Source organism: Xenopus laevis, chromosome 8S, assembly GCF_017654675.1.
Source record: "Xenopus laevis strain J_2021 chromosome 8S, Xenopus_laevis_v10.1, whole genome shotgun sequence".
Taxonomy (NCBI): Eukaryota; Metazoa; Chordata; class Amphibia; order Anura; family Pipidae; genus Xenopus; species Xenopus laevis.
Window position 1 is genome coordinate 21,269,460 of NC_054386.1, and position 128,455 is coordinate 21,397,914.

At 40.7% G+C, this 128,455-nt stretch overlaps 2 protein-coding genes and 1 long non-coding RNA gene across 5 annotated transcripts; all 3 read left to right on the top strand.

The window, feature by feature from the left end:
• Positions 1 to 11,082: 11,082 nt before the first annotated feature.
• On the top strand, positions 11,083 to 99,296 carry LOC108699825 (protein Daple-like). 3 transcript variants are annotated; one of them, XM_018232427.2, is made up of 30 exons: positions 11,083 to 11,623; positions 18,950 to 19,050; positions 24,062 to 24,170; positions 35,070 to 35,139; positions 36,685 to 36,743; positions 39,488 to 39,571; positions 54,459 to 54,599; positions 57,030 to 57,199; positions 57,688 to 57,769; positions 59,403 to 59,561; positions 62,626 to 62,772; positions 63,089 to 63,233; positions 63,555 to 63,736; positions 64,011 to 64,148; positions 64,230 to 65,291; positions 65,508 to 65,635; positions 65,993 to 66,134; positions 67,647 to 67,814; positions 70,388 to 70,549; positions 70,889 to 71,166; positions 72,419 to 72,562; positions 72,748 to 72,934; positions 74,414 to 74,559; positions 76,248 to 76,337; positions 76,644 to 76,876; positions 80,445 to 80,633; positions 82,091 to 82,159; positions 82,448 to 82,516; positions 92,589 to 92,848; positions 98,220 to 99,296. In XM_018232427.2, exons 1-30 carry the CDS (start codon positions 11,546 to 11,548, stop codon positions 99,156 to 99,158), a joined length of 5,931 nt encoding a protein of 1,976 aa, XP_018087916.1. In that variant the 5' UTR covers positions 11,083 to 11,545; the 3' UTR covers positions 99,159 to 99,296. The 3 variants fall into 3 exon arrangements, with proteins under 3 accessions (XP_018087916.1, XP_041430749.1, XP_018087917.1); XM_041574815.1 differs by having other exon boundaries at positions 82,091 to 82,150; XM_018232428.2 differs by lacking the exons at positions 80,445 to 80,633; positions 82,091 to 82,159; positions 82,448 to 82,516; positions 92,589 to 92,848; positions 98,220 to 99,296 and adding an exon at positions 77,221 to 77,759.
• Positions 99,297 to 110,434: 11,138 nt separating this feature from the next.
• Positions 110,435 to 116,454, top strand: LOC121397729. Its single transcript, XR_005963875.1, has 3 exons — positions 110,435 to 110,564; positions 112,386 to 112,450; positions 116,367 to 116,454. It is a non-coding gene; the product is annotated as an uncharacterized LOC121397729 (long non-coding RNA).
• A 23-nt stretch (positions 116,455 to 116,477) lies between these two features.
• gpr68.S (G protein-coupled receptor 68 S homeolog) lies at positions 116,478 to 117,548 on the top strand. Its single transcript, XM_018233821.2, has one exon. It carries the CDS (start codon positions 116,478 to 116,480, stop codon positions 117,546 to 117,548), a length of 1,071 nt encoding a protein of 356 aa, XP_018089310.1.
• Positions 117,549 to 128,455: the final 10,907 nt, after the last annotated feature.

The window sequence follows — 128,455 nt, forward strand, 5'->3', positions numbered from 1 at the left end:
TGCGATTTCAATCGAATAGTTCCGAATTTGGACTATTCCCTAGTCGAAGTACACAAAAATGGCTCGATATTCAAATTTTTTGGATTCAAAACTTCGACCTTTGATAAATCTGCCCCTTGGTATAATTTACCATAATACTGCAAAATGAGAAGTCGAGTTTAAGATTATTCGTACAAAAAGAGGTAGCCAGAGAGCACTTGTTTCTTTAGTTAAAAGATCATTTCTTTATTTGCAGGCATTTACTGCACAACATGTTTCAGCTTCACAGGCCTTCATCAGGTGCATAAAATCAATTAACACAGCAAGCTATTTGACCCCTCACCTCACCAACAACTGCATACCGGCTCCACAGAGTGGCCAGGTTAATACAGACATATTAGAAATAATAGTACTGCCATCTTGTGGCCTACTAGTAATTAGCACCAACAAAAGTTGCAATTGTTTTGTAGCGATGGTGATACATATTGACACAATATATGCCGAAGTTTGAAACAGTAACAAGGTATTGTCCTACCTGTGTCAAGCCATTTTCAGTGTTACAGTGTATATTATTCCAAAGTATATCTGTAAGAAAAAATGGAATTTCAATTATACATAACCATTATAGAAAGCATTTATAGCTCATAGCTTCGTTCATTCCCCTTGGTTCAACCGTATTCATTCTATCTATCCATCTTGCCTCAGTTTGTAGTAGTAAGCGTTTTCTATCTCCCCCTCTTTGGGGTAACTGAACCTTCTCTAAAACCAGCCACCTTAATGTTGCAGGATTGTGCTTATGAAAATAAAAATGTTTACCGACAGGTGTATGAGTTTTTTTATTCTGTGGATCATAATTGGAAATAGAGTACTTATGTTCCCTGATCCTAATTTTTATTTGTCTCGATGTTTGCCCAATGTACATTTTCCCACAGGGGCATTTAAGGGCATAAATCACTGAATCAGTATTACAAGTATGATAAGCTTTTATGGGGATCTTATAACCCTTCAATGGGTGCGTTATACTGTCACCCTTGATTATGGACTACAGCACCCACAACCCAAGCTATGCCAACATCTTCATGGCGGCCCTGGAACAAAAATTGATATTGCATAATCCACTATTCACAGATTGCATACATTGCTATTTTCGATATGTGGATGACATTTTCATTATATGGAAAAAGGGTGATGTTGAACTACAACAGTTCATTGAATATATCAATACACACCATGGTTCCACAAAATTTACAGCAGAGTACAACAAATCTAGCATCCACTACTTAGATGTGGAGGTTTTGAATGTAGATGGGAAAATATCAACAGACCTGTATTCCAAACCTGCTGAACGAAACAACATTTTACGGCCCTGACAGCTACCATATGCCGAATACTATTAAAGGCATTCCGAAAGGCCAGTTCCTGAGGGTGAGACGTATATCCTCTAGTGATGAACGCTACCTGAGTAGTGCGAATAAACTGATAAATAAATTTGTGGAAAAGGGTTATGACTATAACTCATTGTGTATAATAAGAGATGAGGTCCTAAAACGAGATAGAACAAGTCTTCTAAGGAAGACAAAGGACGCATTGGCTGTTGATCAAAGAATTCCATTTGTGAGCCAATTTGGACCACTTAGTAAAAAACTTGAAAAATTAATTTTGCAACATTGGTCCATTTTACAAAGGGATCCTGTGGTTGGCAAACACTGTAAAGCGGTCCCATTATTTTCCTATAAGAAAGGGAGAAATTTGGCAGACAAGCTGGTAAAGACTGACATCTATGAGACAGAGAATAAAACAAGATTTTTAAGCGCTCCTAAGTTTGGCACGTTCCCCTGCTTGGGTTGTGGGTGCTGTAGTTCCATAATCAAGGGTGACAGTATAACGCACCCATTGAAGGGTTATAAGATCCCCATAAAAGCTTATCATACTTGTAATACTGATTCAGTGATTTATGCCCTTAAATGCCCCTGTGGGAAAATGTACATTGGGCAAACATCGAGACAAATAAAAATTAGGATCAGGGAACATAAGTACTCTATTTCCAATTATGATCCAGAGAATAAAAAAACTCATACACCTGTCGGTAAACATTTTTATTTTCATAAGCACAATCCTGCAACATTAAGGTGGCTGGTTTTAGAGAAGGTTCAGTTACCCCAAAGAGGGGGAGATAGAAAACGCTTACTACTACAAACTGAGGCAAGATGGATAGATAGAATGAATACGGTTGAACCAAGGGGAATGAATGAAGCTATGAGCTATAAATGCTTTCTATAATGGTTATGTATAATTGAAATTCCATTTTTTCTTACAGATATACTTTGGAATAATATACACTGTAACACTGAAAATGGCTTGACACTGGTAGGACAATACCTTGTTACTGTTTCAAACTTCGGCATATATTGTGTCAATATGTATCACCATCGCTACAAAACAATTGCAACTTTTGTTGGTGCTAATTACTAGTAGGCCACAAGATGGCAGTACTATTATTTCTAATATGTCTGTATTAACCTGGCCACTCTGTGGAGCCGGTATGCAGTTGTTGGTGAGGTGAGGGTCAAAATAGCTTGCTGTGTTAATTGATTTTATGCACCTGATGAAGGCCTGTGAAGCTGAAACATGTTGTGCAGTAAATGCCTGCAAATAAAGAAATGATCTTTTAACTAAAGAAACAAGTGCTCTCCGGCTACCTCTTTTTGTATTAGTAACCTTTGGCACTCCAGCACGGGGATTGCAGCGCGTAGAGAAGCACACTCACACGGATGGATACATAAAGGACTCTTTTTAAGATTATTCGTGCAAGGGCTTCTGAAAGAAAGAAATCCTGTATGGAAGTTGAAGAAAAATATAATTATAGATGCAAGACATTTCACCAATGAGAATTCTACTGATTAAAGAATTTATTATAATGCAAAGGAACCGACCAATAGGCATGCTGATTCCCAGCACCATGTCAGTCACCTTGCTGTTATCTTACATATAGAGAGAATTGTTATTCTCTTCATTATATTACACTGGAATCTGACATGGGGATAAAGGACAGACTTGTTCAGTGCAGGGAAACTGCTTTAAGCTTCCAGTGGCAGGAACAAAGAAAAGATTGATACAGGTCAGCTAGGATTCTCATTGGAGGATTTTTTTTTTTTTGCATTTTAAAGCAGTAGTTGGCTGTGGAGATCTGGGGGAAAGTTTTATTGTACAATATTGCTTTAAGAATACAACCCTGCTGTGCTAGAATACAGCTCCCAGCATGCCTCAACCTTCATTATATGTTACATTATTCTGGGGTTTGTAGTCCAGCAACAACTGAGGCAAGTTTGGTTTAGCAGTATATATATATATCACCTCTGGGCCTGTGCTGTGGTACAATATACATTTAGCACAATGGGAAAAATTAACTAAGTAATTTAGTATGATGAAAGCAAATCACTTTATTTCTCCTGGTTACTGAGGGGAGCATTCTACCAAGCTTCTTTATAAGACCCATTGATGTTGCTTTTATTTGCCAGTTACGAGTTGCTTTGCTAGTTTTACCAGAGCCCGTCAGATTTTTTTTTCTTTTGTACTGCTGTACTACAGGCTGTCTGGAGTGGGATTAATATGGGTCCTCTAAATAACAGTACAATAGAAAAGTGTAGGCTGCTCAAGACTCACCCTCTGATGTTCTCCGCTGCCAATTCCCACACAGCCACAATAATGCCCCATGGCTCGTGCCATGCCGCAGGCGATTTTTCATTATAGCCGGCGGAAGCTATAAGGGAGATTAGTTGCCAGGCGACTAAATCTCCCCAAATCGCCAGGTGTGCCCATTCCCTTATATTGCAGCTGCATGTCAGTCAGATCTGGACTTGTATTTAAAATAGGTGCTGACATTTTAAGTACACAGAGGCCCAAAAAGCCCCCAAAGGCCCAAATAAATAGTGACTGTCTATGGCATCTTACAACAACCCCTATTTGCCAGGCTCCATAGACTGCCAGTCCCACTATGAGCTTGTATCGTTTTGGCTGTTGATGAAAAAAGAGACTAAATATCAAGTTTAAAATGTTCCTACCTACCTGCTAACCTACCAACTGATCTTTTGTGTAGAGTACACAACATGGGTGTCCACAGAAAAACTTCCAGGGGAAAATGAATGAAGAAAACATTACACAAATTACTTGTACCCACAACAACAGCTTTTCTATAAATATATAGAGTAGTAACTGTTGCACATGTATAGCATTGCCATTCTATTAGTGACACAAACTCCTTGTTTGCCAGGACAACATTTGGTATTTTCTACTTTCTTAACAAAATTACTAGCCAGAGGTTTGTAGAATGTTATTCCCTCTAGAGTTCTGGTTACAACTAGATACATACAGTGAAGCCTCCATTTTACATACCCTCATTTTTTAAGTATTTCCATATGTTATACAACTTTTTGTGGTCCCACCAATATTTCATGCATAATACATTTCACTGACTTTACACCATTTTTCTGGTCCATTTTTTTTTACATATCGCAAGAGAATATCCTCTATTGTGAAGTGTGTGTGTGTGTATGAGAGAGAGGGAGTGTATGTGTGAGAAGGAGTGAGAAAGAGGGAGTGTGTGTGAGAGGGAGTGTGTGTGTGTGTATGAGAGAGAGGGAGTGTATGTGTGAGAAGGAGTGAGAGAGAGGGAGTGTGTGAAAGAGGGAGTGAGTATGTTTGAGAGGGAATGAGTGTGTTTGAGAGGGAGTGAGTGAGTGTGAGAGAGAGGGAGTGAGTGTGAGGGAGTGAGTGAGAGAGGGAGTGAGTGTGTGTGAGAGAGGGAGTGAGTGTGTGTGTGGGAGAGAGAGTGTGTGTGAGAGTGAGTGTGTGTGCGAGAGTGAGTGTGTGAGAGGAGTGAGAGAGAGGGAGTGAGTGTGTGAGAGTGAGTGTGTGTGAGAGAGGGAGTGAGTGAGTGTGAGAGGGAGTGAGTGAGTGTGAGAGAGGGAGTGAGTGAGTGTGAGAAAGAGGGAGTGAGTGAGAGAGGGAGTGTGTGTGTGAGAGGGAGTGTGTGAGTGAGTGTATGTGAGAGAGAGGGAGTGAGTGTGTGCGAGAGAGGGAGTGTGTGAGAGCAAGGGAGTGAGTGTGAGAGAGGGAGTGTGTGAGAGCGAGGGAGTGAGTGTGTGTGAAAGGGAGTGAGTGTGAGAGAGAGTGAGTGTGTGTGTAAGAGAGTGAGTGTGTGTGAGAGAGAGGGAGTGAGTGGGAGGGAGTGAGTGTGAGAGGGGGAGTGAGAGAGGGGGAGTGTGTGAGAGGGGGAGTGTGTGAGAGAGGGGGAGTGTGAGAGAGAGGAAGTGTGTGTGTGAGAGAGGGAGTGTGTGTGTGAGAGAGGGAGTGTGTGTGTGAGAGAGGGAGTGAGTGTGTGAGAGAGGGAGTGAGTGTGTGAAAGAGGGATTGAGTGTGTGAGAGAGAGGGAGTGAGTGTGTATGTAAGAGAGAGGGAGTGAGTATGTGAGAGGGAGGGAGTGTGTGAGATAGAGGGAGTGTGTGTGTGTGAGATAGAGGGAGTGTGTGTGTGAGAGAGTTTTCTTGCTTCTTTCATTTTTCTAGCACTCACGGTGGATCTTGCCTGATCTGGACATCTTTGAGATCAGGGATTTTGAGGATCCACTCGCGGGCCCTTATCTCAAGTGCATCAGGGACAAGATCACCAATGACATCGGGTTTGCACTCTACGATCTGTGGATGGCCAAGGACTGTGTGAAGATTACAAAATGGTGGAAATTACACCTTAAGAATGAGTTCTGGCAGGACTACAGATACATCAAGGCCCACCTGAAACACCTCTGCAAAGACCTAGAGAAGATCAACAAGGCCATACTGATTAAGAACAATGAGGGATATTCAGGTGCAGTATATAATCCATCCTTTTCTTTCCCACACTTGCTTAATGTGCTCTTAAATATTACAGGTGTGGGATCCATTATCCAGAAACCCATTATCCAAGACGCTCCGAATTACTGAAAGTCCATCTCCCATAGACTTAATTTTATTCAACTAATCCAATTTTTTAAATATGATTTCCTTTTTCTCTGTAATAATAAAACAGTTTCATGTACTTGATTTAAACTAAGATATAGTTATTGGAAGCAAAACCATCCTATTGGGTTTATTTAATGTTTACATGATATTCTAGTAGTATGAGGTATGAAGATTCAAATTACAGAAAGATCCATTATTCAGAAAACCCCAGGTCCCAAGCATTCTGGATAACAGGTCCCATATCCGTATAAGGATTTTACAGGGATATCACTTGCTAAGATAAAAAAATACATAGTCTGAGTTATCTTGTTTGGTTTTACAGATGGTCCTTGGAACAACTCACAAACAGCACATGATACCAGCACCACCAGCAGTTTCTTCGGTACCAAATACCGATGCACCTCAGTCTAGGCACCACATCTTCAGGAAACAGCAGTATCAATTCCACCAGTGATGCCCCCCTTTCATCCACTGCACCTTCACCAGCGGTGCTTTCAGACACCGTAGTTCAACATGTGGTTCCTCCCCTTTATCCAAAATATGATGTTATACACAGGAACTCCTTTAAGCCACTTGGTAGACCCTGCATTCCTTTTCATTCGATCCCTCAGACTGCAAATGCCGGGGTCTGCAGGCTGCCCGGGGTCCAATTGAATGGAAAGGAATGCAGCATTCATCGTGTGGCTTAAATGTGCCCATGTTTATGCTGCCATATTCCCTTCTCTTTCTCATCCTTTCACCACAGTCCCTTAACTTACCAAATCCCACCCTCCGCTTCCCTTGATTCAATATGGCGAATCCGATCGCCTTTAAGGGGTCAGGAAGGAATTTTTCCTTCTAGTGAAGGAAATCCGCTTTTCAGAGGCTTTTTGACTTCCTTGCGATCAAAAAGTGCAGTTTATCTAATTATAAATAAAGCTGTTGATTACACAGATTAACCACAAAGTCATTGTGTGTATCTTTATTGTGGGTATTGGGCTAGGGATTTGGCAGGGATAACATATATAGGGGGAGGGAGAGAAGTTAGAATAAGGCTCTTATAGAGCAGGAAATGGTCACATTGGTTATGTTGAACAATGAAACTGAAACAACATATAACTGCTGTGTCATTCTTACTATCCTCCTTAGGACTTATAGGAACCTATGTAATACTGAGAGCCAATAAACATCCTTCCCAAATCTCACCCTAACTGGCCTTTGGACAACTCTTCCCTTTGGGCCTTTGGAAAAGGGCCGGCCCCACAGTTTAGAAGGGCCCTGATGGTCTGTGTTGGTTTAAGAAGCCATGGAAAATGAATATTTAGAGAGAAAACCAGTTACATGCAGATCTGCAACCAAATTCTGTTTTAAAATCATCATCTCATGCTCTTTTACCTTAGTTGTCTAAAATTCCCTAGAATTAGGAAGGAATCTACTAATTTAGCCTCTTCAGTAGATGATAACAAAGGCAAGTTATACTGGGTTGCAACTGGATTAGGTTGGCTATTTATATAGACTTGACACTGCCCAGCCTTTATCACACCCATTTATTAGTGTAAGAAGGTATAATCTATAGAGGTTTTATGAAACAGATGTCGAGAATCAGACTCCTGGAATGAACACAGGGTTGAACATAGCGGTGGGCCCAGGTGTCAGTGGGCCCTTATGCTGCTAAACATTTGGCATATTTCATGGTCATTCTTTATTACTATGAGAACAAAAAGACTAAATAGATGGAATAATAGATGATAGTATTATATTATGTAAAGAAAAGAGACGTTTGAGCGAGGAGAGGAAGAAAAATAGTACTGAGTGTGGGCCCCTGGTCTAAGGTTTTTGGGTGGGTCCCTGGTGTCCCAGTCTGACACTGATGATCGTGTGGCGGGGTAAGTGCCTTCTCCCTCAGGGTCCCGGGCTGTGCCAATACAGATGCACATGGGCAAGATAGGCATGAAGTGCAAGGCCGGGGGGGCCCCCTCTTGCCCCTATATGTGGACACCCATGGTACACAAATTGCATGGTTAAAATCTTCTGTTAATAAAAAATGCAAGCAACTTCAGAAATTGTCATGGCTGAATAGGGCGAGGGATGACCATGAGTGACCATGACTACCCTTAACATTCTTTCAAGATGGAATTTTCTTGATGAATACCATGTCAAAGCCTCTGGCTCACATCTCTGTGTGGTATTGTTGCTACTGAAAATAAATGATAACCCACAGCACTCTCAAATATGGGAGGTTCAGGCTCAGCTTCCAGTCAACCAGTTGAGCAGTTTTAGTACTCCAGTTTAAGTACAGAGATAATTTGATAGGAAAGTGGACAAAAAAACATGTGCAGGGTAGTTGAGTATGCATCTGGGATTCCCAAAAATGAGCTTTTACTAAGTGAAATTAGTTGATCCACAACTTGCAAGCACTAGAGTGAACACTGCAGTTCAAAAATGAGCAAACACAGGGCCCGCTCACTCTTCTGTCTTCCTGTTATCATAGAAAGCTGTTAGTTATGCTTACTGTTTTATAAATAAACCATAATAATAATCATTTGGAATGATATGATGGTTTGTGTTGAAAAGTCCCTGCTGAATGCATGAGTGTGCACCTCTGTGTATCTTCCTTCCTGTCTATACAAAGCTTCTGCCTCAGCCCTTCCGTTTAGCATTATCTGCCTGGCTGCCTTCTAACCCACCTGCTCACAAATTGCTGTTTCCTCTTCCTCTAATTACCAGTCCTCCTTTGGCTTCCTTAGTGCTAGTAACTACTGGAGATAATCCATCCCTCCAGAGAGATTATAACCACTACAGGTATCTAAATGCCTAACACATGTATAAATAGATAAATACATATATAGATATATAATCTAGAATGTCTGCATTGATGCCTCTCTTCTCTACACCTTTATAATATTTTTAAATTTGTCATTCAGGTGGGAGGCATAGGCCTAGGCTTATGATCAGTCCTGAGCATATGGAGTAGGGTGAAAAAGCTGGCTTTAAATAGTTACTGCACATGTGCTTGTCTGGGACCAGAACGAATAGAAGATGGAGGAAACCAAGGAAGATGGCAACCATGAGTATCTACAGAAGTACCCATGGCTGGTGTAATTTTTAGTGGACAGGAGTACCGGCCAGGTTATCGGGTAGATGATTATAACCACTAGGGTGTGCCTAACATTTTGGCACAAACAGCAAAACTGACAACAAAAAACAAAAGAAATAGTAAAAAACAACAATTAGAAATTGACTGTATCAAATAGGTGCTGTTATCCAGAATGCTGGGTTTTCCAGATGACAGATCTTTCTGTAATTTGGATTTTCATACCTTAAGTCTACTAGAAAATCATGTAAACACTAAATAAACCCAATAGGTTGTCTTATTTTGGATTGCATAAAGTGCAAGGCACTGTTTTATTATTACAGATAAAAAGGAAATATTTTTTAAAAACCTGGATTAATTAGATAAGAAGGAGTCTATTGGAGAAGGCCTTTCTGTAATTTTAGGATAACAGGTTTCCAATAACAGATCTCATACCTGTACTATTTTTAAATCAAAGGTTAAACCTGTATACGTATACAGTAGAACCCCCATTTTACATCCCCTGATTTTAAGTTTTCTCTCATTTTACATTGTTGTTTTGTGGTCCCACCTATATATTATGCATAAAACATTTCCCTGATTTTACATTTTCCGGGATTTTACACGATTTTTTTCTGGTCCCCTGAAAAACGTAAAATGGGGGTTCTACTGTGTGTCGTCTTTATATAGCACTAGTTGTAAATACAGAACACTACATTTATAAACATTTACTATACAGGGGGGGCAAATATTGCAATAACCAACATATTTATATATATATAATTTATTTGGATCCCTGTCTTTAAATACAATCACAATTTGGAGAGACTGGGATTTTACTACCCAATGCCTCCAGTGGGAATTAAGGAATATACCTCAGGGAGACCCACTAGGAAGATGAAATACACAGAGATTTGCAGTAATAATATAAAAAAATAATAATAAACGTAGTGGGTATCTAACATCTCACAGCTTGGCAGGCGACATGATGGGCACTCTCTGCTCAGTTAGAGCTCCAGGACTCTCTCCATTTTCTTTTGGACAGTCTCTTTTTCTTTCTTGCTGAGTTGCAGCAGGGGATCCCTTATAACCTGTGGTGGACCACCCTGTAGTTTGGATGCCAATGTCAGGCTTCCCTCCTCCTCCTTTAACAGATGTACCCTAGGACTCCCAGGAAGCCTCAGGTACTTCAACACCTCCCAGCCAAAAAAAAGGCTGTTCCTCTACTTGTAACTGGACTGGATGATGTCCAGTGTCCAACTGGCCCAGTGGGAAACTGGGAAAAAACCCGGTGGGCCCCGACCCTCATGGGCCCCCGCCAAGCCAGACCCCTCTTCCAAATGGCACGCCGCCGTTCGCGCATGCATGTGTGTGGCCCGAGCGTTGCCTCACAGTAGGGGGGCGGGGGGGGGCAGAGGGGGCCCTGGGCCCCCAAGTCCGACCCTGCACAGGGATACCAGGAAAACTCCCGGTGGGCCCAGGTGTCAGAGGGCCTCTTGCTGCTAAACGTTTGACCTATTTCATGGCCATTCCCTATTTCTCTGAGAACTAAGAGGCTAAATAGATGGAATAATTGATTACAGTATAAAGAGAACAGATTAAGAGAATAGAGGTTGATTGAGGAGATTAAGAATATTAGTACTGAGAGTGGGCCCCTGGTCTAAGGTTTTTGGGTGGGCCCCTGGTGTCCCAGTCTGACACTGATGATGTCATACATATGTCTTTTTGGCAAACTGTGATAAACTCTGCTTCCCCCCTTTTTATAAATACGCTTCTTGAAGTCTGAAATTAACTAAACCCCCGGGAACATGGAAAAAGGCCTGTGCTGAGAGTTTATGGAGACTGAGGAGGAGGAGACAGGTGCACTTCACCCCACGAGCGTCTGGTTGCCACTGTCTCCCTCCTCAGTTTTCACTGCTTGACTTGGTTTTGTTGAAAGCCGCTCAACTAGAAGCTCTGACGTGATTGGTGAATTTAACGCATCGCCCTGCCTCCTCCCTGCTTCGATTGGTCGTTTACTGTGCCTGTCCCGTCGCTGAGCTACAATAGTACCTGTGGTGGTTTGGGCATATGCAGCGCCGAAGCGCAGGGTGGGTTCTACAACTTCATCGTCTGTTCTTTTCCCTTGGAGTTTACTGACAATTTACAACTTCGTACAAGCGGCTTCTGGAAATTGTAGGCAACCTGGATTCCTTCTGAGGGTAGAATTGCCTGTCTTTCTGTTTCACCAGTACAAATGTGCCGCCGGAACGCACGTAATACACAGGGAATTTGTGGCTTCTACACAGATGTATCTGCTCCCAAATAACTGGCATTTAGCGAGCTGCCAGCGAGTGAGGGCGCCCACAGCGGCCAGTTGTTCTGCAAAGCCAGAGTGTTGGGCTGTGATGTAGGAAGTGTTATAGAGTAGAGGAGTCTGGGACTGTCCCCACCTCAGAGATGAGCTTGTCATTGTTCAGCTTCTAAAGCCCTTTCAGGGCCATAAACTCCGCAAACACGGCATGGGCCTCTCTATTGTATGACCACTGAGCACAACATGGAAACTACAATTTGCCAACAGATGAACCACTTTCTGGAGAGTCCACTGGTGACCTGGGTGAGTGTGTCAGGGAAGGGATGGGCATCTGGTGGGTGCCGGGGAAGGGATGGGCATCTGGTGGGTGCCGGGGAAGGGATGTGCATCGGATGGGTGCCGGGGAAGGGATGGGCATCTGGTGGGTGCCGGGGAAGGGATGTGCATCTGGTGGATGCCGGGGAAGGGATGTGCATCTGGTGGGTGCCGGGGAAGGGATGTGCTTCTGGTGGGTGCCAGGGAAGGGATGTGCATCGGATGGGTGCCGGGGAAGGGATGGGCATCTGGTGGGTGACGAGGAAGGGATGGGCATCTGGTGGGTGCCGGGGAAGGGATGTGCATCTGGTGGGTGCCGGGGAAGGGATGTGCTTCTGGTGGGTGCCAGGGAAGGGATGGGCATCTTGTGGGTGCCGGGGAAGGGATGGACATCTGGTGGGTGCCGGGGAAGGGATGGGCATCTGGTGGGTGCCGGGGAAGGGATGGGCATCTGGTGGGTGCCGGGGAAGGGATGGGCATCTGGTGGGTGCCAGGGAAGGGATATGTATCTGGTGGGTGCCGGGGAAGGGATGTGCATCTGGTGGGTGCCTGGGAAGGGATGTGCATCTGGTGGGTGCCAGGGAAGGGATGTGCATCTGGTGGGTGCCGGGGAAGGGATGTGCATCGGATGGGTGCCGGGGAAGGCATGGGCATCTGGTGGGTGACGAGGAAGGGATGGGCATCTGGTGGGTGCCGGGGAAGGGATGTGCATCTGGTGGGTGCCGGGGAAGGGATGTGCATCTGGTGGGTGCCGGGGAAGGGATGGGCATCTGGTGGGTGCTGGGGAAGGGATGGGCATCTGGTGGGTGCCGGGGAAGGGATGGGCATCTGGTGGGTGCCTGGGAAGGGATGTGCATCTGGTGGGTGCCGGGGAAGGGATGTGCATCTGGTGGGTGCCGGGGAAGGGATGTGCATCTGGTGGGTGCCGGGGAAGGGATGGTGTATTGGGTGGGTGCCAGGGTCTGTTATATATACTGTACAGCAGTACTTTTGTCTGTGACTTGGGGGACATGCTGCTTTGTTTTTTCATCCACAAGTGTTTACTTTAACCCCAGACCCTTTCTGTCTCCCTTTAGTCCTACTTTTGCTTAGCTGTGTGTAGTTATAGCACCACATACCAACAGGATCACATATCTTGCTCACAAATTCAAGCAGTTTTCCCTCCATGTCCTACACAGCAATTAGAGCATGTTGTGTCACACTGGAGTTAAGTAGCTGTTGCAGAGGTCATTTTAGGCATGATATTTGAATGATCAAGAACAGTGGTCCCCAACCTTTTTCACCCGTGAGCCACATTCAATTGTAAAATGAGTTGGGAAGCAGCACAAGCATAAAAAATGTTCCTGGGAGGTGCCAAATAAGGGCTGTGATTGGCTATTGGTAGCCCCTATGTGGACTGGCAGCCTATAGGTGGCTTTGTTTGGCAGTACACCTGGTTTTTATGCAACCATAACTTGCCCCAAACTAGGAATTCAAATAAAGTTTTGAAGCCACAGTGAGCAACATCCAAGGGGTTGGGGACAACATGTTGCTTGCAAGCTACTGGTTGGGGATCACTGATCTAGAGGCAATTCCTTTGGATCATTTTGTTTATAACAACCTGCTGCTGCTGTTGTTTGTGGGAATAGTGACACTAGTTATTCAGCTGAAATGGCAAAGACTGGACATCCATAACCCCACCATGTGGACCGTGTCTCAAAAATTGATTGCTCTTTCCTATAATAAAAAAACAAATTTGTTATGATGGAGAAACTAAAATAGACATATAATACTCAATAAGGTGTAATGTATTGTAAACAGCGGTGGAGGGGTAGCACTTTACTCTAGTATACTACACCAATCAAATCCTTTATTTTGGGGGACTCAATGTATACTGGGATATAAACAGATTAAGTGACTTGCCAAGGGTTACTAGGAGTTGAGAGGGGTAATGGAGTCTCTGGTATAAGATCCAGTGTCAGAAGTAGATCACATTACCTCTGCTACTAAAGTTCTGCTGACACTGCTGTTTTGTTTTTTTTAATTTTTATTTTAAAGAAGAACAGATTAATGCAGGCATTGTGTGCAAAAGAACAACCATAAAACATTTATTTTTTTTAGATAACCAATACAGTCTGCAACCTGAACTGTAAAGTGAAGACTATAAAGGTTAAACATTTAGTTCTATGATAGCAATAATGATAGAAAGTGGAATAATTTTGTTGTATTTGAAATAACATGAATTGTGCAAGGGGATATTTGCTGTCACTGGGGCTCATTTATCAACGCTGGACATATTTGCTCATGGGCAGTTACCTATAGTAACCAATCAGTGATTAGCTTTTTAAAGCCAGCTGCAAGTAGAACTATGAAAGCAGCAAACTGATTGGTTGCCATGGGTTACTGTCCATGGGCAAATTTGCCCAGTGTTGATAAATGACCCTCACTGAGTTGTAACCCCAGTGTTTTGATTTGTGCTGCTTGACAGGTTTGAAGAATAAAAAGGGGCAACAAAAGCTGCTTTAGTGTTTGCTTCTTAAAGGGGCGGTTCACCTTCAAAAAACTAGTTGTTTTCAGACAGATCACCAGAAATAACGACTTTTTCCAATGACTTACTATTTATTATGTGTGACCGTTTTTCTAATATTGAAGTGTAAAGTGTCTTTTTTCACCTTCTGAAGCAGCTCTGGGAGGGTGGGTCGCCGACTCTGTAAACTGTTTTAAATGGATACATTTAGTTGATACATTTCTTATCTTTGTCCCTGCTGAGCAGAATCTCTGGGTTTCATTACAGGCAGCTGTTAGACTTGATACAATAGTTGCTAATACTCCAGAGATGCTCCTAAGAAATATATCAACTAAATGTTGCAAAATTGTTCAAACCAGTTCAGAATCTGCACCTGAATTACTGAGCTGCCAGACTCAAACACCAGAGACACGAACATTCAACTTTAAACTTAGATTTTGAAAAAAACAGTAAAAAATAAATAATGGAAAGTAATTGAAAAAAAAATCTTTATTTCTGGAGAACAAACTGAAAACAACTGAATTGAAAATATAGTATTTGGAAGGTGAACAAACCCTTTAAGGCCATTTTTGTAGTTGCTTTAAATTTAATTTAAAAAATACATAATTTTAATTGCTCTGTGAATACATTTTATCTTCCTTATCTTGTACACAGTTGAGTAGTTATGTGTAAATGGGGGTTACAAGGCCTGCTGGGGCCTAGGCTTATCTGAACATGATTACGGTACTCAGCACTCACGCTGTTTCATATTTAGTCATCTTTCATCTTCAGATCTTCATTTCCTGTTGCTGGTGGTAAGTGGTGAATATACCTGATTTCAAAGGCATAGGATCATGTTCATAGTACTTTGTTATATATATAGCAAGTGGACACGAGTATCTGAAGTTCTCGTATGTAAATGTATTTTGCTACATTATTAGATAGCTTTGGGAAAGGTTTTCACATTTGGAGACAGCTGGCAGTATCACAGGAGTCAAGGAAAGCACATTTCTGTGCACATTTAACCTACTTTAACCTAATAAAGTCACAGTGAAGAAAAAAGCCGCTTCTTTGCTTTTTAAAAACACAGCTCCTGTAACATAATTACATGATACAATGTTCAGTCAAGTAGCAAAATTTGTTTTAGAAAGGATACAGTTTATAAGTTGAATTGAGTTTAATGCAGGGGGTCTGCGACTGCAGAGGTCACTGCTTTATCTGTGATGTCCTGCTGTAAAAAGATAATGTGTATATGATATTTGTAAACAGACTTTTTAGGATGTGCTCTAATCCTTCAGCCAATAATTTTAATACAATGAGGTAACACGCAAAAAACCTTCTTATGATTACTCACCCTATAACTGGGTGGGTCCAGGTGCAAATGCCCCGGACCAGTCGCTTAGATTGTTACTCTCATAGGCATTCAAGTCAGGTTACTCACCGATCCAGGACTCTGGCCAGGCCTGAACTGAGAATTAAAATAGGCCCTGCCATTTCAGATACACAGAGGCCCAAAAAGCCCACACAGATGCCCAAACAGCCCCCTACCAGCCCACTAAATACTGACTTTCTATGGCACCTTATAGCAGCCCCTCTGGCATTTGCCAGAACCCACAGATTGCCATTCCGGGCCTGACTCTGGCTCAGGTGCAACGCCCCAAACCCGTAGCTTAGGGAGGCCTGGCCGACAATCACTTCAAAACTGTTGCGTGCACTTTCTCAAACCAGAGGCCAGCGGTGGATTAAAAAGTAACTTTATTTCCCCAACATTGCTCCTCCTAACGCGTTTCGTGTGTTAACGCACGTAGTCATAGGCATGCCATACATGTGCAGATTAAAGCTACTGATATCAGCCCTTTAGACTATTCAGCAGTTTATCTGCCCATGTAGGGGCGTTCCAACGCGTTCTCTGATCAATATCTGGCCAAGATATTGATCGGGAAGGTTTAATATTTTTGCCAGTCAAAGACCACATCGGCTAGTTCATGTGGTTCTCGTCCCGTCGGCACCCATTTCCTTCATTGTTATCCGATCGTTTGGCCCTAGGGCCTATCGTTCGGATTAACCCAATATTGCCCTGCCTTTGTTTTGCATATCGAGTTAAAGGAACAGTTCAGTGTAAAAACTTGGTAAATAGATTGTATGTCCAAAATAAAAATAAAAAATGTTTCTAATATAGTTAGTTAGGCAAAAATGTAATGTATAAAGGCTGGAGTGACTGGATGTCTGACATAATCGAACACTACTTCCTGCTTTTCAGCTCTCTAACTCTGAGTTAGTCAGCAACTTTAAAGTGATACTGACACTAAAAATACTTCTTAAAATATGAATGTAAATTGAAAGTTACCTATAGGTCATGCTGAGAGGTTTGTTTTTGTAAGCAATTGTTAGTTGAAGTTCCTAAACCTGACTGTTTTGTCAACCTGACAGTTTCTAATGCTAACGGACTCCTGCTGCACAAATATGGCAGACCCCTCATACAGGAACTTGGGGCATCAGACAGGTAATATAAAAGCATTGGGCCAATACTTTATGGCAAAATTATAAGAAGCATGCAAAGTCAATTTTATGGTAGATGTTAACGAAAGGTTAATTTTCTGGTGGCACATCGGACATAACTGTTCAGTGAGTTTACAATTGATCCTTAGCATGCAGCTCAGATTCAAAAGCAACAATTATGTCCCATGTGAACCCCCCCTCAAGCCACCTCCTTTAAGATCCGCTCTTTGGCGACCTTGCCAAACAAGCAGATCTTATTGTGTATAGGTGGCCATACACGGGCATATTTTTTACTTTCCGATAATATCGATAACCTACTGGATGGTTGATGGTGTATGAACGATCGTCAGACAAACGATTGTCTCAACGTTATCTTTTGCAAAATTTATCGGATGAGTTTAAAAATTTTAGTCGTTCAGGGATAAAATCCCTCTTTGCACAAGCCAACGAACGTATACGGAACAACGAACATATACGGACCCTAACGCTCTTTGCTGAAAGCTTCATTTGTAACTATATGAACTTTGTAAAGTAATACATTTGTGCTGACTGCAGGAATATCACCTCATATGTGAAAGAAGTTTATTATGCCATAGCAAGACATAAATCCATATGTCTGCATGGAGCAGGGAAGGAGAAACTGACTATATACTACAGACAGTGACACAATGCTAGCACCACTCATAGTGATATGCAATGCAACATTTAAAAGAATGGTAACACAAAAAAATGTTTATTTTAAAGAAAATAATATATAATGCACTGTTACCCTGCGCTGACAAACCTGACCTGTTTGCTTCAGAAATGTTATCTGTTATCTGCTATGTAACGTGTACTTATTCTGCCTTTTTCTAGCTTGAATGGCTATACACCAAACTTTTTGCAACGAGGGCCAGATTTGGTGAGGTGAAAATGGGTGGGGGGCCAACCATTCAGCCTGACATTCTTTGAACCATAACATAAATGGCAAATGGAAATGGCTGCATTGAGAGAGGAAACAGTGAACTGTAGTTTAGGCACAGCCAAAGAGCTAGCGTTTGGCTGGAATATCTGTGGTGTAGAGAGCATCCTGGTATAATGTATGGGAGCACACAGAAAGGCATGAGAGACTAATCAACATTTGTATGATTTGCTTGATGATCTATGTTTGTTGTGATTTCCAGACTGGGAAGTGACTCAGGTAATGAAGAGGTTAAGACGAACACAGAGCTTCTTAGTTTTGTAAAGCAAGTGGTAGGCTCAGCATCAGTGTGAATATATAACCCAGCTGTCTCCTTCTCATCACCAGCAGCAGCAGTTCACTCGTTACTGTCCTGCTGGCACAGTTCTTAGTGCGGAGCTGTAGAAGTGCCAAGGAGTGCCTTTTTTAACTTTCTCACCTCCGGCGAGAACTAGCGCCTAATCCAGTGACATCATAATGTCACGCGCTAACGGGCGACTACGTCACTGCGCGCAGCCGGAGTGGCTCATCGACCCTTGAATGGCCGAATGGGCTGCGGGTCAGTCTAAAATTGAAAACGGCCCGAAAATGGCCCGCGGGCTGGAATTTGGACATGCCTGGTTTATATAAACTATAAAGTGTTTCTGAAGCAAACACAAAGCTTTTAGCAGTGCAGGTTAACCCAACATTATATTTGAATTATTTTGATACATTTTCAGTTTTTGATGTTCCTTGAAAAGCCATTCATGAAGCTGTTGTTTTAAGTGGTAGTAGAATAGTTGAGGGAGGCTGTAGTGGTCAAATGTCAATGCTAGTAGCCTACTTTTTCGTAGGATGAAATAACAGTTCTGGTCAAAGTAGGTGTCTTGGCACAAAGGGTGTGTGCATAGCAGGTAACGTTTTGAATGTGAGTATTGCCACAGCATTTCTTTCATGTGTTTTAAGTTTTGCTGAACTTTGTTGGCAACTGCATGAACTGATTATACGTCTACAGAGACAATTCCTTTTGAAAACTGTGAACTGTTTGACTTATCATTAAATGACACATTTCACAAATGTTGTGTATACAATTTAGCACCGTATTCTGATGCCTGAAGTTGTGGTAGATTTTTTTTTACAGATTGAATAGCCTTCTTTGTCATCACTGGACAAATACTGTATATACCAATCATTCCTCAACATGACCACATATGTCTTTTGCTAAAATCTGCACAAGCACAATTTTATTCCAAATTACTTTTGAGTAAGATTTACACAAAGTGATTGCTACATGTTGAATGTTGAATCAAAACATGTCATCGAGGTTTCATCTTCTCTTTCCGAAAGCTTTGTTTTAGAGGCGCACTATAGTCACTTTTTAATGTTCCCATTTTCTATTTTGTTACCATAGGTGAAAACCTTTGGCCCACGTGGGAATGAGAATGAAAGTAAATCGGCCATGTATATGGAACTTGTGGATGGAGTCTTCCTAAACAAGATCATGGTTCAAATGTAAGTAACAGATAGTTGGTGGGGGAAGCGGTAAGAGATGTCATAAATTGTTTCCTGTTCCTACTTTATCAGTACTGCAGCCATTTAGATATAAGTCCTACTGTTGTAGGTGTTCCAGTGCACTGCCCAAACCAAAATGTTTGATGCTTCATTCCTCATAGACCTCCCGCTGGTCTAACACTGTAGCCACAAAAATTAAGAAATGAGGAAAGCATTCCATATGCCGAATTATTGCTGCAAGGTGCTTTATTGCTGGCAGTCAGCAATAAAGTACCTTGCAGCAGTAATTTGGCATATGGAATGCTTTCCTCATTTCTTAATTGTTTGTGAATAAGTCCTACTTATTTTTCTGTTTATGTTTGTTTGACTTCCCCAATTCCTTACAGATAGTTTGCATGCTCTTTGTATGCACTTCTGTGGACTGTAATGATACAGTATAAAGAAAGGATATAGCTAACAATCCATGCAATGAATCTTTATCAACATCTTTTTTTTTTATCTAAATTTAGATTATTATCCGGGGCAAATTTGCCACTGGGGGTGTAAATGAACAGATTTTTTTATAAATCCAGGATATTTAGATAATATTTAGATAAAATGCAGATACAATTTCACTGGGAACTAATATGCTTTTGTAATGTAAAATGTAAGTTTGTGTTTGTTAATCCAGCACCTGCAAATAAATATTTATATGTAAGAGGTTTTAATTGTTCTATAGAGAGCCATGAATAGTATATGACCTTTGTTTGATTTTCCTAACAATTGTATTCTAAATATTGCGTTATACGCAGCTCATGTGTTATTCGTTATGTAAACATGGACCTTAATGTGGCCATAGATGCAAAGATCCTATCGTACGTATCAAGGATTCGTAAGATTTCCGGACCATGCGTGGAGAGTCCCGACATTTTTCGTCCGCCGGAGATTGGTCGTATGGTCGATCGGTGAAATTTGATTTTGTCCCGACCGTCCCGCCGAAGCCCATTGCACTCTCATCTTAATCCGATCGTTCAGCCATAGGGCCGAATTTTAGTCTCAATTACTGACCCCATGGCAGCTTATTTATGTAAACTTTATTAGAGCTTCTGAAGCAAATACACATTGGTGACCATTGCAAGGAGGAATTACATTAAGGGTCAGGGCACACAGGCGAATTCAGGGAGATTTGTCGCCCGGCAACAAATCTCTTCTTCGGGGGGACTAATCTCCCCAAACTGCCTTCCTGCCGGCTAAAATACAAATCGCCAGCGGGATGGGACATTTTCCGAAGTCGCCCGAAGTTTCCTCGTGAGGAAAGGAATAGTTCACCTACAGACAGTTTCATTATTTTCAGATAGTTCACTAGAAATAAAGACTTTTTACAATTATTTTCTATTTGTGGTCATTTTTCTGATATTGGAGTGCAGCTGGGGGGGGGTCGTTGACTCTGTAACTGTTCTAAATTGATACATTTTTTAATTTTTTTTTCCCTGATGAGCAGAATCCCTGAGTTTCATTAAAGGCAGCTGTTCCACAGATGCTGCTTAGAAATGTGTCAACTAAATGTAGTAAATAGGAACAGTTCAGATTCTGCACCTGGATCACTGAGCTGCCAGGCTGAAACACCAGAGATAGGAACATTAAACTTTTAACTTCAATTTTGGGTAAACAATAAAAAAATAGATAATAATAATACTAGGGATGCACCGAATCCAGGATTCAGTTCGGATTCGGCCAGGATTCGGCCTTTTTCAGCAGGATTCTGATTTGGCCGAATCCTTCTGCCCGGCCGAACCAAATCCTAATTTGCATATGCATATGCAAATTAGGGGCAGTGAGGGAAATCGTGTGACTTTTTGTCACAAAACAAGGAAGTAAAAAGTTTTTCCCCTTCCCACCCTTAATTTGCATATGCAAATTAGCATTCGGTTCGGTACTCGGCCAAATCTTTTGCGAAGGATTCGGGGGTTTGGCCGAATCCAAAATAGTGGATTCGGTGCATCCCTAAATAATACTATTTTTTTACTGTTTTTCCAAACAATAAAAAACACATTTCTCAGCAGCCTCTGTGGAATATTAGCAACTATTGTATGAATTCAACAGCTGCCTTTAATGAAACCCAGGGACTCTGCTCAGCAGGGGACAAAGATAAAAAATGTATCTAAATGTATCAATTTAGAACAGTTACAGAGTAAGCAACTCTTACAAATCATTTGTTTTTTAGATGGGGTCAGGGACTCACATTTGAAAACTAGGAAGAGTCAGAAGAAAAACGACAAATACTTTAAAACCTACAAAAAAGAAAATATGAAGACAAATTGAAATGTTGCTTAGCATTGGTCATTCTATGACATACTAAAAGTTAACATAAAGTTAACATTAAGGTGAACCACCCCTTTAAACGTTAAACTTCAATTTTGGAAAAACAATAATAAAAAATAATGATATTTTTTATTGTTTTTCCAAACAATAAAATACACATTTCTCAGCAGCCTCTGTGGAATGTTAGCAACTATTGTATGAATTCAACAGCTGCCTTTAATGAAACTCAGGGATTCTGCTCAGCAGGGGACAAAGATAAAAAATGTATCTAAATGTATCAATTTAGAACAGTTACAGAGTCAGCGACCCCCCCCACCAGAGCTGCTTTAGAATTTGAAAAATAAAACTTTACACTCCAATATTAGAAAACCAATCACAAATAGAAAGTAATTGCAAAAAGTATTTATTTCTGGTGAACAATGTGTAAACAATTCAACAGAAAAAGTATTTGGAAGGTGAGCAACCTCTTTAAATGCTACAAAACCCTTTTTTTAACTGGTGTGTTTAAATATGTATTTGAATGCTGAGCTAATGATACATTTATCTGAACACATGCAGAGTTCTGTGTAATTGGAGGGTGAGTTCCTCCTTGGGTAAGGAAACACTTTGAATTCTACAATTCTGGGAAGGGAAGGTAGCAGAAAGTAGTTGACCTCCAGAGTAGTGATGAACAGCTGCTGAGCACTGGGCTTCCCCTTATGACAGGTTATTGGACAAGCCCTTTTTTCCTCTATAAATTTAAATGTATCTGTTGACAAAGCTGTCTTTGAGGGTCCTTCTGATGTCACAAAGCAGCTGACGTTACAGAGATATATGCTGGAAATGCAGGGCTATATGTTACCACTTTTCCTGCCTTAATCAGCTGCCTAGTCACATTCTTCTTCACTACCAGTGCTGATATTGCTCTGTGGGGTCTGTCTGTTTCATTTCAGTGTGCTTGGGAAACCATTTCTTCCTGGTCAAATTGGATTCACAATTAATAGCAGTAAATATATTTTGTTCTATTTTATATATTTCCTGGTATTTCTATAGCAACTCATTTCTGCAGAGCTCTACAGATATTATGCATCATTCACATCAGTCCCTGCCCCAGTGGAGCTTACAGTCTAAGACACTCTGCATATAGGAACTTTATACTTCACTGGTGAGGATATTTAATAGATAAATATATTTTATGCAAATTCTGCCTCCTGTTCGTGTTTTATTCTTTACTGCCGCTTTCAGACTTCTCTGAGCATGGCTCCTAATGCTATGAGGAATTATGTAGTCATGGTTCAAGATAAATTGGCATTACAGAGCTAGACTCTGCGTTCATGAAACCCGGCACCTGTGAGTTACTGAGAAACTGGATCCTCTATCCTTAAATTACCTTTTTTAAAGGGAAAGGAAATCCACATTAAACACCATCACAGACCTGCACGCTTTATCCCAATATAGTGAAATCTGCATTTGGGGGGGGGTGGAGATCTGTTTTCAAATTGTCCGTGCATAATTCCCCAGCCAACCTTTCATCCAATCATCTTGGTTTGTGATTGGAGTATTGGTAGTGAGTCCCAATGCAAATATACAGTTTTGTGCCATTTATACTTTAAGCAGGTACATTCCTTGGCTCAGGTTTGCTCTTTACTACTGCTTCTGCTAAAGTTTTTTTTTTTTTTTAAAGTTTTTATTTTTGCATTTTCAAAACAAAACATACATACACAGACATGAAAATAATAAGAAGACATACATATCGAAAGCAGAACCAGCAGTCAGAACATCGTCACCTTCTGCTAAAGTTTAATGCTCACCCAATCACCAAAAACTGAAAGTGTTTTTAAAGGAATGACTATATAGTGTACTGATGCCCTGCACTGGTAAAATTGGTGTGCTACTATAGTTTATATAAACAAACTGCTGTGTAGCCATGGGGGCAACCATTTAAGCACAAGATACACAGTAGATAACAGTAAGTTCTGCAGAATCCCATTGTATACTACACAGCTTATTGGTTATCTGCTATGTATCATTTGCCTTTTCTACTTTTTCAACTTTGAATGGCCGACCCTTTGGCTACATAAAAGATATCTATATTTAACTATAGTTGATACACAGCTTGTGTATCAACTACAATAGTTATGTTTCTGAAGCAAACACACCAGTTGTACCAGTGCAGCACAACAGTACATTATTATTTTTTCATGACTTTTAATTTTTTGATGTTACTGTTTCTTTAACACCTTATTCGTCAAACTTTATTTCAGTCCCTACCCGAAGATCCAGCCTTTGGCAAGGGCCTCCTTGAAAGTCCAACCTTTAGCTCATGGAATTAGAACATATAGTATGAGTAAATATCAGTGTATCAGTCATTCAATCAAAGTCTCAAGAATATCTAGGATCACAAATGTATATTCACCCCATATCTCCTCCCAACTGACGTTGAGGCTGGGCACTTAGAAAAGAAAATAATTATCCCCCAATTGTCACCCTAAGTGGCCTGCCACTGCTCCAAACCCCTTCATTAGGGTCAGACCCACAGTTTGGAAACCACTTGCTTAGCATCTAATGCCAGAGGTGCAGGTGGCCATTTCCTCTTCTCAGAATTTGTAAAATATTAAAGCCATTCATGATACTTGAGTTAATAGATCAGATGCAATTTAATAAAGTAATACACCATGTGCTCATTTAAATACTATACTACTATTTACTTACTGCTGTATTTGTCCAATAGAGATCCTCGACCCTCCAATCAACGTGTCAACAAACATGTGAACAATGATGTCAGCCTACGAGTCCAGAATCTTACTATACTGGTGCGCCACATTAAGGCCTATTATCAGGTATGCATCTTGATTCATGAGAGAATGTTGTGATGTAAGGTAAAAACCTACTGTAAATGACTATAATACCATTGGTTAGGAGTAACACACAATAGTGAAGTGCTCAACCTCTGCGTATTATCCCTTAGGATCATGTGCTAAGCAGTATATTACCCAACCTGCCGCCAGTCAGGAAAATCATATACAAAGTTCAGATAACTGCAATAACTGCAGCACACTGACAAAAGTGAATCAATTTTGCTGTGTGATTTTTAATGGCTCAAAATGAAGTACACAAAGAAAGGCAAAGTTTCGGGCCTCACAGGCCCTTTATCAAGCCTGTAGTCATGTACACCACTCAGTGTTAGAGTAGAACTACACGGCCGGTTGGAATGTGTTTGCGGCTGATCCAACGCGCTGAGCCAAAACGCAGGCATCAAGTCGGATGTGACGGAAAATAAGATGAGTAATAACAATGTCGGATGGTGTTGCAGCGTTCATCCGACACGACACGACTATCGGATGCAGACGCTGCGTGCTGCGTTTGCATCTGACAGCTGCGTCGTTTTTCGAATGAACGCAGCCAAGATCCGACATTTTTATTACTTACCTTATTTTCCGTCACATCCGACTTGACGCCTGCGTTTTGGCGCATTGCGTCGGATCTGCTGAAAACGCATTGAAACCGGCCATGTAGTTTTACCCTTAAATAACATTTAGTGGAGGTGGGGAAAGGTTTGGGGAAGTGCCGGGCATTCCTGTACAAAGTATCCTATTGTTAACAAGTCCATTCATTTTGTTCAAACAAGTTTCCATTATTAGTGTTATATTTATCCAATGATCCTTCCAATTTGATGAAAATGTCCATAAATGTGTACAGGGGTTTTGCCCCACATTGTTTAAAATAAAAATCAACGTGTACAGAATTAATTAAGAAAGAATGAACAATTAATCACAGAAAGTAAAAAAAAAATTAGAAAACATTTTTTTTTGAAAAATTTATTAGAAAAATCAATTAGAAAAATCTGAGACACTTATGTATTACCTTTCTTGCAAACTATAGTCCGTGTTCGATCTGTGGTTTCCCAGTATATGCAGAAGGTAATGCCAGCACTCAAATTTCCAAGCCATATTCAATAACCTTATAAAAATTACCGTATATACTCGAGTATAAGAGTTTTTCAGCCCCCAAAATATGCTGAAAAACTCTACCTCGGCTTATACTCGGGTCAAGCACAAAAACGGTCGCCGGTGACTAAGAATAGTCGCCGGCGCCTAAGAATAGTCGCCGGCGTCCAAGAATAGTTGCCGGCGTCCAAGAATAGTTGCCGGCGTCCAAGAATAGTCTCCAAGAATATTCACCGGCGTCCAAGAATGGTCGCTGGCATCCAAAAACGAGATGCCGGCACTTCCAATGGGAGCAGAAACCCTCAATTTTTTGATTGAAACTTACCAGAAGCTGCTGCATTTCTCGCCCTAGGCTTATACTCGAGTCAATAAGCTTTCCCAGTTTTTGGAAGTAAAATTAGGTACCTCGGCTTATACTCGAGTATATACGTAGTTAGGAGTAAAAGGAGTAAACCATCCCAGTCTCAAGGTTATTGGGAACTGTAACTCCTAGGCATTCTGAGTGTTTGAGATACAATAGCTGGAGAGCTGCCAGTTATTTAAAATTATATAATTTGCTAGCATCCATTAAGCGATTTGTTGTTTTCCATTGAATAGAGTATATGGTATTTTCTATGAAATAGAGTTGTTCTTTCAAAGCTGGTTCTGCTATAGGTACATTGCTTTATAGGGATTTTGTCATGATTTATATGATGTTGTTTTTATTTGTAAATTTCACTGTTTACACTTCAAATAATTCACTCTACCATATAAAATGTCATTCCTGAACCAGCAAGTGTATTTTTTAGTTGTAATATTGGTGTGTAGGCAGCCATCTAAGGTCATTTTGCCTGGTCATGTGCTTTTAGAAAGAGTCAGCAATTTAGGATGGGACTGCTTTCTGACAGGCTGTTGTTGTTGTTCTCCTATTCAACGTAACTGAATGTGTCACAGTGGGACCTGGATTTTACAATTGATCTTAGATCTACCAGGGAGCTGTTATTTTGTGTTAGGGAGCTGCTATCTGATTACCTTTCCAGTGTTCTGTTGTTAGGCTGCTGGGGGGAAAGGAAGTGGGTTGATATCACCCCAACTTGCAGTACAGTAGTAAAGAATGACTGAAGTTTATCAGAGCACAAGTCACATCACTGAGGGCAGCTAGGAAACTAACAGTATGTCTAGTCCCATGTCAGATTTCAAAATTAAATATAAAAAAATCTGTTTGCTCTTTTGAGAAATGGATTTCAGTACAGAATTCTGCTGGATCAGCAATATTAACTAATTCATTTTGAAAAAAATAATTTTTCCCCATGACAATATCCATGCTGTTCGCATTTGCCTCTGCAAATACTATTAAAAATTTCAAAGTGAACGCAAACTGCAATGGCATTTGTAGCCATGAAAATATGGTTGTAGCAAAGAGATGTGCATTAATATTCAATTGCTAAACTGTTCTAAATATTAAAGAGATTAAATAAAGTTTTTTATGGGATTTTTGGAATGCACACACAGGCAGAGTATGTCACACACAGGCAGAGTATGTCACACACAGGCAGAGTATGTCACACACAGGCAAATTATGTTACACACAGGCAGAGCAGGGCACACACAGGCAGAGTATGTCACACATAGGCAGAGTATGTCACACACAGGCAGAGTATGTCACACACAGGCAGAGTATGTTACACACCAAGAGCATAGGGAAGGCAGAACAGAGCAGGAGACAGGGAAACCCATCAGGACCACTCTTAAAATGTACTACGTACAGTGACACAGTGTTGATGCCCCTCCAGCAGTTTGTATGAGTGTGAACAGGTGAACAATGTGGGCAGTTTCAGTTTGGGTCTCAGGTGTGAACAGTACAGCTCTTTAGGATGTGAACAATAGTGGTGTCACGGGTGTGAACAATGCAGGGGGGATCACAAGTGTGAACAAAACAGGGGATTAGTCTGAATTTGAGGTTTACACAATGCAGGGGCTAGTTAATCTCTGTAGTGATACCATTTAAAATTTACACATGGTAAGAAAACACAGCAGGTATGTGGGGGGCCAAACAAGGGGGGGGGGTCGTGGGCCGCCAGTTGGACAGCCCTGGGTTATCCCATTCCTCCATTTTTTTCTTTTGCCTCTCCCTCTCAATACAACACAAGTTAGATTTTCAACTTTTATCATTGTGCAGCCATCCAAGAAACATTTTTGTTGTGTGTTGAGAACTGAGAGTAATGTGTTTTAAAAAAAAAAAAAAAACCTGCAGTCACATTTAGCTGTGTTTTGTAAGTATAAAATAAACATCCAACTGCTGCCATTTAAGTTGGCTATGATACTGCAGAATTTTGTATGTGCCCATTCTGGCTCAACTGTCGAGTGAGAAATGAAATGTGATAAGGCAAGATATAAATGCTGATCTCTAGTTACAGAAAGCAGCCTTTCATAAAAGAATGTGTCTGCATATTTCATTTACCTGTGAGCCTCTAGCCTATACAAGTACTTTAAAGAAAGAGCAGAAAAAGAATACTTGTTGGAATAGAAAATGTGTAATGCACACACACACATACACAAAAGATTGGTTGAGGCGTCAGGAGTAAACTGTTGTCCAGCTGCACCCCAAACATTAAAAAAACTCAAATGAAGGGGCACCTTTAATATTGCTATTTGTGTCAGAAAATGCCCCTAGTATATCCTGCAGGTGTAACCTGCCTGCACCAGTCACACTCCTTTAGTGCAAATGGTGGATTTATTCACTTATTCACAATTCCACAATGTTTCAAACCTCCAACCAACCCTTAAAGGAGAAACAAAAACCTTAATAAAAAAAACCCTACCCTACATAGACCCCCCTCCCTCATCCCCCCCAGCCTAGGTGCTAGCTCGGGCAATTGCCCCTAACTCTTTATTTACCCCTCTGTTCAGATTCTGTCCAGCGGAGTTCACGGGCACCGTCTTCAGCCGCTTCGGTAATCTTCGGAATGAGACCGGCACTTCTGCAATTTCCGTGAGTTTTGGCGCATACGCAGTTGTCGCGAAACAGAAAATTGCTCCGCTCCACCGGTCTCATTCAGAAGATTATCGAAGAGAAGAAGATTGCGCCCATAAACTCCTCTGGACAGAATCTGCACTGAGGGGTAAGTAAAGAGTTAGGGGCATTTGCCCAGGGGCAGCTAGGCTGGGGGGAGGAGGGTCTATGTAGGGTAGGGGGTAGGGTTTTTTTTTATTAAGGATTTGTTTCTCCTTTAATTGTGCTTGCACAAGCTGTACAGTTTTGTTTTACAATCCAGTTAAACAAGTGGCATCATAATCACCTACCCGTCAATAATAGTCCATTGTCTTAAAATTAAGAACTGACAGTTTCCCTATGTTTGTAGAAAAACCGGGAAAAATTACAATGTGTCATATAACACTTTCAGATCTGCTTTCTGTAGTAAATAAAGAGCTGTCCTCAGTCCCAGGAGTCATTCTTAGAGGCAGCCTTTCCATTGTTGGGAATATATTTACTTACAAACATACTTAACCCACTGTACAGTGTCATCTGTTGAAGTATTTTTGCCCCTCCTATTGCTTAAGTCGACTGTGTGATGCATTTTGGCAAGGGTCTTCCACTGACCCCCTTGCTGTAGGCAGTCATTTCTGCAGTTTGTTGTTTGTTTTTATTTTCTCTCCCAGCACCCTTTTGTTGAGCAGCAGCTGTGCAATTGCACCTGGGCTTGTAGGCTTCCGTGATCTGAAGAGGGCAGCTTACACTTCAGCTGTCATAGTATGGCTCTCAACATCCATAGACAGCTGCTTGTAAGATCTGTCACTGGTATAGTTGGTGGGAGGTTAGACTAGACTATAATTTTATATAAATAAAACATATATATACTTTTTTATTTGTTGCTAATTTGTGTACTAGTTCTGGCCCTGCTTAAAGGGCCCTGTCATTTTTATGAGATCAAATTGAGCAAAGAGGTCAGATAAAATCCACACTATCACTTTATTGGCTTCAATAGCCAAGAGCTGCTTCTTTGTTCCCTTTTCTGTATATTCAGTCCATTAAAGAGCTTTTTTAATTCACCCTCTGTGTATTACATAATGGCAGGAAGGGTTAATGGTTGAAAGGAACAGGTTATTTGGAAATCCCCAAAATATCCAACCGCTAAAGAAAGCATCTGAAAATAACCCTTGTTGTCTGTTTCCATCATAGTTAGACCCTGTGCAACAGAATAATGTAACATTGTCATATTGTTATAAAGCTTTGAGGAAGTTAACGGACTGAATCAGATTTGTCTGAATCGAATGCTAATATGTACATTTAAATTTGAAGAAAGTAAACTTCCAGTATTTATGAACAAAAATAGTCTAGAGTTGCCTAGAGCTATAAATTCATGCAGGTTTGAAAGCAGAACCAGGCCAAGAAATATTGACAACGCAATTCTACTATACCTGGTGCCTGCCTGTCTGCTCACCATTGAACCTCACTGGGGCTTATTTATAAACACCGGGTAAATTTGCCCATGGGCTGTTTCCTATAGCAACCAATCAAATTGCTGCATTCATTGTTCTTCTTGCAGCTGGCTTTAAAAAGGTAATCACTGATTGGTTGCTATATGTAACAGCCCATGGGCAGATTTGCCCAGTCTTGATAAATGAGCCCCAGTTGTGCCTCTGCCATTGGATGACCTCAGAATTGTGGCCCCCTCCCAATTGAACTTGAGACCAGGGTCGGTCTGGGCCGGCAGGACACCAGGAAAAACTTGGTGGGCACGAGGCCCTCACTCCATTGCTTTCACCTGCCAGACACTCCGGCAGTATGGGCAGAATGACCAGTTTCCTAATATTTAGTTATTCTGAAGATAAATATTTTATAAACACTAATATAACAACCTTTGTCTAAACAGGTCATATGGTTGTTCCTCTGTGCAATACAGATATTCTACAGTATCCACTGTCAATTAGCTGGTGGATTGATCTTAATTTTAATAACTTCATCAGCCCCAGGAGGTTATTCATAAGGACAATGCTTGGCCTAGATCTCATGTTTTCCAAGCTCAGAGATTTATTCCGCAAGCTAATTATTCTGCTACATGATTAGAGGGTCTGCAAATCTGTAAGGCTTATGCATCATGTGGAAACCAGTACATGACCCCAAGTGGTTGCTGTTGGCATAATGTGCCCTGCTGTGATGCTCATGCAGTATTGTTGGACAAGGAATCTATAGTGTGCAGATTGAATTCACAATACATTAAAGGAAAACTATACCCTGAAAAATGTTCAGTTGTGTTCAGAATAATATCAGTCCGACATCACTAACCTGATCAATCACTGTTTTTGGGGGGTCTATGTAGGGTAGGGTTTTTTTTAATGTTAGGGTCGAATTCCCCTTTAACTGAAGCCTGTTCAAAATAATAGCTGTGTGGAGTTCAATTAGTTACATCATTTATTCTGAAAAAAAAAAAAAAAAAACGGTGCCAGGGCCCTAATTTAAGGAAGGAAGGCATCAAATGTTGTGTATGCTGGTTATAGTGAATTTCTCTCTGAAATGTTGAGTAAAATGGGTTGTTCCAGACATTGTTTAGAAGAACAGCGTACTTTGATTATAAAGTTGATTGGAGAGGGGAAACATATAAAGAAGTGCAGCAAATGAAAGGCTGCTCAGCTAAAATGATTTCAAATGCTTTAAAATGGCAACCAAAACCTGAAAGATGTAGAAGAGAATGGAAAACGACCATTCGAATGGATAGAAGAATAGCCAAAATGGAAAAGACTCTGATCAGCTCCAGGAAGATCAAAGAAGGTCTAAAGTTACATGTGAATAATGTTACAATTAGAAGACGCCTGTGTGCAGCCAAGTTATCGGCAAGAAGCCCCCGCAAAATGCCATTGTTGAAAGAGATGTGCTGAAGAGTTTACCATTTGCCAAACAACACATTGACTGGCCTAAAGAGAAATGGCGCAACATTTAGTGGACTAAAAGGTTGAATTATAGTGGTTTTTGAAACCATGTTTTTTTTTTTTTTATATATATTCTTTATTTTCAAGAAAGCAAAAAATCATTGCAGAGCACATAAGTACAAGCAAATGCAATATAATAACACATTAAGAAACAATACGTACATCAGTATCTTACATAGTCGGAAGCAATTTCCAATGAAAGCATGCATCCGTTAGGCCTCTGTAATATGCCATCAATCAAATCAAAAGACATGATAAACAAAAAGGAAAAAGAAAGAAAATGGAAGAAAGAAGAAAAAGAAAGGAAAGGATTAAAGAGAAAGAAAAGTCACTTGGTCACTTACCCGTCCAATAACAACGTTTTATCAACATGCAGGTTAGCAAACTAGACAAGAAGTATAACATCCTTATAAGTTCAAGTAAGCTCCTAGTTGAAACCATGTTTTAACTCTATTTCTCTAAAGGAGTGTGTGTGTGGGGGCTTCTGATGCGGAAGCCCAGTGGACCCCAGAAATCCCCCCATCCCATGCTAAATCCCACCATTAATCATAACCTAATATAGGTATAGAACTTGTTATGCAGTGTGCTTGGGATAAGGTGTATGGGGCTCTTGACAAATGGAATTTGTACTTTTAGGGTCTAGTGGGCTCTGCATTTCTGCTGCTGGAATACAGTGGGGTTTATATTTGTATGGAGTGGACTCAACAAGGCCATGTGTTTTTACTTCTGGAAAACCTTTAGGTGTCTATTTGGGCTACTGGGACACTGGACACTGCAATGTACCAGGGGCATAGGGGCCTTTAGTAAAGTCTAGTACATGTTCAGGGGGAGAGAGATTCAGGCCTATCATTTGTAACAGGGCTCATGAGCAATGTTCCCTCCAAGATGGTGCGCACTCATGCTCGCTGAGGCCAGCACAACACAACAAATTGTGGTGTGCACAAAGACTTCTGTGGGAAAACACTTAATTTTGACTTGAGCATACAGATTTTATAAACGGCGCACACAAGTTTAAAATGTGCGCGCATAGCTGAGATGGAATTAGAGGGAACATTGCCCATGAGCCACTATTTCTGCCCTGATAGTATTTTACTGCATCATCGTCCCCACTGAGGAATTGTGCGTGAAGATCTTTTTCCTGTATTTGCATTGCACTTTGGGTTAATATGTACTGTATGTTGCATACCTCCTCGTATTTTGTAAATAGAAAGACGGACAAAAAGAGTGAACATTTTTTGACCATGCCCATTTTGTGGCCACACTCCCTTATTACCATGTTCATTTTACAAAATTTGGCAGGTTATGAAAGTTTGAACACATTTTAATGTTTTATTACAGTTTTGCTAATGAAGGTGAATTGCCCTTTAAACAATGAGTTCTCCCAAGAGACCTGCTTATCTCAGATTGTTACAAAAATATCCAAGTATCTATTCTGGGCTCTCTGCCAAAAGCCAATTAAGTTAGAAACTTTGTATCTTTTTCTGGTGGTTCAGTGCAGGAGATCAAAGAGAAAGTTGGGACATTTCAGTAACAAACCTGGGACTGCGGGTTGAGCTGTCAAAATCAGGACTGTCCCACAAAAAATGGGACAGTTGGGAGGTATGATGTTATCCATTGACACTATCTATATGTCTATAGCCAATTTTGTGACAACATTAGTATGATCTTTTACTGATAAAGATGATCATATTTTCAGTGATGTATTGTTTTGTATACTGAGGGGCATATATATCAAGGGTCGAATTTCGATTGAAAAAACTTCGAAATTCGAATTCAAAAAGACCAACCGAAATTAAGTCAAAGTTTGTTTTTTTTTGGTCGAATAGGTCAGTTTTCGAACTAATAGGTCCTTATTCGGCCGAATTTGAATCGTACGAATTGAAGGAATATCGAATTCGATCGAATTCGATTCAAAGTTTTTACCCAAAAAAACTATGATTTCTCAAAGTCCACCAATTGACTCCAACTAGGTTCTAGGAGGTCCCCCATAGGCTAAAACAGCAATTCAGCAGGTTTTAGATGGTGAATGGTCGAAGTTGAATTTTTATAGAGACAGTTCATGATATATTTCGATATTCAAATTTTCTATTTTTTTTTTCAATTTCGAATCAAATTTGGAGTACACAAAAAATAGCTTGAAATTCTAATTTATTTCGTTCGAAAATTCACCTCGACCGTTGATAAATCTGCTCCTGAATATTGCATTTTATGCCCATTTATCTGGTATAGATAAATCTACACATGTAGGACCAGCAGAAGGCCTGCAATAATTTGTACAAAATGATATTGCTATTTTTATAGCTATAAAATTATAGAAAGCCTTTTCAAATGAAAGGGTAAAATCAGGAAATTAGCTCAGATACCATAATATTAAAGGTCAAACATAGAAAGTAATTGGAAAAAGTATTTATTTCTGGTGAACAATCTGAAAACAACTGAACTGAAAAAAGTGTTTGAAAGTGAACAACCCCTTTAAAGGGTTATTGTTAGAAAAATGAGCTCAAGGTATTTAAGTTGAACTAAAACCTGTTCCTTCTCACTAGGTATTAAATGACCCTGCTTTATTCTCTGCTGTTGTTTACAGTAGCCATGCATTGTGGTGATATCTGAGTTGTGTATGAAGTGGTACCGATACTGGCTTAGTTAGTTTGGAATAGTTAGTCAGTTATAGGTGTAAGCACTTACTCTACTGATAAGACGTCTTTAAAAATTGCCCCTACAATAAAATGTCTCTTACCATAATACTGTTATTTCATAGTGCCATTGTATCCTTTTATTTGTATATTCACATGACTAGTGATCTGAAAGGCTAGAGATAATGTTCACAACGTTGAATACTAATAATGGTGGTATTAGTATAAACTACTTCTGTTTTTCCTGTCTATTTAGTTTTATAAAAACCTCTCCAGGCAATAGTTAGCTTGATGGTTCCAGACAGACGGAGCTCAAATATGTCAAGCAGCTCAATGTATTAGAGTGTTAAAGGAGAAGGAAAGGCTAAAATTACGTAAGCTTTATCAGAAAGGTCTATATAAATACACCAGTAAACCCTCAAAGTAATGCTGCTCTGAGTCCTCTGTCAAAAGAAACACAGCATTTCTTTCCTTTTATTGTGTATACATGGGCTTCTGTATCAGACTTCCTGTTTTCATCTTAAACCTCCGGGGCAGGGCTTGAGCATGCTCAGTTTGCTCCTCTCCCCCTCCCTCCTCCCATCCCTGCTGTAATCTGAGCTCAGAGCTGTAAGTGAGCAAGGAGAGACTCAGACAGGAAGTGATGTCACACCAATTTTATATGGCAGCTGCTATCCTAAACAAACAGACAGTGTCTAGAGCTGTTTACTCAGGTATGGTAAAGCGTTCTGCAGAATAAATATAGCATTCTAGCTTGCAGTATTGTGGCTAATCTGTTGGCAATAAACTGTCTTGGAGCTTTCCTTCTCCTTTAATGGTCTACTCCAGGCATTTTTTAATCCTTAATTTCTTGTTACCATTAAGAATGATGTGGAATTGTAGATTTTGTAATGAGTTTAGGGCCATAGCAGACCAAGAGATTTGCCAGTTGGGATTAATCTGTCACCATGGGTAACAAATCTCCTGTAAATACTGTCCCCTTGTCTAATGTTCTTACTGCCTTCTCATGCCACAGCATTCAGTTAACTGTGAAATCTAGTTAGCTGAATGAAAAAAGTCCCCTGGCCCCATCATCTCAGCCATTCAGCAGAACAGGTGGATCAGTCAGTGGCATGAGATCAGTTTCACCTGAGCATATATACTTAAAATATATGTTGATTTTGATTTGGAGCAGGATCATTTCTGCGCATATCTGTTACTGATCTTGTCTACTTCTATATAACCTCTGCCTGTATGTTTTTAATTTTTTTAGGAGGTTCTCCAGCAACTGATTGTGATGAACTTACCAAATGTTTTATTGATCAGCAAGGATCCCCTCACTGGTGAGTTAAAATAAATGTGAATATATACAGGGCTGCATATTTTATATTCTCATGTTCCAGGTAATTCACCAAGGTGGGCGAGTAAAATCAATGGAGTGATACAAAGAACATCGAATTTACAAAACCCCGGAGATTAACCATCAGCTTCTCTGCTAATCTCCTGTAAACGCTTTCCCATCGGCAGTAATGTAAATCACTGGTTACATAGTTACATAGTTAAATTGGGTTGCAAAAAGACAAAGTCCATCAAGTTCAACCCCTCCAAATGAAAACCCAGCATCCATACATACACCCCTCCCTACTTTTAATTAAATTCTATATACCCATACCTATACTAACTATAGAGCTTAGTATCACAATAGCCTTTGATATTATGTCTGTCCAAAAAATCATCCAAGCCATTCTTAAAGGCATTAACTGAATCAGCATCACAACATCACCCGGCAGTGCATTCCACAACCTCACTGTCCTGACTGTGAAGAACCCCCTACGTTGCTTCAAATGAAAGTTCCTTTCTTCTAGTCTAAAGGGGTGGCCTCTGGTGATAAAACCCATGTGTCACTTCAGTCTTCCAAAATCACTTGAAGTTTCCTCTTGAGGCATTCTTCTTACATTTTCTTGCCAAAATCTGCTCCGTGTGTCTGCACACAGGCCAACATAGTGCCTTTGGGAGTAGAGACAGGAGAGCAGAGTTGGGGCTGTTTCTTGGCTTAAGGTGGCCATAGACGTAGAGATCCGCTCGTTTGGCGATGTCGCCAAACGAGCGGATCTCTCCCCTATAGTCCCACATTGAAGTGGTCGATATCAGGCTGATCCGATCGTATCATAATGGATCAGATGCCCGATCGAGCCAGATATTGATCTGCCAGATATCGATCGGGGAAGCCCGTCGGATGGCCCCACACATGGGCCAATAAGCTGCCAACTCGGTCTGTCGCCAGCTTTTATCGGCCCGTGTATGGGGGCCCTTACACAGCCTAACAAATAGCCGGGGGTGTCTAAACAGAGACCAATGTATGTAATGTAAGTTCTTACCTAGGAGCTCATAGGTTCACAAAAATTGATGCTAGGATTCCTGTTGGGGCAGGGGCAAATCTGGGTGGATCTTGATTTCTGACTAAATAGACTAAAATAGAACCGAGTAGTGAATTTCAGATGCAGCATTTACAAATCCACACAAGTTTGTCAGGACAACTGACAATTTTAACCTTTTAGGATTTTGAATTCCAAATGTTATTTTGTGGTTCAGATTTGGAATTAAACTAGATAAAACAGTGCTGCTTTAACTGTCTGATGTAAAAAAAAAAAAAAAACATCATTCCAGCACTGGGTGCTGTAAAAAATCTGAATTAAATTGAATTAAAACTAGATGATTTTCTGGAGCAAATTAAGATTTTACTCCACTTTTACTCATAACTCTTGGTCTAATTCCAATTTTGCAAATATCCCCCCATTTATGGAAGACTTAGGTCTCCATGTGTATACATTTTACTGGAGTGGTGAGATGTCCCATTTAATGGATGTACTTATTTTTTATTTATCTAGGTAAAAGCATGGAAGAACTAAACACAATTTTGCTTCTGATGCTGGGTTGTGCTGTGCAGGTAGGTCTGTGGTTTGTAATCTGTTAGTGCTGAGATCATTTGGTACAACCAAGGGATTTCACTCCTGTGATTAAAAGAGTAATTCACATTTACATTAACTTTTAGTATGTTATAGAATGTCCTGTTGTGGTTGCAGTTGGTCTTCATTTTTAAAATTATGTTTTTCATGCAAGACCTTTCTCTTCTTTCTCTTGTGCCCACCACTGCCTGATTGCCAGGGTAAATTGGACCATAGCAACCATATAGCAGCGGAGATCCAAAACTGCAGAGCTGCTGAACAAAAAGCTAAATAATTAAAAAAAATAAAACATGAACACCAATTGCAAATTGTCTCATAGTCACTGTTTACATCATACTAAAAGTTAAATTAAAGGTTGAACTTCCCCTTTAGGGCTAGTCCACACGAGGAGATTCGGGGAGATTTTGTCACCTGGCGACTAATCGCCTCGTCTTCTGAGCGACTATCTCCCTGAACTGCCTCAGCGTTTTTCCCCATAGGCTACAACGAAAAGTCGCCTGCGCTAATGCACACGCTGCGATGCATTTTCAATAGTCGCCCAAAGTTGCCTCAGTGAGGCAACACATTCAGAATCCTTTTCTCATACCAGTCCATCTTATTCTTTTCTAAAGTAGAGGATACAGAAAGTCTAACATACCAGTTTCTCGCACCCCATGGAAAAAGTTACCAAAGACCTATTCTGTAAGGCAGGTTCGGTGCACTAATTAAAGAAAAGCCATATTCCTCCGTTCCTAAGGAAAAAGATACGCTATATAGTGTATTAACTTCTCGGTGCGGTTAAGTGCAGGGTTGGAACTACTCACAAGAGAGGGACGATTCAAACGTATAGAGTGAAGATGTTCTTTTCTGCAATCTGTCCTATTCTTGCTGCAGCTTCTGCAGGGAAAATCGTATGTGGTGAAGTACCGTCAGGCTCTTATTTTAAGAGCCCTGCGGTCGTCTGTACTAACCGGAACGCTGACTGATATGTCGCAAAGTGTATATTCCGGTAGTCTCACTGGAGCGGTTCCCAAAGAAGCTGTTTTCGGTCCTTTCCCAGTGCAGCATTTCCGGTATAGATTGCAATCCTCGTGGCAGACGCTACTGCTCCAATCATCAGATGGTGTGGTGCTTAGTTTTGGATCAGTTTTACAAGCTTATATAATGAATACTCATTAGGCTTAATGATTTTTTATGTAAAAGAGTATTTTATTCAGCAATTGAAAGCCCTAGATGGCAATGGCCCTAGAGTCGCTATTTTACACACAAAAAAATTAAGCCTAATGAATATTCGTTATATAAGTTTGTAAAACTGATCCAAAACTAAGCACCACACTATATAATGATTGGATCAGTAGCGTCTGCCACGAGGATTGCAATCCATACCGGAAACGCTGCACAAGCCCGACAACCACGTAGGAAGGGCTGAAAGCAGCGAATCCGCCTTTGGGAACCGCTCCAGTGAGACTACCGGAATATACACTTTGTGACATATCAGTCAGCGTTCCGGTAAGTACAGACTCTTAAAATAAGAGCCTGATGGTACTTCACCATGTACGATTTTCCCTGCAGAGAACGCGGCAAGAATAGGACAGATTGTGGAAAAGAACATCTTCACATTATACGCTTGAATTGTACCTCTCTTGTGAGTAGTTACAACCCTGCACTTAATGTGGACCTGTCACCCAGACACAAAAATCTGTATAATAAAAGTCCTTTTCAAATTAACCATGAAATCCAATTTCTATTTTTTATTAAAGCATTCATAGCTGCTGTAAGCTCATTTAAACATCTCAGCTTTCAATCAAATATTGTCTGCCCCTCCTCTATGCCCCGGGCATAGAGGCGGGGCAGACAATTACTTTCTCTTTCCATTCAGCACTTCCTAGATGTCACTGCTCTCCCCACATTCCCCCGTTCTCTTTACTATTTGATTGTGTATCCAGGGCATGGGGATGGACATCAGGTCCCCCATTCTGGTGCACAAACAAGATTCTGAGATGATGCAAGGCTTGTCTTAATAACAGTATGCACAAAATGGCTGCTGCCTGCTTGTTATAAATATGAAATACCAGACTGAAGGAAGCAAGATTCAAATAATTTATATAGTGTAATTAAAGTTCATTTTGCTTGACTAATGTAATAAAATAGGATTTTGAATAATTTTTTTGGGTGATGGGTCCCCTTTAACCGCACCTAGAGAAGTTAATACACTATATAGCATATCTTTTTCCTTAGGAACGGAGGAATATGTTTTTTCTTTTAATTACCGCACTGAACCTGCCTTATATTACAAGTTACACGTGGACTAGTGGGTCCACTTTTAATTGGTGCAGCTCGATTGTTCGATTCTGACTCAGCGCGGAGTTTCCCCACCTAACACAAAGACCTATTCTGACTCATATCTAGCAATCCTTGTCGATGACAGAAATCAGGCCTGGACTGGGAGTCAAAATAGGCCCTGTCATTCCAAGTACACAGAGGCCCAAACTGCCTCCTACCAGCCCAAACAGCCTCCTACCAGCCCACTATATGGTAACTTTTATGGAGCCGTACAGCAGCCCCTCTGGCATTTGCCAGAACCCACAGATTGCCAGTCCGGGCCTGACAGAAATCCATATAAAAGTTTTTATTTTATTTATTTATTTATTTTATTTATGATACAATTTTATTTTATTCTAGTTGCATAACGTGCTTTGGCGCTGCTTATTACAGGGCAAGTATAATTTGTTTCTCTTTCTATCAGTGTGAAAGGAAAGAGGAATACATTGAACGGATCAAGCAGCTGGATATTGAGACTCAAGCAGGAATAGTATCTCACATTCAGGAGGTAATAATCTCAAAGACTGTTTAATAATTTGTACTGCAGAGGTAGCTCATTGTTGTGTTAGAGATAATGAACGAAGGGCCACATTAATGAGATTCTGTTTCTTAGTTTAAAACACGGGGACTGTAGAAGATCAGTCTCTAGTGTGGAGCTGCATATAGATCACTTTATTTAGACCATATTTGCCAGAATTTTTAGATGGTATTGTCCATTCAGTATATCAATGGATGGTAAGGAGTGTGTGCATTGAGGAACGGGGTTTAATGCATTTCTGGTTCACACTATTAATAATTGTAAGTACAGGGGCTAATAAATATCCTTCCTTATAGGCCCTGTGATGGTGACAGTGGGGGTCATTTATAAACAGTGGGCAAATTTGCACCTGGGCAGTAACCCATGGCGACCAATCAGATGATTGCTTTCAGTGTTCAACCTGCAGCTGGTTGAAAAAAGTTAATCACTGATTGGTTGCCATGGGTTACTGCCCAGGTGCAAATTTGCCCCCTGTATATAAATGAGCCCTGCTGTGTTCCTGTTCTTCTAAAAGGTAGAATCTTATGGCACATGACATTATGGGGTAGATATGCTACCCCATAATGGGGGGTAGTGGCCACTTTTTAATAAAAATTACCAAGAAAGCAAAATCAAGGGAATAGAGAAATAGGCCAGGAGCCAACCCTAAAGCAAACGTGGAATGAGCTTCAAATGTAAAAAAATAAAATAATAATAAGATATTTTAAATAGTGTCAACTTGTAAACATAAATCATACTTTAAATATGAAAAATGTTTTTGGAATACCAGATATGATGTCACTGACAATAATTTTGAGGATGAAGCTTCAGCTTATTAAGTGAAAATTCAGCCTGGCGAAATGGTGCAAAAGTTCTCTAGTGCTAAGGTTTTTCTCTAGCGAAATGTCTTACTCAGCTTTTTTATAAATTGCCAATGACACAGCGAATTGTAATTTTAGTGAATTTTCACCAAAAAAACCCCCACAATTCAGCCTTTAGTAAATGTGCCCATTAATGAGAATTAAAGTCATTTTAAAGGGATGCTGTCATGGGAAAAAATTTTCAAAACGCATCAGTTAATAGTGCTGCTCCAGCAGAATTCTGCACTGAAATCAATTTCTCAAAAGCGCAAACAGATTTTTTTATATTTAATTTTGAAATCTGACATGGGGCTAGACATATTGTCAGTTTCCCAGCTGCCCCCAGTCATGCAACTCTGATAAACTTCAGTCTTTACTGCTGTACTGCAAGTTGGAGTGATATCACCCCTCCCTTTCCCTCCCAGCAACCTAACAACAGAACAATGGGAAGGTAACCAGATAACAGCTCCCTAACACAAGATAACAGCTGCCTGGTAGATCTAAGGACAGCACTCAATAGTAAAATCCAGGTCCCACTGCGACACATTAAGGAGGAGAAACAACAGCCTGCCAGAAAGCAGTTCCATCCTAAAGTGCTGGCTTTTTCTGAAAGCACATGATCAGGCAAAATTGTAAGGGACAATGTCGGACGCCACGTCCAGAAGGGCCGCCAAATCCAAAATGGCGGCGCCCAGAGGGGACCACGCGGTCGACGGACGCCAGCGCGTCGATCCGCGCGCAGTGTTGACGCGAATGCGTCAAACATGACGCGAATGCGTCAAACTTGACGCTGCGTATTGACGCTTGCGTCAAAAAACGTGCAGCGTCAGCACGCAATTGGCGCATGGCGCATGACGTCGTGATTCACGTTTTGGCGCCAAACTCTGCCTATTTTAGGACGTCTGATGCTCCACTCTGCGCCCGATTATAGGTCTTACTCCTGTTAAGTTCCTGGGTGTTATCTGCATTGATTGATTCCTGTTTACGACTCCTTGCCTGAATTCCGATTACGTCTGTCTTGCCGCCTGAACTGACTCCAGCCTGTTTCTTGACCACGTCTGATTGCCGCCTGCACCGACCTTGCTTGAACTGACAACTCTTTTGCTCAACCCCTTGTACCTCGAACCTTGGCTTCCACCACTTCCTCCTTGGTCCACACTGCAACTGCGCCTTCGGGCCTGACAGTATAATCGGGCCATGGACCCCACTGAGGAAGTGACTCCTCCTCCGGATTTCGGAAGAGCTTTCCGTGGGTTAGCTTCCCGTATGGAGTCTTACGAGAGTCAACAGGTCCATTTTGGGCAAGCCCTGGAGGCAATCTTGGACAAACTGTCTGTGAATCCCCCTGCTGCCGCTGCTGCTTCCTCTCCTGTGGTCGTTGCTGCTCCTGCTCAGGGTACTGGACCCAAGGTGCCGGCTCCTCCTCTCTACCATGGTGATCCGCAGGCATGCCGAGGATTTGTAAACCAGTGCCAGATCCAGTTCGAGCTCCAGCCTACTCAGTATCCATCCGAGAGGGCAAAAGTGGGGTACGTTATTACCCGCCTGCAAGGAAAAGCTCTGGAGTGGGCATCTCCCTTATGGGAAAAGAATTCACCGCTCACTTACGATATAGACCTCTTCCTGCATTCCTTCCGCAAAGTCTTTGACGCTCCTGGGCGGGTCACTACTGCCGCCTCTCGTCTCTTGCAGATCCGTCAAGGCAACCGCCCAGTCAGTGATTATGCCATTGACTTTCGTACTCTAGCGGCCGAGACCACTTGGAATAACGATGCATACCATGCGGTCTTTTACCAAGGACTTTCCACTCGTCTGAAGGACGATTTAGTGTCCCGTGATATTCCTGACAATTTGGAAGATCTCATTACCTTGGCCACCAAGGTGGACACTCGAATGCGGGAGCATCTGTCCGATAGAGATAAGAGCAAGAGATTCCAGCCTCTCCTAGCTCCACATTTTCAGAAGCCCATCATTTCTACTACCTCTTCTTCCGCTTCGCCCCCTGTTGAACCCATGCAGATCGGGGGGGCACGCCTGACCGAGGAAGAGAAGCTCCGCAGACGCTCTGCCGGCCTATGCCTATATTGTGGAGGCAAGGCACACTTCGCCTTTAACTGCCCGGTGAAGCAAGAGAATCTTTCTCGCCTTGGTAAGTGTGGGGAGACACACTGGGGTGGAATTGTTTCTTATCCTGAACAGACCCCTCAACGTCTTTTGCTTCCTGTACAGCTTCAAGTAAACACTAAGCAGATTTCTTCGCAAGCATTTCTGGATTCTGGGGCTGCTGGGAACTTCCTGGACCAGTCATTTGCCATTCTGCACAAGATTCCTTTGAAGTCATTGCCTACACCTCTTCGAGTATTGGCCATCGACGACAGACCTCTGTCCAATGCCTATATCTCACATGCCACTACTGAACTTTCCGTTACGGTGGGGGCACTGCATGTGGAGAGACTTTCTTTTCTTATTATTAATTGCCCCTCCACACCTGTTGTTTTGGGACTACCCTGGCTTCAACTCCATAATCCTGTCATCGACTGGTCGGAAGGCCAGATTTCTCAGTGGAGTTTGTCTTGCCAACAGAGTTGTTTACCTTCCAATGCTGTTATGAAGTTGTCCTGCTCTTCAATAAATTTTCCTTCACTTCCCCAGGCATATCTGGACTTTTGTGATGTTTTTTGTAAAAAATCCGCAGAAACCCTTCCTTCCCACCGTCCCTATGATTGCCCCATTGATCTCCTTCCTGGCACCATGCCCCCTCGTGGCCGGACTTATCCGCTGTCTCCGTCCGAGACTAAGGCCATGAGAGAATATATACAAGAAAATCTCCAGCGTGGCTTCATTCGTCCTTCTTCATCGCCTGCTGGAGCTGGGTTTTTCTTCGTTGAGAAGAAGGATGGCACTCTACGACCTTGTATTGACTACCGGGGCCTTAACAAGATTACAGCCAAGAACCGTTACCCTTTACCCCTTATTTCAGAACTCTTTGACCGACTTAAAGGGGCTAGTATCTTTACCAAGCTGGATCTCAGAGGGGCATACAATCTGATCCGAATTCGGAAGGGCGACGAATGGAAGACGGCATTTAATACTCGGGATGGACATTACGAGTATCTCGTCATGCCGTTCGGACTTTGCAACGCCCCTGCAGTTTTCCAAGAGTTCGTCAATGATATTTTTAGAGATCTTTTGGGACTGTGTGTGGTTGTTTATCTTGACGACATCCTCATTTTTTCCAAGCATCTTGACGAGCATAGAGGTCATGTCCGAGAAGTCCTCTCACGTTTGAGAGAAAATTCCCTCTACGCCAAGCTGGAAAAGTGTTCTTTTGAGACCCCGAAGATTCCCTTCCTGGGTTACATTATTTCGTCTGAAGGTTTTGAAATGGATCCAGCCAAGGTTTCTGCTATCCAAGAATGGCCTTTGCCTACCAGTACTAAGGCCATCCAGAGATTTATTGGCTTTGCCAATTACTACAGGCAGTTCATCAAAGGATTCTCTTCTAGAATTTCTCCTATCTTGGCCCTTATTCGCAAGGGGGGAAGGCCTGATATTTGGACTGCTCCTGCCAAAGCAGCTTTTGAATCCCTGAAGGAATCCTTTTCTTCCGCCTCAGTCCTAAGACATCCTGATCCTCTTCTTCCATTTTTCATAGAAGTTGACGCCTCTGATGTTGGGGCAGGTGCAATTCTCTCCCAGAGGCAACTCAATGATGGGAAGCTTCATCCTTGCGCCTTTTTCTCCAAGAAATTTTCCCCGCCTGAACGGAATTATGATGTTGGCAATCGTGAACTTCTGGCAGTTAAATTGGCTCTGGAAGAATGGAGACATCTTTTGGAAGGTTCCACTGTTCCTGTGACTATTTTTACGGATCATAAGAACTTAGAATATATCCAAACCCTTAAGCGGCTGAATCCCAGACAGGCACGGTGGTCCTTGTTCTTTTCCCGCTTTAATTTTATCATCACCTTCCGACCTGGCTCCAGGAACAAAAAGGCGGATGCTTTATCCAGAAGTTTTTCTTCCGTGAATTCCACGTTTGAAGATGAAGAACCAATTGTTCCATCCGCCAAAATTATCGCTGCCTTATTTCCTCCTATGGCTTCCCAAATTCTGTCTGCTCAAGTCTCAGCACCTGCCAATACTCCCTTTGGGGTAGCCTTTGTACCCCCAGATCTTCGTCAGACTATTTTGCTTCAATCCCACAGCTCCAAGCAGGCCGGTCATCCCGGGGTTAAGAAGACGATTGATCTGCTGTCTCGGCTGGTCTGGTGGCCCTCCTTACGAAAGGATGTTAAGGACTTTGTTGCTTCCTGTTCCATTTGTGCTGCCTCCAAATCTTGTCATACCTCTCCCAAGGGATTATTGTTACCTCTTCCCATTCCCTCCCGCCCTTGGACACACTTGGCCATGGACTTCATCGTGGAACTTCCCTCCTCCCAAGGTTTTACAGTCATCTGGGTAGTGATCGACAGATTCAGTAAGATGGCTCACTTCATTCCGCTCCGTAAACTACCCTCTGCATTGGAACTGTCTAAACTGTTTATTTTACACATTTTTCGTCTGCATGGTTTTCCTCTAGAGATTGTGTCTGACAGAGGTTCACAGTTTATTTCCAAGTTCTGGAGGTCTCTTTGCAAATCCCTCAATATTTCCCTTAATTTTTCTTCTGCCTACCATCCTCAATCCAATGGAGCTTCTGAGCGGGTTAACCAAGCTCTTGAACAATTTCTAAGATGTCATGTCTCATTGTGTCAAGATGATTGGGCTGAATTGCTTCCCTGGGCCGAATTTGCTCACAATAACTCTCTTCATGCTTCATCGGACCAATCGCCTTTCTTTTGTGTCTATGGACTTCACCCTTTGGCCTTTTCTCAAGATTTTCTTCTCTCCGATGTGCCGGCTGCTAACGATCAAGTTTCTCATATGTCCGCCATTTGGCAAACCACTAAGAAGAACTTGGAGAAGAGTTCCTCCAGCCAGAAGTTTCATGCCGATAAGAAGCGTTCTCCAACCCCTCAGTATGCTCTCGGTGATAAAGTTTGGCTCTCGTCTAAGAACATTCACCTCAAGGTCCCGTCTGCTAAATTAGGCCCTAAGTTCATTGGCCCTTTCTCCATAATTGAACTAGTAAATCCTGTGGCTGTCCGTCTTCAGTTACCTCCGGAGATGAAGATTCCAAACGTTTTTCATGTGTCTCTTCTGAAACCAGCCGTGGCGGGTCACTCTTCTCCCTTTCCTGCTCCTGTATCCGTCGACGGGTACCAAGAATTTGAGGTTGAGACTGTTTTGGATTCTCGAATTTCTAGAGGTTCCCTCCAGTATCTGGTGAAATGGAAGGGGTTCGGGCCTGAAGAGTGTTCCTGGGTCAAGCATTCGGACATTCATGCTCCTCTTCTGGTTCAAAGATTTCACAGAAGATTCCCTTCTAAACCCAATCGTGGTGGTCCTGAGGCCCCCCGTAGAGGAGGGGGTACTGTAAGGGACAATGTCGGACGCCACGTCCAGAAGGGCCGCCAAATCCAAAATGGCGGCGCCCAGAGGGGACCACGCGGTCGACGGACGCCAGCGCGTCGATCCGCGCGCAGTGTTGACGCGAATGCGTGAAACATGACGCGAATGCGTCAAACTTGACGCTGCGTATTGACGCTTGCGTCAAAAAACGTGCAGCGTCAGCACGCAATTGGCGCATGGCGCATGACGTCGTGATTCACGTTTTGGCGCCAAACTCTGCCTATTTTAGGACGTCTGATGCTCCACTCTGCGCCCGATTATAGGTCTTACTCCTGTTAAGTTCCTGGGTGTTATCTGCATTGATTGATTCCTGTTTACGACTCCTTGCCTGAATTCCGATTACGTCTGTCTTGCCGCCTGAACTGACTCCAGCCTGTTTCTTGACCACGTCTGATTGCCGCCTGCACCGACCTTGCTTGAACTGACAACTCTTTTGCTCAACCCCTTGTACCTCGAACCTTGGCTTCCACCACTTCCTCCTTGGTCCACACTGCAACTGCGCCTTCGGGCCTGACAAAAATGACCTGAGATGCACCTGAACACCAATATTACAACTAAAAAAATACACTTGCTGGTTCAGGAATAAAATTTTATATTGTAGAGTGAATTGTTTGCAGTGTAAATAATGTAATTTAGAAGTAAAAACGACATCATAAAAATCAGAATCAGAATCCCTTTAATTATTCTGTCTCACAGTCACATGCATTCCTCCCTTCTCCATCCAAAACAACCCCAGATGCACTACTAAAGACATCTCTGCTCCCTTATAGGTAGTGTAGATGTAGTTGATGGCCTCCATGTTGGGCCATGACACCATGGCTTTGATCACTGTACAGTAACTTGCCTTCTTCATTCTGGCTACGACTGTGCAGGCTGCCCTTACGAGTAGAGATGTCGCGAACTGTTCGCCGGCGAACTTGTTCGCGCGAACATCGGGTGTTCGCGCTCGCCGGAAGTTCGCGAACGTCGCGCGACGTTCGCCATTTTGGGTTCGCCATTGTTGGCGCTTTTTTTGCCCTCTCACCCCAGACCAGCAGGTACATGGCAGCCAATCAGGAAGCTCTCCCCTGGACCACTCCCCTTCCCTATAAAAACCGAAGCCCTGCAGCGTTTTTTCACTCTGCCTGTGTGTGCTGAAGAGATAGTGTAGGGAGAGAGCTGCTGCCTGTTAGTGATTTCAGGGACAGTTGAAAGTTTGCTGGCTAGTAATCGTTTTGATACTGCTCTGTTATTGGAGGGACAGAAGTCTGCAGGGGTTTGAGGGACATTTAAGCTTAGGTAGCTTTGCTGGCTAGTAATCTACCTTCTACTGCAGTGCTCTGTATGTAGCTGCAGTGGGCAGCTGTCCTGCTTCTGATCTCATCTGCTGACTGCTGCAATAACAGTAGTCCTTGTAAGGACTGCTTTTATTTATTTTTTTGTTGTTTTACTACTACTACTACTACTACTATAAGAGCCCAGTGCTATTAGTCTAGCAGTGTTGGGGAGTGGGACTGGTGTGCTAATCTGCTGCTCCTAGTAGTTCAGCAGCACCAACTTTAATTTTTTTTTTTTAATATTCATTTTTTTTTATTTTACTTTTTTTTATTTTACTACCGCTGTAGTAGTGTATAAGTTGACCTTTTAGGCATTATTTGCCCTGTAGGCATTATTTGCACACTGTTTTCTTCAACCCGCCATCGAGCTGTGTGACCTTGTTCACATTCTGTCTAAATATCCATAATATTACCGTCTCCAGAAAAAACACCGGAGTCACTTTTTTCAAGCAGCCATAATATATTTTACGTAATCCGTATCCACCGCTGTAGTAGTGTATACGTTGGCCTTGTAGGCATTATTTGCACACTGTTTTCTTCAACCCGCCATCGAGCTGTGTGACCTTGTTCCCATTCTGTCTAAATATCCATAATATTACCGTCTCCAGAAAAAACACCGGAGTCACTTTTTTCAAGCAGCATTCATATATTTTACGTAATCCGTATCCACCGCTGTAGTAGTGTATACGTTGGCCTTGTAGGCATTATTTGCACACTGTTTTCTTCAACCCGCCATCGAGCTGTGTGACCTTGTTCACATTCTGTCCAAATATCCATAATATTACCGTCTCCAGAAAAAACACCGGAGTCACTTTTTTCAAGCAGCATTCATATATTTTACGTAATCCGTATCCACCGCTGTAGTAGTGTATACGTTGGCCTTGTAGGCATTATTTGCACAGTGTTTTCTTCAACCCGCCATCGAGCTGTGTGAGCTTGTTCACATTTTGTCTAAATATTGATAATATTATCGTCTCTAGAAAAACCACTTGAGTTACTTTTTTTCAAGCAGCATTCATATATTTTACGTAATCCGTATCCACCGCTGTAGTAGTGTATACGTTGACCTTGTAGGCATTATTTGCACACTGTTTTCTTCAACCCGCCATCGAGCTGTGTGACCTTGTTCACATTTTGTCTAAATATTGATAATATTATCGTCTCTAGAAAAACCACTTGAGTTACTTTTTTTCAAGCAGCATTCATATATTTTACGTAATCCGTATCCACCGCTGTAGTAGTGTATACGTTGACCTTGTAGGCATTATTTGCACAGTGTTTTCTTCAACCCGCCATCGAGCTGTGTGAGCTTGTTCACATTTTGTCTAAATATTGATAATATTATCGTCTCTAGAAAAACCACTTGAGTTACTTTTTTTCAAGCAGCATTCATATATTTTACGTAATCCGTATCCACCGCTGTAGTAGTGTATACGTTGGCCTTGTAGGCATTATTTGCACACTGTTTTCTTCAACCCGCCATCGAGCTGTGTGACCTTGTTCACATTTTGTCTAAATATTGATAATATTATCGTCTCTAGAAAAACCACTTGAGTTACTTTTTTTCAAGCAGCATTCATATATTTTACGTAATCCGTATCCACCGCTGTAGTAGTGTATACGTTGACTTTGTAGGCATTATTTGCACAGTGTTTTCTTCAACCCGCCATCTAGCTGTGTGTATTATCGTTTCCAGAAAAACCAACTGAGTTTTTGTTGTTGTTGTTGTTTTTTTAAAAATAATGCCAGGCAAAGGCAGGCCGCCACGCAGAGGCCGTGCTAGGGGCCGTGCTGCTATGCAATCCTGTGGCCCTAGCAAATTGCCCAGTTTTAAAAAGCCAATGACCCTGAACTCCCAAAATGCTGAAGAGGTAGTTGACTGGCTTACACAGCACACCCCATCCTCTACCGTTTCTAACTTTACCACAACATCCTCCTCATCCTCCACTGCTATGGCCACCCCACGTAACACTTCCTCCACCACCGGTGCCCCTTCTTCACTGGGGTCAGAGGAGTTATTTTCCAATGAGTTTCTTGAACTGAGTAATGCGCAACCATTATTGCCAGAAGAAGATGAAGGAGATGAGGACCTTACACCAGATTTAATTCTGGCAGAGAACACGATAGAGATGGACATAATGAGTGATGAGGAGGAGGTCCCCGCTGCTGCTTCCTTCTGTGATGTGTCAGAAGAAATTGATGCATCTGAGGAGAATGATGATGAGGAGATTGATGTTTTGTGGGTGCCTAGTAGAAGAGAGCAAGAGGAGGGTAGTTCAGATGGAGAGACGGAGAGTCAGAGAGGCAGTAGGAGAATAAGACTTAGAAGAAGCAGGGAGGACAGCCCGCAGGGATCAGTAGGGTAACAACATGTATCGGCACCTGTGTTCAGCCGGCCAACGCACCCGCCATTGCCGCCAATACCGCCAACTCCGCCAACTTCTACTGTTACCGCCAGATCGCACACTTCCAAAAAGTCAGCAGTGTGGGATTTTTTTAATGTGTGTGCCTCTGACAAAAGCATTGTAATTTGCAATGAGTGCAGTCAGAAACTGAGCCTTGGTAAGCCCAACAGCCACATAGGTACAACTTCTATGCGAAGGCACATGAGCGGCAAGCACAAAGCACTTTGGGAGCAACACCTCAAAGGCAACAGGCAAACTAAAAGCCACACTCCTTCTGGTCCAGCATCTTACTGCTCTACCTCTGCTCTCCTTGACCCGTCTGAACCACCCTCCACTCCGCCTTCCACCTTGACCACCTGTTCCCATTCCCAGTCATCTGCCACCAGCCAAGTTTCTGTGAAGGCCATGTTTGAGCGTAAGAAGCCAATGTCTGACTGTCACCCCCTTGCCCGGCGTCTGACAGCTGGCTTGTCTGCACTCTTAGCCCGCCAGCTTTTACCATACCAGCTGGTGGACTCTGAGGCCTTCCGCAAATTTGTAGCAATTGGGACACCGCAGTGGAAGGTACCCAGCCGCAATTTTTTTTCTAAAAAGGGAATACCACACCTGTACCAACATGTGCAGAGCCAAGTTACCGCATCTCTGTCACTTAGTGTTGGGCCAAAGGTCCATATGACTACTGACGCATGGTCCTCCAAGCATGGTCAGGGCAGGTATGTCACCTACACTGCCCACTGGGTGAACTTGGTAATGGCTGGGAAGCAGGGAATGGGTAGCTCAACAACAACAGTGGAGTTGGTGTCACCGCCACGGATTGCACGCGGTTCTGCCACCACCTCTACTCCTCCATCGCTCTCTACCTCGTCTTCTTCTTCTTCTTACTCTGCTGCTGGGTCCTCCTTCTCCTCCTCCACACCTGTGCACCCCCAGCTCCCCCTAGGCTATTCGACGTGCCAGGTACGCCGTTGTCACGCTGTCTTGGGGATGACGTGCCTGGAAAGCAAAAACCATACCGGATCTGTACTCCTGTCATCTCTGCAGTCACAGGCCGATCGGTGGCTGACCCCACACCAACTGCAGATCGGAAAAGTGGTGTGTGACAATGGAAGCAATCTGTTGGCAGCGTTGAGACTAGGCAATTTAACACATGTGCCCTGCATGGCACATGTGTTAAATTTAATAGTCCAACGTTTTGTCTCCAAGTACCCAGGATTCCAGGACGTTCTCACCCAGTCCAGAAAGGTGTCGGCCCATTTCAGACGTTCCTACACAGCCATGGCACGCCTTGCTGACATTCAGCAGCGCTACAACATGCCAGTCAGGCGTTTGATTTCTGACAGCCAGACTCGCTGGAATTCAACGCTCCTTATGTTGGAACGTCTGCTGCAACAACAAAGGGCCGTCAACGAGTACCTTTTTGAACTGGGTGGTAGGACTGGATCTGCACAGCTGGGGATTTTTTTCCCCCGTTACTGGGTGCTTATGCGTGATGCCTGCAGGCTCATGCGACCTTTTGAAGAGGTGACAAATATGGTCAGTCGCACCGAAGGCACCATCAGCGACCTAATACCCTTCGCTTTCTTCCTGGAGCGTGCCGTGCGACGAGTGACAGATGAGGCTGTAGACCAGCGTGACGAGGAGCTGGAAGCGCACGATTTCTGGTCGGAATCACCAGAACGAACCCAGGCACCTGCTGCAACGCAGGGAGAGGTGCCAGAAGTGGAGTCAGAGGAGGAAGGTGGCTTTGTGGAGGAGGAGGAGGAGGAGGACCAACAGGAGCAGGCTTCCCAGGGGGCTAGTGGTGACCTTTTGGGGACCCCTGGTCTTGTACGTGGCTGGGGGGAGGAGACCGTGGATGATGCAGTCCTTGATAATGAGGAAGCGGAGATGGATAGCTCTGCATCCAACCTTGTGAGAATGGGGTCTTTCATGCTGTCATGCCTGTTGAAGGACCCCCGTATCAAGAGGCTTAAGGAGAAGGACCTGTACTGGGTCGCAACGCTACTAGACCCTCGGTACAAGCATAAAGTGTCAGAAATGTTACCAACATACCACAAGTCCGAAAAGATGCGGCATTTACAAACCAGCCTGCAAAACATGTTGTACAATGCTTTTAAGGGTGATGTCACTTCAGGAACTCATCAACATTCCAGGGGCAGAGGTGCCAGTAATCCTGCCACGAGCACACCTGCAAGGACAAAGCCCTTTGGCCAGTCTGTAACGTCAGACATGCAAATGTTTTTCTGTCCAAGGCAGCGCCACAACCCTTCTGGATCCACCCTCAAAGAACGCCTCGACCGGCAGGTAGCGGACTACCTGGCATTAACTGCAGATATCGACACTCTGAGGAGCGATGAACCCCTGGACTACTGGGTGCGCAGGCTTGATCTGTGGCCAGAGCTGTCACAATTTGCCATGAACCTCTTGTCTTGCCCAGCCTCAAGTGTGCTCTCAGAAAGGACCTTCAGTGCAGCAGGAGGGATTGTAACTGAGAAGAGAACTCGCCTAGGTCACAAAAGTGTCGATTACCTGACCTTTATTAAAATGAATGAGGGGTGGATCTCGGAGGGTTACTGCACGCCGGAAGACTTGTTCTGACTTCTATGCAGCTGTCCTTCTCTTCAAGCCTCATGACTCCACACACAGCTGTCCTTTAGCGTCCTCCTCCTCCCTCCGCCACCGTTACAAACTAGGGTGCAAACCCTACTGGTTTAATTTTTTCTGGCCTCTGTGCTTCAGTGGCTGCAACCAAAAAAACTGGGCAAACAATGTCTACAAGGTCAACGTATGGCAAAAAATGACTATTTTCAGCATTTATATGGCATATTTTTTCTGGCAACTGTGCTTCAGTGGCTGCATCCAAAAAAATGCATATTTTCTGCATTTATATGGCATAATTTTTCTGGCCTCTGTGCTTCAGTGGCTGCAACCAAAAAAATGCATATTTTCTGCATTTATATGGCATAATTTTTCTGGCCTCTGTGCTTCAGTGGCTGCAACCAAAAAAATTTATATTTTCAGCATTTATATGGCATAATTTTTCTGGCAACTGTGCTTCAGTGGCTGCGACCAAAAAAATGACTATTTTCAGCATTTATATGGCATATTTTTTCTGGCCTCTGTGCTTCAGTGGCTGCGGCCAAAAAAACTGGGCAAACAATGCCTACAAGGTCAACGACGTTGACCTTGTAGGCATTGTTTGCCCAGTTTTTTTGGCCGCAGCCACTGAAGCACAGAGGCCAGAAAAAATATGCCATATAAATGCTGAAAATAGTCATTTTTTGCCATACGTTGACTCAACGTATATGGCAAAAAATGACTATTTTCAGCATTTATATGGCATATTTTTTCTGGCAACTGTGCTTCAGTGGCTGCGACCAAAAAAATGCATATTTTCTGCATTTATATGGCATAATTTTTCTGGCCTCTGTGCTTCAGTGGCTGCAACCAAAAAAATGTATATTTTCAGCATTTATATGGCATAATTTTTCTGTCAACTGTGCTTCAGTGGCTGCGACCAAAAAAATGCATGTTTTCTGCATTTATATGGCATAATTTTTCTGGCCTCTGTGCTTCAGTGGCTGCAACCAAAAAAGTTTATATTTTCAGCATTTATATGGCATAATTTTTCTGTCAACTGTGCTTCAGTGGCTGCGACCAAAAAAATGCATATTTTCTGCATTTATATGGCATAATTTTTCTGGCCTCTGTGCTTCAGTGGCTGCAACCAAAAAAATTTATATTTTCAGCATTTATATGGCATAATTTTTCTGGCAACTGTGCTTCAGTGGCTGCGTCCAAAAAAACTGGGCAAACAATGTCTACAAGGTCAACGTATGGCGAAAAATGACTATTTTCAGCATTTATATGGCATATTTTTTCTGGCAACTGTGCTTCAGTGGCTGCGTCCAAAAAAACTGGGCAAACAATGCCTACAAGGTCAACGTATGGCAGTTGTTTAAAGAGAACAGTAGATTACTAGCCAGCAAAGCTACCTAAGCTAAAATGTCCCTCAAATCCCTGCAGACTTCTGTCCCTCCAATACAGAGCAGTATCAAGCAGATTACTAGCCAGCAAACTTACTATCATCTGTCCCTGAAATCACTAACAGCTCTCCCCCTACACTATCTCTTCCAAGCACACACAGGCAGATTTTTCAGATACATTTTTGCCCTTGATCCCCCTCTGGCATGCCACTGTCCAGGTCGTTGCACCCTTTAAACAACTTTAAAATCATTTTTCTGGCCAGAAATGTCTTTTCTAGATGTTAAAGTTCGCCTTCCCATTGAAGTCTATGGGGTTCGCGAACCGTTCGCGAACCGCTCGCGTTTTTGCGCAAGTTCGCGAATATGTTCGCGAACTTTTTTTCCGACGTTCGCTACATCCCTACTTACGAGTGCTTTTTGTTTGGTAGGAGCGGGGGCTGTACAGGGGCCCAGATAGTTAAAATAATACGTAGGAGGGTAATTTCTTCTTTCAGTATGATGGGTGACCTCTGTTCCTCCTGTGATATATTGCACCAGCTGTGCTAATCAATGGCTAATTTCTTAAAAACTCGCATATACTTTCAAAATGATACTGTTAAATACATTTGACCTATTTTCTTCCTAACCAATCTCTGCTTTAATTGCAGTAGACTAACCAAACCTACACTGCTAGCTGGATTCTCTTTGTAACTGCAATGGTAAAATATAGTGCATGTGTTAATAAATCAGCCCCTCTGTGTGTGTGTTTCATGTTTTGCCTATTTTTCAAATACTGTATCTGTAATATATTTGTGCAGGTAACCCATAATCAGCAGAATGTGTTTGACCTTCAGTGGTTAGAACTTCCTGATATGGCACCAGATGAGCTGGATTTACTCTCCAGGAACATGGCCTTGCACCTTAAGAGGCTTATTGATGAAAGGGATGAATGCAAAGAGGTATACATATACATATATTAGGGGATTACCAGTGGGCAGCTTTTTCAACCAAACTAAACAAAACAAAATTTTCATTTACAGTGCAGAAACAGGACAGTGGTGGGAGCTGGTCAGCCAACACCTTGTCCTCTTGCTAGCTTTTACTTCTGTAATGGTGTTTATAGGGCATTTAGACCTTTTAAATAGCAGCCTACGTTGCAAGTTCCTGCAAAAATTTAAATTTGAACTTTTCTCTGTAATCTTTAGAGTTGCACTTAAAATCACTCAGTGTTGATGATTTGTCCTTGGAAATTCTACTTTTATTGAGACTTTGAGGCAGATTTATTAAGAGTCGAATTGAAAATTAGAATTAAAATTTTCAAAAAAATTTTTATGGTCAAAACACTCAAATTCAAATTGTGAATTATCTAAACTCGATTTGAGTTTTAATTTGCAACCTAAAACCTGCCGAGTTCATGCATACTGTGAGTCAATGGGAGAGGTCCAGGGATCAATTTGGACATGTTAGTAGCCTTCCTGACATTCAAGGTTTTTTTTTTTGGAGAAAAAACCCGAATTGAGTTTAGTTGAATTCGATTCAAATTGGATTCTAGTTTAGAGTCAGTAAAATTCATCCGAGTTTTAGATATTCGATTTTTATTATAAATAACCCCCAGTCGAATTTGAGTATATTCGAATTTAATAGAGTATAAAAAACTCACTTGAATTCAAATTCGACAATTAATAAATGTGCCTCCCCGACAAGACTTCAGAACAGTAGATAATTTAGTATTTCTGTTTCAAAGTAAAGAAGAAGCTATGTTTGTGGGTTATATGGATTATGGGCCTAGGTAAAGGTGGCCATACACGGGCCGATAAAAGCTGCAGACAGAGCGTGTCGGCAGCTTATTGGCCCGTGTATGGGGCCCCCCGACGGGCTTCACCGATCGAGATCTGGCCAAAAGTCGGATCGCGGCCGCGTCTATTCGTTGATGTGGTCCCTCGATCCGACCGCCCGTTAGGCATCGTTAGGATCCGATCGTTGGGCCCTAGGGATCAGCCCGATATTGCCCACCTCCGTCATGAGATCTACCTTGATAAAAATAGTGGGCCGACTACCGTACGGCACAAGAACAGGGAGTTGCTGCAGTGATATTGCAATTGAGCAGGGGGGTTGCAGTGATACTGCTAATGAGCAGGGAGTTGCAGTGATATTGCTACTGAGCAGGGAGTTGGAGTGGTATTAATACTGAGCAGGGAGTTGTTGCAATGGCATTTCAATTGAGCAAGAAGTTGCAGTAATATTTCTACTGAACAGGCAATGTGACAGTTAGTGAGACGGGTTCCTGTGCTCAGTACCCACACGCTGGCACTTGCTGCATTACGATGGCTGAAAAGGAGCCAGTGCCCCGGGCTGCAGTAGCAATCTAGCTGAGGAGAAATATACAGGACACAGCTGCAGTGGGAGCTGCAAGGGAAGGGGTCCAGCAGCAGCAGGAGCCGGGGCAGCCATCTTTACTAAGGGACCATACAATCCACAGCGGAACGCACAGGCCTTCACCAGCAGCGGGAGCGGCGGCGGCACGCCCTTCAAGACTCTTCCGCGTTCCCTCCTCTTTGGTCCAGGCAGGTCGCAGTCTACCAGGAACATTACCGGGATCTACTGGTAGACCGCATTCATCGTCCCGGGCACCCCTGTTTTAGCTATTTATACTACAATGTCCAGCATATTTTAGTTGTTTGGGCTGGTATTTCAGCAACAGTTCTCTTACTGCATGTAACTTTCATATGTCATTATATTAGGCTTTATGGGCGTAAATTATTGTGGCTATACATTTTTTTGATGTGGTACTGGATTGGAGTACAGGTATGGGACCTGTTATCCAGAATGCTTGGGACCTGGGGTTTTCTGCATAATGGATCTTTCTGTAATTTTGATCAAAATACCTTGTCTACTAGAAATTCATGTAAACATTAAATAAACCCAACAGGCTGATTTTGCTTCCAATCAGGATTAATTATATTTTAGTTGGGATCAAGTACAAGGTACTGTTTTATTATTACAGAGAAAAAGGAAATCTTAATATTTAAAAATTTGGATTATTTGATAACGGAGTCTATGGGAGATGTTCATTCCGTAATTTGGGAACATTACTTTTTAACAGATCCCATACCTGTACAGTATTATTATTATTACAGAGAAAAAGGAAATCATTTTTAAAAATGTGGGTTAATTGATCTCTATTCATTTGCTGCTTAAACCAGAGCCTGCACATGGTTACTGTAAAATAAAGTCTATTACCAATAAGCACTAGATGGTGTTGAACAATGTTAGATTCCTAACTGAACTCAGAGTAACCATTAGTACTGCAACTTCTGCCATCTGGAAGCTAAGGTCATATCTGATATGCTTTTGTGCTGGTGAGATTACGGGAGATGCCATTTTTGCAGGTAATTGTCGATTTGACACAGGAGAGGGATTATTTGCAGTTCCAAAAAAAGTCTTCAAGTCCTGATGCATCAACTAACATGGTCAGTCATGTGGTCAGTGAGGACAAGAAGCACCTGGCGGTGGAGCTCGCTGAGAGCAAAGCAAAGCTCCGTAGAATACGTCAAGAGCTGTAAGTTTGTTACAGCAGCCTCCGCACAATATGTCATGTCACCTATAAAGTTTGAGGATTCCCTCAGTGTATCAATAGCATCATAATTAGGGATGCACCCAATTCACTATTTTGGATTCGGCCGAACCCCCGAATCCTTTTGCAAAAGATTTGGCCGAATACCGTACTGAATCCAGATCCTAATTTGCATATGCAAATTAGGAGTGGGAAGGGGAAAACATGTTTACGTCCTTGTTTTGTGGCAAAAAGTCACACGATTTTCCCTCCCCACCCCTAATTTGCATATGTAAATTAGGATTTGGTTCGGCCGGGCAGAAGGATTCTGAATCCGAATCCTGCTGAAAAAGGCTGAATCCTGAACCGAATCCTAGATTCAGTGCATCCCTAATCATAATGTTTCCAGGGCTTTATCTTGCTGTTAAACCATTAATTCTTTGTGAGTATCAGTTGATGGGCCACCATAATATAGGAAAATGCATTATTTTTAGGGAAGAAAAATCCGAGTTGTTGTTGGATACAAAGCATGAAGTTGACAGACTCAACCTGGAACTACAGAAGATTAAACAAGAGGTAGGTATGATTTGCTTTTATTTCACAGCAATGTTTACATCTTAATCAAGAAAAATCTGTGCTTTTTTGTTTTTACATTTATTAGGTCCCTTTTTTTTTTAAAACATTAAACACTTGCTAGAATGCAAGCACTGATTGATCTGATATATTTTATACTAAAGAATGCTCAGACCCAGGTGCTTTATTCCAGTGGAAATACCTGAATTTAAAGGAGTCGTTCACCTTTGAGGTAACTTTTAGTATTAAATGTCTTGTTCCTAGCAAATTTGCATTTGGGCTTCTTTATTTATATTTTATAGTTTTTAAGTTGTTTGCCTTTACAGCTTTCAAATGGGTGGGGTCACTGACCCCATCTAAAACGCAAATGCTCTGTAAAGCTACAAATTTATTGTTATTGATACTTTTTTTTTTTATAACTTATTGTTCTGGCCCTCTCCCATTCATATTCCATTCTTGTATTCAAATCAATGCATGGTTGCTAGGGTAATTTGGACCCTAGCAACTAGATTGCTGAAATTGCAAACTGGAGAGCTGCTGAATAAAAAGCTAAATAACTCAAAAACCACAAATAATAAAAAATGAAAACCAATTGCAAATTGTCTCAGAATAGCACTCTCCACCCCATAGACACAAGTTGATTTAAAGGTGAACAAGCCCTTTGTAAAAGCATCTAAGATACATTTTGGAAAAGCATTATTATTCCTGTTTTATTACAATAAAACAGGAATTGCATAGCATTATCTTGCTTTATTATTCCTAAGGAACATTCCCTCTGCTTATTTGTTATTTCCAAATTTTTCCATCATTGGTTGGAATGAGGTGTAAACAACAGCACAGACACTATATAGGGGCAGATTTACTAAGCTTGAGTGAAGGATTCGAATGATAAAAAATTCGAATTTCGAAGTAGTTTTTTAGGTACTTCGACGATCAAATGGGTCGAATTCGATCGAATCGAATGATTCGAACGTTTCGAAGTAAAAATCATTCGACTATTCGACCATTCGATAGTCAAAGTACTGTCTCTTTAAAAAATACTTCGACTACATACTTCGCCACTTTAAACCTACCGAGGTTCAATGTTAGCCTATGGGGACCTTCCCCAGCACTTTTCTAAGTTTTTTGTGGTCGAATAAAAATCCTTAGATCGATCGCTTAAAATCATTCGAATTGTTCGATTCGAATGATTTTATCGTTCATTTTTATTCGATCATTCGATCAAAGTATTTGCAGTAAATCCTTCGAATTCGATATTCGAAGGATTTTACTTCGAGGGTTTTTTAACCCTCGAAATTCGACCCTTAGTAAATCTGCCCCTATATGTGTAGTGAACATGAATATATGTACAAAAGTGTTCTTACGCAATATCCACCGGACAGTATCAGTTTTTGTCAGTATTCGTGTTTGATTCTTTAGAATGGGAAGTAATGTAGGCATAGAAGCGCCTTTTGATGCTATATTTCTCCCTGACTTGGCTATGGTAGTCAAAGTGCTGCATTTGCCATGGTATATTTTTAGTTTTTTACTCCCAATCATATTGTGATTTCATGTAAATAAGTTGTATAGCCTGCACATAATGATGGTAAATATTCTGACATTTTTTTAAGCATTTATCCATGTTATCTTTTTAAAGAACTTCCAATTTGCCGCTGAGGCTCGAACAGCGCGCACCTACAGGGATGAAATAGATTCCTTGAAGGAAAGAGCCAGCAGAGTGGACCGTTTGGAGAATGAGTTGGCCCGGTGCAAAGAAAAGCTGCATGATGTCGATTTCTACAAGGCTCGAATGGATGTATGTGTTACACTTACTTTGTTGGTGTTGAGTTACTATAGACTTCAATTTTCCTGCTGCATTGTGCTTACTTTGGGGAAATACTTCTTTTTTTTAAATAAATTTAGTAGGGATGCACCGAATACACGGCCAAATCCCCGAACCGAATCCGCAGGGGCGTAACTACAGAGGAAGCAGACCCTGCGGCTGCAGGGGGGCCCAAGAGGCATAGGGGGCCCCATAAGGCTCTAATTAATTAGGAATTTTAATATATATTGTTAATACAGGGTAACCATTTGATATTTTGGGAGCCCTAAAATTATTTTGCTGTGGGGCCCAGTAACATCTAGTTACGCCACTGCGAATCCGAAAGGAAAAAGTGGAAAGAATTCTTCTTTGGTGATGAAAATTCACATGATTTCCCTACCGCCCCTAATTTACATATGCAAATTAGGATTCGGATTTGGTTCAGCCAGGCACAAGGATTCGGCCGAATCCAAATCCTGCTGAAAAAGGCCGAATCTCGAACTGAATCCTGGATTTGGTACATCCCTAAAATGTATGGTGTTTCTTTGTAAGAAAATCTAAGGAATTTACCCTGTTAGCAATCCCCTTGATAATGGCTGGCTTCTAGTATTTAAATTATGGGATTATGATTCAATAGGAGGCCAGTGAGAAATCATAAACAAGCCTGCAAGACTGTAATTTACAAATACAGCCGCAAATGTGGTCGTACTAAAATGTTGCATGTATTGATGCCATTTATCCATCAAACATGATCCTTGCACGTCTGTGTAATTGTTCTAATCACCAGTGGGCCCACCCAGTCTCCTCTAATCAGTCCATGCACCTACCTATTGACATTGGGAACCTTTGAGCTACTGCCACCTACCGTGGGTTGCAGCAAAAGCTGTAACAAGCTTGTATGAAAAGAATCCAATGCTGTGTTGTCTTAACATGGAGGAAATGACTTTCTGAAATTTTAGTCAAAACTTCATAAAAACGCACTCTTACAATTGCAATTGATTTGATGCATTGGGTACAATTGTGGCTCACCAAAGTGGTGCTGGAGTTCTGCAATTGCTTTCAAAAATTTCATTCGCAAATGCCACTGCATTTGTAAATCAGGATTTAATTATTCATAGACAAGGCTAAAACTGCAAGATTCCTTTACATCGGCATGGATAATTAAAACAATATACATTCCGTTAGTAATATTACCATTGACCACACCAACAGGTATAGTTTTGGAAAATAATGTATAGTGGTCTTTTAAAATAGTATGCCCATCATTGTACCCACCACAAGGAAGCCAAACGAGTGGATCTTTCAGTGTTTAGCCACCTATACTTGTTATTTCTAGTGACTTTATCCATAGGTGATGGCTATGGGATATTGTACTTGTGCAAACCTTCACCTGTGGTGTTAGTGTGGGTATTTGTGACCATATACCGGCTGTATTGTTTACAGCCTCCTTGCAATGTGTTCAAAGCATCAACAATTTGGTACTGTGGTTATTATTATGCAGGATATCTTGAATTCAGTCAAACATTCCAGATTCAATTACCAGATAGCCTTTTACTTTTTACTATGATCCCCTTAAAAGAGTTGCATGCCAAGAACTGCTGTAATGTTGCCCCACCAGTTTACACTAAAATGTTTCTCACCCATCAGTATGCATATTTGTTAGCTATATATAGGTTGTTATATTAGTGTTTTATTTTGGATAAGAGACATCCAAAGAGATTAGAGATGCACCATTATACAGAATGTATACACCATAAAGGGTTTGAGATAACTTTTAGTATGATGTAGAGCAGTGATCCCCAACCAGTAGCTCGTGAGCAACATGTTGCTCTCCAACCCCTTGGATGTTGCTCTCTGTGTCCTCAAAGCAGGTGCTTATTTCTGAATTACAGGCTTGGAAGCAAGTTTTAATTGCATAAAAATTAAGTATAGTGTTAAGTAGAGCCTCTTGTAGGCTGCCAGTCCACATAGGGGTTACCAAACGGCCAATCACAGCCATTATTTGGCACCCCAAGTGACTTTTTCATGCTTGTGTTGCTCTCCAACTCTTTTACATTTGAATGTGGCTCACGGGTAAAAAAGGTTGGGGACCCCTGATGTAGAGAGTAAAATTCTGAGACAATTTGCAATTGGTTTTCATTTTTTAGCAAATAAGGTTTTTGTTAGGGATGCACCAAATCCACTATTTTGGATTCGGCCGAAATTTTTTTTTTACTTCCTTGTTTTATGACAAAAAGTTATGCGATTTTCCTCCCCATCCTTAATTTGCATATGCAAATTCTGATTCGGTTCGGCCGGACGGAAGGATTCGGCCGAATCCGAATCCTGCTTAAAAAAGGCCTAATCCTGGCCGAATCCCGAACCGCATACTGGATTCGGTGCATCCCTAGTTTTTGAGTTATTTAGCTTTTTAACCCTAGCAACCATGCATTGATGTGAATAAGAGACTGGAAGATAAACATGAGTTGGCCCGGTGCAAAGAAAAGCTGCATGATGTCGATTTCTACAATGCTCGAATGGATGTATGTGTTACACTTACTTTGTTGGTGTTGAGTCACTATAGACTTCAATTTTCCTGCTGCATTGTGCTTACTTTGGGGAAATACTTCTTTTTTTTAAAGAAGAGGCCCAAATAGAAGGATCAGTAATAAAAAGTAACAATAACAATACATTTATAGCCTTACAGAGCATTTGCTTTTTAAAAGGGGTCAGCGACGCCCAATTTAAAGCTGCAAAAAAAAGGCAAATAAAAGTTGCAAAAGTTGCTTAGAATTGGCCATTCTAGAAGATACTAAAAGTTACCTTAAAGGAGCTAACAAACATTTTTAAAAAATCCTTTGGTTTCTGTAAGAGTCTAAGATCTGGAACAAATGTAATTGTCTGCATCTGAAACTAATTCTGCCTTCGCTGCTAGTGGTTCTCCAAAGAAATATCTAACTTCATGGCTAGAGAAGTTCTGTAGCATCGGAATTAATGATGCACCAAATCCACTATTTTGGATTCTGACAAAAAGCTACATGAATGTATAGAGGCTTATGGCAGATTTTATTAATTACAGGAACTGAGGGAGGACAATATGATCCTGATTGAGACAAAATCCATGTTAGAGGAACAGCTGGCTGCTGCACGAACCCGGACAGACAAACTTCATGAGCTTGAAAAAGAAAATTTACAGCTGAAGTCAAAAATTCACGACCTTGAACTGGTAAAAAGCTCCTTAAATTTCCTTTAGCCTTTTTAAAAAAAATGATTTAATGAATAGAGAAGCGTGACTGTGTACTTATTTGTGGCTTTGAGTGGGCAAATTGGACTGTGTTGTTCAGTTTTTGATAAAATATAGGTTACTTAAATATATAAAATCTTTTATTATGGGTAAGTTAATTGATCGATTTTCTGCACTGAACCCTCAGTTGTGCGTTAAAGCAGATCAATCATGAATTGGATTTATTGAGTTTATAGTGGGGAGGTAGTTTGATGTTTTTAATGACATACATATTTCCACCTCCTTTACATATTGGTAGGATTGTTACTCAGACAAGAACAGAATTGAGGAGTTGCTGGAAGAAAACATGGTACTGGAGATAGCTCAGAAGCAGAGCATGAATGAGTCGGCTCAGTTGGGCTGGGAACTGGAGCAGCTATCCAGAAGCACTGACCTGTCTGATGGTAAATACCATATCAACCACAGTCATATTTATCTAGGCCTACATTAAATTAAGAAGCTATTACACCTTTTTTTGCCTGCATGATGTTTATGGTGTGTCCCACATGGACTGCCATGGACCTGTAGGAATTCTCATTTATTCAGGCTAGTAGAACATTTTACTATAATGCTCATAGGCTTCATAACTGTTCTGATTGTCATTAAAGCATCCCTGACCTATATTGTACCCAGAGCAGCTACCTGTTATATAAGTTATACAATAAAGACTTTTTCTACGGTTTCCCACAGTTTTACACAACGTTGTTGTTCTCTTTTGTAACTAGCAAGAAAGTCATTTGTGTTTGAGTTAAATGAAACCACGTCCAGCAAGATATTAAAGCTGGAAAAAGAAAACCAGGGCCTTCAGAACATTATTCAGGAGTTAAGAGAGGCCTCACTTACCCTGGAGGAGGGCAACCTTAAGGGACATGAGTTGGAAAAGGAAAATCAGCAGCTCAGTAAAAAGGTAGGTATTATGTGCTTACACATTTCCCTTTTGGTCAGTTTAGGCCCAGACTTCTGCTGCATTTATCCATCTTCCTTGACTTCTAGGTTTATTATAAACATTCAGCCCAGGTTTTAATTTTTCATTCTGAGTACTATAAAAAATGCCTGCTCTGCAAATATCTTTGCATATATCATGGTCCTAAAACCTTGACAGCTGCCATAGGGTTTATAATTGTACAAAAATAATATATTGGTAACCTTTTTGTTTTAATATATTATGTTCCTCAAACAAGATTGAAAATTTGAATCAGCAAATTGAGAGGGAGCGACAGAGCAGCGCAGATATGGAGAGTCTAAGTGAAGATCTTCTGAAAGAAAAAGACCAGCTTTCTCAAGCATTAGAGAATATAAAATCTGAAAAAGAGAAACAGGTAAAACTTATTTGACATATGTTCTCTTTCATGATCATGGTATTATTACAATGGTATGATAATGGTATGCTGTTATTCTAGATTAAAGAGTTGGGACAGGAAAATAAGCACCTCATTCAAACACTGGAGGCGGTTCGGCAAAGGTCTCAGGTTAGCACTGAAGCAAGAGTTAAAGATATTGAATTGGAAAACAAAATCCTTCATGAGACTATTAAAGACAGAAGTTGCAATGTGAATGAGTTGGAATATAAAAAGAAGCAGCTACAAAAAGCTTTTGATCAGTCCAAGGAACAAGTGGAGAAGATGGAGAAGGAGTTACAAAGACTGGAAAACCAGAATGAAACATTGACTAAGAAAGTTACCTCCATTAAGTTGGTAGAAGAAAAGATGCAAGTGGTAGAAAAAGAAAATGAAGTATTAGATGGAGAGAACATAGTGTTGAAGAAGTCTTTGGACACATTGCAGAATGTTACAATAAGGTTGGAAGTACTGGAGAGTGAGAACAAACAACTGGATGAAGAAAACCTTGAACTGAGAAGAGCAGTTGAAGCCATGAGGTTCTCTTGTACAAAAATCACACAGATTGAAAGAGAAAATAATGAGCTTCAGAAGAAAAAAGAGGAGCTGCAAAAGAATGTTGAGCTTCTGAAAGCACTTGGGAAGAAGTCAGAGCGCTTGGAAGTCCATTACCAGGGCTTGAGCAATGAGAACTGGAGACTACAGCAAATGTTAGACAATGGAAATAAAAAGATGAATGATCTAGAGAAGGAGTTGCATGATGCTGAGATGGAGAATAAAGAGCTTCAAAGGTCCTTGGAGGAACTGAAAATTTGTAACAAAAGGCTGGAGAGAATGGAGGAAGAAAACAAAGCTAAAGAGCAAGAAATGGTCCGGCTGGAGAAAGATAATAAAATATTACAGAAAGAGTCAAAAAGACTGTGGCAGCAGGTGGAGCTGAAAGATGCTATCATAGATGACAACAATGTGAAGCTAACAGATTTGGAGAAAGAAAACCGTGCACTAGAAAAAGAGGTATCCAAGCTGAGAGACTTATCCACTAAAACGCGAGATCTGGAGAGGGAGAACAAGGATCTTCTACAACAAATGACTGTTGACAAGAGAACACTAGCTACATTAAGAGAGGTAATGCATGGTTTAGTTTTTTTGCTTCTATTCTCTTTGCTTTTGAGATAGCATATTTCTTTGTTTCAAAGTTACCAAGAAGAGTATGTATAGTGTGCCCATGAAAATGACGGTGTGTTCTCAGCTCACTAGCTTAGTGAAAATATCTAGTAGTTTTTTGTACCTTCTATGTATTTTTGGTGGTCTATCTTTTTACTAAACAAACATCTTTTGCAGGATCTTGTCCTAGAGAAATTAAAAACCAAGCAAATGTCAAATGAGTTGGATAAGTTGAGCCTTGAGTTGGAAAAAATTGGCCTAAATAAGGAATTGATGTTGCAGGATGAGAACAGCAATGCTGAAAAGTAAGCATTTTAGATAAATGTTGCGAAAACTTTGTATGGCACTTATAAGACAAAGAACAAAATCTGAATGCATCACAATCAAGCTTTAAACAAGTTGCAGATCTAAATAAAGTTCCGCACAGCTTCATAGGTGGTAGACAAAAATTGCACTATAACATAGGAATAGCCTAACATGCCAGAACAGAAGATATTCCTTAAATAGCTTTGGAATGTGGTTTTGTTCTCTATTTTGCATTTTAGTGAAATACTCTCATTGTAGTCCAAAACTAGACTCCAAGTTGGATATCTCTGCTCTAGTTGATATCAATTTGATAGTCAGAACGAATGGATGTAAAATATTTTATCTTTACTATATAGAAAATACAAACTCCTGGAGAAGAAGATTGAATCAACACTAAAGACATCACTAGCAGTGAAAGAAAACAAGATATTGACACTGGAGATGAAGATAGAGGAGACAAGCAGTCTGAATCAGCAACTGCAGAATGAACTAAATTTGGTATGTTTCTAGAATTCTGTAGAATAGTTGCATAAAACAGTTTTTTTACTCAATGTAGGTGTTCTACAACCTAATGCATCATCATTAGAGAAGGAGTAATGAGAGGAAAATGACACTGGGCAGATATATAGCCTAATGGTTCAGAGCCATATATAAACTTGCATACAGCCTGGTTCAAGCGTGTTAGATCTCATCAGTGCAAGATATTGGAACATGGCTTCTGAGGGGTAGGACTTGGAGAGTAGCGAAATGGGAAACTGAACCTGGTTAGGGTGAGAAGGGCTAAAATGAGTCAAAAAGCCCTTCGTTAGCAATCTACATGTAAAGTGAAGCCTTCTGAAACCAAAAGGTATTTACTTGTTTCATGCCAGACACACAGCACTGCCTAGATACCAAAATAAGAGTTTATTTCTCCCATAAGGCAGCATGTGCAAATTACTTCTTTATGCCCCTTTGGCCAACTATGCATCCAGAACCACTGGTTTATAGCACAGATACATCCTAATTGTTCAGAGCCATATATCCAAACTTGCAAACAGCCTGTATCTGTGCTGTAAACCAGAGGTTCTGGATGCATAGTTGGCCAAAGGGATATAAAGGAGTGATTTGTAAGTCTCTGCCCATGATGCCTTATGGGAGAAAAAAAGCTCTTATTTTGGTATCTAGGCAGTGCTGTGTGTATGGCATGAGACAAGTAAATATCTTCTGATTTCAGAAGGCTTCGCTTTGCATGTAGATTGCTAACTAAGGGCTTTTTGACTCCTTTTAGTCCTTATCACCCTAACCAGGTTTGGTTTCCCATTGGGTAGAGTAGAGACAAGCAATGGTTTTATGCCGGTTTTAGTATATCCTTTTGATAAATAATAGTGGGCTGTCTTTAACTAGGGAATACAAAACCTAAGGGTATCCCTTTTCTTGAACCACTAACAGGCATTTTACTATATTATGTTTTGAAAAAGTCCTTATGCAGAAAGCAATGGGTGCTTCAGATGCACAATAACAGATCTATGCCATCCAATAGCATTTTAGGCATATGCTAACGGAGCAGCAAACTCTACATTCTGACTTGTAACTTGTTTATAGGCCAAAATAAACACTGTTAATGTAACATGGTGGATACATAAACAACCAATAGAATCTAAAAATACAGTAACTCATCTTTGTAAGAATAGGCACACATCTTACAAATCAGAGGTGGTTGAACAATTACAAACTTATAAAGAATGTCTTCATCCTGGCTGTTTGCTTCTAGTTTATTTTATTTCTTTATCTGGCTATTATTATTATTAACATGTATTTATATAGCGCCAACATATTGCGTAGCACTGTAAAGTAACTGTGATTATACAACTACATCACATGAATTACATACATAGAATATATGGAGTAACAAACATCACAATCAGTACAGGTACAAAGAGGTGAGGAACCTTTTATAAGTTTAAAATGTTTGCCTATAAAAGAGAGGCAAACACTTGATGCATCAAAACGATTGACCTTTGTATGTTTCAGATTAAGAAAGACGTTGTAGCATCCAAGCAAAACCTGAAGGGAACTGCTCAGAATTCATATACAACGCTCAGCTTGAAACCAGAGTGCAACAGCCAGTTAAAAGGACAACGAGAGACCACTGTGGAACTGCTTAAGTTTAAGGACCGAATTATTGAGCTGGAAAGAAATGTGAGTGTTCTATTTGCTGCTGATAGAAGTCTAACAGAATCTACTTGCTTAAAGAAAATGAATGCAAAAAACACAGGTTGCTCATGTAGTAAATAATATCTGGTATAATTCATATGTATGTATGTATGTATGTGTATGTATGTATGTATGTATGTATGTATGTGTATGTATGTATGTATGTGTATGTTTGCATATTACCTTTATCTGGCACAGAACAGTTACAAAATATCTATAACATTTCTATTAATGCATATGCTGCTTTTCAGGATGCTGCATGGAATATATCCCCTGTTGGTTTAGCCTAAGTCATAGATGTTGCACAATTCTGCCTCATCCCTCACCGCATCCTTCTGCAGCCCAAAGACACTATAATTAAAGGGATATTGTCATGGGAAAAAAAATTCAAAATGAATCAGTTAATAGTGCTGCTCCAGCAGAATTCTGCACTGAAATACATTTCTCAAAAGACCAAACAGATTTTTCTATATTCAATTTTGAAATCTGACATGGGGCTAGACATTTTGTCAATTTCCCAGCTGCCCCAAGTCATGTGACTTGTGCTCTGATAAACGTCAATCACTCTTTACTGCTGTACTGCAAGTTGGAGTGATATCACCCCCCTTCCTTTTCCCCCCAGCAGCCAAACAAAAGAACAATGGGAAGGTAACCAGATAACAGCTCCCTAACACAAGATAACAGCTGCCTGGTAGATCTAAGAACAACACTCAATAGTAAAAACCCATGTCTCACTGAGACACATTGAGTTACATTGAGAAGGAAAAACAGCAGCCTGCCAGAAAGCATTTCTCTCTTGTGCAGGCACAAGTCACATGACCAGGGGCAGCTGGGAAATTGACAATATGTCTAGCCCCGTGTCAGATTTCAAAATTGAATATAAAAATATCTGTTTGCTCTTTTGAGAAATGGATTTCAGTGCAGAATTCTGCTGGAGTAGCACTATTAACTGATGCGTTTTGAAAAAAACATGTTTTCCGATGACAGTATCCCTTTAAGCCTCCTCACCTGCTATCTTCAGTGCTTGTTTACTAACCCAAGCTTGGCAGGTGAATGAACAGTAACATTATGGTGTTTGACTGGTGAAGGGCTTAAGCCTCCACTAGTTAATAAACCTCTGTAAACAATCATGTCGTCTTCTGGTGCAGAATTAGAAAAATGAACTTTCTCCATTACCGGATGACTAGATGAATTAAGCCAGCACTGCTTTCCATGACAAGTGCTTGTTGGTTTTTAGTAAAAGAGCAAAATGTGATTTATTCAGCATTCTAAAGTTTAAGTCACATAACGTGACCTGAGGAATGCAAAATTCTTTGTCCCAAAAGGTGGGTGGCCAAAGAGGATTCAGCCTAACTGATACATGTTCTTATACAAATGAATGTCAGCTGGCAAAAATTATCATTTTGGCCCTGTGCTTAGTCTTGTCAGTTTTGATGAAAAAAAAAACTAAATTGTCTGGTATGTGTAAGACCCTGAAGGAGCAGGGGCACTCATTGGTATAATCTAGTCATAATGGGTGTTCTAGGTGTGGGACCTTACACAGAGTAATACCTGGAAAAACATCACTTTATAACATAAGAAATGTGACACTTTTTTTGGAGTCAATATCAGTCTGAGTTTTACTGGAAATGTCTGCTCTGTGACTTCTTAAGCATGAGGCTTGGTCAACACAGTTTTATCATCACTGAGACTGAAGATACCTTTAAGGCAGTTACAGTATTCTGCATGTAACAGCTAGTTTTGATGCTGGCACTAGTTTAAGTACTGACCTGCAGGGGTAATTAATAATAAATACAAAATAAAACATACATTTTTTTTTTTCAAAATGATCAGTTAATAGTGCTGATCCAGCAGACTTCTGCACTGAAATACGTTTCTCAAAATAGCAAATCTGACATGAGACTAGACAGATTGTCAGTTTCCCAGCTGCCCCCAGTAATGTGACTTGTGCTCTGATAAACTCAGTACTGCTGTACTGCAAGTTACATTGCGTAGGAGAAACAACAGCCTGCCAGAAAGCAGTTCCATCCTAAAGTGCTGGCTCTTTCTGAAAGCACATGGCCACGAAAAATAACCTGAGATGGCGCCTACACACCAATATTGCAACTAAAAAAATACACTTGCTGTTTCAGGAATGAAATTTTATATTGTAGAAGGAATTATTTGCAGTGTAAACAGTGTAATTTAGAAATAAAAACTACATCATAAAAAGCATGACAGAATCCCTTTAAGTATATATCAGCTGCTGTATTTTTAATTATTATTTGTGGCATGAAAGTCGTATTAAGCTGCACAAATCATTATCCTAAGATATAAGCTTGTTTTTTAGCCTTTCCTCAAGATTTGGGCATATGTTTTCTGCCCCTTTCTTGTGCCATGCAATCAATGCTATATGGATGAGGAGACATTTCCCCATCTGAATTCATTTCAAAAAGAGTTTTGTAATTATATAACTCCGAAATGCCAACACCAATACCTAACACTCTCTCTAGTAAAAGTAGTTAGACTTCCAAAGCCCTTGTATCTTTAAGGTTTACTATTTTGCCTTCCTTCTGTAGAATGCAGCCCTGCTAGCTGAGAAGAAGCTGATCAGAGAGCAGTTGCAACATCTGGAATCACAGACTCTTAACCTCAGCAATCAGATGGGGACATTACAGAAACAGGTCACCTTTCTTCAAGAACACAACATTGCTCTGCAGACGCAGACAGCCAATCTACAGGTAAAAAGTGTCCCCAGGAAGGTTGCATGTAGCCTCCAATTCTCTTTATAAATCACTTTTTATAAAGGAGATCACCACCCAAACTGTTCTACTGTACATTCATTAAAATGTTCAGTAGTTTGTATGTAATAATAGCTATTATTTGATTCTCTTTCTGTTCCTTAGCGCAGACTATAAAGCACCCAACTCATTTTAATAGCTATTCGATTTTCAAATAACTTTACAATCACTGAGGATTATTAATGTATATTGTAGAGTTGCTTGGACATTTTGTATCATCATTTTCAGCAATGTTATCCAAGATGTCCAAGATTACCAAGAATGTCCATTGCCTTGTAGGTTGAGAATGCCACTGCCACATCCCAGGTTGCTTCTTTGAAGTCCCAGATCTCCCAATTCCAGAACCAGCTTTCTACTCGGGAAAGTGAGAATGAGATTCTCCAGCAGCAGAAGGAGCACTTAAGGGTTAAGCATGAATCACTGCTTCAGGACCATGAGCATTTGGCCTCACTTCATGAACGCCAGTCCGCAGAGTATGAAGTGCTGATCAGCCAGCACAGTACCCTGAAAAGCCAGTACAAGAGCCTGGAACAGGCACATCGTAACCTAGAGGAGAGGTAAGGGGTCATATTCCAGCTACAGCGAGAAAAAGAAAACACCTCCTGTTTTTGGTAAATTGTGCCTATGCTTCAGCTTGTTTTCATGAGGATAAAACATTGGGAAGGCCCATTTATCAAAATTCATAATTTTGTGTTTTTAGAAACCACAAAAAAACTCCTTTTTTCTAAAACCACAAATGTCATGAAATATATTAAAAGATTGAATTATAAAAAGCATGAACACAAACAAAAGAATATTCCAAATAAGAATATGAAAACCTTGAAATCCCTGTTTCCATACTAATTTTTGTTCAACTAAAAGCACTAAGCAAAAAAAAAGATTTTACTAGTGATGGGCGAATCTGACCTGTTCCACTTCACTAAAAATTCGCCAAATGCATTGAAGTCTATGGTCAACAATTTTTCCATTGACTCCACATGATTTCTGCATCTTTTACATGGCGTATTTTTGTATTAGAAATGATATCTTTATTGGAGTTCTGCATAGAATCGTTGGCTTAGATCCTCTCTGGTTGATGTCTGTTAGAAATATACAGTAGGAAACACTGCCCATTCCCTGGAATCACATTAGTATGAAGGAAAATAATAACACATTTGCCTTACAAAGGAATATACTTCAGTTTCCCATACACCAAGGGGGTTATTTAGCAAGCTCCGAATATCCGAAATTCAAATAATTCGTAGTTCTCGGAATTTATTAAAGTCTGATGGTCTTAAAAGTCAGACTCCGAAAATCCGGCATTTCAAAGCTCTCGAGGTCCTGTAAAAATCAATGGGGAAGGTCCCAGTTTCTGCGCTGCTGTCCGTACCAATATCCGATGATTTCGGGGATTTTAGACCAAAAAGTCAGAAAACTCTGAAAAATTCGTAGTATTTGAGGAAAAGTCCGAAAGATTCGTACTTTTTGAGCTAAACTCCGAAGTTATAGGATTATTTTTTCGGACATTTTTAATGATAAATAAGGTCCATTCAAGCAGTCGGAGTTGCTTGGATTTCTAACTTAATACTTCGAAAAATTCGGACCTTGATAAATAACCCCCCAAATGTTGACTCTCGAGCCACAAGATGGGGATTGGTTGGCAGTCTAAAATGCAGTGTGTTACTTGCTCTTCAAAACAAGCCCTGAAAGTTGAATATCAGGTGGTGATGGTAAGGATTAACAAATGCAATACAAAATACTTGATATTCACAGTATACTATAGTTAACATCTCCTCTTCCCCCACCCCACCCCCCCTTTTTTTTTTAAAGCTACAATACACTAATGAAGCACAAAGAAGAGCAGGAGGACTTGGATGCAGTTTTAAAGAAAGAGCAGGAAGTTCTGCAACAAGAAAGGCGGAAGAACTTTGCTGCTGTGGAAGAAAACCAGAAGCTAAAGTCAGATCTGGAAAGGTGAGAATGGTTACAGAATCTGTAGAACAGAAAAGTGCAGCGTCATGTATAACATGTATAACCATGTACCAATAACAGCATTACCACCATTGTCATGGTTTGCATCAGGTTAAAACCCTAATCAGTCCTATCTGATAACATAACATTTCTTTCTGGGACATGTCTGTCCTCCTTGTATGCTTTAGGTTAAATTTCTTGCACGGAGAACTGCAGACAGAATACAACAGCCTTCACAAGCACACTAAGGAGGTAAAAACCTCCCTGAACAATGCCCAGATGGAGCTAAACCGCTGGCAGGTACGCTTTGATGAATTAAAAGAGCAACATCAGACCATGGATATTTCCCTCACCAAACTTGATAACCACTGTGAGGTAAGGCTGAGAGATGTGAAGGAAGCCAAATGGATTTGTTTATATACTTACCTGCCTCGTCCAACAGATAAAAATGCACTTATAAGTTCAATACCAAATATTATAACAGTACATAGTCAATTACACAGTTTACAACATCACATAAATGCAACTGATACTAGAGTTCTGCACGGAACCAATATAAAAACCCAGCCCGCGACCCGAACGCGCAGCCTGCGACACGAACCACATCCTGCTTGGATCCGCTACTTGACCTTGGCCCGCTACTGCTTTATCCGCAACCTGGCGACCACCATTAAACAGGAAGTGCTGTTGCTGCAAACAGGAAGTGGCATCATCAAAAGTGGGCGGAGACAGAAAAACGTTTTGTAAAATTTTAAAAGGAGTAAAACATAGACAATATAACACAAGATAAGAAATATAGATGAGAATCACAACCCAACCCGCAGACCCGCGACCCACAGACCCGCATCTATACCCGCACCCAAAAATCCTACCCTCATCCCGCAAGGTACCCACTTTTTTTGCGGGTGACCCGCTGGTACCCGACCCGCTGCAAGACTCTAACTGATACTATATAATACTGTATATTTTGTCAACCATAACAAGGAACATTGCGTTATCTAATTTGAAAGGGTCCAATTAAAACTTTTTGATTATGATGACCATGGTGTTTTCTATGACAATTCCCCTTTGCAATGATACGGTTGCATGAGACTTTTACCTTTCTGTAATTATCAAATTTCTATAATTAGTGAATTTAAGGCATAAATGCATGTTTTTATACTTCATAAACTGGGCCCTATAATGTAAAGTTCTGTAAAGTACACCATCTTTGCAATCATCTATCAAAATACCTGTCCCCTATCAAAACAATGTTTTAAATTAGAAATGGTTGCATTATTTGTAGGTTTCCATTATTATGACAATATTGATATATGGTTAATTAAGGTAATTTCCCCAAATCACTGGTTTAAAAGATTGCGGTTCCATTTGATGTGTTTGGCTGCACCTGAGGAAATGAGGTGATAGCTACCTAATCGTTGTATACACATCATTCTTCACACATATTGTTCTTGCAATAAACTTCAGGAGCCACCTTTTAATTTGCTGTTGGACTGCTTGCCTATAAACCTAAATAAATGCTATTCTCAGTAACAGAACACATAAACACATACGTGTCAAATTTATTAAGAAAACAGTTAATCTTCCTGTATGTTTTTGGAGTGTCGGAGGAAACTATAGCAAACACACAAGCACACTGAGAACATACAAGCTTCTTTCTGTTATTGTCCTGCTGCCCATAGACATGAATTACAGGGCAGACTCCAGGTGATAAAACACACAAAACATTTATTCATAAACATTTGTGTCTGGGTTGTATATATAAATAATGGACTTACTGTATAAGCATGCACCACTAGTTGGAGATAAGCATTTATGTTTCACAAAATAAATAGAGATTCTATCTTCCTGCAGCTTCTCACCCGTCTGAAAAGCAACCTAGAGGAGGAAAACCACCATCTTCTGAGCCAGATTCATATGCATAGCCAGCAGAACCAAATGCTGCTGGAGCAAAGCATGGAGACTAAGGAGCAGTACCACGAGGAACAAAAGCAATACATGTACGTATCTGGCTAATGAAGCACACTTAAAGGAATTCTGTCATGATTTTTAATGATGTAGTTTTTATTTCTAAATTACACTGTTAACACTGCAAATAATTCACTCTACAATATAAAATTTCATTCCTGAACCAACAAGTGTATTTTTTAGTTGTAATATTGGTGTGTAGGCGTCATCTACCGTCATTTTTCCTGATCATGTGCTTTCAGAAAGAGCCAGCACTTTAGAATGGAACTGCTTTCTGGCAGGCTGTTGTTTCTCAATGTAACTGAATGTGTCACAGTGGGACCTGGATTTTACTATTAAGTGCTGTTCTTAGATCTACCAGGCAGCTGTTATTTTGTTAGGGAGCTAGTATCTGGTTACCTTCCCATTGTTCTGTTGTTAGGCTGCTGGAGGGGGGGAATATCACTCCAACTTGCAGTACAGCAGTAAAGAGTGACTGAAGTTTATCAGAGCACAAGTCACGTGACTGGGGCCACCTGGGAAACTGACAATATGTCTAGCCCCATGTCAGATTTCAAAATTAAATATAAAAAAAATCTGTTTGCTCTTTTGAGAAACGGATTTCAGTGCAGAATTCTGCTGGAGCAGCACTATTAACTGATGCGTTTTGAAAAAAACAGAATCCCTTTAATACCAGGAGTTGGTCTACAGAAACAGAATACTGTGTCTTTGCTAAATTCATTAAAAATAAGTTTCCTCTTTTTGGAATTCTGCTTGCTATGCAAATAAATTGTTTAACATAATAAAACCAGCTAAATATATAAGCAATTGTATTCTTATACTGTACTAATAAATATTTTAATACCAAGCAAGAATTTGTCCAACAAATCTTCACTTCTAATTCGCAGTAGTATTGCCCCAAAGTTCATTGTTTGGGTCAAAGAGAAACCTTTGATTCCCAATAGTTGGTTCTCTACAAAAGGATCACTAAAGTGCTGCTTTAACAAGTTTTATATACAAGACAATATCCTAATGCCATCAATAAATGCCATCTGATATATACAATGCATACATGAAGCCATGACATTTTTTTCAACATGGTTATACTGCAATTTGAAATGCAAATACTCAAATAAATAATTGTTTTGATCAGTTAGAAGGAATTCTGGGAAAGATTCTCCCCCAAATTCTGAAATGATTCTAGACTTAAATAGTGTTTAATGGAGTGCTGTGCCTTTAGGGCAGAGACACACGTGGAGATTTCGGGGAGATTAGTCGTCCAACGGAGCACTTTGAGATAAGTGGCACTCGGAGCACTTTGTTTTCCGAAGTTGTTTGAAGTTTCATCGCAAGGCGACTTCGGATAACAAAGCGCTCCGAGTGCCATCCCATCGGCGGTTTAGATTCTAGCCAGCGGGAAGGCAGTTCAGGTAAATTGGTCGCCTGAAGAGGAGGCGATTTGACGCCGGGCGACTAAATCTCCCCGAATCTCCATGTCTGTCTCTGCCCTTAAGGATTTTTTTTATCAATTTAGGGTTTGGCTTTTTGTTAACAAAGAAGGTACAGCAAGTGATAAATGAGGTTTGTTTCTGTTAATCCTTTACACTACAAGATAAGGATAATACATTTCAATTTCACCAAATCTACATGTTGTTTTAAGAAAAAGGGTTAACAATTGTTTTTGATTAACTTTCTTGAGCTCTTTTAATAATCCTAGTAAATGTTTATTTTCTCCCAACAGAGATAAATTACACGACTTGAGAAGGCAAAAGGAGAAGCTGGAAGAAAAGATCATGGATCAATATAAATTTTATGATCCAACTCCAAAAAAGTAGGTTTAATACTTATTTCTAACATACTGTATGTGGCTGATACACCATATATGGACTCAAACGTAAGTAAAAGCAAATAATAGGTATCTAGCTTAGATTTTCATTATGTTGACTGCAGAAGCATAAAGGAAAATAGAAGATTCAGGCCTCCTATCTACCCATTAGCAGTAAATTAATGGTTAAAGGGGAATTTTTTTTCAATAAGCAGAGGGATCTCCAACCTTTGCCTCTTTTGGTAAAAGAGTTTTCCAGTATCTACTGGCGTTTTAAATTCTATTCGGGCAATTTCATATTTATTTCCACAGGAAAAGCCACTGGTCAGGAGCCAAAGCTATTGCAAAGCTGATAAAACCAAAGAAGGAACCCTCCCGGGAAAGTGTAAAATCTCCCACAGATGTTCGGAGTAAGTCAGTGGATAATGCAGAGATGGCTGCCTCACCATCATCTATGAGACCACTTCAGTTCCCCCAGGAGAGTCTCGATAATTCATCACTTGGCTCTGATGAGAAAGGCAGCCCCAAGGTTTTGCCTAGTAAAGGTAAGGTCCATGCTCTCCTCTGCCTTTATTCACCTATAAAGTCACTTACCAGTACATGAACAACACATTTCCCAAGAACTACATTTAACTATGGTGTGATATATAATAATATATGTCTAATTGCAGCTGCTGGATGCCTGCGTGTGTTCAGGTGCATATGTTGAAGCGCTGAAACATGATTGCTGCTTATTTACATAAGTACATGTATTTGAATTGATGTTCTTTTGAAATGATGATTTCATTTTCTAACTTCAGCCTTTCACTTTGTTTTAGTTATTCCCTGCTTAACTGTTCTATTTCTCATTTTACTTCCCTGGGTGACCTGCACATTTGCCACATACCAGCTACTCGCATAAAGTTGCCATTTTTGAAAAACAGAAGCCAAGACAAGGAGAAATCCGTGCAGAGTCAGCGCCGTCTCTCTAAGCGCCTGCGGTTCTGGTCCTCTTTCGACATTCCATCCTCTCACAAAGACTCTGTCTCTCTCCCGGAAATCAGGGACTTCTAACACTCTGTTCTTACACTCCTGCATCAGCAGATTTTCTGGAGCTCTGGAAATAAAAAGCAAACAATCTAAAATTAAATAACCCCGTATACCATTCAGATTCTCATAATAAAGTCACTTCCGTGCAGCAATTAAAGAATTGAACTGAAGAAAGAATATTGCCTGAGTGGGGAAAAAGATTCCCTGCCCCTATACCTCCCCCCCCAAAAAAAAAAGAAATTAAAAAAAGAAAAATCTCCTTTTGCCCATCTTTTATGAAACAAGCCGCCATTTGGACTGAGTAAGTGTAGCTGCAGTTTGTTGCACTGATACTCTGCGTTTGTAAACCCCTTGGGGTAAATTTATCAAAGAGTGAAGTTCCGCCACTACAGTGAAATTCCGAAGCTCTCAATTCATTTCTATGGGATTTTGAAAGGCGTATTTATCAATGGGTGAAAGTGAAAGTTCACCCTTTGATAAATACGCCTATAAAAACCCCATGGAAATTAATGGAGAGTGGAGGAATTTCACTCTAGTGGCGGAACTTCACTATTAACTTCACTCTTTGATAAATATACCCCCTGGTGTTCTATGTTTTAGTGTTCGGGGCTGATAAAAGTTGCCCCATAATAGCGTTATTGTATGTTTTGTGTACAAACCACGCAATTTTGTCCTTGCTCCATAACCTTCCAGAAGTTTTCTTGCATGTCTTCCTTCTTCAATTCCCTAACATGCACCAGCGCTTGCTCTAACCCGTTCCATTTGCAGTGCTTCTCCTTATCAGGCCCAGCATGGTGACTGAGAATGTGTGCATTAGTAGTATGAATGTCTCTGTCTTATATCTGCATCTGCTATATGATGTAACTGACCTCGAACCTGTGACTCTGCAGCTGCTTTTAAAGTTTGCTGAGAGTGGCAGTTGCAAGACAGCTGGAGCACTGCGGTGCCTAGGAACTACATGCACAGGATGGAATACAGATCTTGGAATCCCTGTTATGTTTAGAAATTATCTACTTTTATTCGGTAGCTCATCATTGGTTTTGTTATAGTTCCTATATATTCTTACTTTTGATCCAATTCAACTGACTGCACAGAGGCTTTGGCATTCAATCATCCTTCTGTTAGCGGCTCTTTATAGTATGATATGTGAGAAACTGGGCAACAGTAGGGATGTGTCTTGTTACAGATTTGTATAAAAATGAAGGATCAGACTCACAAATGCCAATTGGATACTTTATTAGAGCTGCTGTAGAAGTTGGATGAAGCCAAATGTGTATTCACTGTTTGCAGTGGAAGAGAACATCCAGTACAAGAATATGATTGCAGTTAAGGAGAATGCAATGTGGCAGGTTTCAGGCCACATGAAACACAGCAAAGTGAAAACCAAGAATGACTAGTTAGTTTATGGAAGGAGATGACAGAATTATTATAGGGTCTGTGCTTTACTCTGCTCGCTTACACACACACACAGGTGGAGAAAAGGCCAGAGTATCCGTCTTCAAACTAACTTCGAGTGAAGGATTCAAAGTAAAAAAACTTAGACTTTTTGTGCTCCTCGACTATCGAATTGGCGTAAATTCGCCTGAGTAGAATGATTCGAATAGATCGAGCGCAAAAACGCTGCGACTATTCGCCCATTCGATAGTCGAAGTACTGTCTCTTTTAAAAATACTTTGACTGCCTACTTCGCCACCTAAAACCTACCGAATTGCTTTAAAAGCCTATGGGAAAGTTCCATAGGCTTGTTTTCCAAGTTTTTGATCGAATAAAAAGGCATTCGATCGAATGAAAATCCTTCGAGCGAATATTCGATCGAGTGCCTATTCGCCTGGCGAATATTCGCCAATTCGACTATTCGGCAGCGCGTAAATTCGCCCGAATTGCCTAGTCGATTCTATTCGATTCTATTCCCCAGTCGAATTTCGAGGGATTTAACCCCTCGTAATTCGACCCTTGATGAATTTGCCCCTTAGTGTTCCACCAGCCTAAAGATGGCCATAGACTATAAGGGCCCAATTTTGGGGCAGATATCGGTTGGGGAGGCCTGTCACAAGTCCCCATACACGAGCTGATAAGCTGCCAAATCGGTCTAAAGGACCCAAAACAACAGCTTAAATTTGCTCATGTATGACCACCATATATGCTTATTTCTCTATGCTACTCCGCTTTGTTGATGTTGCTTAACATAAACATAACTGCAAACAACCCTGTAATTTATGTTTAATGCGTTTTACAAATAATCTTTATTTTTCTGTGTTTGCTTTACATATTTAATATTTGAGGGTGTTTATTTAGTCTAACAGTTTTCTTGCTGCAAGTAATTTACAGATGACTGATTCCTATACATTACACAAATATATATAACAACTACCGGTATATATATATATATATATATATATCTATATATATATATATATATATACCAAGTATTGTACAAAAACCGCACTCTCAGGTCTTCTCAAAGGTGTAAAAAAATGAAAATATTTATTTCGACGTTTCGGCTTCTATACTGAAGCCTTTCTCAAGTGGAGTGCACAGTGCAAATAACAGTCAGTATTTAAACACAAAATGGCGCCAAGACCCACAGTGTGACATCATAGCATCATGTGGGCGTCACCCAGTGAGTATGTATAAGTATTGTATATTAAAACAGCGTTCCCCCTATAAGGCTGTAGAGTTCCTCTAGAGGAACAGTTTGAGAAGTGGACACGGTAGGTATTGTCAAGGACCTCCTAGTTGACTTATAATATCCTTATATTTAACAATAGGGGGTACATTATTCACTATATATATAATCCGCTATGTTTTATTTTGTAAAATATATTTAATGAAGGCATGCATAAAACAAAAACACATGGATGCTAAACTGAGAATGAATTTTTATTAACATAAATTAAAATAGATAATTAGATTGTGGTAAAATATTTGCCTACAATGAACATACAAAAGATTTTATTTATTTTAAACAAAAATAATAGACTATTTGGGGAAAAAAATTATTAACTAAAGTTTGTCGTGTTTTTATTTTTTTTAGCAAAAACAGCTTTGTTCTGCTCATTGGCTACATTTCTTTAATCTTTTCAGTAATGGTAGAGGTTGCTCAGAGGCAGCAAAGAATGTCCTACCTTGGTGGTGGTGAACAAACAGATGGTGTGGAACATCTCACTCACTCTAGGAGAATGGAGTCAGGATCCAAGACTTTCTCTACATCTGCAATTCACCTTACTGCCCCTGCACTCAATGCTAAAGCTCTGCATTTATCCAGACCTAAAGGTAATCCCTAATTCGATACATATTTAGAGGCATTAGAATAAAGCTGGCCATAGACGCAAAGATCCGATCGTACGAATCAACGTACGATCGGACTTTCCCATCTCCCGACCCTCCACTAACCATTCAGATCAAAGTCTTTACCATTCCGATCAAATAAGAACAGATCAGCAATGTTCTGCCCCTGACAACAATCGTACGATACTTATGTCTGACAACACTAGTGACAGTCTCCCTCTGAAAATCGTACGATCGGCAATACACGCAGAGATATTATCGGCAGGCGACAGAAATTTTCTAACCTTTCCGATCGACCAAACGACCGATCTCCGACGGACGAAAAATGACGGGACTCTCCACACACGGTCCAAAAATCGTACGAATCCACGATTCGTACGATCGGATCTTTGCGTCTATGGCCAGCTTAAGGCTCTTGTCCCTCAGCTTTTAAGCTACCCACTCAGCACATAAGCAGATATTTTCTTCTTTCTCTACTTGAATTGCCTACATACCTTGTTAGCAGACTTGATAATTTGTTCAACTCCATGGACAGCTCTGTGTTTTGGTTGTCTTTCAAGCTGGTACCCACTGGGTGTTTGCCTGTACATAACAAGCTTTACCAGTAGTAGAACCATATAACACTTCTATTCTTCCAATAAAACTGCCCACCCTTAAAGGAGAACTAGAGCCTACCTAAAGAAGTAGCTACAAATGTTGTACATTATGTTTTGTGCTTATGTACCAGCTTAAAGCAACCACAGCCCTTTAGCAGTAAAGATTTGTGTCTCCAAAGATGCCCCAGTAGCTCCCCATCTTCTTTTCTGCTGATTCACTGCACATGCTCTGTGCTGCTGTCACTTACCGAGCTTAGGGACCCACTCACAATATACAGTACACATAGAATAGAAATGTCACAATATAAGACTGATTAGTAATTAATACAGATAATTACTACATGGCAGCACAGAAACCAGTGCAATTAGCATAAGAATGTAATAATCAGCCCTGTAGCATCAGCTTATATTACAGACCAACCTCAATTTCTGCTGGATAATTAGTGACGAGCCCTAAGATTAACTTCTCAACAGCTGCTCAGAGCCCACTGAACATGTGAGTGTCACAGACACTTTCCAAGATGGTGACCCCCTGTGTCAAGTCTGAAGTCCTGGATCATTGCTGCTATTGACAAGCTGAAACTTTAAGCTGGTGCAGTGGTTCAGTATCAAAAATATGGCATTTTTAGCCACATTCATTTTTAGGGTTTAGTTCTGCTTTAATTAAGTAAAAATAAAAATAGAAAATGTCTGCATTCTGTATCACATTGGAGCTTAGTGCTCTAGACTGAAATCTTCATCAGATCTGCCTTTTAGGTTCCTAAATTATTGCAGTTCTTTGCAGCTACAAATGAATCTTCTACTTCCACTAATGCTCACCACCCTCGTTTCTTTATTGTACTGCAGGCTACGATTCTGATGATAATCTATCCGACCAACTGCAAGAAGCTGAACGCAACACTGGAGGTTCACTTGGTAACCCTTTCTATATAGCCCACGAGAGCTAATAATAACCTGTAAAATGTATTCTTCTAAACATTGCTTAGTGATGTCCTCATGTACAATTGGGGTATTACATTGCTCATTGTTAAACAGGGGCTCCGTGTCATGTAATTTTATTTTGAAAGCCCACAAAATTCCTTTTTGGGTTCTGATAATTAGGAAATACAATGTCCAATTAAAAAGTGGGCTTATTTGCACAAGAACTTTCCATATACATCTATTTTATATTAAATAATACTAACGCTTTCTCTGTCATTTCAGTGCCATGGAGCAGCAGTTTAGAAGGCAGCAGAAGCGCATCAAATAGCAGCTCGTCCCTAACTCTCAAAGGTAGAGAAAGTGAAATTCCTTTTTTTTGTTTTAAAACATTTATCTTTTAAACTGGTGGTCCCCAACCTTTTTTACCCATGAGCCGCATTCAGATTTAAAAAGCTTTTGGGACAAACTGGCCACGCATATTCTTACAGCAGCAAGATCTCTACTGGCAGCTAATTGGAAAAAGCCGGTAATACCGGGGGTACAGACCCTTATAATAAAAGTTAATTGGATCAGAGCAATGGAGTCCATTCGAGCCAGACTTTTGGACAGAAGTTATGAGGAGGAGCTGGAGTGGCACCCATGGACCCGTTACCTGGAACTGTTTTAGCTTGGGACAAATATAGCGATATGAGGCACTGCACTTGGACGGTGTAGGACACGTTACCTTCACTTCGATGTACTTCTTTGGTTGAACGCACTGCTATTTCTGCTACCTTCCTTCCTTTTCTTTATTTCTTTTCCCCCCCTTTTTTTCTTTGTCTTTCCCTTCTCTTCCCCATCCCCCCTTTTATAATTGATGATACAGTCACTTTAGCTTTTCTTTAGCTACTGGTTCAAATGTGGAAACTACATTTATTGATCTGCTGTGTAACTATCTTCCTTGTTATTACTTCAGCCGATGTCTTTTTGTTGCATTACGTTCTGCAGTCTATACTGTATTGGTGTAAATCAATAAAAATTTCAAATTTAAAAAAAAAAAAAAAAAAAAAAAAAAAAAAAAGCTTTTGGGAAGCAACACGCATTTAAAATCCCTGCGGTACCAAATAATAGAGATGTCGCGAACTGTTCGCCGGCGAACTTGTTCGCGCGAACATCGGGTGTTCGCGCTCGCCGGAAGTTCGCGAACGTCGCGCGACGTTCGCCATTTTGGGTTCGCCATTGTTGGCGCTTTTTTTTGCCCTCTCACCCCAGACCAGCAGGTACATGGCAGCCAATCAGGAAGCTCTCCCCTGGACCACTCCCCTTCCCTATAAAAACCGAAGCCCTGCAGCGTTTTTTCACTCTGCCTGTGTGTGCTGAAGAGATAGTGTAGGGAGAGAGCTGCTGCCTGTTAGTGATTTCAGGGACAGTTGAAAGTTTGCTGGCTAGTAATCGTTTTGATACTGCTCTGTTATTGGAGGGACAGAAGTCTGCAGGGGTTTGAGGGACATTTAAGCTTAGGTAGCTTTGCTGGCTAGTAATCTACCTTCTACTGCAGTGCTCTGTATGTAGCTGCAGTGGGCAGCTGTCCTGCTTCTGATCTCATCTGCTGACTGCTGCAATAACAGTAGTCCTTGTAAGGACTGCTTTTATTTATTTTTTTGTTGTTTTACTACTACTACTACTACTACTACTATAAGAGCCCAGTGCTATTAGTCTAGCAGTGTTGGGGAGTGGGACTGGTGTGCTAATCTGCTGCTCCTAGTAGTTCAGCAGCACCAACTTTAATTTTTTTTTTTAATATTCATTTTTTTTTTATTTTACTTTTTTTATTTTACTACCGCTGTAGTAGTGTATAAGTTGACCTTTTAGGCATTATTTGCCCTGTAGGCATTATTTGCACACTGTTTTCTTCAACCCGCCATCGAGCTGTGTGACCTTGTTCACATTCTGTCTAAATATCCATAATATTACCGTCTCCAGAAAAAACACCGGAGTCACTTTTTTCAAGCAGCCATAATATATTTTACGTAATCCGTATCCACCGCTGTAGTAGTGTATACGTTGGCCTTGTAGGCATTATTTGCACACTGTTTTCTTCAACCCGCCATCGAGCTGTGTGACCTTGTTCCCATTCTGTCTAAATATCCATAATATTACCGTCTCCAGAAAAAACACCGGAGTCACTTTTTTCAAGCAGCATTCATATATTTTACGTAATCCGTATCCACCGCTGTAGTAGTGTATACGTTGGCCTTGTAGGCATTATTTGCACACTGTTTTCTTCAACCCGCCATCGAGCTGTGTGACCTTGTTCCCATTCTGTCTAAATATCCATAATATTACCGTCTCCAGAAAAAACACCGGAGTCACTTTTTTCAAGCAGCATTCATATATTTTACGTAATCCGTATCCACCGCTGTAGTAGTGTATACGTTGGCCTTGTAGGCATTATTTGCACACTGTTTTCTTCAACCCGCCATCGAGCTGTGTGACCTTGTTCCCATTCTGTCTAAATATCCATAATATTACCGTCTCCAGAAAAAACACCGGAGTCACTTTTTTCAAGCAGCATTCATATATTTTACGTAATCCGTATCCACCGCTGTAGTAGTGTATACGTTGGCCTTGTAGGCATTATTTGCACAGTGTTTTCTTCAACCCGCCATCGAGCTGTGTGAGCTTGTTCACATTTTGTCTAAATATTGATAATATTATCGTCTCTAGAAAAACCACTTGAGTTACTTTTTTTCAAGCAGCATTCATATATTTTACGTAATCCGTATCCACCGCTGTAGTAGTGTATACGTTGACCTTGTAGGCATTATTTGCACACTGTTTTCTTCAACCCGCCATCGAGCTGTGTGAGCTTGTTCACATTTTGTCTAAATATTGATAATATTATCGTCTCTAGAAAAACCACTTGAGTTACTTTTTTTCAAGCAGCATTCATATATTTTACGTAATCCGTATCCACCGCTGTAGTAGTGTATACGTTGACCTTGTAGGCATTATTTGCACACTGTTTTCTTCAACCCGCCATCGAGCTGTGTGAGCTTGTTCACATTTTGTCTAAATATTGATAATATTATCGTCTCTAGAAAAACCACTTGAGTTACTTTTTTTCAAGCAGCATTCATATATTTTACGTAATCCGTATCCACCGCTGTAGTAGTGTATACGTTGACCTTGTAGGCATTATTTGCACAGTGTTTTCTTCAACCCGCCATCGAGCTGTGTGAGCTTGTTCACATTTTGTCTAAATATTGATAATATTATCGTCTCTAGAAAAACCACTTGAGTTACTTTTTTTCAAGCAGCATTCATATATTTTACGTAATCCGTATCCACCGCTGTAGTAGTGTATACGTTGACCTTGTAGGCATTATTTGCACACTGTTTTCTTCAACCCGCCATCGAGCTGTGTGAGCTTGTTCACATTTTGTCTAAATATTGATAATATTATCGTCTCTAGAAAAACCACTTGAGTTACTTTTTTTCAAGCAGCATTCATATATTTTACGTAATCCGTATCCACCGCTGTAGTAGTGTATACGTTGACCTTGTAGGCATTATTTGCACACTGTTTTCTTCAACCCGCCATCGAGCTGTGTGAGCTTGTTCACATTTTGTCTAAATATTGATAATATTATCGTCTCTAGAAAAACCACTTGAGTTACTTTTTTTCAAGCAGCATTCATATATTTTACGTAATCCGTATCCACCGCTGTAGTAGTGTATACGTTGACCTTGTAGGCATTATTTGCACACTGTTTTCTTCAACCCGCCATCGAGCTGTGTGAGCTTGTTCACATTTTGTCTAAATATTGATAATATTATCGTCTCTAGAAAAACCACTTGAGTTACTTTTTTTCAAGCAGCATTCATATATTTTACGTAATCCGTATCCACCGCTGTAGTAGTGTATACGTTGACCTTGTAGGCATTATTTGCACACTGTTTTCTTCAACCCGCCATCGAGCTGTGTGACCTTGTTCACATTTTGTCTAAATATTGATAATATTATCGTCTCTAGAAAAACCACTTGAGTTACTTTTTTTCAAGCAGCATTCATATATTTTACGTAATCCGTATCCACCGCTGTAGTAGTGTATACGTTGACTTTGTAGGCATTATTTGCACAGTGTTTTCTTCAACCCGCCATCTAGCTGTGTGTATTATCGTTTCCAGAAAAACCAACTGAGTTTTTGTTGTTGTTGTTGTTTTTTTAAAAATAATGCCAGGCAAAGGCAGGCCGCCACGCAGAGGCCGTGCTAGGGGCCGTGCTGCTATGCAATCCTGTGGCCCTAGCAAATTTCCCAGTTTTAAAAAGCCAATGACCCTGAACTCCCAAAATGCTGAAGAGGTAGTTGACTGGCTTACACAGCACACCCCATCCTCTACCGTTTCTAACTTTACCACAACATCCTCCTCATCCTCCACTGCTATGGCCACCCCACGTAACACTTCCTCCACCACCGGTGCCCCTTCTTCACTGGGGTCAGAGGAGTTATTTTCCAATGAGTTTCTTGAACTGAGTAATGCGCAACCATTATTGCCAGAAGAAGATGAAGGAGATGAGGACCTTACACCAGATTTAATTCTGGCAGAGAACACGATAGAGATGGACATAATGAGTGATGAGGAGGAGGTCCCCGCTGCTGCTTCCTTCTGTGATGTGTCAGAAGAAATTGATGCATCTGAGGAGAATGATGATGAGGAGATTGATGTTTTGTGGGTGCCTAGTAGAAGAGAGCAAGAGGAGGGTAGTTCAGATGGAGAGACGGAGAGTCAGAGAGGCAGTAGGAGAATAAGACTTAGAAGAAGCAGGGAGGACAGCCCGCAGGGATCAGCAGGGCAACAACATGTATCGGCACCTGTGTTCAGCCGGCCAACGCACCCGCCATTGCCGCCAATACCGCCAACTCCGCCAACTTCTACTGTTACCGCCAGATCGCACACTTCCAAAAAGTCAGCAGTGTGGGATTTTTTTAATGTGTGTGCCTCTGACAAAAGCATTGTAATTTGCAATGAGTGCAGTCAGAAACTGAGCCTTGGTAAGCCCAACAGCCACATAGGTACAACTTCTATGCGAAGGCACATGAGCGGCAAGCACAAAGCACTTTGGGAGCAACACCTCAAAGGCAACAGGCAAACTAAAAGCCACACTCCTTCTGGTCCAGCATCTTACTGCTCTACCTCTGCTCTCCTTGACCCGTCTGAACCACCCTCCACTCCGCCTTCCACCTTGACCACCTGTTCCCATTCCCAGTCATCTGCCACCAGCCAAGTTTCTGTGAAGGCCATGTTTGAGCGTAAGAAGCCAATGTCTGACTGTCACCCCCTTGCCCGGCGTCTGACAGCTGGCTTGTCTGCACTCTTAGCCCGCCAGCTTTTACCATACCAGCTGGTGGACTCTGAGGCCTTCCGCAAATTTGTAGCAATTGGGACACCGCAGTGGAAGGTACCCAGCCGCAATTTTTTTCTAAAAAGGGAATACCACACCTGTACCAACATGTGCAGAGCCAAGTTACCGCATCTCTGTCACTTAGTGTTGGGCCAAAGGTCCATATGACTACTGACGCATGGTCCTCCAAGCATGGTCAGGGCAGGTATGTCACCTACACTGCCCACTGGGTGAACTTGGTAATGGCTGGGAAGCAGGGAATGGGTAGCTCAACAACAACAGTGGAGTTGGTGTCACCGCCACGGATTGCACGCGGTTCTGCCACCACCTCTACTCCTCCATCGCTCTCTACCTCGTCTTCTTCTTCTTCTTACTCTGCTGCTGGGTCCTCCTCCTCCTCCTCCACACCTGTGCACCCCCAGCTCCCCCTAGGCTATTCGACGTGCCAGGTACGCCGTTGTCACGCTGTCTTGGGGATGACGTGCCTGGAAAGCAAAAACCATACCGGATCTGTACTCCTGTCATCTCTGCAGTCACAGGCCGATCGGTGGCTGACCCACACCAACTGCAGATCGGAAAAGTGGTGTGTGACAATGGAAGCAATCTGTTGGCAGCGTTGAGACTAGGCAATTTAACACATGTGCCCTGCATGGCACATGTGTTAAATTTAATAGTCCAACGTTTTGTCTCCAAGTACCCAGGATTCCAGGACGTTCTCACCCAGTCCAGAAAGGTGTCGGCCCATTTCAGACGTTCCTACACAGCCATGGCACGCCTTGCTGACATTCAGCAGCGCTACAACATGCCAGTCAGGCGTTTGATTTCTGACAGCCAGACTCGCTGGAATTCAACGCTCCTTATGTTGGAACGTCTGCTGCAACAACAAAGGGCCGTCAACGAGTACCTTTTTGAACTGGGTGGTAGGACTGGATCTGCACAGCTGGGGATTTTTTTCCCCCGTTACTGGGTGCTTATGCGCGATGCCTGCAGGCTCATGCGACCTTTTGAAGAGGTGACAAATATGGTCAGTCGCACCGAAGGCACCATCAGCGACCTAATACCCTTCGCTTTCTTCCTGGAGCGTGCCGTGCGACGAGTGACAGATGAGGCTGTAGACCAGCGTGACGAGGAGCTGGAAGCGCACGATTTCTGGTCGGAATCACCAGAACGAACCCAGGCACCTGCTGCAACGCAGGGAGAGGTGCCAGAAGTGGAGTCAGAGGAGGAAGGTGGCTTTGTGGAGGAGGAGGAGGAGGACCAACAGGAGCAGGCTTCCCAGGGGGCTAGTGGTGACCTTTTGGGGACCCCTGGTCTTGTACGTGGCTGGGGGGAGGAGACCGTGGATGATGCAGTCCTTGATAATGAGGAAGCGGAGATGGATAGCTCTGCATCCAACCTTGTGAGAATGGGGTCTTTCATGCTGTCATGCCTGTTGAAGGACCCCCGTATCAAGAGGCTTAAGGAGAAGGACCTGTACTGGGTCGCAACGCTACTAGACCCTCGGTACAAGCATAAAGTGTCAGAAATGTTACCAACATACCACAAGTCCGAAAAGATGCGGCATTTACAAACCAGCCTGCAAAACATGTTGTACAATGCTTTTAAGGGTGATGTCACTTCAGGAACTCATCAACATTCCAGGGGCAGAGGTGCCAGTAATCCTGCCACGAGCACACCTGCAAGGACAAAGCCCTTTGGCCAGTCTGTAACGTCAGACATGCAAATGTTTTTCTGTCCAAGGCAGCGCCACAACCCTTCTGGATCCACCCTCAAAGAACGCCTCGACCGGCAGGTAGCGGACTACCTGGCATTAACTGCAGATATCGACACTCTGAGGAGCGATGAACCCCTGGACTACTGGGTGCGCAGGCTTGATCTGTGGCCAGAGCTGTCACAATTTGCCATGAACCTCTTGTCTTGCCCAGCCTCAAGTGTGCTCTCAGAAAGGACCTTCAGTGCAGCAGGAGGGATTGTAACTGAGAAGAGAACTCGCCTAGGTCACAAAAGTGTCGATTACCTGACCTTTATTAAAATGAATGAGGGGTGGATCTCGGAGGGTTACTGCACGCCGGAAGACTTGTTCTGACTTCTATGCAGCTGTCCTTCTCTTCAAGCCTCATGACTCCACACACAGCTGTCCTTTAGCGTCCTCCTCCTCCCTCCGCCACCGTTACAAACTAGGGTGCAAACCCTACTGGTTTAATTTTTTCTGGCCTCTGTGCTTCAGTGGCTGCAACCAAAAAAACTGGGCAAACAATGTCTACAAGGTCAACGTATGGCAAAAAATGACTATTTTCAGCATTTATATGGCATATTTTTTCTGGCAACTGTGCTTCAGTGGCTGCGTCCAAAAAAATGCATATTTTCTGCATTTATATGGCATAATTTTTCTGGCAACTGTGCTTCAGTGGCTGCGACCAAAAAAATGCATATTTTCTGCATTTATATGGCATAATTTTTCTGGCCTCTGTGCTTCAGTGGCTGCAACCAAAAAAATTTATATTTTCAGCATTTATATGGCATAATTTTTCTGGCCTCTGTGCTTCAGTGGCTGCAACCAAAAAAATTTATATTTTCAGCATTTATATGGCATAATTTTTCTGGCAACTGTGCTTCAGTGGCTGCGACCAAAAAAATTACTATTTTCAGCATTTATATGGCATATTTTTTCTGGCCTCTGTGCTTCAGTGGCTGCGGCCAAAAAAACTGGGCAAACAATGCCTACAAGGTCAACGACGTTGACCTTGTAGGCATTGTTTGCCCAGTTTTTTTGGCCGCAGCCACTGAAGCACAGAGGCCAGAAAAAATATGCCATATAAATGCTGAAAATAGTAATTTTTTGCCATACGTTGACTCAACGTATATGGCAAAAAATGACTATTTTCAGCATTTATATGGCATATTTTTTCTGGCAACTGTGCTTCAGTGGCTGCGACCAAAAAAATGCATATTTTCTGCATTTATATGGCATAATTTTTCTGGCCTCTGTGCTTCAGTGGCTGCAACCAAAAAAATTTATATTTTCAGCATTTATATGGCATAATTTTTCTGGCAACTGTGCTTCAGTGGCTGCGACCAAAAAAATGCATATTTTCTGCATTTATATGGCATAATTTTTCTGGCCTCTGTGCTTCAGTGGCTGCAACCAAAAAAATTTATATTTTCAGCATTTATATGGCATAATTTTTCTGGCAACTGTGCTTCAGTGGCTGCGTCCAAAAAAACTGGGCAAACAATGTCTACAAGGTCAACGTATGGCGAAAAATTACTATTTTCAGCATTTATATGGCATATTTTTTCTGGCAACTGTGCTTCAGTGGCTGCGTCCAAAAAAACTGGGCAAACAATGCCTACAAGGTCAACGTATGGCAGTTGTTTAAAGAGAACAGTAGATTACTAGCCAGCAAAGCTACCTAAGCTAAAATGTCCCTCAAATCCCTGCAGACTTCTGTCCCTCCAATACAGAGCAGTATCAAGCAGATTACTAGCCAGCAAGCTTACTATCATCTGTCCCTGAAATCACTAACAGCTCTCCCCCTACACTATCTCTTCCAAGCACACACAGGCAGATTTTTCAGATACATTTTTGCCCTTGATCCCCCTCTGGCATGCCACTGTCCAGGTCGTTGCACCCTTTAAACAACTTTAAAATCATTTTTCTGGCCAGAAATGTCTTTTCTAGATGTTAAAGTTCGCCTTCCCATTGAAGTCTATGGGGTTCGCGAACCGTTCGCGAACCGCTCGCATTTTTGCGCAAGTTCGCGAATATGTTCGCGAACTTTTTTTCCGACGTTCGCTACATCCCTACCAAATAAGGGCTGTGATTGGCTATTCAGTAGCCTGTATGTGGATTGGCAGCCTATAGGAGGCTCTATTTGGCAGTACTTGCTCCCAAGACAGGAATTCCAAAAGAAGCGCCTGCTTTAAGGCCAATTGGGGTTAAAGGGGTTGGTGAGAAACATGTTGCTCACGAGCCACTGGTTGGGGATCATTGTCTTAATCGCCGTCCTTAAAATATCCATTACTGAAACATTTCTTAGGCAAAGTAAGGTAGTAAAGATGTTGAAAATGTCAGAAAAATCTTTTCCAATTATGTTTATTGCTATTTTAAAATAGATTAGAACCAAAAAAAACAGTGACACATTAAAATCTGTCAGTTTACGTAATAAAAGTCAAGGATTATTATTTAGCAATCCAATGAGAATAAAGCATTAAGAGGTCAACTGTAAACAAAAATCATAGAGAAAATTAAAATAAAATCTTCTCTACCAGTATCAAGCGTAGAAAAAACAAAAAGTACACAATCTTTACTGTGTTAATGGACAGAATTGTCATACCATCAATCAATGGGTGTGTGGATACGAGTCTTCAACAGAACTATACATAAACTTCTCAATAATAGCTGTATCATCAGACTCCAGAATATTTAAAGGACCAGTATCATCTAATTTTTTTTGAAAAAAATTAGTTAGTACACATTGAAAAAAAAGCACCAAGACAAATCGCAAAGTCTTTATTAAGAAATATTTTACCGAAACTCAGCTTGTGCTCCTCTTCAGAAAAGGCGATCGCGATCCATCATGCAGCGCTCCATTTCTCCTCCCTGCCTTCCTTATAGGAGATAGCCAGGGAGGAGAAATTGAGCGCCGGACAATGAATCGTCGCCCTGTCCCCTTTTCTGAGGAGGAGGAGCGGAAGTGGAGTTCGGTAAATCGTTTCTTAATAACGGCTTTGCGATTTTAAAATTTAATTTGTCTTGGTGAGTTTTTTTTCAATGTACAGTATATTGAAATCTAGCCTATGTTACCATATCTAAAACCTACTGTTTTCAATCAAGAAAGATTTACGAAATGCTGAATTGTTTACTATGACGATCTTCAAAAGTATAGTGACATCTTGTGTTCACTTAGAGTAATTACACTTTGCCTTGTTTTGTTTTACAGAATGTTGAAAACACACACACACACACACAAATGAACACACACATGAGTACGTGGTTACAGAAATATTGATTTTTGCTATTTATATATCCCCCAGGCAGGCCGGAGAGTTTGAGCAGTGAAGATAAGATTCCCACCAAAGATATGTCAACTTTACCTAGAGAGAGTAACTTGTGCCGTCCGAATGCTGTTATGCCGGGAGCTACTAAAAACAAAGAGTCTCCAGTCAACAGAAACAGCCCAGAAAGAAAAAGTTCTAGCTGTACCCAAACCAGGCCACGTGCTGGGTCCCCAGCCAGTGAAATGGTGACTTTGGAAGAGTTTCTAGAAGAGAGTATCACACAGTCACCACCCAGTGTAAGTGCAAAACAGAGATGGGATCTGTGAAGGGCCCCATTAAACAGGATAATTTTTATGGCTCATTTGGGCTTAGTACAAGGGATTGTATTGGCTTTGTTTTCGAGTTTGTTTCATGGTATCATTCTACACAGTTTATAGGGAAATTTAAATAACATTGGGGGTAGGGCAGTGATGTAGGAACAGGCATGATGACATCAGAGGAGGGCACAATGATGTTGGTGGAGTTATGACATCAGGGCAAGGTTATTGCATCACTTAGATGCAACTGGCTGGATTTCTATCCAGTATTCTCAATGTTTGAAGGGGTTATTTACTAAACTCCAAATGAAAAAATCATGAAAAATTTGTGTTTTTTTTTTATAAAATCCGATTTTTAAAAAATCACGATTTTTGGGGATTAATTAATACCCGAGGATGGAAAAGTCTGAATCACAAAATCCGGCATCTCAGACCTGTCGAGGTTGAATATAAGTCAATGGGAGGAGTCCCAATGATTTTTTGATGTTTTGTGCAATACCCTGAAGTTTTCGGGGGTTTTCCAAAAAAAATCGTAAAAATCTGATCCCGCAAAGCCAGTTTTCGGGAAAATGTAGTAATAAATAAGCGTAAAAAACCCTAGCGGATTTGAACGGAGTTTGTAGCAGAAAATATTGAGATAAATTCGGACTTTGATAATTAAAATCCCTTAAAGTGTTGATGCCCAGTTCAAAACCACACAGGTGGCAACCCTATTTCTAGCTACCGTATATTCTGCTTGATGATTAAACCCAATCCTTTAATTACAGGTATGAGATCTATTATACAGAAATCAATTATCCAGAAAGCTCTGAAATACAGCAATGCTAATTTAAAAAAAACATTCTTGTTTTTAATTGATTTGCTTTTTTTTTTTGTATCTGTAATAATAAGAAATGAACTGCACTTGATAGTAACTAAGCCATGTTTAGGTGAGTATCTTAGTATTTAAATGCTTTTCATGTATTGGCCAGATTATTGTTCGGGTTTCATAAGGCTGAAAACCCGAACAAAAAGTTCAGAACAGGCCTTACAAAAACCAAACTGTTTGGGTCAAAACCAGATGGCAACCCTAAATCCACCTGATAAATGATTCCCAGCAATTCAGTTTTTTTTCCTGTGATGTTTACTTCCCCTGCAGCCTTTTTGTATAGGATTATAATTCTTAGATGTTTAGCCACTTCCCATGCAGCCTTTTTGTATAGGAATTGTAACACTACCGGAGGGCTATGGTCACATATAAAGAAGGTTGTGTCCAAGTTTTACCAAGGCTGTTGGTAACTACATAAAATGGCGTTTAAAAGTGAATAAAAAAGCAGTGTGCATATTCCATGTATCTGGCCTATGAATCCTTTTTAGTCCTGTTTTACTCTCTATATCTGAACTTCACATGCTTCCCATCTGTGTTTATTTTTTCTCTTGCTTTCCCTGCTGCTTTCTTTCCATGTAGGTCTCTATAAAAAAGATATTGCACAAAACAGGTCACATGTAAAACCCTGCTTCATGTAAATAAACCATTTTCATAACAATAAACTTTTAAAGTAGTATGTGCAAAATCCTAAATAGAAAATTGCCATTTTAAAAAATAAGGGCAGCCCCCTGGGATCGTAGGATTCACAGTGCACACAAACAAACCATACATGTAAGATCACATGAGCCAATTAACAGACAGAGTTCTGTCTTTTGCTTCCACACCTCCTCCTGTTACTGTTAGTATTTTAGTATTTCTGGTCAGGTGATCTCTGAGGCAGCACATAGACCATCACAAAAGGCAAGAGATGTAAAAGGGCAATATTTACTTAAATATATATACCAGTTCTTTAATATGTGACTTAATATGATATAAATATAAATATAAGTATTCTTTTAGGGTGTAAAGTTTTCCTTTAAATGATTCTGAGCTCATCACTCTACATCAGTTTCTGTTAGAGGCTGAGACCCTGCACTCTTCCTCCTAGTCCCCCTCTCCCACTCTGCATCTCAACAATCCTTCCAAAACAGCTGCCCCAAAGAGCTTGCCATCGATTGAGAACTGCGAATGGAGGAAGAGAGCAGACAGGGCCAGTAGTAGAGCAGCTTCGCTGTATATCCCCAGGGTATTCAAGCATATATTTCTCTCTATTACCTTTAGTGCAGTCTAACCCCATTGAGTCAGCTTGAGCATATGGGCTTTAATAGCTTCAGCCCTGTAATGTTACATCATCCACTGTACAGGGAAGTCATGGCCATGTATATTCCTTTCTCCCCCTTACTTAAATCTTCATGTTTTTCCAAGTAGCCTGTTTTATTGTACATGAAACTCTAGATCTTTTCACACTTCTGACTTATTCTAAACAAGGTCATTAAAGGGGTGGTTCACCTTCCAGTTAACTTTAAGGGGCCGATTCACTAACTTCGAGTGAAGGATTCGATAGTAAAAAACTTCGAATTTGGGCTACTTCGACCATCGAATGGGCTACTTCGACCTTCGACTACGACTTCGAATCGAACTATTCGAAATAAAAATCGTTCGACTATTTGACCATTCGATAGTCGAAGTACTGTCTCTTTAAAAAAGACTTCGACCCCCTAGTTCGCCATCTAAAAGCGACCGAAGTCAATGTTAGCCTATAGGGAAGGTCCCCATAGGCTTGGCTAACTTTTTTTGATCGAAGGATATTCCTTCAATCGTTGGATTAAAATCCTTCGAAAAGTTCGATTCGAAGGATTTCATCGTTCGATCGAAGGAATTATCCTTCGATTGTTCGATCGAACTATCTGCGCTAAATCCTTCGACTTCGATATTCAAAGACGAAGGATTTTAATTCCTAGTCGAATATCGAGGGTTAATTAACCCTCGATATTCGTCCCTTAGTGAATCGGCCCCCTAAGTATGTTATAGAATGGCCAAGTCTGAGCAACTTTTCAATTGGTCTTTATTATTTATTTTTTCTAGTTTTTTAATGATTTGCCTTTGTCTTCTGATTCTTTCCAGCTTTCAAATGGGGGTCACTGACCCCATATACAAACAAATTCTCTGTAAGGCTGCACATGTATTGTTATTGTTACTTTTTTATTACTGATCCTTCTATTCAGGTCCTCTCCTATTCATATTCCAGTCTCTTGTTAAAATCAGTGAATGGTTGCTAGTGTAATTTGGACCCTAGCAACCAGTTTGCTGAAATTGTAACTGCAGAGCTGCTGAATGAAAATCGAAATAACTCAAAAACCACAAATAATAAAAAATGAAAACCAATTGCATATTGTCTCAGAATATCACCCTCTGCATCATACAAAAGTTCATTTAAAAGTGAAAAGGATGGGGAGTGCATGGTAATTTCCTCTCAAAATGTCCCAACTGTCTAAAAAGTTTTCCATATCGTGAGTAATATTTTAAAAAGTACTTTCTTAGGGACATGCTCTCAAGGAAAGTACTCTCAAAGAACAGGTCAAAAACAACATATTGTACAAGATCTGCATTTCTTTCTATTCATTATGAATTATATAAATCGGCTGCTTTGGAACTTTTGAACATTTTGAACTTTTGAACATGCGGAGGATTGTTGTCAAAGATATACACAAGAAAACCACTTTAAATAGAAAAGGTTTGTTTCATAAGAGATGAGGCAAGAGAAGGGTTCAGATCTGGTTCAACTAATTTGTGACAATTTCCACCATGTATTTAAAGAAAAAAAGTGACTGGTAAACCATTGTATTTGTACCGTGAACATAATGTGGCCATGTAGGGGAGTCTTGTACATGCCACGGGTCTGAACTTTTTTCCTCTCCAGTCCCCATTCCCTCATATAAGAGGTAGTTGCTATAGATATGCTGAAGCCCTGTTTAAAGGACAAGGAACATTTAACTAAAGAAGTAGCTAGAAATGTTGTATATTATGTACCAGCCCAAGGCAACCGCAGCCCTTTAGCAGTAAAGATCTGTGTCTCCAAAGATGCCCCAGTAGCTCCCCATCTTCTTTTCTGCTGATTCACTGCACATGCTCTGTGCTGCTGTCACTTACTGAGCTTAGGGACCCACTCACAATATACAGTACACATGGAATAAAAATGGCACAATATAAGGCTGATTAGTAATTAATACAGATAATTACTACATGGCAGCACGGAAACCAGTGCAATTAGTATCAGAACTTAATAATCAGCCTTGAAGCATCAGCATATATTACAGTCCAACCTCATTTTCTGATTCATTATTAGTGACGCCCCCTAAGCTTAGCTTCTCAACAGCTGCTCAGAGCCCACTGAACATGTGAGTGTCACAGACACTTTCCAAGATGGTGACCCCCTGTGACAAGTTTGAAGTCCTGGATCATTGCTGCTATTGACAAGCTGAAACTTTAGACTGGGGCAATAAGATCAGTATAAAAAACATGGAATTTTTAGCCATATTAATTTTTAGGGTTTCAAGTAAAATATACTCCTTGCCGTCCCCTTCTATCAGTTAGCAGCACCTAGCAAGCATATGTACATACCATTCAAGAATGCAAGAAAAATACAAGGGAGTTACTATGAATAAGTAATATTTTCATGGTTACACTGGGCCTGTAAATAAATTTGCTGCACAGTTTTCATTGATTTCATATGCACAAAACACTGCTGGTTTCTGTTGTGTTTGAAAATGAAGCAACAGATATTGGCCATTTGAGGGAGATCACAGCTTAGAAAGCAAGTGGATCACCTACAGGAGACTTGTGAAAGGAGATCTGGTTTGGTTACAGGGCTACAATATATTCTCACTAATTCTTAGACTCAATAAGACTCAATAAGAAGTGAAAAAAGACAACTGTTTTTGTAGATGTAAACATTTAACATATAGAATTATTTTGTTTAGTAAAGGGGTTATTCACCTTTAAATTTACTTTCAGTATGATGTAGAGAGTGATATTCTGAGACAATTTGCATATGGTTTTAATTTTTTATAATTTATGGGTTTTGGGTTATTTAGCTTTTTATTCAGCAAATTTCTAGTTTGCAATTTGAAAAAAATCTAGGTAGGGTACAGAATTATCTTAGCAACCAGGCATTCATTTCAAGAGACTGAGATATGAATAGGAGAGAGACTGAATAGACGAGTAATAAAAAGTAGCAATAACAATACATTTGTAGCCTTACAGAGCATTTGTTTTTAGATGGGGTCAGTGACCCCCATTTTAAAGCTGGAAAGAGTCAGAAGAAAAAGGCAAATAATTCAAAAACTATAATAAAGTCCAATTGAAAAGTTGCTTAGAATTAGCCATTCTATAACATACTTAAAGTTAACTTAAAGGTGAACCACCCCTTTAATACAATGCAACATCATGCGGCACGTTGTTTTCCTATTTCAAGTTGTTTATTAAACTTCTTCTGGTTTTCAGGACACTGTTACAAACAGAGATGATATGCTTGGTGACTTTTTTAAGAAGACCACAGACCCTTCTGCTATTCGAAGCCCCTTGTCTCCACTCACTTTTAGGGATGCTACCCAGATGCCTACAAGCTTTGTAAGTCCCACTGTGAAGATAACTGGTGATACAACTGAAGGATGGTTATCCAAGCCAGGCCAGTATGTGAAACCATATCCCAGGCATTTGGATACTCCACTAAATGGAACATATTCTCTCCAACACCAACCAAATGTTTATTCTACTACATCTTCCAGCCAGACCCCAGAGCCACAGAAGCTGTCACCTCATGGAACGATGGGCAGCAGAAGTACCTCACTGAGCAGAGCATTCAATCTGGCTTCAGCAGACCTCCTCAAAAATAATAGTTCTGAAATAGCCAGGCAAGAAATGTCTGATGTAGAAACACCAGTGGGAAAGGATTTTGGTAGCCACATGTTACGATCCTCTACTCCTTTGGGGTGTCAGTCTTCTTTAAAAGAGAAGCTGCAATCTGCAAGGATGCTGCTTGGGGATGAACCCCGATGTCGTTCACTGGATTCACGGCGCTTGTCTTTGGCGCTGCAAAAGGAAGAACCAACATCACAGTCTGCTCCATCGGCTAACAGCCTACAGCAGCATTATACACTTGGCCATGGTGCCATCCGAGGAAAATCCAAAGTTCTTTCTCGATCTGGAGAGGTAGCCTTAGTATCACCAGTCCGCCCCATCTCCAGTATCCCAGAGCTGGAAGCTCCTCAGCGGTTGACTTCTGCTGGGCCTGAGAAATCTCGAAGCACCTCACCTGACTGCTCTCCTGCACCAGTCTGCGAAGAAGAGCCCAACAAATCTGGAACTCTAAAAAGTACCCCTTCATCACCAGACCCAAGTGTTGATCCTCAGACTCTTTGGTATGAGTACGGCTGTGTGTGAAGTTTAACACACTAGATATACTGTAGCTATTTACATATAGCTCTTGTGTTGCTTCCTTTTGGGATTTTACTTTAAAGGGATACTGTCATGGGAAAAAACATGTAAAATGCACCAGTTAATAGTGCTGCTCCACCAGAATTCTGCACTGAAATCCATTTCTCAAAAGAGCAAATAGATTTTTTTATATTTAATTTTGAAATCTGACATGGGGCTAGACATATTGTCAGTTTCTCAGCTGCCTTCAGTCATGTGACTTGTGCTCTGATAAACTTCAATCACTCTTTACTGCTGTACTGCAAATTGGAGTGATATAATCCCCCCCCCCAGCAGGCTAACAACAGAACAATGGGAAGGTAACCAGATAACAGCTCCCTAACACAAGATAACAGCTGCCTGGTAGATCTAAGAACAGCACTCAGTAGTAAAATCCAGGTCCCACTGAGACACTTTCAGTTACATTGAGTAGGAGAAACAACAGCCTGCCAGAAAGCAGTTCCATCCTAAAGTGCTGGCTCTTTCTGAAAGCACATAACCAGGCAAAATGACCTGAGATGCACCTACACACCAATATTACAACTAAAAGAAAATACACTTGCTGGTTCAGGAATTAAATTTTATATTGTAGAGTGAATTTGAATTTGCAGTGTAAACAGTGTAATTTAGAAATAAAAACGACATCATAAAAATCATGACAGAATCCCTTTAATAGTAATAGTAATTTACTATGCAAAGAAAGCAATTTTAGTTTCCAGGTGCTACTGACTCCCCACCATTAAAGCATAAGAACACACAATGGGGATTGTTCTCCGTAAAATGTATTTGTTTGCTCTGTTTGAGGTTACACAGAACATTTCCCAGCACCAAACATGCACTTAACGTTATGTCCCACAAAGGTGAAAGCCTCACTTCAGTTCACACACAATGATCAGTTCAGACTTGGTAAATATTGCTTTACTCCTTTAATAAACGAGTTACATAAACCATTGTGTAATATAAAGAATATGAATTAGAAATGTTGCTTTATGGTAGGTCTCTGAGGAAGTATGAATAGCACTGACTTGATATTAATTTATTGGACAGACTACTTGTTCAGCATTGCTAAAGGTGTGAAAGCTGCTAATAAATATTTATTGCTTTCTACTGATATAAGGATCTTTAGACTACTGCTAACGTTATTTAAAAACAGTCCTGATTTTAATGTTTATCCCTTTGCTGCTAAAGGGCATGGGCTTGATGATTGCTCAGCTTATCCCTACTAATAGCAAAGCCGCTGACATTAAAATGGGAGATCCGTAACCCCCCCAATATATGCTGCTAATGGGCTGTACTACTGGTATTGGACTTAATTTCTGTAAATTCTGTAATCTACATATAGAAAATATATACCAAGCGATTGTTTCTGCATTATACGCCATCAAGCGACTTTAATATGGCAATTAATCAAAATACATGAACCTTATTTAAAGAATTTTTCAAAATGGTGCTGTTGCAGAAGCCAAATGAGAATGTCATGTTAACAAGGCTCTGTAGCAAATGAATTTCCAGTCTACTGCCAGATTGTAAACACTAGGGGGCACATTAACTTGAGTGAAGGATTAGAATAAAAAATACTTTGAATTTCGAAGTATTTTTTTGGCTAATTCGACCATCAAATTGGCTACTTCGACCTTGGACTACGACTACGAATCGAACGATACGAACTAAAAATCGTTCGACTATTCGACCATTCAATAGTCGAAGTACTGTCTCATTAAAAAAAACGTCGACCACCTACTTCACCACCTAAAACATACCGAGCACCAATGTTAGCCTATGGGGAAGGTCCTCATAGGCTTTCCTTCCAATTTGGGATCGAAGGAAAATCGTTCGATCGATGTATTAAAGTCCTTCGAATCGGACGATTTTTCCTTCGATCGTTCGAAGTCGAAGGATTTTACTTCAACAGTCGAATATCGAGGGTTAATTAACCCTCGATATTCGACCAATAGTAAATGTGCCCCTAGGTAAAGTTTCAGACATACATACAATATGCAGGTCTTACATGGGACTGCCTGCCATTTATAGTCACTGTTCCTATTTAACTGGCCACATCTCAGGCAATGGTCTGCCATGTTTGTGCCAGGAGAGACTAGAGATGTTGATGTTGCTTCTAAAACTCACTTTGCAATGTTTTCAATGATCATTTGAACTTATGGAACAGAATATGTAAATATGATGTATGTTAATGTATATACGTTTGCCATTAAGAGAATTTTTGTTGCAGTCCATTATAGGAGCTCACGATAACTTTATTGGTTCAATAACTGTAGGGGTCCATTTTAGGAGCTGGTGAATCATTTATTGTCTTCTCAGCTTCCCCCCCCCCCCTTCCAGTTTATGAATGCAGAATAAAGTATCAATTAGGACTAGTCATGGGCAAATCTGTCCTGTTTAGCTTCACCGAAAAATTAGCGAAAGGGCAAAACATTCCCGAAATGCATAAAAGTCAATGGGCGGCAAAATCATTTCGAGCCACAACAATTTTTACCCGTGTGACAATTTTTCCGCACGCAACTTTTTTGTCCAAGTCAATGGGCGTCAAATTTATTTATTTTACACATGCAACTTTTTGTCGCATCAAAATTGTTCAAAATTGTTCAAATTTTTGCAGCAGTTTTGTGAAAAAATTTGCAGGTGTTAAAGTGCAGAAATTCACTACAAATCCATGCCTGGTGAAAAATTCATCCCATCACTAATTAGGACATCAGGGCATGGCATATAGAAGTGTGGGGCACAAAAGTGGATGCAAATTTGTGTGTATTGACCCCATTTATAGAAGGTGGTTATGCCGAAACACCTTCTTGCGCCTCCCTGTAGTTGCTCTGAGCACAGGGCCGGATTTACATAGCGGACGCCCCTAGGCCCACTGCCATTCGTCGCCCCTGTCCCCTCCCCATTTTCATCATCAGGACCAGAGCAATGGAGATTGGCGCATGGGAAATGATAAAATATATTGTGCATCCCCAGTGTTTTTGAGCCAATTTATTTGCGGTAAATCCTTCGACTTCAATATTCGAAGTCGAAGGATTTTACCTCGATGGTCGAATATCGAGGGTTAATTAACGCTTGATATTCGACCCTTAGTAAATGTGCCCCACAGTCATTACTAGGGGCAAATGTATCAAGGTTCGAATTGAAAAATTGTTAAAATTCTAATCGAGTTTTTTTTTAAAATTCTAATTCAGTTTTGAAATTTATCATACACTGGCCCTTTAAGAATTTGGATTCGATTATTCGCCACCTTAAACCTACCAAATTGCTGTTTTAGCCTATGAAAGCCTTCCTGACGTTCGAAAAAAAACTCAAATCGAATTTTAAAAACTTGAACGAATTTGAATTTGTGGGTTGCCCAAGTTTGAAAAATGCAATTTTTCTAATAAGTTGCAATTGGTCGAATTTTGAGTTCATGGGAGTTTATGGGAGTTTAAAATAACTCCCATCAACGTGAAATACGACCCTTGATAAATCTGCCCCTAGGTGTCATGATAAAGGTCCAAGATGGGGCCGAAACGTTTCATTTCTTTTAATAGTGAATTAAATAAAGGTGAAGTTTTTTTTATATATCCAAAAATCCCAGTGGCCATTTTTGATGAACTATATATATTTATGGTTAGGAACAGCGTTTTTTTCTAGGGATGCACCGAATCCACTATTTTGGATTCGGCCGAACCCTAGAATCCTTTGTGAAAGATTCGGCCGAATACCGAATCCGAACCCTAATTTGCATGTGCAAATTAGGGGTGGGAAAAACATTTTACTTCCTTGTTTTGTGACAAAAAGTCACACGATTTCCCTCCCCACCCCTAATTTGCATATGCAAATAAGGATTCGGATTCGGTTCGGCCGGGCAGAAGGATTCGGCCGAATCCTGTTGAAAAAGGCCGAATCCTGGCCGAATCCTGAACCGATCCTGCTGAAAAAGGCCAATTCCTGGCCGAATCCTGAACCGAATCCTGGATTCGGTGCATCCCTATTTTTTTCATTCATACAATAAACAGTTTGCCAGTATAATATTTGAGGATATTCCATTGATTTCCTGTGTAACTCTCCTTATCTGTATTTATGTAGAGTATCCCTGTATAGCGATCCACGTGTGCCCAAATACTCCCATATTTATAATAAACTGCGTGTGACCCTTTTCTCAATCATGGCTGAAGTGAATGATTTTCTCCTTTTTTATTCCTGTGCAGGAACATCACGGCAATGGAGTGATAATATATCGACTTATTGAACTAATTATTATTTCTATGCTGATTAACAGAATGGACAAAGCTTTGGTCTGTTCTGTACAGTGATGGCTGAAATCTTTTGAGCCCTTTCATATTTAATATTTCTGCATAAATTTGACCTAGAGTTTGAAATATGAATCATGTGAGTCCTAAACTTGTGTCAAAAACAGTTTGTTCATTTACTTATTTATTTTTAAATAAAATGATTGAAAGTTACATATGTGTGTGCAGCAGTTGTATTTGAACCATTACGTTCAGTATTGGGAACAGCAAATAAACAATCTTGTAAGTATTGATTAGTCGTACACATCAGCTCGGGGAATGAGTTTTAGCCCATGGGATGGTAAGCCGTAACAAATAACAAAGTAAATACACAACACACCACTTTGTTGGAGGAAAAGGCTGCAGCCTGATTTACTAAACCAGCAATAAATCTTTTAAGATTTTAACATTTATACAATTCAGTGTCAGACTGGGACACCAGGGGCCCACCAAAGAACCATAGACCAGGGGCCCACTCTCAGTACAATTATTATTTCTCTCCTCACTCAACCTCTATTCTCCTAGTCTCTATTCTTTACATACTATAATCTATCATTCCATCTATTTAGCCTCTTTGCTCTCAAAGAAATAGGAAATGGCCATGAAATAGGTCAAATATTTAGCAGCACAAGGGCCCCCTGACACCTGGGCCCACTGGGAGTTTTCCTGGTATCCCCGTGGGCCAGTCCGACACTGATACAATTCCATAAACATTTATGTCACAAACCAGCAAGCCTGTTTCACTTGTTCCCTTAACAATATTTAAAGCTCCTGCCACCAACCAGAAGCAGTTGACAAAATTATACAGAACTCTCTTTCTGAACAGACTTCCTCAGGCTGCGACAAATTTTAATTTTTTTAAATATATCTAACAATTGTTTCCTTTTAGGGAAGGTGGGGGTGGGTTGTTACTTCTCAGCTGCCACTGCCATGAGGCTCTTCATGCTCCAGGACCTGATTCCCCAATGGTGAGAAGACCTCCCTGGAGACCTGCTTAGATAGGGTCTTATTGTTACCACCTGACCAAATTCCAATCATTTTAGCCAATAATAGCCGTACCTGTATCAAGTAGCTCACCTGTTATCAACCCAGTACACCCGTGATACCCTAAGCTAATGACAAGCCTAAAGGCCCCCTTACACTGGCCGATAAAAGCTGCCGACAGACCAAGTCGGCCCGACAGCTTATTGGCCCGTGTGTGGGGCCCTCTGACGGGCTTCCCCAATCAATATCTGGCCAAATGACAAAGTAGTAGGACAATTGCAATATTTCCAAATAACCATAAAATTATTGGCCATTTTGAATTAATCTATAGAAAATGTTTTCCAATTTTAGGGGATATCTTCTTTAAAGGAAAACTATACCCCCCAAACAATGTAGGTCTCTATAAAAAGATATTGCATAAAACAACTCATGTGTAAAATCCTGCTTCATGTAAATAAACCATTTTCATAATAATATACTTTTCTAGTAGTAAGTGCCATTGGGTAATCATAAATAGAAAATTGCCATTTTAAAAAAATAAGGGCCGCCCCCTGGGATCGTAGGATTCACTGTACTCACAAACATACCAACAAACCATACATGTTAGGTCACATGAGCCAATTAACAGACAGAGTTGTGTCTTTTGCTTCCACACTTCTTCCTGTTACAGTTAGAGTTGTAGTATTTCTGGTCAGGTGATCTCTGAGGCAGCACATAGACCATCACGAAATGGTGGCTCAAGGCAATATTTACTTAAATATATATATACCAGTTTGGTGAGATTATTTAATATGCCACTTAATATGATATGATCTGTTGCGTTCATTTTGGGGGTATAGTTTTCCTTTAAGGAACCCAGCTAATATTACATCACATGGCGTATTTGTCAGGGTACTCACTCGTCTGTGCAGTGATTGGCAGACACATGGCGTGACCACTGGCCTACTCTTCCTGGCACATTAGTACTGCAATACCTGCAATAAGATGTTTCATTTTTATTTCCAGAAGTACAAGTATAAGCCTCCTAAATACTGCCATGATTCATATTCTGGGAGGATCATTCACAGTTAAATTCCATGCAAAAAGTTAACATCCAGAAATATATAATTCCTTCCTGAAATGAAAATAACAAGAGGACTAAGGCCACCAGGGAGCTTCAATAATCTCTAAAAGGGCCATGTCCACCTCCAGCTGAACATCTTTTTCTTCTTGATGAACAGAAACAAGTAAAAGCGCAGGTGGATTTGCTACAGAATAGAAATGCTACACATGTTTCTGGGTGTTTTTTTTCTTTAAAAGTAACAGTTAGCTTGAAGAAAATGAGTCTGTTTGCCTCGAGGCAGAGAAGCCGAGCTCTTGCTGCCAATCGGATTTAGCACCAGGGAAGTAATGCTGTGGAATGGAACAAAAGCACATGCCAGGAATGCCTCACTTCACAACTTTGGCCACCTTCACCTTTGTTCCACAAAAAAAAAGGCTAAATCAACGACCTCGTTAAATATATAGTAAATACTATACCATGATAGAGACGTCTAGTGACCAAACAGAGGTAAAGCTACAAATTCAAAAGATTTCTCTATATCCATGCTTTTTGTAAAAAAAAGTTTTATTTCACCATATTAAAATTACAAACAAAACCCCACATGGAGCCTAACGCGTTTCATGCTTACCTAGCACTTAGTCATAGGCAATCCTAAAAAAAAATAAAAAAAGATGACCCCCTTGTGTTTGATGAATAGTAGAAATCTTTCTTCTATTGGGAATGACTTATAACCTTCCCCTCTTTATATTATACATTTGATATACATTATTTCTATGTCTTGGCTCTGCAGAAGAAATCAATAGCATAGGCCACAGTGCAAAATGTAGTGTCTTTATTGCCCTGAATATATATTCCTCCAATAAACCTTCCAATTTCTTCTACCAGTAGGAGATACAGCTATGCCCCTGTTTGCATTTGTTTTTTATTCAACCTGACCTTTATTTCATTATTTCACGCATTTCATTCGTTGTCGACAATACCCATTGTAAAAAAAAAAAAACGGTGCCAGTTCAGAATCAATAAATATTCAGTAGCTGCAAAAATGTCCCTGTGGTTAACTGGTGAACTCCCTGCTCCCACAGCATTAAAGCCTATTATCTTAGGGGATTTGGTTTAGTGAAACCAAGAATGAAGAAATAATTCATCTTTCTAGAGCTCTCAATGTTAAAATGCAGAAATTGCCACTGTTTGCCTGCCTACACACATATTTATAGACTATAGACATGGTATATGCATTATCCAGGGGAGGAGCAGAACAGAATTGAGCAGGAAATAAGCAGAAGGCAGTGAAACACTTGGTACCTGTGGATGGAAAGTATATTGTGGAGTTGGAACAGAAGATACAAGGACATCGGTGGATTGTGTTTGCACAACTACTACAACTTGAGACTACGGAGAGGTTATCTGCTGCTGCCAGAAACACTGAGGTTAGTGACCCCCCTGATCTCTAATAATTTATTACAATAGAGCCACTGGGTAAAATAAAGCAGAGATGAACTATTCATAAGGGATTTGGGGATAGGAACTAGAGCAGTAGAAGCAGCACAATTCTCATAAACCTCTACTGACAAGACATCTCTAAGGTCCTGGGTAAATTGGTGCAACTGTGGGGTACAAACTTCCAGTGGTTATTGAACTTGAGCTAAGGCAGAACCAGAGCAGCTTATTGAATATAAAGGTTATTTTATCTGAAAATACTTTTTATACCAGTAACTAAAATAATAAATGACACATTCACTGGAATTCAGCTCAATAATTTTGCTTGAACAGCTACAACATTTGTGTTGCATTTTCCTGGAATTATAATCTCTAAGCAATGAAGCTAACACGCTGCTGGCTCTGAGGATCATAGGAAGGTTTGCCCTATTTAACCTGCATTACCAGAGCACATGCAATGCTGCACACGTATAATATAACATATAAGGTCTGATTCATTGATGAGTCCAATAGAGAGAGTTGGAATAGTGTTTTATTCTTAGTACTGTGCTACTTCAAGTCCCAGCACAACTCAAACAGCTGCACGATGGCAATTATAATTCCTAACAACTGAATAAAAGGGACTTTGGTGTATAAGGTTAAACTATGGAATTGACAGTAAGGGGCAAATTTACTTAAGGTCGAATATCGAGGGTTAATTAACCCTCGACATTCGACTGTCGAATTTAAATCCTTCGACTTCGAATATCGAAGTCGAAGGATTTAGCGCTATTCGTGCGATCGAACGAAAAATCAATTAAACCCTTCGAATCGTTCGATTCGAAGGATTTTAATCCATCGATCGAACGATTTTTGTTCGACCAAAAAAAGCTAGCAAAGCCTATGGGGACCTTCCCCATTGGCTAACATTGACCTTGGTAGCTTTTAGGTGGTGAACTAGGGGGTCGAAGTTTTTCTTAAAGAGGCAGTACTTCGACTATCGAATGGTTGAATAGTCAAACGATTTTTAGTTCAAATAGTTTGATTCAAAGTTGTAGTCGAAGGTCGAAGTAGCCCATTTGATGGTCGAAGTAGCCAAAAAAAAAAACAGTCGAAATTCAAAGTTTTTTTCCTCTATTCCTTCACACGAGCTAAGTAAATGGGCAATCTTGACTTGACCAAAAGACTGCAATTCTTTTTACATTGGCTTTACATTGGCTTTTTTACACTGATCCAGGATGTATAAGGAAAAGGCACACTCTGGAGACAGCAAGTCCTTGGAGCTCAGCCAAACCAAATCCAAACCCTGAACGACTAGTTGGATTGGTTGGATCACTTGCCAGGGCTGGGAGCAAAATGGCCTGTGCAGGTCCAGTAGGATAAGGACTCGGTTTTAGTTAAAGGGTTGTTCACCTTCAAGCAACTAGTTGTTTTCAGATAGATCACCAGAAATAATGACTTTTTCCAATTACTTTCTATTTTCTATGTGTCACCGTATTTCGAATATTAAAGTGTAAAGTGCCTTTTTTCACCTTCTAAAGCAGCTCTGGGAGGCGGGGTCACCGACCCTGTAAACTGTTCTAAATTGATACATTTAGTTGATACATTTCTTATCTTTGTCTCTGCTTAGCAGAATCCCAGAGTTTCATTACAGGCAGCTGTTCAAATTGATACAATAGTTGCTAATACCCCAGAGATGCTGCTGAGAAATCTAACTAAATGTAGCAAAATTGTTTAGAGTCAGCACCTGAATTAAGCTCCCCATAGACGCGACGATTCTTCTTGCCGAACAACCGATTTTAGGGAAGCCCGACCAATCCTTCGAAATTATCGTGCGGTTAGTGGGATTCGAACGATCGTACATCTTATGATTTTTCGCCCGACATCTGGCAGGAAATTGATCAGCTAGGTCAAAAAATCTTTGTCGGTCCCAGTGCAATCTATCTATGTTTGCAGGGCCAAGCAGGCAGCTCCCCTTTGTTTTCCTGGCAAATTGGTCTTTTTAGTTGATGGTAAATTCGTACGATCGTTCTGAGAAGATCGTGGTCTCACGATCAGGATCTGATCTTTTAAAAATCTCAACATCTATGGCCAGCTTTACTGAGCTGCCAGATTGAAACACCAGAAACAGGAACATTCAACTTTAAACGTAGATTTTGGAAAAACAGTAAAAAATAAGTAATGGAAAGTAATTGAAAAAAGTCGTCATTTCTGGGGAACAATCTGAAAACAATTGAATTGAAAAAAGTGTTGTATGACTGTATCAGAGATTGTTCCGTTAATATATATTATAAAGAGGGCAGAGAGATTAATGCAGTTCAATTGGAGATTAATAACAAATCTCTGGGTGTATGTGACATTCGTCTGGGGATTAGTTGCGGTCAATTCATATCCTTTTCTGCTCTTCCATTACCCACAATGCCATTACAATCTGTATATAATAGCAGCGATTGTTTGGTTGTTTTGGGGCTTCATTTTACATAAACATTGCTGTGTATCATTTCATAATACTATGTGTGCCAACAAATATATTAAATAAGACTTTGCTTTGTTTAAATATGAAAAGCACATACACTCTCATGCACACATTCAGCTTTGTGCACATTTAAAGACGCGGTTCACCTTTAAGGTAACTTTTATTATGTTATAGAAAGGCCAATTCTAAGCAACTTTTCAATTGGTTTTCATTATTTATTTTTTTATAGTTTTATAGTTATTTGCCTTTTTCTTCTGAATGTTTGCAGCTTCCAAATGGGCGTCGTTGACCCTATCTAAAAAGCAAATGCTCTGTAAGGCTACAAATGTATTGCTTTTGCTAATTTCTCCTATTCATATTCCAGTCTCTTATTCAAATCAATGCATGGTTGCTAGGGTCGTTTGGACCTTAGCTACCAGATTGCTTAAAATGCAAATTGAAAAACTGCTGAAGAAGAAGCGAAACAACTGAAAAACCTTAAATAATAAAAAATGAAAACCAATTGCAAATTGTCTCAGAATATCACTCCCTACATCATACTAAAAGTTAATTCAAAGGTGAACAACTCCTTTAATTCTGAGCCTCTCCTGTTTCCTTCACATTACTTTATTTAATATGGTCTTATTTTATAATGTCAATAAGGAAAAACTATTAAAAAGTGAAGCTGTGCCTCAAGGTCTATATATATATATATATATATATATATATATATATATATATATATATATATATATATATATATATATATATATATATATATATATATATATATATATATATATATATACCTTCCAGCAGTAAATGGGGTTAAATGAATGCCTGCAAATAAATACACCTCAAGCAAGCTACTGTATACTGTATGTGGCCAGGCTGCTAAGAGGCTGCTGCTATTGACTTGCAATTCATTAATGTGCAAGTAAAATAATTCATTATCAGACTTTCATGCTCAGATCGAGGATTAACTGACACATTCAGACCTGTCTAAAGCGTAAACCCTGACTAATTGGAAACAAATCTCTGCACACAATTGTGTTTATTGTAGGACAGAGGTTTCTCAGAAAAGGAAAGGAAGGAATAGCATAAGGATAGAACTCCACGGGCGATTTTACCTGCGATGCCTTCCGTTCTGACGCAATGAGACTAATCGCAGGTGTCACATCGGATGTGCCGAAACTAATGTAAGTAATATAAATGTTGCATGTAGAAGCTGATTGCATCCGACACAACATGACTGTCAAATGAAGACGCAACATGCAGTGTTCACATCTGACCGTCGCGTCGGACTCTACAAGGTAAAATTTCATTCCTGAACCAGCAAGTCAGAATATTGGTGTGTAGGCGCCATCTGCGGTCATTTTGCCTGGGCATGTGCTTTCATAAAAAGCCAGCACTTAAGGATGGAACTGCTTTCTGGCAGGCTGCTGTTTTTCCTTCTCAATGTAACTGAATGTGTCGCAGTGGGACCTGGATTTTACTATTGAGTGTTGTTCTTAGATCTACCAGGCAGCTGTAATCTTGTGTTAGGGAGCTGCTATCTGGTTACCTTCCCATTGTTCTGTTGTTAGGTTGCTGGGGGGGGGGAAAGGGAGGGGATGATATCACTCCAACTTGCAGTACAGCAGTAAAGAGTGACTGATGTTTATCATAGCACAAGTCACATGACTGGGGCACCTGGGAAACTGTCTAGCCCCATGTCAGATTTCAGAATTAAATATAAAAAAGTATGTTTGATCCTTTGAGAAACGGATTTCAGTGCAGAATACTGCTGGAGCAGCACTATTAACTGATGTGTTTTTCCCATGACAGTATCCCTTTAACTTCAAAACTTCATATGTATAATAATTACCCAGGGCCTGACTACAGAAATGATGTTAAGGGGCTTATTGAACGCACAAGTTCAACTTTGACTAAAATTAAATTTAAAAGAAAAAAGTTATGGATTTGAATTATGGTTCCAAAAACTCAAAGGTTTGATATTTATTTAGCTATTGAAAATGAGAATACAAAATTCAGTGTATTCAAGGTTTTTTTCCACCGTTTTATTTGACTTAAGTATTTTTATATTCGGATAAATTCTCATAAATAAGCAAACATTCCAGTTCCACTAAATTGTATTCCAATTGGGAAAAAAAATTGTAAATGTGACAAATCTGAATTTTGATATATAGGTCTCAGGAGCAAATTCACTAAGCGCCGAAGCGCCTAACGCTAGCGTCAATTCGCTAGCGTTGGGCATTTTCGTTACTTCGCAAATTCACTAACGAACGCTGGCGTAAATTCGCTTGTGTTACTTCGCACCCTTACGCCTGGCAAATTTTCACTACGGACGTAACTACGCAAATTCAGTAACGCGCGCATGGTACTGAACGCTACCTTTTACGCTAGACTTCCTTCGCCACCTCAGACCAGGTGAAGTGCAATAGAGTAGATAGGGATTGCTTCAAAAAAAAGTTCAGATTTTTTCTAAGTCCCAAAAACGCTGGCATTTTTTCTATATTATGGGTGATAGGCTGAAAAAGATCGAAAATATTTTTGGGGCTCCCCTCCTTCCCCCCTACATTTCCTAACTTAACTATACAGTGGGCACATGTGTAGGGCAAAGAAAATTTTTATTTGATGTTTTGAAGGTTTCCCAGGCTTGTGTAGTGATTGTACGTATTCCTCCATTGAAATTTGAATTTGGCGCCGTATGCAAATTAACCATCGCTAGCGTAACTTCGCTTCGATTAGCGAATCAACGCTAGTGCAACTTCAGATTTTAGTGAATTTGCGGAGCGCTGGCGAAACTACGCCTGGTGAAGTGTGGCGAAGTGCGGCGAAGTTACGCCTGGCGCAACTACGAATCTTAGTGAATTTGGCCCTCAGTGTTACAGGCTTCTGGAGATACAGCCATGCAAATTCAGATGGGGATCAATTCATTCATTTTACTGAATGGCAAATCTTACACTGTAATTTGGTCCTCTGTCTTATTTGTATTAAATCTCTTTATTTGTTTTAAGGTACAGAAATAAGTAAAGAGGAAAATGAGGGGGAAGTATCAAGAAAGGGTTCAAAAAAGGAACTTGTAAGTACCATAGGATAATACTTCTGGAAATATATATTTTTTTATTGTTTTTTATTATTTCCATTCTATTGAGCCCAGTAAGCAATTTTATTATGTATTTTATTTTGAAATGAAGCTGGGTCTTTGATCGGGAGCTCATTTATCTGTTGTGTGCTAGCACCCACAAGCTAAAGTTACTACTTCTGATGAAAGATTATTCTAGGTCAAGATATTTATATTTGTTAGGTGTAATTGTATTTTATGGTTGAGGTGGTATTGGACACATATATCCAGAACAACAACTGTGCCGGCCTAAACGGTATGGAATAGTGACGGGCGAATAAATTTGTCAGGGGCAAATTTGCGTTGGATTTCCACCGACGATTACATTTGCGAAACTGCAGCAAAAAATCAGCCGGCCACGGATCAGAATAGTTGCGCATAAAAATTTTGCACGTCAAAATTATTCGAACGCCCATTGACTTCAATGCATTTGGACAAAATAGACATGCGTATAAAAATTGTCGTAGGCATCAAAATTGACGCATTTAAAAATAATTTTGACGCCCTATAATTTTGCGGTAAATTCGCACATTTTTCTGTGAAACGGGACAAATTCGCCCATCATTAGTATGGAATGGGACCTCTTCAAAAGCAGACACGGGTACAGGCGTCTGGAACTGTCTTGTTTAAAACCAGGGACCACTGCTCCTCCTGCCATTTATTCAACAGCAAAAAATGAACAGATATACCATGTCCATTCCTGTGGAATAAGTAAGTACAAAAAGGTAAGCACACCCTTTTCTCTAATACCTCTAATTTAATTTGGAATCTGTAGGATTCAGAGCAGGATCTAATTGGATATGTTAACTAATGTGTATATCCGCATACAAACAAGAGCATCTCCAAATGGATAATCTGGCCACTTGCCTGATCCAGGTATCTCAGTTATATCTGTGTGACTGACAAACCCTCGCCTAAGGGCCTCTGTTGAAAAATGTTGATAGTGTGTGGCCAAATATGCTGCAATTGGGCTGAAGTGGCAAATCTGAGCAACTATTCCCAGCTCTAGGCTTGAATTACAGACTGTCCTAATCCAACAGAAACAATTGATACAGAGCACAATAAAAAGGTTGCAGAGTTGTATTCATTTGCCAGTTGCCACCAAAAGTCCTGACTTTAGGGGGCAGATTTTCAATATTCGACTGCCGAATGTAAATCCTTCGACTTCAAATATCGAAGTCTAATTTATTTAGCGCTTTTCCTACGATCGAACGATCGAAGGAATAATCGTTTGATCGAACGATTGAATCCTTCGAATCGAACAATTCGAAGGATTTTAATCCATCGATTGAAGGATATTCCTTCGATCAGAAAATTGTTAGGAAGCCTATGGGGACCTTCCCCATAGGCTAACATTGGCCTCGGTAGGTTTTAGGTGGCAAACTAGGGGGGTCAAAGTATTTTTTAAAGAGACAGTACTTCGACTATCGAATGGTCGAATAGTCGAACGATTTTTACTTCGAATCGTTTGATTCGAAGTCAAAGGTCGAAGTAGCCCATTCGATGGTCGAAGTAGCCCATTCGATGGTCGAAGTAGCCAAAAAAAAACCTTCGAAATTCGAAGTTTTTTTCCTCTATTCCTTCACTCAAGCTAAGTAAATGGGGCCCCCAAGAGTGTGTACATGAAGTCAGCACTCAAATTGAACTAAAGCAGCCGGTTTCTTGCTGACCTGAATACTCTCTACCTAACACTGGCCCATTGCAGGATTTCATAAATCCTCAAAGCATGCAATCTGCAGTTCACATAATCATTTTCTCAGTAATCCCTTTTATTTTTTTCTGACTAGCTGTTACATGCTATTTTTTTTATGTTTGCCGTTTCCTCTATTTAAAATATTTTGGTTACCAGACGTGTGCTATGCCTGGCTACTGGGCCAACAGGTTCAACGACAATAGGATTATGTACTGTTTCTTTTTTGCTATGGAAAATTCCAAGTTTCAGGTATATTTCTAAGCAGGAAAAGCAAAATCCTTTTTTTTTTTTTAAAAAAAAAAAAAAAAGATCTTTTAGTAAAGAACTTTTGTAAGTAGTTAAACTGAAGAAAAAGGCTTGGGTGGGCCCCACTTGAAAATGAAACATGTGAAAATGAAAAAATAATAATGTGGAACCATGAGCTTGTACTACAACATGTACATCCACTATGGGGACTTACAATTCAGGATACAGTTCAGAATAATAGGTGTATGTTTAAAAAAGTGAATAAAGCTCAAAATCCTTATAATAGCTTTTATTTCCATACACACAAATGCATTGGTAACACTGCACATTCTATTCCAATTCAAAACATGAAGAATAAATATATCAAATTTGTGTTATTCTTTTACAGAAAGTGAAAAAATTGAATTTTAGGCTGTTCCAAAAAATAGCAGTGTCTGTATTCTTCATTACAAACTCATTCACTGTATAAACTGAAAAATGTGTCAATGTTTAGCTTTCCTTTGAATCACTGAACTAATATTTAGTTGTATAATCAGTGTTTCTGAGAACTGCTGCACATCTGTGTTACATGGAGTCCACCAACTTCTGGCACCTGTTGCATTCCACAATTCTTCTGCATTTCTTGGTTTTGCCTCAGAAACAACATTTTTGATGTCACCCCGCAAGTTTTCTATTGGATTAAGGTCCAGGGATTGGGCTGGCCACTCCATAACATCAATCTTGTTGGTCTGGAACAAAGATGTTGCTCATTTACTGGTGTGTTTGGGGTCGTTGTCTTGTTGAAACCCCCATTTCAAGGGCATTTCCTCTTCAGCATAAGGCAACATGACCTCTTCAAGTATTTTGATGTATTGAAACTGATCCATAATCCCTGGTATGTGATAAATAGACCCAACACCATAAGATGAGAAACATCCCCATATCATGATGCTTTTGCCACCATGTCTTCACTTGAATTCAGTGTTTGGGGGGTCGTCTGACAAACTGTCTGCGGCCCCTAGGCCCAAAAAGAACAATCTTTCTTTCATCAGTCATTTCTTTAGGCAAATCAATGTGTTCTTTGGCCAATTGTAACCTTTTCAACATTTTTTTCAACAATGGGAGTGTGCAGAGGCTTCTTGCCGATAGCTTGGCTTCACATAGGCATCTTATATGTGTACTCACAGGTAAATTTAGACCTTCGTTGATCTTCCTGGAGTTGATTATTGGTCATTTTGGCTATTCTTCTATCCACTGTGCACTTCTTTATATGTTTTCCCCTCTCCAATTAACTGTATAATCCAAGTACAACGTTCTTCTGAACAATGTCTGAGACAAACCATTTTACAGAGAGAAATGAACTATAACCAGTATGTACAACATTTGCTGCCTTCCTTCCTTAAATAAGGGCCGTAATTGACCCGTTTTTTCACAAAATGAATGACCTCACTAATTGAACTCCACACTGATATTATTTGGAACAAGTCTCAATTAATGATTGAATTACACAGAATCAGCAGCATGTCAAGACTGTTGGGTCTATTGGTTTTCTATTACTCTATGGCACCTACTAGTAAATTATTTGCCATGTAGAAATATCATTTCTACCAAAAACAGTGATTGATCAGGTTAGTGATGTTGGACTGCTATTATACTGAACACAACCGTATATGTGAGCTGCCAGCACGCCGATTACTATTTCTAACCCCTTTCTTGGTTTTGCTCAAGTGCTGGGATACCTTATGTTTATTCATGTATTCCACTAGATTGGTCAAATGTAATGTAACACAGTTGTGCAGAATTATATGCTATGTAAGATATATGGTGCCTGTATAGTAAACACATACGTACATATATCATTTGTGATCTTGGTGGCAGCCTTCTGAAACAAATTTTTATATATTTAGCCTGTTAAAAAAAACTAACAAACTCATATCTACTTGTTTAATTTGACAGGGATATTGCAGCTGATAACAACATTTCAGAGACACAGGTATAAGGAGAAAGTAAACTGGAACAAGATGGCAGCCAAAGGCTACAAAAAGTTCAGACATTCTAAATTGTGACATGGAAAACAGCACAGATGATGATCCAGAGAGCAATCTGACTTTCTGTTTAGTTGACCACACTCTACGCCAAACTCTATTCCCTGTGGTGTACGTTGCTGTTCTTGGTGTTGGTCTGCCAGCAAATTGCTTGTCATTGTATTATGGATATTTACAAATAAAAGCCAAGAATGAACTCGGTATATATCTGTGCAACTTAACAGTGGCTGACCTCCTTTATATCTTCTCTCTGCCCTTCTGGCTTCAGTATGTTTTGCAGCAAGATAACTGGACCTATAATGAGACAATGTGCAGGATCTGTGGCATTCTGCTGTATGAGAATATATACATCAGCATTGGATTTCTCTGCTGTATCTCAGTAGACCGTTACCTTGCCTTGGTTCATCCTTTCAAGTTCCACAAACTGAGGACAATGAAGGCCGCTCTTGCTGTTAGCATGATTATTTGGCTCAAGGAAATAATGACAAGCTACATTTTCTTCATACATGGAGAAGTCAGTGAAGATCCAGAAAGCCACATAGTATGCTTTGAACATTATCCAATTCAACCATGGGAGCACAATATTAATTACTATCGCTTCTTTGCTGGGTTCCTTTTTCCAATAATTCTACTGCTGTTTTCCTACTGCTGCATTTTTAGAGAGGTTGGAAACAGCAAAGGCGCCCAGACTAAGAAAAAGCTGCAAGTCAAGCAGTTGGTTCTCAGCACTGTTATCATCTTCTTGGTATGTTTTGGACCATACCATGTACTGGTGGTCATCCGAAGTTTCTTTGAAAGAAATTGTTTATTTGCTGTTAAAATATTTAATGTTTACCACTTTTCGCTGCTGCTAACCAGCCTCAACTGTGTTGCAGATCCAGTGTTATATTGTTTTGCCAGTGAAAATACTTACAAAGACTTTATTAAACTAAAAAGCTCATGCATGACAAGTTTAAGTTGCCTCAAAGATGAACAGAAGGAACCAAAGCAATTCAAAAGTGCAGAGACTTACCCTGCAACACAAGTACCACTTGAGATCGAGCCTGTGGAGCTATGTGAAAAGAAGATTCAAGCACTCAGTTTAGGGTGCTGAAAAAAATGTAGTTAGCAGGGTACCTCTACATCAACCTATTTCTCCCAGGATCAAGGAGAAGTACAAAAAGCAATTTAAGTGCATACTGTACGTGTTAATATCTGCAGGTCACATAAAATAAGCTTTCATTTGAAAAAGACATAAAACCAGTGTTTATTATTGAAATAAAATTATTTTATAAACAATGTTTTCCAAATACAGTTGTGAATGGATTTATTTAAGGTATAGTTGATAGATTATACTCATAATTATTCAGTTTAATATGTAATAAAAACAGTGCCACATGCATGCAATCTAATGGGTACTGTAAGGCTAGAATATTTGCAGAATTTCATATTCAAGGATGTTAATTCCTTGGCGGGGAGCAAAACTTAGGGCAAGGCCAGACGTGCCATTTTACGTTGCGTTTTTAAAAAAGCTCCGTAAATACGCAACTGCCCCACCACTGAAACTAATAGGAACACACACTATGGCAATTCTCACAGGGCACTTGCAAACTGAAATTCGCCACAGGACGCCAGTATTAGCGTTTTTCAGCAGAAAGGCCAATACGTAAAGAAACTACCACATCAATAGACTCTATGAGATGTAAATACACAGCGTATTTTAAATATGGTGTCCAAATTCTCGCGAGATAAATGACGCATATACGTTTTTACGGTGTATTAGGCCGGTGGCGTAATTACGTTGCGTATTGATGATCATTCCTGCTCTATTTTGCATGTAAATATTCAATAATATTTTCTATTTCTAGCCAGAGGAATTATGGGGAACGAGAACAATGAGAAGTGCATGTTGGGAAAAGAAACCTACATGCTGAAAAATGCATGAAAAACACATGTTGATGGTCGTGTGTGGTTTCAGTGGCGTATTTACGCATGACTGAGCTTTTTTAAAAACGCAGTGTAAAAACGCCACGTCTGGCCTTGCCCTAAATAATAATAATTGATCAATATGTAGAAAATCCAATAGTTTTATATCTTAATTTGGAAGCACGCTCTACACATTGTATTTTATTTTAATCTAATACATTTATCTATATTATTTTATAGTGTGTATAAACAGCAAAAGTTTTTTTGTGTTCACTCAGCATGATATATCAGGCCAGCATTGAGTCACATGGTTCTGCACGGTACCTCGCGTCAGATTTAATGGCGCGGGGGGGTATGCAGGTGCGAGGACCGCACAGTCCTGACGCCTGACCGCATGGTCCTAGCTCCCGCAAACCCTGCGTACCTGCACCCTGCTCCCCGGAAAGCGGCATGCCGCCCCTAATATTTTGCCGCCACAAATCTGGGCCTGACAATACCACAAAATAAAGAGGTAACTCATGGCTCCATTGCATCAATATTTTGCTTCATTATGATATGAGATCTCTTATCTGGAAAGCCATTATTTAGAAAGGTCCGAATTAAAGGAAGGCCATCTCCTATTGAGGATGCCAAACACTGGAATCTACATTTTTCATTTCCTTCTTCATTGCCCGTACCCAGAACGATGCAGGCACATGCAGTGAATTTCAACAACAAAATGCATTCTTCGTGTACTGCACATGCTCAGCCATGTGTGCACCAGTGGTCCCAGGTGCAGGCAAGTTAGAAGATTCCAGGGATTATCACAGCCCGAGAATCAGCCCTGTTTAGTATTGGTCAAAAGGTTAAATAAATGAAGTACCGTATACCACCATAATAACAAAGTTCCGTACAGGTTTATTCATACCTCCCAACATTTTGGAAATAAAAAGGAGGGAAAAAAGTTGTTGCGTGTAGTGCGGTAACATTTTTGACCACGCCCATTTTTGTGGCCACACCTCCTAATTACCATGTTTATTTTACAAAATTTTGAAGGTTATGAATGTTTGACCATATTTCTGTGTTTTTTTTTCCAGTTATTACAGTTTTGCTAATGAAGGTGAATTGCCCTTTAAGCTGTGAGTTTTAAAGGAGAAGGAAACCCTATAGAAAAAAAACCCGTACCCCCCACCCCACGTAGACCCCCCCTCCCTCCTCCCCCCAGGCTAACTGCCCCCCGGGGAAATGCCCCATACTTTATACTTACCCCTTGTCGCAGATTCTGGCAGCGGACTTCGCGGCATCCATCTTCCGGGTCTTCGGTAAGCTGACTGGGGTAAGTATGAAGTTTCTCTGGAGGGGGGGGGGAAGAGGGAGGAGGGTCTACGTGGGGTGGGGGGTATATGTTTTTTTTCCCTACAGGGTTTCCTTCTCCTTTAATTCTCCCAAGGAACATGTTATCTTATATTGTTACAATGACTTATTTGAATATCTTCTTCTGCTGAGGCTGTTCTGGGCTTGGTTTTCAGAACCCCAGAAATAAATGGGCCCCAAGGAGTTGTAACCATGTACCCTTTATTTCCACTTTTTGCATAGATTACCCCTGGTTCAATGATATACTTGTAACTATGCTGCATAGATATAGGTCACTGACCTGGATTTCCATTTTCACACAAGAAGTTCACTGCCGAGTCTGCATTGTCATCTTTGTAATGAAGCAGAAGCACATTGTTCTTGAGTATTCCTTCAATCAAAAAATAAAATAAGAAGCATGTACTGGAAGTAAGAACACTTTGCATCCCACAAAACGGAGTTTATTTAAGTATAAATGTACACTGCAAGTGGGGATTTCTACATGGGATCCATTATCAGGCAACCCATTATCCATAAATCTCCAAATTACAGAAGGGCTATTTCCCATAGACTCCATTTTATCCAAATAATCCACATTTTAGGATTGGATAATCCTATCACAACTACACAGAATCAACACCTCTGTGAGTTTCTTCAGATGTCACCTCTTTGAAGAGTTACAATGTGCCGTTGTGATTGGATTAGTGGAAGAGTTTATATGCCGAGAACTTCCCACACGAGTCAGTTGAACTGAAGAAGCTGCTCGGATGAGTAGTGAAACGTCTTCAATGATTACTCAGCAAGTCCAGTTGTTTTTAGATTGACCTATACTAGATATACTATGACCTGGATGAATGAAAATCTTCATAGTCATTTTAAAAAATGATTTCCTTTTTCTGTGTAATAATAAAACAGGATCTTGTACTTGATCCCAACTAAGATATAATTAATCCTTATTGGAAGCAAAACCAGCCTATTGGGGTAATTTAATATTTACATGATTTTCTAGTAGACAAAGTATGAAAATCCAAATTATGGATAGATCCACTATCCGAAAAGCCCCAGGTCCCAAGCATTCTGGATAACAGGTCCCATACCTGTTCTTGGAATATATCATTTTATCTAGAGGGTGAAACAGTTGAAAATAAAAAATGTATTAAAGGGGTGGTTCACCTACAAACAACTAGTTGTTTTCAGATCCAGATCCCTGGAAATAATGACTTTTTCCAATGAATTCCTGTTTTCTATGTGTCACCGTTTTTCTAATATTGAAGTGTAAAGTGTAATTTTTCACCTTCTGAAGCAGCCCTGGGAGGGGGGGGGGGTCGCGGGGGTCGCCCACCCTGGAAACTGTTCTAAATGGATACATTTAGTTGATACATTTCTTTGTCCCTGCTGAGCAGAATCTATGGGTTTCATTACAGGCAGCTGTTACAATTGATACAATAGTTGCTAATATTCCAGAGATGCTGCTGAAAAATGTTCAACATTCAAAATATTCATATCGAAATTGTAACAGTTTAGAGTCTGCACCTGAATTATTGAGCTGCCAGACTCAAACACCAGAGACAAGAACATTCAACTTTTAACTTCGATTTTGAAAAAACACGAAAAAATAAATAATAGAAGAATGCAGACATAGCTTGTCCTGCAATTTCAGAATGTAAATTGTGAAATCTTGGTTTTTTTTTTCTAGAATTAAAAAGGAGCTGTAAGTACAATAGATGCAAATCCTCAGGGATTATAACTGGCTTGACATTCCTCGGGTCAGAAGGGACATTACAGTATTACTGGGTCCTTAGGGTAATGGCACATGAGGACATTTGTTGCTTTCAGGAAATCTGCACTTCCGTGAGGGACAAGTCTTCCAAATATATCATTCCCTTCACAAACATTCAAATCAGCACATCAAGTAAAACATACTACATGCAGTCATCCGGCTTAAACAGGGAAATGTACATAGTGTATCAAGCGTAAAATGATAAAACAGCACCAAGGAAAAAATGTACAACTGGGAAAAAAGGATCTCTGGTCTACTAACAAGGCTGGTGTTCAGTTTTGGACTGGCCCACCGGGATACCAGGAAAACTCCATGTGGGCCCTGTTATCAGTGGGGCTTCTAACCATTTGGCCTATTTCATGGTCATTCCCTGTTTCTTAAAGGGATACTGTCATGGGAAAAAAAAACATGTTCAAAATGAATCAGTTAATAGTGCTGCTCCAGCAGAATTCTGCACTGAAATCCATTTCTCAAAAGAGCAAACAGATTTTTTTATATTCAATTTTGAAATCTGACATGGGGCTAGACATATTGTCAATTTCCCAGCTGCCCCAAGTCATGTGACTTGTGCTCTGATAAACTTCAATCACTCTTTACTGCTGTACTGCAAGTTGGAGTGATATCATCCCCTCCCTTTTGCCCCCCAGCAGCCAAACAAAAGAACAATGGGAAGGTAACCAGATAACAGCTCCCTAACACAAGATAACAGCTGCCTGGTAGATCTAAGAACAACACTCAATAGTAAAAACCCATGTCTCACTGAGACACATTCAGTTACATTGAGAAGGAAAAACAGCAGCCTGCCAGAAAGCATTTCTCTCCTAAAGTGCAGGCACAAGTCACATGACCAGGGGCAGCTGGGAAATTGACAAAATGTCTAGCCCCATGTCAGATTTCAAAATTGAATATAAAAAAACCTGTTTGCTCTTTTGAGAAATGGATTTCAGTGCAGAATTCTGCTGGAGTAGCACTATTAACTGATGCATTTGAAAAAAACATGTTTTCCAATGACAGAATCCATTTAAGGGGCTTAATAATGGAAGAAAAAAGTGCAGGTATAGTATGTAGAGATAAAAGACTGGAAATAAAGAGGTTGAGTGAGGAGAGGAGGAATAATGGTTTGGAAAGTGGTCCCATGGTCTAAGGTTTTCTGGTGGGCCCCTGGCATCCCAGTCCTGCACTGCCGGTGTTTATGTGTGATATAGGATATAGAATTGGATCTGTACAACACAAATTATACTTCAAGTATATGTTGCTTTCAACATATAGTTGAAGTATAATTTTTAAGTTGATCCATTAGAGGGTGCTCTTTGGCATCTTTTACCATACCTTTTTTCTGAATTCCAGAAAAATTGTAGTTTAGTGGGAGCGGTCTTTTTTCTGAATTGCAGTGTTCTTTTCCCACTCCACATGGCACTTTGTATTTCTACAACACATTCATTTTAGACATCATACATAAGATAAGATTCTTTATTTGTCACATGCATAGTTATACAAGTACAACATGCAGTGAAATGCATCCTCATCCACTTTTAGACGGTGCAAAATTAAAACATACTAGTTAAATACTACAAAAAGATGACCAGATTTTTAAATTAAGTATAGCAGCAGAGCATATGTAGTACAAGATGAACTATGATATTTACATAAGTGACAGTGAGTGAAGATTGTATACAAAATATAAAATATAAAAATATTATCTAAAAATATAATATAAAAAAAACAGTGCAGTACAGTACACCAAAAAAACATGTTATGGTGATGGTGAAATAACATAAAAGAAAATGGTACAGTACACAGTATTAAAGTGCATAGTATGTGGATTGTATAGCACTGTTTTATAGTGACGTAATGAAGACCCCCCCCCCCATTTGAACAGAGGAGAGATCACCAGGCAGATACAGTGTGAGAAGGAACAGAGTAGAGATCACCAGGCAGAGACAGTGAGAAGGAACAGAGGAGAGATCACCAGGCAGATACAGTGTGAGAAGGAACAGAGTAGAGATCACCAGGCAGACACAGTGAGAAGGAACAGAGGAGAGATCACCAGGCAGATACAGTGTGAGAAGGAACAGAGTAGAGATCACCAGGCAGAGACAGGGAGAAGGAACAGAGGAGAGATTACCAGGCAGAGACAATGTTAAGGTGCCCAAACATGGAGAGATCTGCATGTTTGGCGATGTCACCAAACGAGCGGATCTCCCTCCGATATGCCCACCTTGAGGTGGGCAATATCGGGCTGATCCGATCGTGGGCCCTAGGGCCCAACGATCGGATCCTAGCGAACGCAAATGGGCGGTCTGATCGCGGGACCACATCAACGAACAGATGCGTCCGCGATCCGACGGGATTTTTAATCCCATCCGATCGAGATCTGGATCTGGAAGTCCGTCGGGGGCCCCCATACATGGGCCAATAAGCTGCCGACTTGGTCTGTCGGCAGCTTTTATCGGCCCGTGTAAGGAACAGAGGAGAGATCACCAGGCAGAGACAGTACAGAGGGGCAAGTACTGGGCAGCACAAGGTAGAGATTATGAGACAGGACCAAGAGCATTTTACAGTGACAGTATGAGAGAAAAGAGCACAGGGATAGACACTGTATGCAGGCATAGGGTGAGAGCAACACATAGTTACATAGTTACTTAGTTAAATTGGGTTGAAAAAAGACAAAGTCCATCAAGTTCAACCCCTCCAAATGAAAACCCAGCACCCATACACACACCCCTCTCTACTTTTATTACAGACTGTAATAATTAAGAAAGCACAGGACCAAGACTGTGAGCAGGGAGAGGAGAGAATGCACCGAGCAGAGACAGTGTGTGAAAGAGAAGAGAAAGCAGCAAGCAGAGACTCTGGCAAAGGACAGGGGAAAGAGGGAATCACAGTGATTTTGTGAAAAGAGACAGACGAGAGAATGAAGGGGACAGAGTGTAAGCTGGTAAACTCAGAGAGTGGAGAGAGCACAAAACAGAATGAGAACGAGCAGGGGCAGGTCTAAGACACAGACAGTGTGAGAGGGAGAGAGCACAGGACAGAAACCGTATAAAGGGAACGAGCACTTGCAAAATACAGTCTGGCTCATGTACCAAAACTGGGCATATTTGCTCCTGCCTGTAGCAACAACTTGCATGTGTGTATTGCTCCATAGAGTACAATTAGTAGTATAATAAGTCACTGTCTGGGTGAAGTTGCCTTTGTGATGGGAAACCTCTTCTATCACATTATTTGTTCTTTCCATTTTCTCTGCTTCTCTTACTGCTCAGCACAATGTCATCCTTACTGAAAGCTTTTAAAGGGGAAGTAAAGTCTAAAATAGAATAATGCTAGAAATGCTGTATTTTGTATACTAAATATAAACATGAACTAACTGCACCACAAGCCTAATCAAACAAATGATTTATGCTTTCAAAGTTGGTGGCAGGGGGTCACCATCTTGTAACTTTGTTATACATCTTTGCAAGACTGTGCCCATAGCCAATCTGATCTGGGCTGCTTAGGGATCATCATAAATTATCAAAACAAGCACAAGTCAAATAATATCTGCCAGAAGCCATTACAGCAAGACTGATTAATAATCAGAATATACAGACTGCACTGGGTCCTGTGTTGTCATGTAATCTAATGTGGATTTTATAGTTTTTGTATTGTTTAATACAAACTATCTCCAACTCTACAGAACCTGGGGTTTTCCAGATAACGGATCTTTCCATAATTTAGATCTTCATACTTTAAGTCTACTAGAAAATCATGTAAACATTAAATAAACCCAATAGGCTGGTTTTGCTTCCTATAAGGATTAATTATATCTTAGTTGGGATCAAGTACAAGCTAATGTTATATTATTACACAGAAAAAGGAAATAATTTCTAAAAATTTGGATTATCTGGATAAAATGATAGTCTAGGGGAGACGGCCTTTCTGTGATGGTGATATCAGTTGCTAGTGGAGGCCGACAGCGAGTGGGTCAATTTGCAGATAAAGACGCAGTCGGATCAGGTCGCAAGACTGAGCATGAAAAAATGGGGCTTGTGGGTCTGGTTGGAGGGTGCAGATCAGACCCTTAGCAATGGATGTTGAGTGCTCACCCTGTTATTTATAGACAGGGGTAAAAATGATAGTCAGTATCAGTATCAACTAAAAGACCCACTTTTGCTTTATTATTTAATGGGGAACGATCATGAAATTTTAAATTTAATAAAAGCTTCAGCATACTGAAATAAGAAACTCTTCTAAATACAATCAATTCAAAATTCTGTACCGTTTCTGAAATAATCAAGTTTATGTTCACTATTTCTCTCTCAGCATCTGTTTCTCTTCATTCTGTCTTCATGCAGCAGTTGGGTGTCAGATATTCATTGACAGTTAGATCCAAACCTCCATATGTTATAAAGGCACTAAATTTGCCCAGAATCAGTAACCCATAGCAACCAATAAGATACTTGTTTTTAAACAGGTGACCAATAGTGTTATTGTCCCATTGTACCATAGTGCCATTGTCCCATCGTTCCATTGTCCCATAGTGTCATTGTCCCATAGTGTTATTGTCTCATAGTGCCATAGTGTTATTGTCACATTGTCCCATAGTGTCATTGTCCCATGGTCCCATAGTATCTTTGTCCCATAGTGTCATTGTCCCATAGTGTTATTGTCCCATAGTGTCATTGTCCCATAGTGTTATTGTCCCATTGTCCCATAGTGTCATTGTCCCATAGTGTCATTGTCCCATAGTGTCATTGTCCCATAGTGCCATTGTCCCATCGTTCCATTGTCCCATAGTGTCATTGTCCCATAGTGTTATTGTCTCATAGTGCCATAGTGTTATTGTCACATTGTCCCATAGTGTCATTGTCCCATGGTCCCATAGTATCTTTGTCCCATAGTGTCATTGTCCCATAGTGTTATTGTCCCATAGTGTTATTGTCCCATAGTGCCATTGTCCCATAGTGTCATTGTCCCATAGTGTCATTGTCCCATAGTGCCATTGTCCCATAGTGCCATTGTCCCATAGTGTTATTGTCTCATAGTGCCATAGTGTTATTGTCACATTGTCCCATAGTGTCATTGTCCCATAGTGTTATTGTCCCATAGTGTTATTGTCCCATAGTGCCATTGTCCCATAGTGTCATTGTCCCATAGTGCCATTGTCCCATCGTTCCATTGTCCCATAGTGTCATTGTCCCATAGTGTTATTGTCTCATAGTGCCATAGTGTTATTGTCACATTGTCCCATAGTGTCATTGTCCCATGGTCCCATAGTATCTTTGTCCCATAGTGTTATTGTTCCATAGTGTTATTGTCCCATAGTGTTATTGTCCCATAGTGCCATTGTCCCATAGTGTCATTGTCCCATAGTGCCATTGTCCCATAGTGCCATTGTCCCATCGTTCCATTGTCCCATAGTGTCATTGTCCCATAGTGTTATTGTCTCATAGTGCCATAGTGTTATTGTCACATTGTCCCATAGTGTCATTGTCCCATGGTCCCATAGTATCTTTGTCCCATAGAGTTATTGTTCCATAGTGTTATTGTCCCATAGTCCCATTATCCCATAGTGTCATTGTCTCATAGCCCCATTGCTCCATAGAGTCATTGTCCCATAGTGTCATTGCCCCATAGTGTTATTGTCCCATAGTACCATTGTCCTATAGTGTCATTGTCCCATAGTCCCATTGTTCCATAGTGCCATTGTCCCACAGTGTCATTGTCCCATAGTACCATTGTCCTATAGTGTCATTGTCCCATAGTGTCAGTGTCCCATAATGTTATTGTCCCATAGTGGCATTGTCCCATAGCATCATTGTCACATAGTGTCATTGTCCCAAAGTGTCATAGTCACATTGTCCCATAGTGTCATTGTCCCATAGTGTCATTGTCCCATTGTCACATTGTCCCATAGTGTCATTGTCCCATAGTGTCATTGTCCCATAGTCCCATTGTTCCATAGTATCATTGTCTCATAGTCCCATTGTGCCATAGTGTCAGTGGCCCATAATGTTATTGTCCAATAGTGCCATTGTCCCATAGTGTCATTGTCCCATAGTGGCATTGTCCCATTGTCCCATAGTGTCATTGTCTCATAGTCCCATTGCTCCATAGAGTCATTGTCCCATAGTGTCATTGTCTCATAGTCCCATTGCTCCATAGAGTCATTGTCCCATAGTGTCATTGTCCCAAAGTGTCATAGTCACATTGCCCCATAGTGCCATTGTCACATTGTCCCATAGTGCCATTGTCCCATAGTGTCATTGTACCATTGTCCTATAGTGTCATTGTCCCATTGTGTCATTGTCCCATAATCTCATTGTCCTATAGTGTCATTGTCCCATTGTTTCATGGTCCCATAGTGTCATTGTCCAATAGTGTCATTGTCCCATAGTGTCAGATAGTGTCATTGCCGCATTGTCCCTTTGTCCCATAGTGTCATTGTCGCATTGTCCCATAGTGTCATTGTCCCATAGTGTCATTCTGCGCATGCGTGCCGGCGTCTGCTCATGCATGAGCCCCAGCGTAAGATCACGCATGTGTGCGCTCAGCCGGTGCTGTGGCCGGCCTGGTTGCCTAGGGCGTCTGGCTAGGGTTGCCACCTGGCCGGTAAAAATGATGTTTGATCCCAATGTTATTAATAGGGAAAACAGATAAATATATAGGAAGACCGGTATTTTTTTCCCAGAAAAGGTGGCAACCCTACGTTTGGCTGGTGTGGCCCGGCTCTGCCTACAGGAGACTATGTTCGGCAGTACACCTGTTTTTTATGTAACTTTTTATGAATTCAAAAATTAAAAAAGCTGGCTTTCCACTCAGTTGTACACCCAGCCAAAAGAAGAAACAGATGGAAGAAGATTGCTCCATGGGGCTCACACAGAGGTGCCCTGGGCCAGTGCAGTTTTCTGCTAATAGGAACAATGGCACGAGGTATCCGGTATATGATTATAACTGTGGGGGGTAGTGCCTAACATTTGACACCCCAGTGGTTATAACTTGCT

Excerpts from the sequence above, each read along its gene's own strand:
- LOC108699825 (XM_018232427.2), top strand. The coding sequence starts at position 11,546 with ATGACCACTGAGCACAACATGGAAACTACAATTTGCCAACAGATGAAC. Across the intron at positions 65,292-65,507 it reads CACTAGCTACATTAAGAGAG|GATCTTGTCCTAGAGAAATT; the intron begins GTAATGCATGGT and ends CATCTTTTGCAG. Across the intron at positions 66,135-67,646 it reads TGCAGAATGAACTAAATTTG|ATTAAGAAAGACGTTGTAGC; the intron begins GTATGTTTCTAG and ends TGTATGTTTCAG.
- gpr68.S (XM_018233821.2), top strand. The coding sequence starts at position 116,478 with ATGGAAAACAGCACAGATGATGATCCAGAGAGCAATCTGACTTTCTGT.